The sequence below is a fragment of the Monodelphis domestica genome, chromosome 7 (genome assembly GCF_027887165.1).
Source record: "Monodelphis domestica isolate mMonDom1 chromosome 7, mMonDom1.pri, whole genome shotgun sequence".
Lineage (NCBI taxonomy): Eukaryota > Metazoa > Chordata > Mammalia > Didelphimorphia > Didelphidae > Monodelphis > Monodelphis domestica.
Window position 1 is genome coordinate 85995180 of NC_077233.1, and position 144179 is coordinate 86139358.

Genomic DNA, 144179 nt, shown 5'->3' on the forward strand with positions numbered 1-144179 from the left:
CAGCATTTTGAGAACAATATTTTTAAAGTAACACCATAATATATTCTCTGTCTCCAACATACATGGGGTTAATGTTTTCAAAAGATGAGACAAAACAAATGAAATTAATATTATCATCTTTCATCTCAGAAAAAAATAGTTCTGGGCATTAAGTTAGACTGTGGTCAGAATATAGAGCATAAAAATAATACAACAAATGGGAAAGTCGGTAAGACTGGTCTTAGGCAGAGGAAGACGTTCATTTTCCCCCTATAGGAGTATGGGAAGTCAGGAGCACTAAGAGACTGTTGGAGGAGCTGGGCTCTGATTCAACCACCCTCAAAAGACTTTGGAGTTATTTGAGAATGCCTAAACTGTTCATGTTTTGTGATCTGGGAACATTCTTTCTGGGTTCATAACCCAAGGAGGTCAGAGGCTGAAGAAAGGTCTCTTTGTGCCAAAATGTTTCTGATAGAACTATTGGAAGCATAAAAATCTTGTTAAAAAATTGTACCCACTGATGAGGGCATAGCTGAACAAATTGTGGCATGTGTATATGTGTGAATATAATGAAATATCAGGATCAATGCATATGAAGAATTCAGAAAAACTAGCAGATTTGTGTAAATTGAAGTAGTGAAATAGCCTAACAACAGAGGTAGATAAAAAAGGAGAGGCAGAGAAAGACAGAGAAACAGAGGAGAGAAAGCTAGAATGGGATAGGGGAGAGACGAGGGGGCGACAGAGAGAAAGGAGAGACAGGAGAGAGAGATAAAAAGCAGGAAGAAAGAAGGAGGAAACAGAGGCAGAGAGATAGAGACAGTTTTAAGATCTACAAATCTGATAACACAAAGCTATGAAGTAGCAAGTACAATTTTAGTCCCTATTTTACAGCTGAAGAAGCCAAGACTCAGAGAGGTAACATGACTTGCCCAAGGTCATGTAGAAGGAGAAGACAACTCCCCTCCCCCCATCTTCTGCTATTTTGTTGCAAGTGAGCTGAAGGACAAACTGTTGCAGCTGTGTCTTCTGGTGTCTCCTTTTCATTTCTTATCAGAACCAAAAGGCTCAGCTATTGAAGATAGAAGGTTCCAGAGTTCTGGGAAAATTCTCTCCCCTTTCTGGTCCAATGGGCAGATTTCTTGGAGCTATATTCAGACAATATACTCCTTATCTATATACCCATTTTCCTCCAACAAGTATCCTATTCTTTTGGTGTAACCACCTGTTTTTTATGAATAGCCATCTTTCTTTTCTTTGTTTCACACAATGTTACTTTGAATCATGTTTAGCTTATGAACCATGAACACAAGGAGCATCTTTGTCATGTTCAGGGTAGATTGCCTCCACCTTGCCATCTGCCCCAGCTGGCCAGAATAAATAGCTACTCCCTTCATTCTTTTTTATTAAAAACTTTACCTTCCATCTTGTATTGGTTCCAAGACAGAAGAGTGGTAAGGGCAAAGCAATGGGGGTTAAGTGACTTGCTCAGAGTCACACAGCTAGGAAGTTTTTGAGGCTAGATTTGAACCCAGAACCTCCCATCTCTAAGATTGACTCTCAATGTATCGAGCCACCTAGCTAGCTGCTCCCTTTCTTAATTAACTCTGCTCTGACATTTTGCAGCTAAGTCAAGTACCCAGATGGATGAGTGATGAACTGTTGAGTCCCTAAAAATCTCTGCTGCTGGTCTTCCTCAATCTATGTCCATTTTTTACCTGCTATGCCTTATTGTACCCCAACAAAATACACAGAATGACTACAAAAATATAAATGAAGGAAAGGGAAAGGATGACAACACTTGGGTCCAATAGGCCAGCCAGTGAAGGTTCCAGAGCCTTGAGGTTGGAATTCTCTTTCCTTCTTCTCTGCCCAGAAATGATACATTTCTACGAACCCCAAGTTACATGTGTCATCAGTTACAATTGCTAAATGGGCTGGTTTGGCTGAACTGGTCTTGTTTTTCTAAGGTGGGCGGACAGCGTGGTGGATTGGGAAACGAAGGAGTGTTGAAACAAAATATCACCAATTCATTCATTGATTTGGTGCCTCCCTACAAAGTCCTCCTGTGCTCTGGATAATAAAGGAAGAAGGGCACCTCGTGGAACTCTGTGCTGGCATTCGTCCCTGTAGTGATGCGTAAGGCAGAAATCTAGTCTTAGCTAACCATTCTTATCTTTCTTCAGACCTCAAAGTTCTCCACTTTGGTTGGATATTGAATAAAGGTTTATTGAATTGTGTTGGCTTGAATTCAATTCAACTCTCAATTCTACTCAAACTTCTAACTTCTCCCTTCTTGACTTCCCCTCCCCACCTTCAGCCCCTGGGGTGCCCCCGTCCAGATCTGGGGTGCAGGGAAGGAAGCTATGTCCTTGGGCCAGTCAGTCCGTGGGAGGTATAGCCTATCGGACAGTGGACAGAGGAGGCCACCGGATGAGGCTTCTTATCTGAGGGGGTGTTGCCAATAGTTCCAAGGTCTGCTGGGAAGTTACTCAGTCTTGAATTTGGCCTACTCAAACCCCTCCTCCTTGCCAGTTTCCCATAATCACCCCCGGGGGTGGGTTATTGATTCACCGAAGCCTCTAAATCCTGGCTCTTGCCTTGCTCTTGCCTCTATCCAACCAGAATGGAGGCCCCATCTCGCATAGGGCCCCTCTCTCTTCTCATCTTTCTGTTGGCTTCCTCTGGTCCTGTGGCTGCTGAGAAGGTACCTGGGTGTCTCTGGTTAAGTCTATATTTGTGGGAAAGAATGGCTTTCAAGGGCTCCTGGAGGTGCAACAGTGGGGCTGTAGGAAGTGCAATGGACTTGGGATGTGGGGATCTGGGTTTGACTTCCAGCTCAATCACAGTCTAAATCTGGGCAAGTCACTTTACCCCTGGCCTCAGTTTCTTCATCTGAAAAATAAAGTGCTTGGATCAGATGACTTCTAAGTGTTCTTAGACTACTATGATGACCTTCTGTCTGTGAAATGAGCACAAATGAATGGAGTTGTGAGTATGTACAAATGAGTGTCTGAGCTGGTATTGGGTATTGGGTATTTGGGCATCTGTAAAATGGAGCTAATAATAGCACCTATTTCCCAGGGCAGTTTTGAGGATCAAATGCAATATTTGTAAAGAGTTTTGCCAACCTTAAAGCCAGCATTTTATATTATCATTATAAATTAGCATCATTTATTATCTATTATATTATGAATATAGAATAGTTGGAGCTCTTTCTGAGAGTGCGACATGGCATCTGCAGTACCCTACCACACTGACAAAGACTCTGAAAACAGAAAACCATGATTCACAGGCCCTGGCCAGAGTCCTGGTCATAATTGGCCTCAGCCTAGTTTCCCTGAGGAGAGAATCAGGCAGAAGAGAGAAAGTTCCGAGGATCTCAAAATCAAGTTTATTCAGCCTTCTCTTAAGTCTCAATAGGAAGTTGGGGACTCATTCTCCCTAACTTTAAGAGGGAAAGATTAAGTTAAATGACTTACTCAGTCACCTAGAAACTTGAGCAGAGGAAGAATTAGGACTTAGTCTCGGATTCCCAACTGGACTCATCCTCAATTTGACTCATATTGGAATACCTGCTGACCACCCAGTGGGAATTAAGTAATATTATCCACCCCTACTCCCACCACCCCTCTTTAAATTGGTTTGAGAAACCTGGGTTCTACCTCTTCTTTCGCACAATGATTGATGCCATTTAAAAGTTGTCCTGTTCCCAGGGAGAAATGGGCTTAAGACTGTGGAGGGGGCAGAGTTGCAGGCTCTTCTCCCCATCCTCTCAATTCTACCCTAGGATGGTATTGACATCTACAGTCTCACCTTGGACTCCAAGGTCACATCACGCTTTGCCCATACCACCATCACCAGCCGGGTGGTCAATAAAGCAGAAGAGGCCCGTGAAGCCATATTCCAGATGGAGCTACCCAAGACAGCCTTCATTACCAACTTCTCCATGTAAGTGCTGAACTTGGATGACCTACTTCCCTCCCTCTCCAATTTTTTTCCTTTCCATGACACCCTACCCCCCAACCCAACTTTCCTGCTTCTTGCCTTCCCTATGAAAAGTCTAAGGAGCAAGACTCATAACCTAATGTATACATGAACTCAAAAATGTAGAGTATGGTTAATGGACAGAATTAACTGAAGTTTGGGTACAAGGAAATAAATATGACTTCATATGGATCAGAGACTTGGTAGGATGGAGCCGATTAAGCAGAAGAGAAAGACCACCTTCCTGAAGTTGTGCTAGATAAACTTTACCACCAACTTTCCCATATAGTTGGTGAGCTTGGCTGGACCTTCCCCCCACCCCATGTTTCCTTCCCCTTTTCTGAGAGAGAGAGAGAGAGAGAGAGAGAGAGAGAGAGAGAGAGAGAGAGAGAGAGAGAGAGAGAGAGAGAGAGAGAGAGAGAGAGAAACAGAAGAGAGGAGAAAAGAGGACAGACCCTCAATGAGCAACCTCAGTGAGGGTGTTGGAAGAGGATAAGAAGTCATGGAGAGAGAGAAGAGAGGTAAGAGAAGCAGGAAAAAATGGAGTCTCTGAAACCAAATGAATTAGCGAATGAGTTCTGGGGAGGCTGTAGTTCTGTGGTTATCTGTGACCTTGAAGGTTGCTTTGAACTTGAGATTCTATCCTTTCCAGTGGGTCCTCTTCTCTCCAGTGCCTTCTTACAGTCCCCGTTGTTCCTTCTCACAATTCCTCCCTCCTAGAGGTGCTCACATAGAAAGTGGGCAGTGAGAAAAGTGGGATAGTGTGATTCCTCTGACCCAGAACACAAGCTCTCACCTCTTTTCCTGTCCATGTTTTTCTTCTCTCTACCCTCCTCCTCTTCTCCCTTTCCTCTTCTAGGGCTGGTTTCCAGAGAAATTTTGTAATATTTGTAGTGGAGCAGTGTACTCCTTCTCTAGCCTTCCCAGGGTCATAGTAGGAAATGGGGGTGGGTCAGAGGGCAGATGATAAAAGGAAATAAAGATATGGGAGAGAGAACATTGTTAAGGGAAGTCTATTAGAAGAGCTCGCCTCAAGAAAGAGCATTGTCTAGATAGGATGGAGGAAATGAGGCAGGTTGGACATGCTAACTTCTAGATATCCCTTTGATGTTCTCCCGAGAATGAGGGATGCTGATTCTAAGCCTAGGCTGGAAGAGCATATTAGTTCTGTGATTCTACTGTCTTCAACACTCCTCAGCCTTTCTGGGTTTCATCACCAAATCCCTGCCCCTGTCCTGGCCTAGTAGAGACATTTATCCTAGGACTGGTTTGCACTGGCCACACCGACACGTGATGAGAGCTGGCTGCAGTTTTGCCCCCCTGGTTGGGAGCTCCTATGCTCAAGGGCTGGTCACATCTGATTTGCTGGGTGATCCAGGTATCCATAGCCTCTCTGACCCTGGGACCTTTTGTTCCCGAGTTAGGGGGTCAGAGGAATGTTTGTCAGAATTTCAACATCCTACAACAAACCTATCATTGGAGGGAGCTTGGATTTTTCTGGAGTCTCCGATCTGTACCCAGTGAAGTAGCTATCCCGGCTCTAGAATCAGAATGTCACAGTTGGAAGAAACCTTAGTGACTCTTGCCCAAACCTTTTCTTTTGCAGCTGGGGAGAGGGGCAGGAGGGGGGAAACTAAGACCAAGAGAGAAGGAAAGAACATATAAAATGACACCCTGAATTAGCAGTCTTCCTGCTAGGTGGTACAATACAGTGATAGACAGAGCATTGGCCTTTCAGTCAGAAAGACCTGAAATTCAAATCTTGCTGCAGAATTTACTAATTGTCTAACCTTGGACAAATCACTTAACCTTTCCCAGCCTCAGTTTCCTCATCTGTAAAATGAAGATAATGGGATAATAGCATCTCCTTCACAGGTTACTGTGAGGATCAAATAAGACAATACATCTAAAGTGCTCTTCAGTTCTGAAGGGGTCATAGAAAGACAGTGTGTGGTTTTTAAAGTCCTTCCTAATCTGGCTTCAGCCTAGATATCTGGACTTGGTTCATATTACCCTTCTTTGCATAGTCTAATTTCTAGCCAAAGGAGCCCGTTTTTTTCATCCTTGTAAATCTCCTGCTTTTGTGCCCTCACACAGACAGGCCCCCATGCCTGGGATGCTCTCCCTTCTCACCTTTTCTCAAGACTTTTTTCTTCCTTCCAAATTTCCTTTGTGAAGCCTTTCTTGTTTCTCCCAGTTGTCAGAACTGTTCCCAACACACCACACATGTGCGACACACACATACACACACACAAATTTCTTTGTATATATTTAGTACTCTATGTGTCCATATGTTCATCCTCTAGTAGACAGTAGACTCCTTAGGCCAGGAACTGCTTCCCTTTTGCTATTCAATCTCAAGCAGCCCACATGGTGCCTTCAATAGAGCAGATGCTCAATAAATACTTATTGAGGCCAATTGAAATTTCCCTAGAAAGTCCCTGAGGATGGGCGCAGGAAAGGAGAGGGCTCGGGAAGAGACAAACAAACAAGCAGAGAGTTGGTTAGTTCCATGATCTTCCTCTCCTTAGAGAGTTCACGGTCTGGCGGGGGGGAGAGACAGCTTCAAATCATTTGAACCAAAGTTTAGTTTATTAAGAAGCTCCAGTCCTATGTGTAGTTTTGGACTCTTCTGGGGATCTCAAGGAGGATGGGGTGGAGGAACAGCTTGAAAGCTGCTGAGAGTCTAAAGATGGATGAGTTACTCTGACTTAAGAGAGAGTGAGCTAAGTTCAAAGGAGAGGTCCATATAGAACCATGAAACACAGAGATGGCCGGCATCAAGTGCCCATTAAAGTGGGGAGAGAGGTGTCATCAAAGGCTTCATGGAGGAGATGATACTTACAAGTGCTCCCAGGGACAGAAATGGAAGTTGGGAGAGTTCATTCAAGGCAGATGCTCCAAAGCACCAAGATGGTCCAGGATGGGATGAGAGCATGGAATGATGAGTTCTCTTGTTTGGCTGGATCTGAACTAGGGCTGCTAGGTGGTGTGGTGGTTAAAGTTCTGGACTGTGAGTCAGGAACACCAAATTTGAACCTGGACTTAGGCACTTACAAGCTCTGTGGCCCTAGGCAAATTATAAACCTCTCCTGTAACTCAGTTTCCTCAGCTGTAAAATGGGATAATAATAGCCCCTAATCAACAGGGTGGTAGAATTAAATGAGAAAAAAATATATATATATATACATATAATTTTTCTTTGCAGACATTAATTCATTATATTAATATTATTAATTATTATTTTCTAGATACATCAGAGTGTGGAGGACCTACAATGCCAGGACTAGCAGTTTTGAGTCTTTGCTCTAAATAGGCCATTGGGTGGCACAGAGAGTTTTTGAGTCAAAGGAAGCCTGAGGAAAATTACTCTTTGAATGCACACAGGATGCATTGGGGAGATCAGACTGGAGGCTCAATCAGTTAATTAATGTTGGCCTAACACACTGTTCTAGGCAATGGGGATACAAAGCTAAAGATGAAAGAATCCATGCATTCAAAAGGCTTGCATTCTGTCAGGGAAAACCATATGTTCATTTATAAGAAAGTACAAATTAAGGGACATATAGGTAGTACAATGGATAGAGAATCAGGTCTGGATTTGGGAGGTCCTGGGTTCAAATGTGACCTCAGACACTTTGTAGCTGGGTGACCCTGGGCAAGTCGCTGAACCCCAATTGCCTAGTCCTTACTACTCTTCTGCCTTAGAATCGATTTTTAGGAGGTAAAGGTTCTTTTTTAAAAAGGAAAGTTCAAAGTATATACAGGATAAATATAAAAAAATTTCAGAGGGTGGAGTAGATATTAGTATCTAGGAAGATCAGAAAGTAAAGGTGGCCCTTGAGTTGAGCTTTGATTCAAGGATTCTGTGGAGCAGAGTGAAGAAGTACATTTCAGGCATGGGGCACAGCCAGGACAAAGGTAGAGAGGTGGGACATGGAATGTTATGTGCCAGGAATAGCAAATGGGATGGTTTGGCTGTAAGGTATGGTTTGTGAAGGAGTCATATGTAACAAGCCTAGAGATGTAGCCAGACGGTGATGGGTTTTAAATGCCAAACATACAAGATCGGATGGGAACCATTCAGGACAAGGAAGGGCAGTGTAGACTGTTTAGGCTGTATACATTTTAAGTAAGAGGAGAAATCCGAATCCAGCCTCCTCCCTGTTCAGTCCCTCCAGCCCTCTTTCCTAGCATCCTGGAGGCAACTCCTGCCCCAGGACCTTCAGCCCTTGCTCCTCCTCTCTCTCCTCAGGGTCATTGATGGTGTGACATACCCCGGGGAGATCAAGGAGAAGGCAGCTGCCCAGGAGAAGTACAGCTCTGCTGTGGCCCAGGGTCAGAGTGCTGGAATCATCAAGTAAGTGTCTGGGGGGGGGGTGTTGGACTGGGGCAAGCAAGGGATCCTCGAGCCCCAGACAGCCACCCCCTGCCTGAGAGCACCTCCTGCCTGTTTAGACTGTGGTCATGGCCACCCTGTCTACACCCTCCAAGTTCTGCCCAAGCTTCCCCTGCCCACCCTGTCCATTCCCAGTGGCACTAAGGAGCTGATCTCTGCCCCCCCCCCCAGGGCCACAGGAAGAAGCATGGAGGAGTTCCAAGTGTCTGTCAATGTGGCCCCTACTGCCAAGGTCACTTTTGAGCTGGTCTATGAGGAGCTGCTGAAACGGCAACTGGGGAAGTATGAGCTGATGCTGAAGGTCCGACCCCAACAGCTGGTGAAACACCTGCAGGTAAGGAGGCTCACTCCATCCACCCCAACACTGCTCCTCTGGGGAGCCCTTCCTAATGCACTCAGTCCACGCCCTCACCCCCTACCAGACAGAAGCCTGCTTGTCTCCCCTCACAGCAGCAGCTCCCTGGGGCCAGAGGCTCTTCCTCTCCTCAGAGCAGGGCTTCCCCTCCTCCAGGCTTCTGCTCATGCCTCATCTCTTCCACCTCACAGATAGACATCCACATCTTTGAGCCTCAAGGCATCAGCTCCCTGGAGACTGAGAGCACCTTCATGACCAATGACCTGGCAGACGCCCTCACCAAAACCCAGAACAAGACCAAGGTCAGATGTCTACACCAAAGGAACAGAGTTTGGACCCTAGCCAACATAGCACAGCCACCACCCATTTGATTTCCAGAGGATTGGAGTGTCCAGACCCATGGAATATCAGAAATGGAGTAAATTTAGGGTCTCCTAGTCCAACCCCTTATTATACAGATAGAGAAACTGAGTTTGAGAGGGGAAGTGACTTGCTCTAAAGCCCAGGCTTCTTAATTCCCTAAATCCAGGGCCCTTTCTCTGGGCTCAGCTCAAGGGTAAGAAAGGGGGAGGGATGTCTTATGCCCAAATATATGGACCACAAGTCAACAGGGACAGGAGAAACTGAGGTAGGGCAGAACAGAGATTGGGCAGGTCACCGGGATTACCAGTTTTCCAGGCCCCAGGGAAGGACCATCCAGAGAAGAGAAGGAGTTCAACCTTTCTGTTATGCTGGGTCCCTAGGGAACTCTGGGGCTCTTGGCTAAAGCCAGCTCCAGAGAGGAGAGAAGGTGTTCCCTGGGGTAAGGAGTCTCACCCATGTTCTCTCATTCAGCTTCTTCAGTTCTTGGGAGACTGGAAGGATTTGTAACTGCTTCTGGCTTCTCAGGCAAGTTCTCAGCATCAGCTTCTCTTCCTCCAGGCTCACATAGTGTTCAAGCCATCTCTGAGTCAACAACAGAAGGAGCCTGGGAAGGAAGACACGACTGTGGATGGTAACTTCATTGTCCGTTATGATGTGGACCGAGTCACTGATGCAGGGGACATCCAGGTGAGTGCTCTAGAGACCTAGCAAAGGGAAGGAGGCAGTTGCCAAGCAATTTCTATCCAGGATATACAGGTTGGTAGAGTGAGTGGATAGAGTTCTGGCCTTGAAATCAGGAAGACTTGTGTTCAAATCTTTCCTCAGACACTTACTAGCTATGTGACTCCAAACAAGTAATTTAATCCTTTGTCTGCCTCAGTTTCTTCATCAATAAAACAGAGATAATAATAGTACCTACCTCCTAGGTGAGCTGTGACATTCAAATGAGATAATATTTGTAAAATACTTAGCACATTAAGACAGTATAATAATTTATCATTAGTACAACCCATACAAAAACATTCAATGCACTTACAGTTAAGACGTGAACTTTTTTTAAATTTCAAGAGCATTTTTTAAAAGTTTCTCTATTTATTTAAAATTTTTAGTTGATTAGTTAATTTAGGATATTTTTCCATGGTTACAAGATTCATATTCTTTCCCTCCCCTCCCCCTAACTACTTCCTGTAGCTGACACACAATTCCACTGGGTTTTACATGTGCCATTGATCAAGACCTATTTCTATATTATTGATATTTGCACCAGGGTGATAATTTAGAGTCTACGTCCCCAATCATATCCCCATCGACCCATGTGATCAAGCAGTTATTTTTCTTCTGTGTTTCTACTTCCACAGTTCTTTCTCTGGATGTGGATAGCGTTCTTTCTCATAAGTCCCTCAGAATTGTCCTGGATCATTGCATTACTACTAGTGGAGAAGTCCATTACATTTGATTGTGCCACACTGTATCAGTCTCTGTGTACAATGTTCTCTTGGTTCTGCTGCTTTCACTCTGCAACAATTCCTGGAGGTCATTTCAGTTCACAAGGAATTCCTCCAGTTCACTATTCCTTTGGGTGCAATAGTATTCCATCACCAACAGATACCACAATTTGTTCAGCCATTCTCTAATCGGAGGGCTCAAGAGCATTTTGTAATTGAATTTCTATAGTTCTTTTTGATTAATATCGTCCCATCCTATACATATTCTAGTTTGCTCCATTTTCTAGAGTGGGTGACCTTTTTGCCTTCCATCTTGTATCTTGGGGGCATCCCATGCTTTGAGATCTACAACCTCCTGTGCCTTGATGACAGAAGATACAGACAGTAAAGGTAATAGGGAAGTAGTTCGGAGATCAATGTTTATGCTACATTAGGTCTAGATATTCTATTCCCTCATGTGGTTCAATCACCACATTTTCATCATCATCTTCAGTTGAGGAAACTGAGGCAAACAGAATTTAAATGACTTGACCAAGGTTACACAGCTAGTAAGCACCTGAGGCTGGATTTGAACTCAAGCCTTTCTGACCCTTGGCCTAGCATTCTATCTACTAGATCACCAAATGAAGCAACTGAGGTCACAAAGAGATTAAAGGACTCCTTTTCACTGCCACCTCTTGATCAATGGGCTTCATCCCTGCCATCCTTTCCCCATGTTGTCTGTCTCCATTACAAAGTGCTTTACTTAGTTCTGAAAAAAAAAAAGGTTTAAGTAATGTTTTTTTTCTTTTTGATTTCCTTGTCATATTCACAATTCCTCCCATCAGAACCATTCATCCTTTGTTTTAAAAAAGTACCAAAGAAAAATAGTCAATGCATTTACCATGTTTGAAATGGTATGCCTTATTTAGAACCTGACTCTGGTAGGAAGATGGTAGAGGCATGCTGCCCCAAGTCCTGTGAAGTCACAATTGCCCTTGAGTCCCCTGAGGGCAGGACCCTGGTTGGTCTTAGGCATCCCTATCCTCATCTCCACTTTGTTGGGCATCCAGGGCATACTTGTGTAATGAACGAGGGCCAGTGGGATGGAGGGGACAAAGCTCAGAATACTTAGAATCCAGAACACTTAGCTTCTAGCCTCGGTTCTCTTACTGACTCCATGTTAAAGTTTTCAAAAGTCAACATTCAACTAACAATCAATCCACTCCACTGAGGCTCAATTTCAAGACCTATAAAATGGATAGAACTCCTCATTTAACCCACCTCATGGGATCCCAGGAGAGAAGAAAAGATCTTTGTCAACATTTAAGTGTAATGTGAAGGAAGTGGCAGAATCCTCACAATAACTGCTGAATGGTCAAGGATGGGCCCTATTCAGTGGGGATCCCGTGGGACGGACCTTGGAGAACAGGCAGGATTTAGAGATTATCTGGGAGGGTGTTTCTGCTCCAAGGAGAAGGGCAGGGCATGGTAGAAGCAGGAGAGAAGAGAGGGCTGCTAACTCACTAACCACAACAGCAATGATGATCACATTTCAGAGTTTACAACGTGCTGCACATATACACATATACAAGTATTCCTTCCACATGACGACTTTCCCCTTCATAATTTTGATATGTTGTGCAGAGGCATGAAAAATTAAATGGAAATTTGGGGAGGAGTTATGTGGAAGCCACAGACAACATGTGAAGGCCAGTAGATGACTCATGAAAAGTTTAGAAACTCATAAATGCATAAAATCGATATAGTACTATAAAATACCAACATAGTTTATCTTTTAATACTGCACATATTCACAACTTCTTTTTTAAAGTTAAAATACGTAAAAAGTTAAAGTTTGTGCAAAGAATGCAGAAGCTAGCAGATGTAACTCGAAGGCTAGAAATGTAGAGAGATTGTAAAAGTTTAGTAACTCATAAATGCATATAAGGTACTGCAAACATGCAATAAAAGAAAAAATTCAACTTTTTCTGCTGGTATAAAAGTAGAACACAAAATTATTAGACAGATTTTTCCAGATTGTAGGGGCACTGTGGCCCTAACCCCCATGATGTGGAAGAGATACCTGTCTATATAATTTGATCCTTGTAATGACTCTATAAGGTAGGTCCAGTTATCACCTCCATTTTACAGATGAAGAAACTGAGACTGAGAGATTAAGGGATTTGCCAAGTTGTTGTTCAGAACCTGTTCAGTTGTTTCAGTTGTGTCTCAGTCTTCGTGACCTTATTTGGAATTTTCTTAGCAAAGATAGTAGAGTAGTTTTCCATTTCCTTTTCTGACTCATTTTACAGATGAGGAGAAACTGAGGCAAACAGGGTTAAGTGACTTGCCCAGGATCACACAGTAAGTGTCAGAGGACAGATTTCAATTCAGGAAGTCGAGTCTTCCTGACTTCAGACTTGGTACTCCATTCACAGTGCCACCTAGCTGCCTGCCCAGTGTTACCTAAGTAATAATTAACTGAGTCAGGATTTGAACTCATATTTCTGTTTCCGAGTTCAGTACTCTATCAACTCACTTCCTTGTTAAGGTAAAAGGTCCTCATGTCTCAGGGAGAGAGAGAAAGTGGAAGGAGGGTTGGTTCTTGTGTTACGGTTGGCTAAAGCAGAAGGTATATGGGAGGTGTATGGGAGGTGTAGCTCTGACCCACCACTGTCTCCCTGATGCAGATTGAGAATGGATACTTCGTGCATCACTTTGCTCCAGCAGGGCTGCCTATGGTGCCCAAGAATGTGGTCTTTGTCATCGATAAGAGCGGGTCCATGGCTGGGAGGAAGATGAGGCAGGTAAGCTGGCCTCTCTAGACAAGGAAGAACTCAAGTTCACTCCAAGCCACTTCTTTGTCCCTCTGGTGTACCTTCTTTATCAGCCGTGGCTCAGGGTTAGGGCTGATGCCCCAACTGCCACCTTGAGTCAGGAAACAGCCCACATGGCACCAGACACGCATCTTCCAGGCTCAATTCCTTATTCCCTCCAGCTTTTGTCCACATCTGCCCTCACTACCCTGATCATCTGTCATATCTTTCCTTGGACTTCTCCCCACATTCCCTTCTTGCCCTCTCAGACCCGAGAAGCAATGGTCCAGATTCTGGGTGATCTCAGACCAGAGGACCAGTTCAACTTAGTCATCTTTGATGGACACGTATTCCAGTGGATGCCAGCGCTGCTTCAGGCCTCATCTCAGAACGTAGAACAAGCCAAGAAATTCACCTCCCTCATCTCAGCCATGGGTGGTGAGTGAGAAGCCAGGCTTTATAGGGTGGGCAGTGAGGGCTTTCTAGCCTAGCTGCTTAGTGGAGGGTTTGGGGTAAATCTGTTATGGACGACTTAATTTTTAAAAAGGGAGGGAGTATCTTGAGAAGCTATTGAGAAGAATGCTGGCATCTCCCTGGTCCCATTTGCAACTAGTCCTAGGCTCTATAATTCAACTTTATTAAAAGGACATTTAATCAATCAATAATCTATTCTCTACCCCCAGTACTCACACACTGGGGACTTGGGGCCTCGAACTGCCCTCAGCTGGCCTTTCTGCATAGAATCTCAGTGCAAATTTCAACTTTTCCATTCATTGATGCAGGCTTTGCTATCCTTTGCTATACTTTGCTAACCTGTCATGGTCTTCTGACCTCCCTCCCTGTTGGAAGCAGCTTCTAGGCTCCTTCCCTTTCTGCTTTGTCCCTGACTTTACTTAACTTTATCTTGGCTCTACATAGACTCTATCCCTTCTTCCTAGTCTACTTCCCCCTATCTGTCTCAGTTGCTACCAAAGCCAAGACAGGTGTGAACAAATTTCTGTCCCCAGCAACCAACATCAATGACGCTGTACTTCTGGCTGTGAAGATGCTAGATGACAGCAACAGGAAGGAGAAGCTACCCCCAGGGAGTGTCTCCATGGTCATCCTACTCACCGATGGAGATGCCACTGATGGTGAGATGAGGGTAGGGAGGACTCCTTCTATTTTGGGATCCCTAAAGAATGTGTACGTCCTGGGACATCTTGTTCTGGGAACACTTTCCCAGAAGTTTGGGGGAAACAGAGAAGGCGCAGACTCTGTCCCTGCCTTCAGGGAACTTATCATCTAGGGGAGACAAGAGGAGCAGGAGGAACACCCTTGTTCTCAGGGTGTTCCTAGTCTGAGTGGGGAGATGATGTAAACATGGGATCAAAGAAGAGGAAAAATGTGGCCAATTAAACCATTTGGATGCATAGTCCTGTCCCTAAGTTCTTCAGGAGACCTGAGGAGAGTTGGCAAGGTCAGAGAGAGCTTCATGTGGGAGATATCCATCAGAAGAAATATGTTAGGAAGGACAGTAGGCTGGGAGCCAGGAGTCAGAGGCTCCACTCCTAGTTGTGCCAGTAATTCTCTGGGTGACCCTGAACATTTCAGTTCCTTGCCCTCTCTGGGCATCAAAGAGTTTGTTTTTGGTAGATATTGTGGAGGAGATGCCTATCCATATGGAGATAGAGGTGGCTCTAGAGTCAGAGGTTATGGGTTCAGATCCCACCTCTGACCCTTACTACCTGTGTGGCCAATGGCAAGCCACTTGGCCTCTGTGGACTTCCATTTCCTCATATGTCAAATAAGTGGCTTGACCTAGATAGCCTCTGAAGTCCCTTCCAACTTTATCTAGTTTTATAGTCAATGATCTCAGAGGACCCTCCCAGCTCTGATAGTCTATAGTTTTAGCTTAATACTCAATCCATTGAATACTTAACCAATATGTCTTTCTTCCCTTCCTGTCAATTCACTGGCCTCTGTTGCTACAGGGGAGACAAACCCTAAGAAAATTCAGGAGAATGTGAAAGCAGCTATAGGAGGTAGCTATCACCTCTATTGCCTGGGTTTTGGCTTTGATGTCAACTATGCTTTCCTGGAGAAGCTGGCCCTGGAGAATGGAGGGGTGGCCCGGCGAATCTATGAGGACTCAGATTCAGACCTGCAACTCCAGGTGCCAACATCCAGCCTTTGGGATACCATAAAGAGACTTCAGATAGAAGGTTATGGGTATCCTCTATGTGAGGGATGCTATGTTATGTAGTAGGGGGTAGAGAAACTAGAAGGGAAAAGAGGAGCCTTCAACACCTTAATTAGAATCTACCACTTGATTCCTAGGTGACCTTGGAAAAGTCCTTTCCCCTTTTATGGACTTTGACTTCCTCTTTTTCCAATGAAGGAGTTAATTGGACTAGAGTGACCTTACAACCCTTTAGAGATCTAAAGTCCTATAGGCCCTAGGCGGCTGCCCTCTCCGCCATGTCTCATTCTGCCCTAACCCTTTTTTTTCCCCACAAAGGATTTTTACCAAGAGGTGGCCAACCCATTGCTGACCAAGGTGGAGTTCCAGTATCCAGACAATGCCGTGGAACTGCTCACACAAGATAACTTCAGGGTCTTCTTCAAGGGTTCTGAGCTAGTGGTGGCTGGGAAGCTGAAGTCTCAGTTGGAGAATTCACTCTTAGCCGAAGTCAAGGGTCAGTCGGTGAGTGTGGTCCAGAAATCCTTGGCTGGGAGAGCTCTGACCTGAGATCCAGGGACCTGGGTCCTTGGCATGACTATATCTCTGCCTGAAATCAATTACTCCATTTGTCAGCCAGTTTTTCCTATACCACTGGAATTCCCCTGCCCACATTGTGCCCAACTCTGTGCTCTGCATTGATGGCTTAGTGTGGGGAGAAGCAGGTCTAGGTCCTGCCGATAGAGAGCTGAGAGTCTGATGGAGACAGTATTCACCCAGGAAACCATTTGAGAACAATTCAAAAGAATAAACCCCTTGAGAGTGTGGCATAATATAACGTTAACAGAGAGAAATGACAGTGGGCTCAAGTAGAGAGTTAAGACTTTCTGGGAGAGGTGAGATTTGAATTGACCTTTTGAAGAAGAGTTGCTTTTGTTCAGGTAAAGGGGAGGTAGGGAAGCATTTTAGAGTTTAGAGGAGTGGAGGGGAAATAAGGGGGATTCTTCCAAATACAGGATGAACGATAGTTCTGCAGTGTTTCCTGACAAATTCTAGAATCCTTTATTTAAGGAATAGTTTGTGAATAGTTAGGAAGGGAAGAGACGCTAGATAAGAGCAGTTTGGGTTGATTAAGAACAGCTTGTCCCAGAATAATTTCATTTCCTTTTATATAGGGTTACTGGGTTGTTAAATCAAGGGAATTCCATTGACATAATAGAACTAGTGAGACAGCAAGGCATAATAAATAGAGAGCCAGCCCCCACCACAGGAACACCTGGATCCATGTCCTCTGACCCATGAGCCTGGACAATTCCCAATTTGCACTGGTAGGTTGGTAAGGGATTTGACAAAATTTTTGCTTCAGTCAAATGGCAAACGTTTATTAAGCCCTATTACTCACCAGATACTGTGCTAGGCTCCAGGAATTCAAAGACAAAAGTGAAACAGTCCCTGCCCCCAAGAAGCTGATTCTTCTGGACAGGATGGAGGGATGTAAGATGGATGATAGATCCTATGGTGAGGAGGATTCAGGAAGACCAGACTCAGCTGGTACCTGGTGAATTTATGACAGCTGGCAAGGGTAGTTACTAGTCAAATGATCTCTCCTCAGAAATATTTTGTTCACTTGAACAAACCTTTATTGGATGTCAACTATGAGTCTAACAACAAATAGCTAGGTTGCTAAGTGGTTAGAGCAGATCTGGAGTTAGGAAGACATGAGTTTAAATCCAGCCCTAGACACTTACTAGCTGCATGATCTTAGTTGCTTAAACCTGTTTGCCTCAGGTTCCTCCTGGGCAAGTAGCATAACCCTGTTTGCCTCAGTTTCCTCATTTTATTTTTTTCCATTTTCTTTTTTTTCTTTTTCTTTTTAATTTTTATTTGGTAATTTCCAAACATTATTCATTGGAAACAAAGATCATTTCCTTTTCTTCCCTCCCCCCCCCCCCCACCACCTCTCCCATAGCTCACGCGCAATTCCACTGGGTATCACATGTGTTCTTGATTCAAACCCATTTTCATGTTGTTGGTATTTGCATTAGAGTGTTCATTTAGAGTCTCTCCTCAGTCATATCCCCTCCACCCCTGTAGTAAAGCAGTTGCTTTTCATCAGTGTTTTTACTCCCACAGTTTATCTTCTGCTTGTGGATAGTGTTTTTTAGATCCCTGCATTTTGTTCAGGGACATTGCATTGCCACTAATGGAGAAGTCCATTACCTTCGATTGTACCACAGTGTATCAGTCTCTGTGTACAATGTTTTCCTGGTTCTGCTCCTTTCGCACTGCATCAATTCCTGGAGGTTGTTCCAGTCTCCATGGAATTCCTCCACTTTATCATTTCTTTGAGCACAATAGTATTCCATCACCAACATATACCACAATTTGTTCAGCCACTCTCCAATTGAAGGGCATCCCCTCATTTTCCAATTTTTGGCCACCACAAAGAGTGCAGCTATGAATATTCTTGTACAAGTCTTTTTCCTTATTATCTCTTTGGGGTACAAGCTCAGTAGTGCTATAGCTGGATCAAAGGGCAGACAGTCTTTTATCGCCCTTTGGGCATAGTTCCAAATTGCCCTAGTTTCCTCATTTTAAAAATGATCTGGAGAAGGAAATAGCAAACCGCTCCAGTATCTTTGTCATGACTATCCCAAATGGGGTCATGAAGTCAGACATAACTGAAGAACAATGGTCCAACCACTGTCCAAGGTGCTGGGGGTATGAAGCAAAATATCACTCCATCCTGGCCTTTGTGGAACTTTCATTCCATCGACGGACTACCACATATGTGTGCCTGGAAAATCAAAGTAATCTGAAGAGGAAGAGAAGTGCCCACTCTAACAGGAAGGGATTTTGTTTAGGTTTTTCCCTTTTTTTTTCTTTCCCAGGGGCATTTCAATTCTCATTCCAAACCCAATGGAAATCAGAAAATCATGAATTCCAGAATAGTGATTGGCTTAGATTACTATTATCGATTTAATGCATATCAATTTCATGTAATTATTGCACTGCTTATTACAATTTGTTTTGTATTATGGGTTTGCTAAATACAATTTTGTCACATTTATGAAAAAATGGAGGCTGTTGCATTTAATGAGTATTGTGAGTTGATGAGTTGCATTTAATGAGTATTGTGAGTTGATGAGCATAAATTCATATGGAGGTTGTTTGAGGTTAGCAGCAAATCCTGAGTGTAAGAGTAAGGACATTATGAGATTGTTTTTAAAAGCTAAAAAAGAATCGGTAAAGTGGACATTTGTAGCATATGACCAGGAGGAACTGCTTCATCAGTATTAGTGAACTATCAGACTAGATAGTATTTTGAAATTGATTTCAAAACCCATCTGAGGAATGGTTGTTTTTAGAAAAAAAATTTTTTTAATTAAAAAAGATTTTAATGGGAGATTATATGTGCAGAGATTTCATGTGCCAGTAGAAAGCATCAGGCTGGGCTTAAATCAGTGCTGAATATAGATTTCCTAGATTACAAAAATCTTCTAGGGTCATGTTGAGAATCATTTTAAGACAAGATCTCTGTCCAGGGTAAGATGCTGTAGAGGTTTGGTGTATGCATACAACAGCATTATTAAAAGACTAGAAGATGAGTAATTTAATGGAAAATACCTTAAAACTCATTTAAAATTTTTATTATTAGGTCTCCAAAATCAGAAAAACCTGCATCCAGCTCTAGCTACCTCAGTTTAAGAGGCAGCTAGGTGGTATCATAATGCAAATGACTTGGAATCAGGAAGACTTGAATTCAAATCTAACCTCAGACTAGCTACCCTGGACTATTTCAGTTTCCTCACCTGTAAAATGAGGGGGTTGGATTTGACAAGCCCTAAGGTCTGTCCATTTCTAAATTTATGATCCCGTGAATGTCTGAAAAAGAAGTTGGGCTAGTAATATAATGAGAAAGTAGGATGGCAGATGGAAAGTCAAAGTGAACTTCTCTTCCCTGACTTCAGATGTATTCCTGAGAACAATCTGGAGAATTTTCAGAAATTCAAATTTTAACTCCAGGTAAAGAAAAACTTTCTAATGCTTCAAGGCTACCAGTAGTGAAGTGGAAGTTTTAGGAGTTTGGGGAGCTCTCTAAAGCTGCTGTTCCTCAGCGTAAATGGAGCTCCTACTCTGGTAATGGTTGGATGTGCCTTGAGGTTCCTTCCAGATGCTATGATTAAATGACCATCATGTCAGATGAAACTTAGGGAAGGGGAAGGACAATCCCATAGGGCATAGGTAGGGCCAAGCCCAGTTTTTCTCTTTTCAAATACACACTGGCTCAGTGTGATCCGTCAAGGCTATAGGGACAAGGCTACTGGGTAAAAAGGGGCAGAAGGCATGGATAGCAAGGGCTGGTGCCTTAGCATCTGTCCAAGGTAGAAGAGGAAGAAACAGTCAAACCTGGTCCTGCAACATGCTAGGACTGGTGACTTTTGGACTTAACTGATGAAGGCTTTGTCAGGGTGAGTGTGGAGAGAGGGGATAGGCCAGCGAGATGGAGAAAGATTGGATGGTCCTTCCTGAAAGGAAAAGGAGAGGAATGATGATCTCAGCGAAGATTCTCTGGAGCAGCAGAAAAATCTGAACCTATCAGCATGGATAGTCCTTAAGCTATAACTGTTGTCGACAGGGCAATACTTTGGAGGCAGCAAGGATAAAACTCTCTTGGTTAGTACTGAAATCATAGGTCACACAATGAGAAAGATCATTGGTCCAATTTTTCAGTCATGGATAGCCCAACTAATTAATTGATCATGCTTGAATAAACAAACACAAGTCATAGGACACACATCAATGCATTTGATTTAGTAGCTATAAAACCTTCCCTTCTCCCTCCAATCCCCCGAATTTACCTTGAATGCATTCTGTATGTGTTGTGTCTCTTGTTGGAGACCTACAGGCTGTTCCCTTGCTAAAGTGTAAGCTCCTTGAGGGCAGGGGGTGTTTTGTTTATCTTTCTGTATTCCCAGAGCCTGACACACTGTAGGATCTTAGAATGCTTGTTGATTGGTCGATTGTCCCCAAGAAGGCTGAAATGGCACCCATGAAGGAACTGGACATATTTAGTCTGGAGAAGAGCAAGCTTAGTAATGTTCAACTGTGTGAAAGGCTGCTTGGAGACTGAATTCAGTTGATTCTTTTTGGTCCTAAAAGACCCTTCAGTTCTGAGGAAAGATTAGTTTGTTTAGCAGTAGGGAAAGAACACAATTCTGCTCTTGACCACCCATTTGACCTTGGGCAAGTCTTTTACTCATTTGGGCTTTAGTTTCCTCATCTCTACTGTGAGAGGGTTCTAGAATAGATGATCCCTATGATCGGTTTCCATCTCTAAGCTCTGTGGATGGTAGCTGTACATACAAAAACTCATATGTTAAAACCTTTTTAAAAGACTCGAGAGGTAAAACTGAGTCAACAAGCTAACAAGCTAGAGCTTGGAAGGTGGCCTAGAGCTGAAGTTTAGGCACAGTTTGATGTTGCTCTGTCCATGCTGGGGAGGTCTAATCCCAGACAGATGCTTGGCTTCACCCCTCATCTCCCCTCTATTCAGAGCACCCAGAACTTCACCTTCCAAACAGAAGTGAATGTTGAGGACAAGGAGAAGGTGTTCCAGAGCCCAAAGTACATTTTCCACAACTTCATGGAACGCCTGTGGGCATACCTGACCATTCAGCAGCTGTTGGAGAAAGCGTGAGTGATCCTTGTCTGTGTGACCTTGGGAAAAGCATCGAGGCTCTCTGTACCTCAGTTTACCCTTCTGGGTCACTGACACCCACCAAAGAGGGGTGATCTTCTCCTGGGTAATCTTTCAGGCTGAGGGAGGATGCTATAGCCTGAAAGGGATAGAGAAGAAGCTCACTGCCTCTTTTCCAAAGCAGTGGAGCTAGAGTAATGAGTCCCCTTGGGGTCAGAAGGCACAGAAAGAATGATTGATAAGAGGGAAAGAAGCCTGTCTAGACCAGCATTGACAGCCTTGACCTTTAGTGTTTCAGCATCAGCTGAGGAGAAGAAGAGCCTGGAGGCCCGGGCTTTGGGACTGTCCCTCAACTTCAGCTTTGTTACCCCACTCACATCCATGGTGGTCACCAAACCAGAGGGCCAGGATCAGGACCAGGTGGCTTCAAAGCCAGTGGAAGCAGGTGAGCAGGGAATGGATGGGGGCTTCCCAGAGCCAGACTTTTCCAGGCACTTTAATCTTCATTTCCCAGGTGTCTCTCTGGTCCCCACATCTGCCCTTCACTGAGAGCTTAAGCTCTCTACTTCTCTGAGAGCTTGGCCACATGTGAGATTTTGGGGGCAGAATGAGGGAAAACCTGGGGGTCAACTTCTCTTCCCTTTATTTTTTTTCAGATAACGATTGGTCTTCTTCATTTTCACTAATGGCAAGATTGCCTAACGCAGGTAAAAGTAGAATTCCATGGAGCAGGGCCTTGGGATCCATGTGGCTATGTGTTTGGGGTTACTTAGGAGTTAATGCTAAATTTGTACCCAGCTCTCCTGCTGAGAACAGAGTGAGCCCTGACCCTGGCCCAGACTCAGTCCTTTCCCTGACCTCAGCCACAAATGGGCTCCAACCAACTAGCCAGCAAAACATATCAAACTGCAATGTTGGAGAGACCTTAGGTGCCATCTGGTCCAGCTTCTACCCCTACCAGCACTCCTCCACAACACACTTCCACAGAACTCTCCTAATTGTTATCCAGCCTTAATCTGAACTCTCAGGGGACTGGATGATAACATGCTAGAATCTATATACAAACAAGATAAACACAGGATAAATTGGAGATAATCCCATGGTGGGGTAATGAGGAATCTTACTGAGAAAGGGTGAATAAAGCTATGGGAGCCCTCTCTGTCGCCCCATTGTCAGAGATGCAATTGGCTGTACTTATCCTGTCTTCCTCAGAAGAAGGTGAAGGATAGGTCCTTTTTCACATTTTAAAGAAATTGAGGCAAAAGAGGCTGAGTGACTCAATCAAAGTCATTCTAGAAATTAGTAGTAGAGAGGAGCGCTTGACCAAGATGAAATGAAGTACCCAACAGTTAGGATTAGGGAGATGAAGATACTTCCCATTATCTCCCTAAAAACAGCAAGGTGCTTTCACCTGGACCAGGTATCTTCAGGGAGGTCATCATGGAAAAGAATGGTAAGGGTGATGACCCTGGAGGAAACGCCAAAAGATTTTACAGTAAACACCCTGAGTAGGAGATACTCTCTCTGGAGCTAGCCAGCTCATCCATCCCTTGGAGGCAAGGCTTTGGGGAAGAGTACTGGTTTAATGGTTCAGACCTTGTAGGACCCTGGAATCCTTTCCCTAAGGAACAGTCCTGGTGGAGAAAACCTCTTTTTTGCCAGACCATCTCTTTGGGGAATGAGAACCAACTGTGTACCCTACCCTCATGAAATCCTTCCCCTCTCAACTCATCCCCAATTCCTTTTCAGGAACTCCCAGATTCCCAGGGCTTATTTTTCAACAAGGAGTCTCAGGACACCTACCAGGTGTTCCAGGGCCTCCAGGCGCTGCAGGTGTCTCCGGAAGCTTCTTACCCGTGGGAGGAGCACTCAGATATAATAGTAAGTCAATTAACTCAGCCCCAGGACTTTTATTCCATCACTACTAACACCATCCTGGGACCATCATTCCCATCACTGAGGGAACAGGGGTAGGAAACCATGGTTCCTCAGCAATCCAAGAAGGCTCTCAGGAGGAGGTGAAGCTCCATACACACTCTGTCCTATGGAGAGTTGGGAGCACTCAGCATTCCTTACTGTCTGCCCTCAGCCTTGAGCATCACTCAACCTGGATAGCTCTTCTCTTCCCTGACCCTGCTTCTTCCTAGCCCCCAAAGACATGGACAAGACAGAAAGAGAAGCATCTTCCAAATTATTTCCTCTCTCAACTATTTACATCTGGTCCTCTTCCCTCTTCTATGGCTCTAGGATATTCCATTGATTTCCATTTTGTATATGATTTGCTTTTTAATTAATCTGGTTTTAAAGCCTAGATTTTCAGCATCAGTTTGCCTGAGAGCATGATCTAGACTCTCAGAAAGTGTGAGCCAGAAGGAATCTTAGAGGTCATCTGGTCCAGCCCCATTAATGCTAGATGGCACAGGAGATAGATTTGGAGTCAGAAGACCCGAGATCAAGTCCAGCTTGTGGCCACTTACTAGCTATGTGACCCTGGGCAAGTCATACAACCTCATTCAGGCTCAGTTTGTTCATTTGTAAAATGGAGATGCTAATAACACCACCTCCCTTCCAGGGTTGTTGGGTAGATTAAATGAGATAATTTATAGTAATTTTCACACCTTAAAGCACTAGCCAGTGGTATGCTGGAATGATTTGCAGTGTGAGCATCTCTACCAGAAATCTGCAAATGCTACAAATCTTGATTTATTGTCTGATTGATTTTTAGACTTAAGGGAGTGATGGAGAAAATGTTAATAATGAAATTAAATGTTAAAGTATGTTGTGAAAGGAAAAAGAAAGGAAAACTTGGCAGGGTGGGGGGCACACAGGGTTACTGAATGTATATGTGACATTGATAGAAGGAAGATTGTTCCAAAGAATCAACCCTAAGAAGAAGATGCTGTTATTATCCCCATCTTACATTTGAGTAAACTGAGGCAAACAGAGGTGAAATGACTTGTCCAGGGTTGCTTGACTAGTAGTGTCTGAGCTGAGGTCTTCCTGACTCCAGACCCAGTATTCTGCCCATTGCACCCCTGGGCTGCCTCTTGGAGACAGTGGCTTCTAGAGATGTATAATTCTGGACATGAGCTCCCTGTTCTTGGCTAGGTATTTGCCCGCCATTCTCTGTAAGGCCTGCCAAGCATGCTATGAAAAGGGAAAAAACAAAAATGCCTTACTTAGTCCTTTCAAAGGTTGCAACAGAGGCAGTTTGGCAGCTCAGTAGATAGAAAGCCAGGCCCGAAGACTGGAGATTCTGGGTTCAAATCTGGCTTCAGATACTTCCTAGCTGGGTGACCATGGGAAAGTCACTTGACCTTAATTGCCCAACCCTTACCACTCTTCTGCCTTGGAACCAGTACTTAGTATTGATTCTAAGACAGAAGGTAAGGGTTAAAAAAATGGGGCAATGGCCTCTTTAGGTTTGGGCCCTTGCATGGAAAGTGTTTGCCCTGTAGGTGGCTCCCCTTGTTGGGTCCCTTAATCACTGCCTCCTTCCCTTGTCCTCTGCTTTTGTCCTCTCTGGACTGTCTGAAGCCTAACTCCTTCTCTCCCTCTTTTCTCCATAGGGCCGCCACCTCCGGATTACTCCATGATGGGAGGATTAGGTAAAACTGAATCAAGAAAGAGTGGAGGGAATCTAAAGGGTTAGATGGAGATTAATTGGGTCAGTGGCTGAAACACCTACAGATTTTTTTGTGCCTGGTCTGCCAAAACAGGGAACAAAACAATGGTGACACTGGCCATTTCCAAGGCAAAAAATATTAGTTTAGAGGGTGTCCAGACCAGGAGATCAGAGCTAGGATGAGCATGAAGGTCTTTTGAAAGGAGTTAAGATGAGCACTCCCAACCCCCACACCAACTCCTCCCTCTAGCCTTTCCCACCCCTCTAAGTAAGTAGATGTAAGTCTGGTTGGTCCCTTTCTCACCACTTCTAGACCCCTGTATTATGCTCCTTCAAACCCTGAATATCAGGATGAAGGGCCAGAATACAGAAAGGCCTAAATCCATAACTCTGCATGGTCCTTCCTTTTTCTTTTCTTTATAATGAATTATTAGACATTTTTTTATTTTCACAGCGGCTCCTTCATATACTTCTCCCTTTTCCCACCCAGAAAATGATCCCTTATAATAATAAATAATATAAAAAGAGGGGTGAAAGTTATTCAATAGAGCTCATTAACCCATCAATGCAGTCTAACAGTTTATGGTGTGTTCTGTATCTATACTCCTTCCCTCCCCCTGGTCAGAGAAACTACAGTTATTTTTCCAATGGGATTTGAAAAGTGGGGGATGGAAAGGGGGGCAGGGAGAAGTGTGGAGGAGATTTAGAACAGACCTGAGGACCAGTTAGGAAACAGATATTTCCCTGAAGTCCTCTCCTGCTGTCCTAGGTAAGACGCCCATCCTTGCCTAGAACCAGTTATAAGATGTGACAGAAAGATCATTGGTCTTAGAACCTGGAGACCTGAGTTCAAATCTCAGTTCCAATATATTACCTATACTTGGACAACTCACTTTGTCTAAACCTCACTTTAGGACATTTAGAATGGGCAGGATGGTACTTGTAGCACCCGGCTCAAAGAGTTATTATGGGAAAAGAGATCTGTAAATTAAAACATTATTGTTCTTTCAATTTTTCCTTAGATGCCATGGCATCGGTTCCATTATTGCCAGATCCTCCTCTGATGAAATTGTTTGAAGCCCCAATTCCTTCCCCAACTCATCCAGGAAAGAAAGCCCCTCATTTCATCTTGCTGGGAAATAACCACACTGAAGAGACAATATGTGTGAATGTCAGAGGGTCATCCGATTCCCCACAGAATCTCATCTCTGATCCTGGGCAAGGTAAGTGACCACACAGATGTGCACACACACACACACACACACACACACACACACACACACACACACCACTCAGGTCTCCCCCCACCCCACTTATGGAACTGCTATTAAATTATATTATCTTGTGCCATGTTTGGGGAGTTCTTTCTCCTCTTGGGAACTCCCTGAAGGCAGGGCTGATGTCCTCTCCCTCCTTGTACCTTTCACATCTTGTCTAAGAGAAAGAGCAATGCTTTTATGGGTGCGTACTCTCTTGGGGGAGACAAGACCCACATAAATAAAGATTATGGGTCCTGTACGAAGTTATCTACAAATGAAAACTAATGAGTGTAGACCAAATCCAAAGGAATAAATGAGATGCAGGAGAGATTGATCTATATATTGATCTGAATGGGTCTATTCCTAATAAGCTTCCAAAGAGAATGCTGGATTCAATGGGGAAGACTTTCCCCATAGAGAATGGTTAATCTGAATGGACTTCCTAGAGGAGGTGGTTTGTTACTGTTCTGAGTACTGCTCTCAACCCTTCTGATCTTATGGGTCTCCAGGCATTGAAGTGACTGGCCAATATGAGGGGAGAAGAAACAAGTTTGACTGGCTCCAGGTGAGCTACAGGACTCCTGAAATTAGGGTGCGTGTGACCCAAGACAACATTGTGGTGACTCGTGGCCATGGCGGGAAAAGCTCCTCTCATCAATGGAAATCATCACTGTATTTGGTGCTTCCAGGGTAAGCCTGAGGGAATTAGGGGGTTCAGGAGCAGGTAGGTAGGTTTTTCTCCAGGAAGGGGTAGCTCTTTGAACCAGCAGAAAGGGGCAGGATTCATAGGGACTGGACCTTTAGGCTCCCCACCCCCACCCCAGGGACTTTGTGGACAAGAGCCAATCTCTTTGTTGGGGGTGTGGTATCTTCACTTGAATCTTTGCTTCTCTTATCCCTGGAAAAGCAGAAATCCCTCTTCTGACCACTGTGCCCCAGACTTTGAGCTCTCCCCTTGGGTCTCTCATATTCCCTCTAAGGGCTTGGTTTTCTTACAGGCTGAAGATAACTTTGGAAAATGGTGTCTTGCTGCTTAGTGACCCAGACAAAGCCACCATTGGCCTAGTATTCTTGAACCATCCCACTCCTGGACTGCGGCTCTTCCTGAGGGATCCAGCTCACTTCTCCAGCCAAACCAGTGGAGTCCTTGGTATGGTCTGGACCCTGTCTATAGCAATCTGTGACTCCTTGATCAGATATTTCTCTCTTTGACCAATATTACCCTCCCCTTTCTTTTTATTCTCCTGCTTTCTGAATACTTCCTTTTTCTGATCACCTCCTTTCTGAATGTTCCTCTCTAGAGTCATCTAGCTATCCACCCCCCATCACTCTCCAGCTTTCAGAGCATTCTCTACTTTCTTATCATTACCGACTCCTCTGACCATTTCTTCCTTTCCTATCCCTTCCTCCCTACCATTCTCCAATTCAGCTCTTTGACTATATCCCTGCTCTCTGACTATCTTCTCCTTCTTATTTGTACCTCTCTGATAACCTACTCCCATCTTAAATATCTATCAATACTTCCCTTTCCCGGTAGACACACACTCAAAAACTACCTCTTCCTGGGAGGTGAAATCTGAGTTTTTGCTTCTCTCTGTCCCTCCCCTTTCTACCTCATTCTTTTATTCACTCTGTCTTTCTCTGTTTCTCTCTTCCCTTTCTCTAGCTCTCTCTTGATCTTTTTTTCCCTCTTTCTCTGACTCTCTTGTCTATCTTGATAGTTCTCTTTCTTGGTCTCTTATTTCTCTGTGTGTATCTCTCTCTCTTTGGGTATGTACAATTCTCTGTCCTTCTTCTAACATATTTCTCTAACCTTTTGTTTTTCAGGTCAATTCTACCAGGATTTTCAGTTGGATCCTGCTGAAGTGAGAACATTTGAAAACACACGGGGGCTTAGTGTGATGGGAAAGAATTATACAGTCACCAGGTAAATATGGACCAACCTATAGAGCCTAGGCTAGATTGGGAGTGATGGTGCCTGGGTTCTGTTCCTCAATCCCATTTTTCCACATCCTCATAGAGAATCTCAGGCTTGGGCATCTTGTGCCCAAGCACAGATCTGGCCACTCAAGGCAGTGGTGAACCCTTTGACCAGGTGGTTTCTGATGGGACACTCTGCCATCCTCAGAAGAATCAAAACTCATAGATTTGTGATGGTGAACCTTTTAAAGATGAAGTGCAGGGTCCTTCTCTTACCCCATCCTCCAGACCAAATGCTGGGCCCACCCCTACCCAAAGACTGAGTGCCATGCTCCTCCCTCCCACCAAGTGCCAGGTGTACCCTGCCCCCTCTTCTTCCCCCACAAAGGGGAGATAGGAAGTGCTCCCATTGGGCTACTAAGCAGAGGAGAGAGTGTACTGAGGAATGTCCTCAGCAAGGGTAGAGAGGGGGAGGGGAGTGGCCCAAGCACTCTGTTCCTCTCAAGTTCTGTCACCTGTGAGCTGCCCACTTTACCCACTGTGCATTCCCATTGGGCTGCTGGGCAGAGGTGCGGAGGATGTGAAAAAAATGTCATCAGGCATGGTGGAGAAGGGAAGGGAGCAGCTCTGCCCAAGTCCCTCTGCCTTTCTAGTAATGAACTCTGGGGTGAGAAGGGTGGCTGCATGTCCACAGAGAGTGTACTGCATGCCATCTTTGGCACCTGTGCCATAGATTTTCCATTACTACCATAGATGTTCCAAATACCCATTAAAATGGAAAAAAAAAAGATCTTTGAAATCCACAATTAATTAAAACGTGTTCTATAAAGAACAAATAATAGAGACAATTTGAATAAAAACAAGAGAGAGAACTTGGAGGAAAAAGATTCAGGTCTTTTTAAAATATCTGAATATATAATCTGAAAACCACATCTAACTGAAGGAAAAAAAGAAATAGTTCTTAGGCAATTAACAAAACCCTCAATAATTGGTTAAGAATTTTCTGACAATCTGTGTTTGTGTATTTTGCAGAACGTCCATGATGGATTTCCAAGAAGGCAGAGCTACTGTCCCACAGTCAGAGTTATTGTGCTGGTACCTCGAACAACCCTTATAAGGTGGAAGAGAATCAGCACGAGCTGCACCCTTCTGGTCTCCATTCTGGACTAATCAGGGCAACTAATAATTGCCCATCTGGACCAGGTGGGGAGATGCTATAAAGCAACGTCTTTTCAGCACTTCTGTGTGTATTGCCTCTAATTTCCTTGGGACAGGGGTGGGATGTGTCTTTGGTGATTGAATCCTATCATGAAGTCACGGAGCAAGAGGGACAGCTGCCTCAGGGACTTATTCTGGGCCAGTTTGGGATGATAACCCAAATTTCACACATGTTCTGAATACTCAAATAAATTGAATGCCGAGAGATCTTTCAAAGGAGGGTCACCAAACGTGTATGCGTCACTTACGATGCCCCACTCATGGTGCAACGTCCTGGGGATTCAAGTACAAAGAATGAAATCATTTCTCCCTGCAGACCTTTGATAAAAAGAAATGGATAATTAATTTCCAGAAATCACTAGAGAATAAATGTAACCCTTCCTCTGGAGCTGTCCTTAGCACTCCCATTCAAACTTGCTTTGGATCTCTTAAAGGAGTAACTGTCTCTTCAGGCTCCAAAGGTCCTTGGTGAGTCTTTACTTTTCAAACTCCTACTAATGCTCACACCTTTAAGTTCTGGTTTGTAGGGGGAGAATTGCCTCAAAGTGAGGGTATAGTAAGAACAGTAGTTACAAAGCATTCCTGTCAGAAACCTGAGACATACTCACTAATACATTCATTATCAATGGGAATATTAGGCACAAACTGAAAATAAACTGAAACAACCATGGGGCAGCTGGGTGGCACAGTGGATAGAGTGTCAGGCCTGGCATCAGGAAGACTTCAGCTTCGTGAGTTCGAATCTGGCATCAGACACTTACTATCTGTGTGATCTTGAGTGAGTCACTTTACCCTGTTTGCCTCAATTTCCTCATCTGTAAAATGAACTGGAAAAGGAAATGGCATGTCACTCCAGTTTCTTTGCCAAGAAGACCTCAAATGAGGCCATAAAGAGTTGAATGTTACTGAAATGACTGAACAACAATGAGACAACTATGTATGGAACACGTGACAAAACAATTCGACTTTAGCATGGCAAGGCTCTGATATCCCATCACCTCCGATGTTTCCTGTTCCCCTCTCCTCTCTGCCTCCTCCTTTCATCCCCCACCCAAGTCATACCCACACACCCCATATCTTCTTTGGTTATAGCAGGTCTCTATTGGGCAGGATACTTAGGCAAGCTCCCTGGAGCTGCTCCTTTTCATTCAACTACTAATGACCAGGGCGAATTTTCTTCTCTCATGTCTTCCTTGGAATTGCTTCCTGTCACAACTGTCTGGGCGTATCTCTAGAGAAAGCATTTTTAACTTATGATCTGTGAACTTCTTTTAGAAATAGTCCAATAACTATATTTCAATATAACTGGCTTCTTTTGTAGTCCTTTGTAACTAAAATATTATTGTTGAGAAGTGTAGATGAAAAATTAATATCCAAAATACTCAAGTAATACTTTATTTAACAAGATTTCTTAAATAATAACTTGAAGCAAAAAGGAAAATAAAAGGCTAGAGAAACAGAGAGAGCTTACCCAGCCATGCACATGGGAAAAAGAAAGAGGGAGAGGGAGGAGCCACAAAAATATATATACACATGTAACAAACACAAACTGAGGACGAAGGGAAAGGGATGCTGGGAGATGAAGTCCAAGGGTACAGAATTTTCTAATTACACAGAAGGGGTCTGTTGGCTACTAAAGAGGTCTATCGTGCACACAAATAATACAGCTAACAAAAATGAGCAATTCCTGTCTGAGAGTCACCACGTCTGTGGCCTGTCTTTTATCAGCCAGTAGCTAGCTGTTCTCTGATTCTATCAAAGAGAATTTTATATATCATAAAGGCATAAAAAGGTTTTACCTCTCTAATGAACAATAATTTTTGTGATTTCATTAACTGGGAGGGAGGAGGGAGGAGGGAGATTAATTGGTCAGGAATTTTTCATCTCACCCCTCAATGAAGAAAACTCTCACATGGTTCTCCAAGGATTTTCTGATGAGTTTGGGGTGCACTTATGTGTAGAACCATACAATTATGGAATCTTAGGATGAGACAACTTTAGGATCCTGGAACTAGATGGACTTGAGAGGAACTCTAATCCAACTTCCTCTTGTTTGAGCAGAAATCTCCTTTATAGTAACCCTGACAATTAGTTATCTAGTATTTGCATGAAGTTGTTGTCCTTGAGTCATTTTTGAACCCTTGTGACCCTATTCAGAATTTTCTTGGAAAAGATACTGGAATGATTTGCAATTTCTTTCTCCTGCTCATTTTACAGAAGAGAAAACTGAGGCAAACAGAGTTAAGTGACTTTCCCTGAGTCACACACTCAATGTCTGAGGCTGGATTGAATTCATGTCCTTCTAACTTCAAGTCTGATGCTTTATGCATGATGCCTCCTAGCTGCCCATTTGTATGGAGACCCCAAATATTAGGGAACTTTATACTTTCATCCCCCAAATTCTATTTTTGAACAGTATTAAGGAACTTTATGATTTAGATTTTTTTAACTATAAAGTTTGTCAATCATCTTATTATTAGAGAAGTTTTTTTCTTCCATCAAACTTAAAGCTATCTCTTTGTACCTTCCCTAAAATGATCTGACTTCAGCTCTTTTGGAACAATTTCTGTTTTCCATGACAACCTGCAAACATGAGAAGACAATGATCATGTCTCTCTATCCCCCCACTTGAACTCCAAGACTCTTTTCTTGACACTAGTTCCTTCTAGTTCCTTTCTCCCTAGCTCCTTTAATGATCATCTGCTCACCATCCAAATTACCCTCCCCTGGGCTGCCTCTATCTTTTGAGGTCCCAAACAAAATACTATTCGCTCATGTTGACATAGAACTTTCTGATTTACAAAGTCTTTCCTCCATAATGACCCCTTCAAGGAGATTTCATCCCTACATCTTTTTTAGCATAAGAGAAATGGCAAGCCACTCCAGTTTCTTAGCCAAGAAGACCTCAACTGGAGCCATGAAGAGTCAAATGTGACTGAAACGCCTGAACAACCATGAGACAACTGTGTATGGAGCACATGACAAAACTGTTCTAGGACTGCGAGGCTCTGATACCCCATCACCTCCCCTGTTTCCTTCCTCACCTTAACTGATGTTGCCATGGATGATCCGGAAGGTATTAATGAGGAGTGGAACTGTAAAGGATGATTTCTGTTCTTTTGTGAGATGCAAATGCCTGTCTGATTAGAACTTTAAATAGCTAAGCCTGGGATGAATATCAGCAGTTTGAAAAACTCCTGTTTTTTCATGCCACCTAGTTGCCCCATTAAATGTCTTTTCAATAGGGAAGGAGAAACAAGCATTCATTAACCATTTAATATGCACCAAGGGGCCAGGTGGTACAGAGAGTAGTTTTGGACCTGGAGTCAGAAGGACCTGAGTTCAAATTTGACCCAGTTGTGTGACCCTAGACAAGTTTGCCTCAGATTCCTCATCTGTCAAATAAGTTGGAGAAGGAAGTGGCAAACCATTCCCATATTTTTGCCAAGAAAACCCCAAATTGGATCATGAAGAATAAGACAAGATTTGGGGACTAAACAGTAACAAATTGTACCAGGGACTGTGCTGAGTGCTTTTAAAAATATGACCTCATTTCATCCTCACAACAACCTGGTGAAGAAGATGCTAGTATTATAGCCATTTGATAGTAGTAGGATCTGAGATGGACGGAGATAAAATAATTTGCCCAGGGACACATAGCTAGTAAGAGTCTGAAGCTGGCCTTCTGGACTTCATGCCCAGTGCTTTATCCACTGCACCACCTACCTGCCTCCAAATAGGAGAAGTTGTAAACTGGCAACTTCCTGTGAGGGAGACCTGTGGAGGGGAGAGGAAGGAATTTCTATCTTCACCCCTCCTTTCCCCCTCTGTCGCTCTGATGGGGAGCTCCTGCATCAGGAGGAGACACTGCATCTAGGAAGGAGTAGAGACACATACTCTGAACAGTAAGTGATGCAGAAGTACAGTCACACAAGGGAGAAAGCCTCTTCAAGGATTGTGGTCTTTTGTAATCCAGAGCTGGATTGTGAGAAGGAATAGATCCTGAAAAGGCAACTTGAGATGCTAGGAAAAGAGAGGGGGTTTCCAAGGCCTTCCCTATTAGGAGTCATGAATTGCCCTTGTTGCATATGAGGTACACAAGTACCTAACATCGTGCTCTAAGTTAGAACCCACTCTTCCCATGGACTCTTTGGTGTTTGTGGGAGACCATGCCCCAGACTGATAGGCGACAGGGAGATGTTTTTAAATTATTATTTTTGCACTGCCACTTTGTGTAAATGTTTTCTGTGAGAGACTGTTGATGGGAAGTATACGGAGGAGGTCTTGCAAGCTGAGGTCATAGAAGTAGCCATGAACAGCAAGTAGCAACTGTTTTCTGGGGGATACATCCCATCAGATCAAAATCATGCACAAATTAGGGGAGTGATCTAGAGGGGTCACTATCATAACATGGACTACAGTTGACTCAGCTGTCATTTTTTGGTCAGTTGCAGAAGTTCCTGCTCACTGGGTTGCCTAATCCTATTCAGTTATAAGCATCAAATGATCTCAAACACCTATCTTCCAATGTTATGTGATCCCAAGCAATACAAGATGGCACTTTGGGAGGGGGGGTGGGTCTTTTCTATTTGTCTCTCAGTTACTCAGCTTCATCTCTCCCTCTTTGTAGGCAGCGTGAATTTTTTAAAGTGATAAAGTATTTATGAAGAATTACTTCGTGCCAAAAAAGCCTAAAATGTAAAAACACAAAGTAATACAGTCCCTGCTTGCTGAACACATATAGGGAAGTGGTAGCTGTGGAGGGGTATTTGGGCTTGGACAGTTGATGAGTAGAGCCATAGGGGAGTAAATGGATAACCTCTTTCTACGAGTAATGGCAGTATTGATTTGATTATGGTTCTACATCTGGAAAGGAGGGAACACGGATGTGTAATGGCAAAGCAGCTGGTGAGAAGACCAGCAGGAAGTAGACTAAAGCATCTCTGGGCCATACCTGGAATAGGGAGTCCTTGGAGCTGCTCACTAATCAGAGCACAGGGACCCCAGATAGGAGTTATGGAGATGAAGGGATTAAGTCTTCAAGGCGTGGTCACTAATACTAGGAACAAGGAATCTGACTAGCAAAGAATTAATATGCCTCAGATGAAATTAAAAAACCAGGGTAGCAAAGTCTCAATATCTCAGACAAGGTGACAGTAATCACAGACATGGTTAAAAAGGAAACTATAGCATGCTTGATTGATAGATAATAAAACAACATTCATTCGTATTATCTATGCAAAGAATGGCAAACCATTTAAATATGTAAAAAAATTAATAGAATTACAGGAAGGAATGCACAGATCCTGATCCTATTCAAGACTATACTAATTCATCCCCGTGTAAGCTAGACTCATCTAAGAAAAGCATAAGAAAGAAGTTAAGAACTTAAATGTGACTTCTGGGTAATCATGGCTGCAATCTAGACGCCACACGCTTCCTCTCCCCGGCACCGAATGAAATAAACTACATCAAAGGAGCATAAAAATCACCTTTGGAGGAACAGAAGGACTAGAAGGAGGAAAGGCTTGCACAGAAACGTGAACTGAGCCTCCCTTCTCCTCCCCCCACCTACCCCACCAAACCAGAGTGAGCTACCGGAGCGCTCACTGGGACAGCAAGTGAGTGGGGAACGTCTCTGTCGGGGGGGGGGGGGCACTCCAGGGTCCTTAGGATCTGGGGACTGCCAGGGAAAAAATGTCTCAGGGCGGTTTCACGGGAGAATCCAGAGCTGAGCACAGGGGCCCCAGGGAGCCGTACTCGGGGCGGTTGCACTGAGCATCTGGGCAGAGCTAAACACCAGGGGTGGACCACGCACTGATTATCTGGGCAGAGCTGAACACCTGGGCAGTTTGGCTGTGATCAGGGGCCCAGCGCTCTAAGAAACCTCGGAGGCTGGGAAGAACTAGTCTGAGGCAACCTAAATTCACAGAAAACCCGCCCATTTCACCCAGACCCCAGACCAAAAAGGAAAGGGGAATAAAACCACCAAAGGGATGGCTCACATGGCCCAAAATCAAGCCTCCAGGAAGAAAGGGAAATAGGTGACTATTGAAAACTTTTATGGTGGGAGTACCCAAGGAAAAGAAGAGAATGAGGATGAAATCCAAAAAAAAAAAAAAATCAGAACATGCCTCCCAAAATGGAAACTATCAACAAGCTCTGGAAGATCTCAAACTGGAACTTACCCAAAAGATGGAAACCTGGAAAGAAAAATGGGAGAAAGAGATCAGCAGTCTGACAGATAAGACTGCTCAATTGGAAAAAGAGCTCAAAGCATCCAATAGAAGGGCAGACAAAGCTGAAAAGCAAAACCAGTCCCTAATGACCAGAATTAAGCAACTTGAAGAAAGTGAGATCATAAAACAGCAAGAATCAATAAAGCAAACCCAAAAAATTAATGAATTAGAAGAAAACATAAAATATCTCACTGAAAAGGTCACAGACTTGGAAAACAGAGGAAGAAGAGACAACCTCCGAATTACCGGTCTCCCAGAAAAACCAGAGATAAACAATAAACTCGATATTATTCTACAGGAGATTATAGAAGAAAATTGCCCACACATTCTGGAGCAAGGGGGCAAAATAGAAATAGAAAGGGTTCATAGAACACCCTCTATACTAAATCCCCAAAAGACAACCCCTAGGAATGTAATTGCCAAATTCAAGAGCTTCCAAGAAAAGGAGAAAATCCTACAAGAAGCCAAGAAGAGGAGCTTCAGATATAGGGGGGCTTGCATAAGGATCACACATGACTTAGCAGCTAACAAACTAAGAGACCACAAATCATGGAACAAAATATTTAGAAAGGCAAGAGAGCTGGGTCTCCAACCAAGAATCAACTACCCAGCAAAACTGACTATATACTTCCAGGGGAAAGTATGGACATTCAACAAAATAGAAGATTTCCAAGCATTTGCTAAGAAAAGACCAGAACTTAGTGGAAAATTTGATATCCAAGCACAGAAAGCAAGAGAAACATGAAAAGGTAAATATGAAAGAAAGGGAAAAGGAGATAAATCTTATCTTTTTCTTTAAGTCAAACTCTCTTCTATATGACTACATTTATATCAAATTATATATATTAATATGTGGGGAAAATGTTTTGTGTAACTCTCAAAAATTGTATTCATCATAAGAGTAGTTAGAAGAAACATGCATAGGGAAAGATTGGGGCATTAAGAAGATTTGGGGAAAGTGGGGGCAAAGAAAGGAAAAGGGAGGGGGGAACCATCGATAATACTAAGATTTACTTCAAGAAATAGGGGGGGAGACTTAATAGAATAATCTTTCCCATATAAAGATACACATGGGAAGGGAAGGGGAAGAACTCTCATATGAGAAGGAGAGGAAGAGAGCATGAAGTGGGGAATTACTTAAACCTTACTCTCAGTGAAATCAAATCTAAGAGGGAAGAACATCTAGATCCAGTGGGATCCTGAATTCTATCTTATCCAATAGGGCAAGAAAGAAAGGAAAATTAAGGAGGGGGAGGGAGGGAGTATAAAGAGGGGGAGAAAGAAAGGGGGGAGGGGAAGGGAGCCTAAAAATGGAAGGGCTAGAAAGGGAAGCATCTCTAGGGGGACTGACCTAAAGTAAATCACTGGTTCAAAAGGAGATAGCTAAAGAAGAAAGGTCAGAAATAGGGGAAGATATCAAAATGCCAGCGAATCCACAAATGTCAATCATAACTTTGAACATGAATGGGATGAACTCACCCATAAAACATAGACAAATAGCAGATTGGAATCGAACCCCAAACCCTACCGTTTGTTGTCTTCAAGAAACACATATGAGGCGGGTTGATATTCACAAGGTTAGAATTAAAGGATGTAGTAAGACCTTTTGGACCTCAACTGATAGAAAAGAGGCAGGAGTTGCAATCATGATATCTGACAAAGCCAAAGCAAAAATAGCCCTGATCAAAAGGGATAGGGAAGGTAAATATATTCTGTTAAAAGGGAGTATAGACAATGTGGAAATATCACTAATCAACATGTATGTACCAAATGGTATAGCATCCAAATTTTTAATGGAGAAACTAGGAGAATTAAAGGAGGAAATAGACAGTAAAACCATATTAGTGGGAGACTTGAACCAACCACTATCAAATTTAGATAAATCAAACCAAAAAATAAACAAGAAAGAGGTAAAAGAGGTGAATGAAATCTTAGAAAAATTAGAGTTAATAGACATATGGAGAAAAATAAATAGGGACAAAAAGGAATACACCTTCTTTTCAGCACCATATGGCACATTCACAAAAATAGATCATACACTAGGTCACAGAAACATGGCACTCAAATGCAGAAAAGCGGAAATAATAAATGCAGCCTTTTCAGATCACAAGGCAATAAAAATATTGATCGGTAAGGGTACATGGAGAGCCAAATCAAAAATTAATTGGAAATTAAATAATATGATACTCCAAAATCGGTTAGTTAGAGAAGAAATCATAGAAACAATTAATAATTTTGTTGAGGAAAATGACAATGGCGAGACATCCTTTCAAACCTTTTGGGATGCAGCCAAGGCAGTACTTAGAGGAAAATTCATATCCTTGAGTGCATATATTAACAAATTAGGGAGGACAGAGATCAAGGAATTGGAAATGCAAATCAAAAAACTTGAGAACAAACAAATTAAAAACCCCCCAAAGTAAACCAAACTAGAGATCCTAAAAATTAAGGGAGAAATTAATAAAATCGAAAGTGACAGAACTTTTGAGCTAATAAACAAGACTAGAAGCTGGTACTTTGAAAAAACAGACAAAATAGAGAAAGTACTGGTTAATCTAATTAAAAAAAGGAAAGAAGAAAGGCAAATTAACAGCATCAAGGATGAAAAGGGGGATCTCACCTCCAATGAAGAGGAAATTAAGGCAATCATTAAAAACTACTTTGCCCAACTATATGGCAATAAATATACCAACCTAGGTGATATAGATGAATATTTACAAAAATATAAATTGCCTAGACTAACAGAAGAAGAAATAGATTTCTTAAATAATCCCATATCAGAAAAAGAAATCCAACAGGCCATCAAAGAACTTCCTAAGAAAAAATCCCCAGGGCCTGACGAATTCACCAGTGAATTCTATCAAACATTCAGAGAACAGTTAATCCCAATACTATACAAACTATTTGACATAATAAGCAAAGAGGGAGTTCTACCAAACTCCTTTTATGACACAAACATGGTACTAATTCCAAAGCCAGGCAGGCCAAAAACAGAGAAAGAAAATTATAGACCAATCTCCCTAATGAATATAGATGCAAAAATCTTAAATAGGATACTAGCAAAAAGACTCCAGCAAGTGATCAGAAGGGTCATCCACCATGATCAAGTAGGATTTATACCAGGGAAGCAGTGCTGGTTAAATATTAGGAAAACTATCCACATAATTGACCACATCAACAAGCAAACCAACAAGAACCACATTATTATCTCAATAGGTGCAGAAAAAGCCTTTGATAAAATACAACACCCATTCCTATTAAAAACACTAGAAAGCATAGGAATAGAAGGGTCATTCCTAAAAATAATAAATAGTATATATCTAAAACCATCAACTAATATCATCTGCAATGGGGATAAACTAAATCCATTCCCATTAAAAGATCAGGAGTAAAACAAGGATGCCCATTATCACCTCTATTACTTGACATTGTATTAGAAACACTAGCAGTAGCAATTAGAGAAGAAAAAGAAATTGAAGGCATTAAAATAGGCAAGGAGGGGACCAAATTATCGCTCTTTGCAGATGACATAATGGTCTACTTAAACAATCCTAGAGATTCAACCAAAAAGCTAATCGAAATAGTCAACAACTTTAGCAAAGTTGCAGGATACAAAATAAACCCACATAAGTCATCAGCATTTCTATATAATTCCAACACAGCTCAGCAGCAAGAACTAGAAAGAGAAATCCCATTCAAAATTACCTTAGACAAAATAAAATACTTAGGAATCTATCTTCCGAGACAAACACAGGAACTATATGAACACAACTACAAAACACTTTCCACACAACTAAAACTAGACTTGAACAATTGGAAGAACATTAACTGCTCATGGGTAGGACGAGCCAATATAATAAAAATGACCATCCTACCCAAACTCATCTATCTATTTAGTGCCATATCCATGGAACTTCCAAAAATTTTTTTACTGATTTAGAAAAAACCATAACAAGGTTCATTTGGAATAACAAAAGATCAAGGATATCCAGGGAAATAATGAAAAAAAAAATACAAAGGAAGGGAGCCTTGCAATCCCAGATCTCAGACTATATTATAAAGCAGCGGTCACCAAAACAATCTGGTACTGGCTAAGAGACAGAAAGGAGGATCAGTGGAATAGACTTGGGGTAAGTGACCTCAGCAAGACAGTATATGAGAAATCCAAAGATCCCAGCTTTGGGGACAAAAATCCACTATTTCATAAAAACTGCTGGGAAAATTGGAGGACAGTGTGGGAAAGATTAGGTTTAGATCAACACCTCACACCCTACACCAAGATAAATTCAAAATGGGTGAATGACTTGAACATAAAGAAGGAAACTATAAGAAAATTAGGCAAACACAGCATAGCATACATGTCAGACCTTTGGGAAGGGACAGACTTCAAAACCAAGCAAGACTTAGAAAGAGTTACAAAATGCAAAATAAATAATCTGGAATACATCAAATTAAAAAGGTTTTGTACAAACAAAACCAATGTAACCAAAATCAGAAGGGTAGCAACAAATTGATTGGGAAACAATCTTCATAAAAACCTCTGACAAAGGTTTAATTACTCAAATTTACAAAGAACTAAATCAATTGTACAAAAAATCAAGCCATTCTCCAATTGATAAATGGGCAAGGGACATGAACAGGCAGTTTTCAGCCAAATAAATCAAAACTATTACTAAGCACATGAAAAAGTGCTCTACATCTCTTATAATCAGAGAGATGCAAATCAAAACAACTCTGAGGTATCACCTCATACCTAGCAGATTGGCTAACATGACAGCTATGGAAAGTAATGAATGCTGAAGGGGATGTGGCAAAGTGGGGACACTAATTCATTGCTGGTGGAGTTGTGAATTGATCCAGCCATTCTGGAGGGCAATTTGGAACTATGCCCAAAGGGTGATAAAAGACTGTCTGCCCTTTGATCCAGCTATAGCACTGCTGGGTTTGTACCCCAAAGAGATAATAAGGAAAAAGACTTGTACAAGAATATTCATAGCTGCACTCTTTGTGGTGGCCAAAAATTGGAAAACGAGGGGATGCCCTTCAATTGGGGAATGGCTGAACAAATTGTGGTATATGTTGGTGATGGAATACTATTGTGCTAAAAGGAATAATAAAGTAGAGGAATTCCATGGAGACTGGAACAACCTCCAGGAAGTGATGCAGTGCGAAAGGAGCAGAACCAGGAAAACATTGTACACAGAGACTGATACATTGTGGTACAATTGAAAGTGATGGACTTCTCCATTGGTGGCAATGCAATGTCCCTGAACAATCTGCAGGGATCTAAAAAATACTATCCACAAGCAGAGGATAAACTGTGGGAGTAAAAACACTGATGAAAAGCAACTGCTTGACTACAGGGGTGGAGGGGACATGACTGAGGAGAGACTCTAAATGAACACTCTAATGCAAATACCAACAACATAGAAATGGGTTTGAATCAAGAACACATGTGATAACCAGTGGAATCGTGCATCGGCTATGGGGGGGGGGGGGAGCAGGGAGGAAAAGAAAATGATCTTTGTTTCCAGTGAATAATGTTTGGAAATGACCAAATAAAATAATGTTTAAAATTAAAAAAAAAAGAAGTGGAAGTGAACATAAAAAAAGAACTTAAATGTAATTTTAAAAATATATAGCTGTAACATGTAGTTCTTTTATCATTATTGAATGGGAATCAAAAAGAGTATAACTATTTATCAGCTTGGTATAGTACCTTTACAAGAATTAACTATTTCTAGAGCATAAAAACTCAAACAAATGCAAAAAGGTAGAAAAATCAAACACATCCATCCTTTCCTGACTACAATGCAGTAAAATTTTAATCAATGAAGGGTATTTTGTGTATGGACTCAAATGTAAATGGAAACTAAATAATTGTAAAAATGGATATTCTCGATGTTATAATAAAGGCTTTCCTTCACTGATAATGGTGGAGTGTCAGTGAAGCATGGAGAGGGATTCAGGAACAGGAACAGTGTGAGAGGGGAGGAGCCTAAGCTAGTGTAGGCAGAACTGTTGTCTCCCTCTCCCCAGTGATAAAAGGTTGTCAGCTCTCACACTGTGTCCCTTGAGGAAATGGCTGAAGGGGATTTGATGACAACCTCCCCGGTCAGCTACACTTATGGATGACTTCAGTGCCTCTCCATCAGAGAGGATCCCAAGGGGGGCCCCAGCAAGGGGTCTTGCCTCAGAAGTAACAGCCTCAGGAACTCTTTGTGAGATCTGACCCTAGTTCTCCACGTTTCCCCTTTCAAACTGTATTGAGAGGCTTAACAAATATCTAACTTCTTTATGAAGGGCTTAATATTGAATCTCAGGTAGAATGGATAAGGGAAAGAGGGAATAGGCTGACCTGTTATATCCTATACTGTCCTTTGTCTGAAAGGCATGTAATCTTGTTCAATCAGATTTCTCCATCCCTTTTCAGCTAAAATAACACCTCTACAAGCTTATTATCTATTTGGTTTAAGAGACCATAAAAGGAATGGGTTCAGGAAGGCAGGAAAGAACAAGGGAGCAATGCTATCCTTTTGGAGCATCCACAGCCCCCCTCTTAGGGGTCTGAGATATCTTTTCCTCAGATTGAGGGAAGTTGGAGATGTTTGTTTGAAGAGAGATCAGCTATAAGCTTGAAGGTAGAATCAGGATCCTCTCAGGTGGCTTTGGTGATTCCTCAGCCCACCAACCTGGTCCTGTCAGGTCCAAGCCCCAGACCAAAAGTCCAGAGGATCCTCAGAACTCTCTCAGGTCAGTTTTTTTCCTCCCAGAAGCCCTTGCTCTCCAACTGTCACTGGTTCTCTCTCAGTTCTCATGTCAGGGTTCCAAATCTTCCCTGCCCCCATCCTTACATAATATAATCCCAAATAATATGTGAGTCAAAGAACAAATCATAAAATCAAAGAAAATGAAAACATTTAGACAACATATCAAAATTTTAAGGATGCCACAAAAAGTCATTTGTGAAAATTTAACTTCAAAACATTAGCAAGATTTAGTTTAATAGACTAAGACTTTATTTAAGATAGGTTTATCAAGTCAGACTCTTGGCTCAGTGACCATTTTAATCCCAGAAAAATGCTTCCTCTCATCCAATCCCTGCTGCATTAAACAGAGGTTATTAAAAATGTATGTATAATTATTTAGTTATATCAGTAGACATGAATAAGAAACAAAAACATTAAGGCAAAACCAGAATAACCTGGGAGCCATTAGATCCTTTCTAGCCCAGGCAGCCAAAAGCTTTCTTTTTCTATATACAAATAAATACCTAAGAATCAATCAATTAATATATATATATATATATATTAAACACCTACCATGTGCCAAATAGTGAGTTAGATGTTAGGGACGAAGAAACAAAGAAAGAAACAAACCCTACTTTTGATGATAATAATTTTGTATTAAGATATTTAGTTATATATAAAGATATACATATATATATATATATAAATTTATATAAATATAAAGTTAACAAATACATATTCACCCAGGAATTAAACTCAGTGTACTATGGTTAGGAGGGCACAGCAGTTGGGGAATTAAGAAAGATTTTATGTAGAAAATGGTGCCTGAGCTTCATCTTAAAGGAAGAAAGGGACTTTCATTTGATATCATGCTAGAAATACTAGCTACAGCAATAAGCCAAGAAAAAGAAATTGAGGGAATAGGAAAAAAGGAAACCAATTTACAGATGATGATGATTTATTTTGAGAACCATAGAGAATCAACTAAAATGTATAGAAACAGTATCTTTGCTTCCTTTTGTGACAGAGGCTGGCACATAAGAAAATTGCCAGGCTGAAGAGTGTGTGAAATTGATCACCTCAATGGGGGAGGGGTCCCAGGAGAGTGGAATCTGGAGGAGAAGAAGACTCTGGCTGGTAGAGGAGTTGCTCTCTCTTAGTCTTGAGAAGCCAAAGGGAGAAGGTGAAAGGAAAAGACTTTCTCCTGAGGGTTACCCACTTTTCCTGCTTGTGACTGGAAATATCCCTCCCCAAACACACACATACACAACACTTCCCAATTGAAGGGACTTTCTGAAGAGAAACCTGGGCAGACTTTACCTCAGATCCTGTTGCCCAGGGGTGATTCAACCTGACTTTCTCTCAGTGGGGCTCAGGCTGCCAAGTCCCGAGTTCCCCCCAAATTCAAGGATGGAGGGGAAAGGGTTTAGGTAGAGATAGGGACCCCTTTTCCCCACTTTTCTTTTCCCATTCTTCCCTGCCCATTATTCCTTTCCTATTACCTGACTGAGTTGACATTAAAAGTTATCTGTTCCCCAAGCTGAGTGTGAGTGAACAGATCAAGGGGAGATCCTTTGGTCTTGAGTAGTGGGGGGGGAGAGACAAAAGGGACAAGAGCGAATTGGGGAGAGCAACTTTAGTTAAGGAAGGAAGGAAGGAAGAAGGGGGAACATCTTCAAAATCCCCCTCTCTTTCTGAGCCAACCCTAAACATTAGCTGTCTCCCCTGAACCCTGCTTTGAGAAGTGGGGTCTCCTTTCTTTCCCCCTCTCAATACTGAAAGGTTGAACCCCCTTGGATACAAATTAACCTCACCATTTATAATACACTTTAGACCCAGTAATAGATCTATTTCCCAAAGAGATCAGGGAAAGAGGAAAAAACTCCACATTTTTCAAAATAGCTATAGTAGCTCTCTTTGAGGTGACAAAGAATTGAACGTTATGGGGATGTCCATTAATTGGGGGACTGGCTATAGTATTATGGTATATTATTGTGAGGAACAATAAACAGGCTGCTTTTAACAAAACTTGCAAAGAACCTCACTAGATAATGAATGGTGAACTGAGTAGAATCAAGAAAACATAATGCATAGTTACAGAATTAATTCTTGAAGAACAAATTATGAATGTTACCTTCAGAGAGTGAACTAAAACATGGACACATGAGAGATATAATTTGTAAGAACATGTCTTTCTCCAAGATGATGCCTTTGTGATGTGGGGTAGGGGGTGGGAGACTGGGACACTTGTAGATAAATTCTATTAATAATTTTTTAAAACATAAAAAAGAAGAAGGAATAATTTCTTTAGTAAAGCAAAGAATATAAAATATACCTTCATAAATCATTAGCATTGCTTTAGATTATCAACCAAAATCTAGCAGGAAGAGATAGAAATTCCATTAAGAAAATTATGAACAGTTTTCTCAAGGAGTTCAGCCAGAAAGGGGAATAATAGATAGAAGGTTATAGCTAGTGGAAAGATTTGGTTAAAATGAGACTTTTTTAAGGATGGAGGAGAACTTAGCATGTTTGGAGGTAGCAGAGAAGGAGCCAGAAGAGAGAGTAAGATTGAAGTTTAGTGATCCAAAGTCTTGGGAACCACTGGGGACTAACCCTATGAGTTAGGAAGTGACTCCTATAATTATGAATATTTTTGAACTGAACTAAAATGAAAAATGAATTGATCTTAAGACTATTCTCTTCTTAATTTCTATTAAAGATATGGCTTCTTATTCCCTGTGTCATCCTCTGGAGCTGAGAAAATTGTATTGAGGGGACTCAGAAAGGGGAGGTCTCTGGGAGAAATGGTATGACTCTATGGGATTGAGGAGAAGCTATTCTGGATCTTCCCCTCAGAGTGTGTATGTCAGGGAGGTGTTTCTCAATAGACCAAAGGTGAGGTGGGGCCTGGCAGTTTATCATAAGCTGCTGGCTGCATTTAGTCAGTAAATACACATTACCTTGGGACCAGCTTTCTAGAAGCTACAGGAATAGAGAGTGAGAGGGGAACAAAGGGAGGGCTGGGAAAGAGGGGAGTTATTGATTTATAGAGGCCTCTAAATTCTGGCCCTTCCCTATCTTTGTATAGTCAAAATGGAGCCTGCAGCTCATGCCCAGCTCTTCCCCATTCTTCTTCTTCTACTGGCCTCCCTCAGGCCCATCACTGCTCAAGAGGTACCTCTATGTGTTCATGAACATGTATGACTATATATTTGTGAGAGTGTGCATGTACAAATGTGTGAGGGTGTGCATTTGTGTACAAATAAAATATATTTGTGTATTTGTAAATAAATATTTATTATAAAGGGTATGAGTGTGTTTTAAGGATGACGGAGAAAGTCCTGGACCTGGGAATGGATATCCGATAATGAGTATTCTAGGAGGATGGGGGTAGTGGTAAATATTACAGGATATTTACCCAGTGGTTTCTCTGTGCTTGTTTACCTCCAAAGACAGAGTCAGAGCAAAATCGCCACAGAGTTTGGGTCAATAGGAAAAGCCTGTCTATGGACAGGGAAAAGCTTCCGCATAAGTCCTGGACATTTGACTTTGGTCTAGCTTTATTACTGAGAGAATTGTAGTTCCTTAGGACAAAGGAAGGGAAATTCCTGAAGATTTCACCCCCAAAACATTCCTTTCTTTCACCCCATGTTGCTATTAGCCCTTGATGAGAGACTAGAATAAAGTATCAGTCTCCTGATCTTGAAGAGTAAGAGACTAAGGTCCAGAGATGTCTGACAACTTTCCCAAAGTCTTTCAGATCTACATTCCTAATATATCCCAGTCTTACATGTCAGAATATGCTCCTAATTTCCAAGTCCTAGACTTTAAACTATATCCCTTCTGCATGTTTCCATCTGATGTCCACAGAAAATAATGAGACCAGCAAAAAGGGCCAATGAGATCCCTGTGGATCAATTCATTATAGGGGCAAGACTGAGGGTTATTGGGAGAAAACTATCAAACATTTTCCCATTTTTGTTTCCCTATTCTGGCAATCCCATTCTAGTATGATATTGATATCTACAGTCTCACCGTGGACTCTAAGGTCACATCACGCTTTGCCCATACCACCATCACTAGCCGTGTAGTCAATAAGGCAGAAGAGGCCCGAGAGGCCATCTTCCAGGTGGAGCTGCCCAAGACAGCCTTCATTACCAACTTCTCCATGTAAGTAGTGATCTTGAATGACCTGATCCTTCAAATTCCCCTCCTCTACCTAATGCCCCATCATCCCACACCTTGCTTGCTCCAATCTCCTTTGCTCCGTATTTTTGACTATGAAAGGTGTGACCTGATGTCTATATGCCAATACCCAGAATATGGATATTGAATAGCTGAACTTGACTTCTAGTACAAAGAAGTAGAAAGATATAACTTCATAGAATTCAGAGTGGTTTGGTGGATAGAACTCATGAGTGGAGTATTCAATTGCATCCTGTTCAAAAGAGATGGTTCTGAGGATCTGCATCTTCATGAAAGTTTGTGAAACCAAGGTAAAAACCTTGGTGCAGAGTATTTAGATAAGGATAAAAAGAGGAGCTAAAGGTAAGGAATACTGCTATGGAAATTGTTAGAGACTACCTAGTTAGATAGAGGGTGTGGATGATACTCTACTAGTAATTGCTCAGATTCCTATAGTACTTTAATGGTTTACAAAGTGTTATCCGTGAACTCATGAATGCCCATTCAAATTCATCTGGTTGATTTCATAGCACAACTGTTTGACATATGTGTTGCAGGTACTGATAGGCACATTTTATAGCTAAGGAAGCTTAATCTCAAAAAGATTAAGTAATATACTCAAGATCATCCTCTAAGAAAGTATCTTGACTGATCTTGAACATAGATCTGATTCCAGATGTTTGGGGTATTCAGGGAGGACTAACACCTCTGGGATAAGGGCTTGCTGAGCCCCTTTTAGTGATGCTCATCTACCTTTGTTGTTTACCTATCACCTAGCTCTCACCTGTGGTTCTAAGAAGCTGTTGCATGTGCAGTGGACACACTCCAGTAAAGCTATCTCAGTCAGCTGAGAGAGATTGTTAATGCACTAGATAACAGAAAAATCAAGATTCAAAATGATCACTATGTCTTAAAAAAATAGACTGACTAACAATAAGAAATTTAGTGAAGCTAAATGAATACTTTGGAATTTGAAATGAAAAAAAATCAGAAAGGGGGACAGGTAGGTGACTCAGTGAAGAAAGGGCCAAGCCTAGAGATGGAAGGTCCTGGATTCAAATTTGGCCTCAGACACTTCGTAGCTGTGTGACTCTGGGAAAGTCACTTAACCACAATTATCTAGCCTTCACCACTATTCTGCCTTAGAACCAGTCCTTATTATCTTGGTATTTAGTACCAATTCTAAGACAGAAGGTAAGGTTTAAAAAAAAAGCTGAAAGGTACCTTAGAGACAATTTGGTCTTTTCCCTTCATTTTATAGATGAGAAAACTGATGCCCAAGAGTTAAGTGGTTTGTTCATGATCCTACAGGGGAAGGCTAACAATAGCAATATTTAAATCTAGGTCAAATGTTTTTTCTACCACACAAGCCCTTTCCAGTTCTGGCATTCTGGAATTGCCTTCTCCTTAAATAGCCATCATTCCATAATCCTTTCTCCTTTCTTTTCAAAGCCCCCTCTCCCCACCACACATCCCTTCCTGTCATTTTCTTCTTTCTATATATGCTCCCATTCTCTGCCTTTCCTACTGGGGGTAGGGCATAAGGAAGTTGGGAGGCAGTGGAGTGTGTGTTTTCATGTATGTTCTCATATTTTGTGTATACGATCCTGCCAAAACCCTTCTACTTTATAGACTCTTTTCCTTTTGGCTTCAGAAATGTTGTTTCCCCCTTGGTTCACATGACTTTCTCTGCAGAGCTAGAAATAGGTCACAGAAAGGCATTGAATCTCCTTCCCTCATTTATATGTATGGTCCTTGGCAAAGTGTTTTACCAATATCATTTCATTTGACAGTTAGATGACTTAAGGAAAATATTGCTGGACTTGGAGTCAGAAAGACCTGAGTTCAAACCCTGCCTTAAACATTAACTAACTGTGTGGTCCTCAGCAAGTCATTTAACTGCATCTGTTAAAATGAGAGGGTGGCACTTGATGACTTCTAAAGTCCTTTCCTGCTCTGAATCTATGACTTCTGCTCTGAATCTAAGACAATTCTTGACTTACTCTGTGATCCCAGGTTACACAGTCTCTCTGGGCCAGGAGTCTTTTGTTCTCTGAAATAGGAAATTAGGGAAATGCTTGTTTTGAGCTCAAAGTTCCACAACAAAGGTGCAGCTAGAGGCAGCCTGGTTTTTTTCTCTTGACCCTCAGCTCAGTCTCTAGAAAGGTATAGATACAGGTCCTAGAAAGTAATTTTACTGAAAGAAATCTTAAATATTCTCGGTGCCAACCTTTAGAGATGGGGATATTCAGATGTAGACATGGAAAAGACATGGAAAAGAATTTGTACAAGGTTCCATAATTAGGTTGATTAAAAGACTGTGAGAAGATTTCCTATCCTCTTCACTCTGTGTTTCACCTTTGGTCTCTAGTTAAATTATAACCTCAATTTAGGGGAGAAGACAAGTCCAGACTTCTCTACATCTCATCTCTAATCCTTGTTTGATTTTAATAATTCTGATTTTATTGTCCTTGGCCCATCAAAGTGATGGCCATTTTGTATATGTTTATATAGTGGTCCTTCCTTATATAGTGTGCCAATAATTTATGAGGCATTCTCCTTTATGATATATAAGTGCCTTGATAGTAGGCAGTCTTTCTAGAATGAGAATGATGGTAACCTTAGGGAAAAAGAGAAATCACCTACTCTCCAGTCCCAGTTAGCCACTTGACAGTCAAATCAGTTTTATTTTCTTAATCCTTACCTTCTGTCTTAGAATCAATGCAAAGTATTGGTTTCAAGGCAGAAGAGTGGTAAGGTCAAGGAAATTGGGACCAAGTGGTCCTACAGCTAAGAATTATGTGAGGCCTGATTTAAACCTAGGACCTCCCATGTCCAGACCTAACTTTACAAATTAGCATTTAACAAAGAAATGTTTACTTCAAAGGTATAGAAAGAACAAACTTACAAATAATTCCTGACACCCCCCCCCCCATATCTGGAAATTTAGTCCTATATCACTTTAGTCTCTGAGAAGAATTGGAAGATCAGGTTTACAGCTGGACTCGGTTCATATAGGGCATGATCCCAATGAGTTCCAAGTCCTGAGCTTCCCTTTTGGTATGGCAGCAACATTCAGCCTGGGATCCTGCCTCCAAGATACCTTATCACCTGAGCCTAGAACTGAAAAGAACTAACAAATAGACCAAAAACCCAAGCCTAATTCTTAAGGCCACAGGGCCTAAAGGGAGAGGAAGATGAATGATCTTCCCATAAGGCTCAGTGCATGGTGTTCATGCCATAGTAGAGCAGGACCTTTATACTCTGGATGTAGTTGGGAAGATTGCAAGATTCTCCAAGTCTGGCAGTTTTAAAGATATAGCCACTTCTGCCTAGGCAATAAATGGAAAGAGGTTGCTTCCATACTTTCCTCCCCATCCAGTGGTAAAAAAATGTAAGATGTCTTCTTTGAGAATCAGGTCCCTATTGTCTCCCACACACATGCTTCCATCTTAACTAGTTTGGGAATGCACAGCAAAACATTTATATAGTTTCCCCATTAGCTACTGCCTACTGCACTGGATGTCCCCTAGGCACTGCAAGCTCAGATGTTCAAAATCAAATTCCTTGTCACTTCTCTAAAACCCCTTCCTCCTCTCAACTATGCTATTTCCATTGGAGGTATCATCATCCTTCCCCTCAGTTGCCAAGTTTGCAAATCCAGAGTAATCCTTATCTCTGCTATCTCCCACCATTCTTACATCCAATCTCATATCCTATCAATTGTCAAAACCTATCCATTTTACCTCCACAAAATCTCTCCAATTAGAATCACAACATCCCTTCTGCTATCTCACACAACCACTACCCTTTTTCCAGATCTCATTCTCTCTGGTCTGCACTGTTCCAGGAACTTCCAATTGGTCTCCTGGCTTCCAGTCTCTTCTTCAATCTATCTTCTACACAACTGCACAATTGCTATGGTTAAAGCATGGGTTTATGGGGGGTAATTGTCACCAGGAATACAAACAAAAGCAGTAAGATGGGCAAGAACAGGGTGAGTTTATAGAACAGTGAATTTCTTAATTTGGGCTGCATCTGGACAGATATGTGAGAGTCAGAGTAAGGAGGACATTGAATTATGGGAAAGGAAGTTTTTATTTTATTAAGTCAGCAAGGAGCCAGTAAAAGTTTTTTATTCTTTTTTTAAACTCTTACCCTTTATCTTAGAATCAATAATTGACATATTGGTTCTAAAACTGAAGAGTGAAATAGAGAAGTAAGCTGTAGAGAAACTTATTACTTATTGAATTAGAGAGTATAAACTGAGGGGAAACTGTTTCTTATTGAAATAAACTGAAGGAAACTGTTACTGCTTGAAATAGAGAGGTAAACTGAGGGGAAACTGTTTCTTCTTACAATGACTGCTGTTCTCTGGCTTTTGATTAGAGAGAGCTGCTACAGGAACTTAAACCCTGCTTATTTGTAATGGAGGCATAAATGAGAAATTCTGAGGGATGCCACACAGGGATACTGGTATACAGGGATGTTGCCACACAGGGGAATTACTCTAGATAGATACTGGGGGATATTCTGGGGTTTGCCTACTGATCCCTAATGTTGGCTGATGGATTCATCTATTTCCTAACCTCCTCCCCCCTTCACTCCTTCCTTTTTCCAACCTGCTCCACCCAGTTCTTCTTGAAGCCTTTGGCTCCTTCCCTCCCCACTTGAATAAACTATAAAGATACTCTAGCTGCTGTCTCAGTTTATTGGGATAGCAGGATGGGAAACTTAGGTGAGAGGGATGAGGATCTCCCTAAACTACAAGGTTAATTTTAGGGGGGTTTGAGGAAGTATTCCAGTCACAAACTGTGACTCTAAGACAGAGAGATGGAGGACAACAGCCTTTTAAATCTTTCTTCTTCTTCACAAAATCAGCCTGGTTGGTCTCCTTTCTCAGCTTCAACTCCAAAGAAAAACAAAGTTCAAAGTCTCTAAATTTCTCCTGGCCAACTCAATTCTCAAATAGACCACCAACTCAAAAGCCAAGTTTCTCTTCTCAGTGTCAACTTCAACTGCTCAGAGCCAGAGAAACCTAAAAATCCAAGTCAGCCTCACAAAGGTCTTTCAGCCAGGTTCAAACCTCCAGGGAAAGAGAGTGACTTCCAGTCAGAGACAAAGTCCCCTCCCCACTGTCAGCTCAAACTGCCAACAACTGGGAACATTCCGTTGGAACCCTGGTTCTTGCATATTGGTCCATAAGTCCTGCAAAACCTCTGTCTCTTCATGTCTCTATCACAAGAATAGTAAGACTAGGCAATAGGGGTTAAGTGACTTGCCCAGAGTAACACAGCTAGGAGGTATCTGAGGTCATATTTGAGTCCAGGATGTCCCATCTCTAGGCCTGGCTCACAATCCACCAACTCATCCAGCTGCCCCCAGGTCCAATAAAATTTTCTTGATCTAATGACACATTAGAAAGATAATTCAAGGAGTATGATTAGGATAGGTTGGGAGTAAGACTAGAGGCAGAAAACGAGTTAGGAAGTTCAATCAATCAATAAATTTCCTAAAAAAAATAAAAATGTATGCCAAATACAGTGCTAATATTGGATTTACAAAGATAACATGAAAGTAGTCCTTTTCCTTGAGAGTTGACAGCCTATAAGGGGAAGAAACACATAGAAATGTAAGTTTAAAATATTTACAAGATAAGTACCAAAATTCAGGGAGGGACCAGGTACTGGGTAGATCAGGAAGGGTTTTGTGAAGGAGAAAGTATTTGGATCAAGCTCTGAAGGGATGTAAGATTTAAGAGGCAGAGGTTGAGAAGGAGGATGTTCCAGGCATGGGACCCTGGGAGATGGAGTATTGTAGGACAGTTTGACTGAAACAGAATTTAGTGAGGAGCTGGAATCCATACCCATATGATGAAGGATTTTAAATGACAAATAAAGGAGTTCATTTAGGAACTCTTCAAGACAAGGAAGGGCAGTGTAGACTGTTTAGGCTGTATACATTTTAAGTAAGAGGAGCAATCCGAATCCAGCCTCCTCCCTGTTCAGTTCCTCCAGCCCTCTTTCCTAGCATCCTGGAGGCAACTCCTGCCCCAGGACCTTCAGCCCTTGCTCCTCCTCTCTCTCCTCAGGGTCATTGATGGTGTGACATACCCGGGGGAGATCAAGGAGAAGGCAGCTGCCCAGGAGAAGTACAGCTCTGCTGTGGCCCAGGGTCAGAGTGCTGGAATCATCAAGTAAGTGTGTGTGTGTGGGGGGGGGGGTGTTGGACTGGGGCAAGCAAGGGATCCTCGAGCCCCAGACAGCCACCCCCTGCCTGAGAGCACCTCCTGCCTGTTTAGACTGTGGTCATGGCCACCCTGTCTACACCCTCCAAGTTCTGCCCAAGCTTCCCCTGCCCACCCTGTCCATTCCCAGTGGCACTAAGGAGCTGATCTCCGCCCCCCCCCCAAAGGGCCACAGGAAGAAGCCTGGAGCAGTTCCAAGTGTCTGTCAATGTGGCCCCTGCTGCCAAGGTCACTTTTGAGCTGGTCTATGAAGAGCTGTTGAAACGGCAACTGGGGAAGTATGAGCTGATGCTGAAGGTCCGACCCCAACAGCTGGTGAAACACCTGCAGGTAACGAGGCTCACTCCATCCACCCCAACACTGCTCCTCTGGGGAGCCCTTCCTAATGCACTCAGTCCACGCCCTCACCCCCTACCAGACAGAAGCCTGCTTGTCTCCCCTCACAACAGCGGCTCCCTGGGGCCAGAGGCTCTTCCTCTCCTCAGAGCAGGGCTTCCCCTCCTCCAGGCTTCTGTTCATGCCTCATCTCTTCCACCTCACAGATAGACATCCACATCTTTGAGCCTCAAGGCATCAGCTCCCTGGAGACTGAGAGCACCTTCATGACCAATGACCTGGCAGACGCCCTCACCACAACCCAGAACAAGACCAAGGTCAGATGTCCACACTGAAGAAACAGAGTTTGGACCCTAGCCGACATAGCACAGCCACCACCCATTTGATTTCCAGAGGATTGGAGTGTCCAGACCCATGGAATATCAGAAATGGAGTAAATTTAGGGTCTCCTAGTCCAACCCCTTATTATACAGATAGAGAAACTGAGTTTGAGAGGGGAAGTGACTTGCTCTAAAGCCCAGGCTTCTTAATTCCCTAAATCCAGGGCCCTTTCTCTGGGCTCAGCTCAAGGGTAAGAAAGGGGGAGGGATGTCTTATGCCCAAATATATGGACCACAAGTCAACAGGGACAGGAGAAACTGAGGTAGGGCAGAGCAGAGATTGGGCAGGTCACCGGGATTACCAGTTTTCCAGGCCCCAGGGAAGGACCATCCAGAGAAGAGAAGGAGTTCAGCCTTTCTGTTATGCTGGGTCCCTAGGGAACTCTGGGGCTCTTGGCTAAAGCCAGCTCCAGAGAGGAGAGAAGGTGTTCCCTGGGGTAAGGAGTCTCACCCATGTTCTCTCATTCAGCTTCTTCGGTTCTTGGGAGACTGGAAGGATTTGTAACTGCTTCTGGCTTCTCAGGCAAGTTCTCAGCATCAGCTTCTCTTCCTCCAGGCTCACATAGTGTTCAAGCCATCTCTGAGTCAGCAACAGAAGGAGCCTGGGAAGGAAGACACGGCTGTGGATGGTAACTTCATTGTCCGTTATGATGTGGACCGAGTCACTGATGCAGGGGACATCCAGGTGAGTGCTCTAGAGACCCGGCAAGCAGAATGAGTTCTGGGAACCCTGGTGGACAGAGGCAACTGCCAAGGTCTTTTCTTTCTTTAATTTTAGTAGCACTGAAGACCTTTGGGAAATCATCCAAGGTGCGAATGTACCTTGGATGCTGAGCTCTATGCTTAACAGTATTATGGGAGAGGCACCGGATGTACAGTCTAGGGCTCTGTCCTCTAGAACTTCTCTGTTCAAGGAAGTCAGGCCATCTATACATTACTGTGCTTATCAATTTTTGCTCTGGACCTTATTTGCTTCTTGTTTCTCCAGAAACCCCCTTCTTTGCCTTTGTACAGTGAAAGTTTCACTAGATAGTCCCACAGTCACTTCACCTCACTGAGGGGATTCAATGTTATGATCTATAAAATGGCGATAATAGCCCTTACATGACCTACCTCAGAGGGCTATATAGAAGGAACTACCTTTTTAAACACTCAAATATCAAAGATGTGTCAGCTGTTATAGTTGTTAGGATAATTTAAGGAATCAGGGAAGACCTCACTCCAATGGCAGGCCTTGGGGAAGATTTGGAGATGAGGTGGGAGGATGTTCCTGGACAGAGGAGAAGGGAAGGATTCCAGAAGAAGACAGAGAGGGCTAACTCATGAAGCTTAAAGGCACCCATATTTCATTTGAGTGAGGCAGCTAGCTCACCTCCTACCTACTCTTGGCAAAGGTGATGAGGTATAGTCTGACCCATGGCTATCCCCACAATGCAGATTGAGAACGGATACTTCGTGCATCACTTTGCCCCAGCAGAGCTGCCTACACTGACTAAGAATGTGGTCTTTGTCATCGACAAGAGCGGGTCCATGTTTGGTAGGAAGATTACACAGGTAAATGGGCCACTTTATACAAAAGAGGACTTGAGTTCAATACAAACCACTTATTTGTCACTCTGATGCACCTTTTATATTAGCCTCAGGCCCAGGGATGATCCCATCTCTGTCACCATGTGCCTAGGCAGGAAGACAATATCCTCCAGCCTCAATTCCCAATCTTCTAAGAATTCCACCCCATCTCCCCTTCCTACTTTCTGAGACTCCTTTCCTCTTAGACTCGGGAGGCACTGGTAAAGATTCTGGATGATCTCACGCCAAAGGACCAGTTTAACTTGGTCATCTTCAGTGGAAGTGTGACCCAATGGAAACCATCACTGCTTCAGGCCTCAGCTGAGCATGTGGAGAAAGCCAAGAAATTTGCCCGCAATATCCAGGCAAATGGAAGTGAGTCAGGAATCACAGTGGGTAATGTGGCTGGCCTCATGTCTCCTAGCCTGGCTGCTTAGCTCAGATTTGTAAGAACTTGGGAGATTTGCTAAAACACAGAATCCATTGAACAGCTATTAAGAAGAATGTTGGCATCTCCTTGATCTCATTCCAAGCTAGCTCTTGACTATATCCCAACCTCATTCATTCAATGGGACAATCAATTACTTTATGATCTATACCCCTCCCCAAATTCTCTCCCTAATTCCCAAGTATAACTCACTGCCTCAAGCTAGACTGACCAATATTAATAGAATCCAAGTGTTCATTTCAAGTTATTCTCTTGATCATTGAAGTAAGCCCCTGATCAGGTCCTTAAAAATGATCAAATTTCACTCCTTTAATCTGGTCTGGTCTCTTTCTGTCTTATCTCCCAGCCTCCAGCCTCCTTCTCTCTCTACTATGCTTCCTGACCTTCCTTCATGTCTCACTCCATCCCTGAACAATCCTCCATTCTTCTTTTCCTCAGCCTCCCACCCTCCACTTGTCGCAGTTGGCACCAAAACTGAGACAGATGTGAGCAGATTTTCTCTCCCCAGATACCAACATCAATGAAGCTGTCCTTGTGGCTGTGAAAATGCTAGATGAGAGCAACAGGAGAGAGCAGCTACCGGAAGAGAGCGTTTCCCTGGTCATCCTGCTCACAGATGGGGATCCCACTACAGGTGAGGTGGCGTTTGGGGAGGTCCTTCTGCTTGGCCACCAACTTCCTGGGTGGGGGGAGTCCTTAATGGTCTATGTATTCTGGGAACTCTCATTCTGGGGACTCTTTCCCAAGACAAGCAGGTATGGGGAGACAGAAGAGGAGAAGATCCTGATTCTATCCTTAGACACTCACAGTCTTGGAGAGATAAGAGAATTAGAATTGACCCTTGCTAGCAAGGTATTCCCAGTCTGAATGAGGAGATGAGGTACACATGGAAATAGAGAAGAAAAAAACAAAACAAAACATACTAGAGGGCTCAGGTGTGTGGTTCTGTCTCTAAGCTCTTTAGGAGACCTGGGGAGGATTAGCAAAGCTGGATGTTAAAATTTAATAGTGGTTGGACTCTGAATATATATATTAGGTGGTTGCCAGGGATTTAATTCTAAATCCCAAAATGAATTACTAAAGTAAATGGAATTTTATAGTTGTTTATTTACAATATTTACAATAGAAGGAAGATATTAAGGAATGTGAGAGAGAGAGAGAGAGAGAGAGAGAGAGAGAGAGAGAGAGAGAGAGAGAGAGAGAGAGAGAGAGAAGAGAGAGAGAGAGAGAGAGAGAGAGAGAGAGAGAGAGAGAGAGAGAGAGAGAGAGAGAGAGAGAGAGAGAGAGAGAGAGAGAGAGAGAGAGAGAGAGAGAGAGAGAGAAAACTCTGGCTTCTTCTGATATCAGTTAGAAATTCTAAGTCCAGGGGAAGAGAGTCTCAAGAAGTTGGGCCTTTCCTGGAGGCTTCATGCCTCCAGAAAGGCAGGGTCACTATGTCAGCTTTTTACTCACCAACAGTAACAGTCTAAAAGAAGTCCGGATGTCTGTATTCTAGTCACTTCTCTGTCCTTCACTCCAAGCCTGGAGTGACTTACTGTTCTCTTCAGTCTTTTTTCTCTCTATTTAAAGACCTTTTCCTCTTGTGTCACCTCCTCTAAATTTTCACATCTACCAATCACAGCAGATGTTTTTTCTCCAGGACTGCCCATTCTTTACTTCTCACCTTCTCTGGTTAGATTATATCTTTTTGAGTTATTTAACACCTCTTTTGTTAGGTTCATCTTTTGTAGTTACTTAATATCTTTTTGTGGTTAATTCACCTTTTGTAGTTACTTAACACCTTTTTGTAGTTAAAATCTAAAAACAGATTGTAGCTTACAATTCTACCTTCACTATAAATGAAGAGCTAAGTATCTTCATCGTTATAATCAGGAGACAGCTAAATCCAATCTTCACATGGAGAAAGTCTCAGGCACTGTGCTACATTAAATTCATTTTTTATTTTAATAAGAAATTTCCATAGAACTTCTCCAAAGTTATATGATACAAATTGCCTCCCTCCTTTTTTTCTTCCCCCCTCCCAGAGCTGGCAAGCCAATTCTATCCAGCTTATATATGTATTTGCACACAAAACATATTTCTGCATTATTCACTTTTATAAGTGAACAATCTCATAAATCCAAAACCCCATTCATATACCCAAATAAACATGTGATAGATCATATGTTTTCGTCATGCAGTGTGCTCTAGAGGAGGTATGTTAGAAAAGTCAGCTGCGTGGAAGGCAGGAGCCTTTGGTTCTATTATACCATGCCACAAATTCTCCAAATGATCCCAGAAAAGACCTCTGAGCCTTTACACTGAAGGAATCCTACTCCTTCAAGGTTGTGAGGGATTGTTATAAGGAAGGTCCTGTTCAGATCTAGGTATAGTTGAAGGAGCACTGACTTTTGTTGTTCAGTTGTTTGAGTCATATACAACTCTTTATGACCCCATTTGGGGTTTTCGTAGCAAAGATATTGGAGGCATTTGCTATTTCCTTCTTTAGCTGGTGAGGAAACTGAGGCAAACATAGTTAAAAGACTTACCCAGGGTCACCCAGTTAGTAAGTAGCTGAGGCCAAATGAATTCAGGAAAATGAATCTTCCTGGCCCAAGGCCCATTATCTATTGTACTACTTGTCTGCCTCTAGAGTCAGAGGATCTGGGTTCAAATCCCACCTTACACTATCTATGTGATTTGTGGCAAGAGTTGCTTAGCCTCCAAAGGCCTCAGCTTTCATATATGTAAAATAAAATACGTGAAGTTGATGGCCTCTGCTGTCTTTTCATATTGTTCTTCCACCATCCTCTCTCCCCTCACTCCAGCATTTTTTTAAAAAAAGTCTTTATCTATAAGGTTTATTTGTATTTAGGAAACTTAATTGTTGCCACCATAGAAAATCAAAAGTATATATTCTATCTTAAAGTATTCCATAAAACTGCATGTTTAGACAAGGAAGATCAAGCTGGAAATGCAGTGTGTTTGATTTATTCCTCAGCCTGGCATCACTCACTTTCATTAAGCATCTACATTTCTCCTAAAATTATCCTAAAATGTCAAGATTCCTATTTATCTCTAGTGTTTTCATTAGAAATGCTTAAAAGTCCTCAGTTATAATAAATACCCTATATATTTCCCTATATATATGTAACTTGTCCTGCAAAGAAACATTCATCTTTGCAGGATGTTATCCTTAGTGGTAAGTCTAAATCTTTTGCCACCTTCTGAAATTTTATATTTCAAGATATCCTTTCATTTACTGAAAAAGCTGACACATCTTGTGAGATCCTTTCTGTGGTTCCTTGGTACTTGAACTAGTTCTTTCTGAATGAGTGCAGAATGTTTTCTTTGATGTAAGGCTTTTAGTTTTGAGCTATGATATTATTGGGACCTTTCCTTTTGGGATTCTTTTTAAGGGGTAATTGGTGACTGCTTTCTATCTTTTTATTGCCCTATAGTTCGAATCAAGTTTTGGTAGCTGTTTGTGATTTCTTGAAATATAGTGTCCAAAAAATTTTTTTAACATGGTATTCCCAGTGGAGTTGCTCATTGGCTATGGGAGAGGGTTGGGAGGAGGGGAAAGAAAGAACATGAATCATGTAACCATGGAAAAATATTCTAAATTAAATAAAATGTTTCAAATAAAAATGTGGTTTTCAAGGAATATGATGATTCTGCAATGCACTCTCCTTGAACTGGTTTCCAGGTCAGTTATTTTTAATATCACCTATCTTGTATTTTTTCCTATTTGTTCCAACATTTCTTGCTATCTTATTGAATTGCTGAATTCCATTTTATCCATTTTAGCTTTCAGAGAATCTATTACTTGGGTAGACTTTACCACTTTGTCTTCTAAGTTATTTTTCAATTTTTTTCTCCCCTTCATCTTTTAAAAAGTCTTTCTTCATTTCTTTCAGGTATTCCTGCAGTCCTTGTGAAATATCTATTTTATGGAACTATTTTCCATATATTTCCAATGGAACTACTTTCTTTTTCTTTGGTAGGATTTCTAGATTTGCCATATTTTTTCATACTGGTTAGTGTCTTCTGGGTCTTAATTATTTCTCCAGTGTTAGGTCCTATATTGAGACTTTGTACCAAAACCAGGCTGAATGAAGCGTGGAAGGTTTTTTTGGAGCAGGAAATGAAGTGGTCCTACTTATTTCCATCCTCAGTTACTCAGGTCCTATACTGATCTTCTCCCAGATTTAAGCATCCCATCTTCTTGATCTTTGAGGTTTGGGGTCTTCAGGGACCTCTCTTAGCATCTCAGAAAAAGTAATTGGGGATCTCCAGAGCCCTGGATTGTCCAGGTTCTTTGTGGACCCTGCCCCACATGTACAAATCACTGCTGCTCCTCTGGGCTTTTTGGGGGTGCTCTGGGCTCTTGTTGCCTCCAGAGAAGAACTCTTATGGGCTACACTGGTCTCAGGTCAGTCTTTGGTCCCAACTGGATGATGACAGGCTTGTTTGCCTATGTTTTTGGGTCTCTTTCTTATTGCTCATTCAATGTTGACTAATTTTGGGGGGTTAGTTTTAGGATGGATGAAGTCACTGAAATTCCTCATCAGATTTCTTGATTGTTATTCCATCTAGAGTAAATTTCAGTTTTTTGCTGGAATGAGTGTGGAGGGGATGGGTAGCCTGTCTCTTTTCAAGCTGTCATTTTGGTCTTAAATCCTATCTAGAAATGAGTTTTATGTCTTCTCTAGGTCTCAGTATAGAGGTGGAGGCATCAAGGTACACTAGAAAGAACACTGGCTCTGCAGTCACAGGTCTTATATTTAAATCCCACCTTTGATACTACCTGTGAACCATGACAAGTCACTTTGTCTCTGAGAGCCTCAGTTTCCTCATCTGTAAAGTGAGGAGCTTGGAACAGTTATCCTCTGGGGTCCCTTCCATATCTGCTAATCCATGATTTTATTCTAACACTCATTTTAATAACTAACCAATATTTTTTCTCTTCCTGTCATGCCCATGCATTGGCTTCTGTTGCTATAGGGGAGCAAGACCCCAAGAAGATTCAGAAGAATGTGAGGGGAGCTATAGGAGGTCGCTATTACCTCTATTGCCTGGGTTTTGGTTTTGATGTCAACTATGCTTTCCTGGAGAAGCTGGCTCTGGAGAATGGTGGGGTGGCACGGCGCATCTATGAGGATTCAGATGCTGACTTGCAGCTCCAGGTGCCAATACCCAAACTTTGAGATACCATAGACTTTCCACAGAAGGTCAGAGGTAAAGGGGCATCTAGATGGCTCAGTGGGTTGAGAGCCAGGCCCCAAGACCAAAGGTCCTGGGTTAAAATTTGACCTCAGACACTTCCTAGCTGTGTGACCCTGGGCAAGTCACTTAACCCCCATTGCCCAGCCTTTACCACTCTTCTGCCTTGGAACCAATACATACCACGATTCTAAGCTGGAAGATAAGGGTTTAAAAAACATTAAAAAAAAGGTCACAGGTACCTTCTAAGTGTTAGATGCACCTTAATTAGAACCTACCACTTGATTCCTGTGTGACTTTAGATAAGTTCTTTCCCCTCCATAGTCTTTCCAGCTCTAAATTCCTACCCATCATACTTCAGTCTTCACTAATCCTTTTCCTTCTTCCCAAAGGATTTTTACCAGGAAGTGGCCAACCCATTGCTAACCAAGGTGGAGTTCCAGTACCCAGACAATTCCGTGGAACTGCTTACACAAGACAACTTCTTGGTTTTCTTCCGGGGCTCTGAGCTAGTGGTGGCTGGGAAACTCAAGCCCCAGGTGGAGGATTTGCTCTCAGTCAAAGTCAAAGGCCAGTCGGTGAGTGTGGCCCAGAAATCCTTGGATGGGAGAACTTTAGCCTGAGAGCCAGGAGACCTGAGTCCTTGTCATGACTATATCATTGCCTGAAATCAATCATTCCATTCATTAGCCAGTTTTTCCTAAGCTTTTGGGATTCCCTTCCCCACTTTGTGCCCAACTCTGTGCTCCTCATTGATGGCTTAGTGTGGAGAGAAGACGTCTAGGGCCTATTCTCAAGAAGTTCAGTCTTGGGGGACAAGGAGGGTAAAATTAACAGAAGGATATAGGTCCAGTTTTCAGGAAGTGGTCAGTTTGGCAGACCTAATATAGCTTCTAGCCTTGTGTAGCTGACATTCTGGGAAAAGACAGCAAAAACAGATCTGGGGCCTATCTTTAGCAAACTGAAGGAGACTGAGAAAAAGCAGACACAGTTTCTGTCTTCACAGAGTTTATATAATCTGAGGGAGAAAGCTCTCACAGGGTCCTTGAATGCACCAGAACCAGTGATTTATTGATCTAAGGGACCAAGACATTAAAGGGAGAAAAGAAGGAATGAGCCAGTGTTACACATAAAGAATCTATGAAGCTTTCTTTTTTAATGTTTTTATTTTATTTTCCCCAACTACATGTAAAAACAATTGTTAACATTTTTTTTAAACCCTTACCTTCCGTCTTGGAGTCAATATTGTGTATTGGCTCCAAGGCAGAAGAGTGGTAAGGGCTAGGCAATGGGGGTCAAGTGACTTGCCCAGGGTCACACAACTGGGAAGTGTCTGAGGTCAGATTTGAACCTAGGACCTCCTGTTGTTAACATTTTTAAAAGTATTTTTTTATTTTCAAATTCCTTCCCTCCCTTCCCTTCTTGAGAAGGAACCACTTTGTTATAGATTATACAATTGCAGGCATATGAAGCATATTTCATATTAGCCATTTTGAAAAAGAGAACACAGACCAAAAAAACAAGAAAAAGAAAGTTTTAAAAGTATGCCTTGATCTGCATTCAGACACCATCAGTTCTTTCTCTAAAGATGGATAACGTTTTCCATCATAAATCCTTTAGAATTGTCTTGGATCATTGTATTGTTGAGAATAATTAAGTCATTCTCAGTTATTCATCATACAGTATTACTAATATTCTATACAATGATCCCTTGGTTCTGCTCACTTCCCTTTGCATTAGTTTATATAAATCTCAGGTTTTTCTGAAACCATCCTGCTCCTCATTTTTTTTATGGCACAATCATATTTTATCACAATCCTATGCCATAGTTTGTTTAGCTATTCCCTAATCGATTTCTAATTCTTTGCCACCACAAAAAGAGTTAGTAAAATATTTATAAACAAATAGGACCTGTTTCTTTTTCTTTGATCTCTTTGGGATATCAACATAGTAGTGGTATTGCTGGGTCAGAAGGTATGCGCAGTTTTATACCAAAGTTACAAATTGTTCTCCAAAATGGTAGGATCAGCTCACAATTCCCCCAAGAGTGCATTCATATCCCAATTTTTCCACATCTCCTCCAACATTTGTCATTTTTCCTTTTCCATCATATGAACCAGTCTAATAGTTGTGAGCTAGCACCCAAGGATTGTTTCAAATTTGCATTTCTCTCAATTGTGATTTAAAACATTTTTTCATATCACTGTAGATAACTTTGATTTATTTTTTTGAAAACTTCCTGTTCACATCCTTTGACCATTTATCAATTGGAGAATGACTTATAATATTGTAAATTTAACTCCGTTCTCTATTTATTTGAGAAATTAGGCCTTTATAGAGAAATTTGCTATAAAAATTTTCCCCAGATTCTGGCTTTCTTCCTAATCTTGGCTGCATTGGTTTTGTTTCTGCAAAAAAAATTTTAAATGCAATCAAAATTATCCACTTTCTATCCTGTGATCCTTTCTATCTCTTGTTTGGTCTTAAATTCTTGCCTTCTACACAGAAATACAAGTATTCCATGCTTCTCTAATTTTCTTATTATATCATCTTTATTTCTAAATCATGTATCCATTTTGACCTTATCTTGGTATATAATGTGAGATGTTGGTCTATGCCTAGTTTCTGCCAAACTACTTTTTAATTTCCCAGAAAATTTTGTTAAATAGTGCTTGTCCCTAAAACTTGGATCTTTGCATTTATCAAATATTAGATTACTATGGAGATTTACTAATGTATATTGAGTACCTAATTTATTCCACTGATTCACCACTCTATTTCTTAGAAAATACCAGATTATTTTAGTGATTACTGCTTTGTAGCACAGTTTGGGAACTGTTACTGCTAGACCACCTTCTTTTACATTTCTTAACCTTCCATCATATTGGGGGGGGGGGGCTTTCTTAAAAGGACAGGGGAAAATTAGAAAAGCAAAGACCTTTTAAAAATATATGAAAATGCGCGCCTCTATTATAAACAGCTTGCTTATTTAAAAGATATAGTATATTTAACATGATACGTTGAAAGCTATCCTACTTGTCTGATTCCTTCTGAATTATTTTCATTTCTCCTCTTCATTTAAAAAATATCAATGGTTTTTGTCTTTTTTTGCTTCCTTTTTTGTCAGTCCTAATCATAGGTTCCTTTCTTCTTTTTCCACTCTACCCCTAACAATTTCCAGTTGTCAATGGAAAAAAAAAAGCCTTAGCTCATAAGCATAAGTCAAGTAAAGTATATGTCTTATCCTAAAATGTATGTCTTATTATTTACCTTGAGTTCTTCATCTCTGTGAGAAAGTTGGTAGCATGCTTCATCCTGAGTCCTCTGAAATCTACCAATAGTGCCTATTTTCCCACAGCACCTCCAACATTTGTCATTTTCTTTTTTCATCATTTTTGCCAATCTGATGTCTATGAGATAGAACTTTAGAATTGTTTTAATTTGACTTTCTCTAAATGCTCAAATGATTGCTTCAATTAATAAAGTTTCTCCAGTTTTCTTTGGAACCACTCCTTTCCCCATTTCTTACAGCTCAATAATATTTCATTGCATTCTCATGTCATTTTTGTTCATTCACTCCCCAATTAATGGGCACCTACTTTGTTTTGGGTTTTTGAGCACAGACTTGTTTTCAGAGTGGAAGAGCATCTCTGGGACAGCATAAATGCTATGACTCATGTCTTCCAAGCTTTACTTTCTGGCAGTGGAACAGGGATTTGGGGGAGTGTAAGGTATATTGGCTCCACTGTGTGTGCTGAAATAAAAGGATACATATCAATGCATGAGTCTGAAAAGCAGACATTCTTGTCTTATTCTCTCAATCTTTGTAGTCACCAAGGGAAAAGATACTGAATATTCTGATTAGGGACAAATTATAGGAACTAGGTATGTCTGATCTGGAGAAAAGGATGATTTGTCATCAACTATAAGAAGGGTTATCAAAGGAAGGAGATATTGATTCTGCTGAGAAGAAATGTTGGTTTGCATTAGTGGGGAAAGAATCCTACCTTTGCTACTTAAGTATGTGACCTTGTGGACAAATCACTTAACTTTCGGAGGTCTCATTTTCCTCATTTTTAAAATGATGATGCTGTAAAGGGTTATCACTGAAGTCTTTTCCAATTCTAAACTCTATTGGCATATGGAGGGTAGATGTATACAAAACTTTTTGTTTTATAATTACTTAAAATGGTGAAATTAGGGGGCAGCTGGGTAGCTCATTGGATTGAGAGCCAGGCCTACAGATGGGAGGTCCTAGGTTCAAATCTGGTCTCAGACACTTCCCAGCTGTGTGACCCTGGGCAAGTCACTTAACCCCCATTGCCTAGCTCTTACAATCAATACACAGTATTGATTCCAAGATGGAAGGTAAGGGTTTAAAAAAAAGTGGTGAAATTAAATGAATGGAGCCAATGAGAAAGGGCTTGGAAGGTGGCCTGAAACTGCAGTTCAGGCACAGTTTGATGCTGCTCTGTCCAGCTGGGGAGGTCTAATCCCAGACAGATGCTTGGCTTCACCCCTCATCTCCCCTTTATTCAGAGCACCCAGAACTTCACCTTCCAAACAGAAGTGAATGTTGAGGACAAGGAGAAGGTGTTCCAGAGCCCAAAGTACATTTTCCACAACTTCATGGAACGCCTGTGGGCATACCTGACCATTCAGCAGCTGTTGGAGAAAGCGTGAGTGATCCTTGTCTGTGTGACCTTGGGAAAAGCATCGAGGCTCTCTGTACCTCAGTTTACCCTTCTGGGTCACTGACACCCACCAAAGAGGGATGATCCTCTCCTGGATAATCTTTCAGGCTGAGGGAGGATGCTATAGCCTGTAAGGGATAGAGAAGAAGCTCACTACCTCATTTCCAAAGCAGTGGAGCTAGAGTAATGAGTCCCCATGGGGCCAGAAGGTGCAGAAAGAATGATTGATAAGAGAGAAAGAAGCTTGTCTAGACCAGCATTGACAGCCTTGACCTTTAGTGTTTCAGCATCAGCTGAGGAGAAGAAGAGCCTGGAGGCCCGGGCTTTGGGACTGTCCCTCAACTTCAGCTTTGTTACCCCACTCACATCCATGGTGGTCACCAAGCCAGAGGGCCAGGATCAGGCCCAGGTGGCTTCAAAGCCAGTGGAAGCAGGTGAGCAGGGAATGGATGGGGGCTTCCCAGAGCCAGACTTTTCCAGGCGCTTTAATCTTCATTGCCCAGGTGTCTCTCTGGTCCCCACATCTGCCCTCCCCTGAGGTCTCAAATGCTCGTTTAGTCTGAGAGCTTGGCCACAAGTGAGGCTTTGGGGGCAGAATCAGGGAGAACCTGAGGCCAAATGTCTTTCTCTTTTTCTCAGATAACTATCGGTTGTCTTCACTGGCACTCTCATTGTCAAATACGCAGACATCTAAAGGTAAAGGCTGGATTTCCAGGAGCAGAGCCCAGGGGATACACATGGATGTGTGACCAGGGTTAGGCTAGTCGTTAGAGCTTTATGTAAATGAAGTCAAAGAATAAGAATAGTCCTGAGGTCCAGTTTGTCTCTCAATTCTGGCCCCAGATCAATCCCTAGCTTTGGACAGACTGAGAGCTTAAACTATACCTGGAATCTTCCCAGTAACAGAGGATTGACAATCAGCTTTGGTTCAAACATTTCCACTGATTGGGATCTTGCTCTTTGTTCTTGGTAAGAAATGTCACAATATTGTGAATGGTTCCATGGAGCTCAACCTCACTGCCTAGAGCAGACTAGGTGGTCAGGTGATAGAGAGCTGGGACTAGAGTCTGAAAGATCTGAGTTCAAATCCAGGCTTATACATTTACTGGCTCTTGGGTCAGTCACTTAACCCTCTTTGCCTCAGTTTCCTCACCTGTAAAATCTGGATAATAAGAGCAACTACCTCTCAGTGTTGTTGGGAAGATGAAATGAGATAATATTTGGGTAGTTTGGGGGACAATGCCTGGCACATACATAGTTGGCACCACACCAATATTTCTTCCTTTCTCATTCCCCTTGCCTCAGCATGCATGTCCTAATATCTCCCTTGAAGGGAACTACATAAAATTCTTTACTCCTTCTTCTCCAAATCATTTAAGATACCACCTCACAGAGCCGTTTGTATCATTTCTTTAAGTTTTACATATGAGGAAACTGAGCTAAGGAAAGGCAACTCCTTTAACCGAAGTCACCCAGTGAGTTATTGGCAGAAAGAGGGACTTGACTAAAGTGAGTGAGGGTCTGTGGTCAGGTTTAGATGTCATATCACAGGTCTTCTGACTTCTTGACATCTCTATTTCAGTAGCTAGAAGAAAACATTCTAAGTCCTCAGCTGGTTCACACAGAATGCAAGGGCTCAAAAAGAGCATTGTTGATGCTGAAATTGAAGGTGAGAGAGCGTTGCTTCTCTGAGAAAGTCTCAAATATTTTCCAGTTAACATGTGTGGGTGGGGGAGAGAGCCACTGTCTCTGGAGATATTCTGGATCATCTTCCATCCCCTGGAGGCTGGATCCTGGGGAAGAGTTCTTGTCCAATGCTCAAGACATTGTAGGACCCTGGTGTCTAATCTTTGGAGAGGGGTCTCTGTCAAAGAAGTCCCTCTCTCTTGGGGGCATTAGAACAGACTTTTCTGCCTTCCTTTGGGCCAGTCTTTTCCCCTCATTCCCCTCCATGAATGTCTCCTTTTCTTCTTTTGCTTCCAGCATCAGAGATCAAAACCAAGTCATCCATCAGGTCCAGGTCAGGTAAGGCAACCCAAGACATTCAGAACAGACCTTGCTGCCTGCCTACTTTTCTGATAGCCTTCATTTCTCATCTCTTATGAAAGATTCTTTTCAATGCCAACTGTGGGCACATCAAGGACCATTATTATATACATAATATTGTAAATATTATGTATCCAGACCCTGTGCCTGGGGAGGATGGAAAGCAATCATCTGTGTGACTTTGACCAGATCACTCAGTATGTCTGAGTTCATCTTCTTCTGTAAAATGGGCATGATGCTACCACCCAGATCACAGGAATTTTGTAAGGAAAGGACTTTGTAACCTAAAGTGCTACCATCTTTCCTCTTTAGGTCTTACTCGAAATAATTATAAAATGGAGGAAGTTGACATCTCTGTTCCCTCCCCTCCTGCTCCAGTGGAAGGGGAACCACATTTCATCTTTTCAGTATCTGAACTTAGTGGTAACAGTAACCAGAGAGCCATGTGTATGGATGTCAAGGAGTCATCTCAGACGCCTCTGATGCTCATCTCTTATCCCATCCAAGGTGACACACACACACACATTTATATTCCCTCAGCCATCTCCCTTCATCTCATTATACCAGCTTGTTCCATGTGGAATGGGGAGTCTGTTCTCCCTTAGACTAGGAGCTCCCTGAGGTGAGGGCCAGGGTCTGCTCCTCTTCTCTCTTTTCCGCAGCATGGTGAGGCATAGGGGTGGGTACACAAGGGTGATCAAGAAAGACTGGCTTATTAGAGAAACTATTGCTATCTTCAGGGAGCCCCAAGCCCACTAGGGGAGACAAGATTCACATAGGAAAAGATTGTGGGCTCTTTGTGAAGCTACACACAGATGTAGACCAAGTGTAGACCAAGGCTAAAGGAAACAGAAGGTGCAGGGAAGACCAATCAAGGTTGGGTGGGCTTGGGGTTCAATGGGGAAGGTTTTCCACAGGGATTTTTGTTTATCTGAATGGATTTCCTAGAGGAGGTGACTTGTTGCTACCCTGAGTGCTGATGTCAACCTTTCTGGTCCCATGGGTTTCTAGGCATTGAGGTGACTGGCAAGTATGAGGAGAGAATGGATAAGTTTGTCTGGCTCCAGGTGAGTTACAAGACTCCTGAGGTGAAGGTGCGTGTGACCCAGGATAGCATTGTGGTGACTCGTGGCCGTGGTGGGAAAAGTTCCTCTTACCAATGGCAGCAAACCCTACACTTGGTGATGTCTGGGTAAGCTTGGCTGACTGACAACCTAGTGCTCTGGACCTGATCCTTGGATAAACCTAGAGGCAGGAGGGGATTCAGGAGCATTTGGGCTTTTAACCCAGGACTGGTCAGCTATTTGAACCAGAAGAAAGGGGTAGGATCCACCAATACAGGACCTGAGACCCCTGGGAAGACTGTGGACAAGAACCAATCCCTAGCTTGGTGGGAAGCACACCTGAACATTTGCTTCCTTTACACCTGGAGAGGCAGGAATTCCTCTTCTGGCTACTGGGCTCCAGACTTTGAACTGTCCCCATGAGTTCCCATCTACCTACTTAGGGTTTGCTTTCTCTACAGACTGAAGCTGACCTTGGAAAATGGCGTCTTGCTGCTTAGTGCCCCAGACAAAGTCACCATTGCCCTGGTGTCCTTGAACCATCCCACTCCTAGACTGCAACTCATTATGCAAGTTCCAGTTGACTTCTCCCTCGAAGCCAGTGGAGTCCTTGGTATGGCCTGAATCTTGTCCACAGCCATCTATGACTCCTTGATCATGTAATTCTCTGACAATGCCCCTTACTACAATCTTTACCTTCTGAGCATCCCCTTTTCTGACCTTCAGTCCTATGAACATCCCCTCCTATGATCATAGTCTCCTTTTTTATTCAAAGATATTTTATTTTCCCAATTACATTAACAATTTTCAATCTACATTTTTCAAAATTATAAGTTTCAAATAGTCACCCTCCCTTCTTTCCTTCCTTCCCCCTTCTTGGAGATTGTTGAACAATTTAATCTGGATTATACATGTATTATTATGCAAAACATACTGGTCATATAAGACCAAAGACCATAATCACCAAATAAAACCATAAATAAACTGTGAAAGATAATATGCTTTGACCTGCATCTGCCTCCAAACAGTTCTATCTCTGGAGGTGGACAGCATCCTTTGTCATAAGTCCTTCAGAATTGTCCTGGATCTTTGTATTGCTGAGAGTAGCTAAGTCTTTCACAGTTGATCATCTTATAATATCACTGTTACTGTGTACAGTGTTCTTCCAATTCTGCTTATTTCCCCCTCCATCAGCTCCTACAGATCTTTCCAGCTTTTTCTGAAATCAGCTTGCTTATCATTTCTTATAGCAAAATGGTATTCCATCCCCAACATATACCACAATTTGTTCAGCCATTCCCCAACTGATAGACATCCCCTCAATTTCCAATTCTTTGCCACCACAAAAAGAGCAGCTATAAATATTTTTGTGTAAGTGGGTTCTTTCCCCTTTTTAATGATCTCTTTAGTATATAGACCCAGTAGTTTTATTACAGGATCAAAGGGTATGCACAGTTTTATAGCCCTTTGGACATAGTTCCAAATTACCCTTCAGAATGGTTGGATCAGTTCACAACTCCACCAACAATGCATTTGTGTCCCAATTTGCCACAACATTTATCATTTTCCTTTACTGTTATATTGGTCAATATGACAGGTATGAGATGGTACCTCAGAGTTGTTTTATTTGCATTTCTCTAATCAAGATTGATTTTAGAACATTTTTATATGATTATCAGTAACTGATTTCTTCATCTGGAAAGTGCTTGTACATATCTTTTGACCATCTGTCAATTGGGTTATGACTTGTATTCTTATAAATTTGACTTCGTTCTCTATAAATTTGAGAAATTAGACCGTTATCAGAGAAATTTGTTATAACATTTCTTCCTTAAATTCTTGTTTCCTTTCTAAGCTTAGTTTAGTTAGTTTTGTTTGTACAAAAAGCTTTTTACTTTAATATAATCAAAATTATTCATTTTACATTTTACGATGCTCTCTATCTTGTTTGGTCAAAAAATTTCCCCTTCTCCATAGCTCTAACAGCTAAACTACTCTGTGTTCCCCTAATTTACTTGTGGCATCACTCTTTATATCTAAATCAAATATGCATTTTGTGAGATATTGGTCTTAGTTTTTGCCATATGTCTTCCAGTTTTCCTAGCAATTTTTGTTAAATAGTGAGTTCTCATCCCAAAAGCTAGGGTCTTTGGGTTTATCAAACACTAGATTGCTGAGGTCATTTACCTTAGTAGGGATATTGTGTATTTAATCTATTCCATTGATGTACCATTTTTTTTCTTGTCCAGTATTAGACTGTTTTGATGATTATTGCTTTATGGCACAGTTTAAGATTTGGTACTGCTAGGTCTTCTTCCTTCACATTTTTTTTATTAGTTCCCTTGATATTCTTGACCATTTGTTCTTCCAAATGAATTTTGTTATTATTTTTCTAGTGATTATTTAATCTATATTATAATATTACACTAATATTTTAATATTAATTATTACATAATTAATATTATAATAATCTAATGATTATTTTGCATTTTGATCGGTATAGCACTGAATAAGGAAATTAATTTAGGCAGAATTGTCATTTTTATTCTACTTCCTCAGCCTACCCATGAGCAATTAATATTTTTTCTAATTGTTTGGATCTGACTTTATTTGTGTGAAAAATGTTTTGTAATTGTGTTCATATAATTCCTGTTTGTCTTGGCAAGTAGATTCCAAGTATTTTATTTTATCTAGAGTTATTTTACAGGGAATTTCTCTTTCTATTGCTTGCTGCTGAACGTTGGTAATATATAGAAATGCTGATGATTTGTGTGGGTTTATTTTGTATCCTGTAACTTTGCTGAAGTTATTACTTCAAATAGTTTTTTTATTTCATCATGTCATCTGGAAAGAGTGATAATTTAGTTTCCTCCTTGCCTATTTTGATGCCTTCAATTCCTTTATCTTCTCTAATTGCTACTGCTAGTGTTTCTAATACAATGTTAAATAATAGAGGTGATAATGGGCATCCTTGTTTCACTCCTGATCTTATTGAAAAGGCTTCTAACTTATCCCCACTGCAGATGATGTTTGCTAATGGTTTTAGGTAGATAATACTTATTATTTTAAGGAGTGGCCCATTTATTTCTATGCCTTCTAATGTTTTAAAATAGGAATGGGTGCTGTATTTTGTTGAAGGCTTTTTCTGTGTCTATTCAGATAATCATGTGATTTCTGTTAGTTTGATTATGGATATGGTCAATTATGCTGATAGTTTTCCTAATACGCTGTATTTCTGTTATAAACCCCACCTAGCCATAGAGAACAATCCTTGTGCTATATTGCTGTAGTCCCCTTACTAGTATTTTACTTAAAGTTTTTGCATCTATATTTATTTAATGAAATTGGCCTATAATTTTCTCTCTGTTTCTGCTCTTCCTGGCTTAGGTAAAACAACTATATATGTGTCATAAAAAGACTTTGGTATAATTCCTTCTTTGCCTTTTTGCCTAAATAGTTATATGGTATTGGGATTAATTGGGATTAATTCTTCTTTAAATGTTGAACTGTTTGATAGAATTCACTTGTGAATCCACCTACCTCTGGGAATTTTTTTCTCAACAGAGTTCATCGGTAGCTTGTTCAATTTCTTTTTCCGAGATATGATTATTTAAGTATTCTATTTCCTCTTTAGTAAATCTGGGCAATTTATATTTTTTGGAAATATTCATCCATTTCACTTAGATTGTTAGATGTATAGTCATATAATTGGGCAAAATAGCTCCTAAAGATTCCTTTAATTTCCTCTTCATTGATGGTAAATTCACTTTTTTAATTTTTGATCCTGGTAATTTGATTTTCTTCTTTCCTTTTTTAATCAAATTAATAAGTGCTTTATCTATTTTATTTGTTTTTTAAAAATCAACTCCTAGTCTTATTTATTAATTCAATGGTTCTCTTACTTTCAACTTTATTTATTTCTCCCTTGATTTTTAGGATTTCCAGCTTATTCTTTAAATGAGAATTTTAAATTTGATATTTTTCTAGTTTTTTTTAGTTGCACGCCCAACTATTTTTTGCTCTGTCTTTTTCTCTATTTTATTGATATGTTTAGTCATATAAATTTTCCCCTAAGTACTGCTTTCTCAGATCTCACAAATTATGAAATGTTTTCTACTCATTGTCATTCTCCTTAATGAAATTATTGATTGTTTCTATAGCTTGTTCTTTAACCCAGCCTCTTTTAAAAAATATTTGAATAGTTATCTCCATACTTCAGGGGAAAAAAATTTATCCCGGCATACCTCTTTCTGGGAGAACTCAATTTCTTCTGACTCTATCTCTTTTTTCAGTCACCTTGTGTGTTCCTCTCCCCTCTCTTCTTTCTCTGCCCTGGTTTTTTCCCTTTCCCTATATCTTTCTGTTCCTGTTGGTCCTTCCCTCCACATCCAGATGTTTCTCTTTCTGTGGAGACCCATCTTGGGTCTCCAGTTCTCTGTCCTGGTCCCACTGTTATCCTTCCCCTAATATATCTTCCTGATTTCTTGCTTCTCAGGTCAACTTTACTGGGATTTGCTGTTGGATTCTGCCAACGTGAGAACTGAAGACACATGGGAGCTAAATGTGAGGGGAAAGAACTATACAGTCACCAGGTAATCTGAACCAGTCTATTGTGAGCCCAGGATGGATAGGGAGTGAGAGTGCCTGAATTTTGTTCTGCTAAGCCCTTCTGTACCTTCACAGTGAACCTCAAGTGTAGGCATTTTATGTCCAAGCACAGATCTGGCCACTCAAAGCACTGGTGATACCTTTGGCCATTCAATTTCTGATGATTTGAGTCAACAACGGGATACTTTGCCATTCTCCAGATAATCCAAAACTTACAAATGTTCCAAATAACAAGATACATGGAGCACAAATAAATCTTTGAAAGCCATGGTTAATTTTTTTTAACCCTTATCTTGCATCTTAGAATCAATACCATGTATTGGTTCCAAGGCAGAAGAGTAGTGAGAGCTTGGCAATGGGGGTTAAGTGACTTGCCCAGGGTCATTCAGCTAGGAAGGGTCTGAGGTCACATTTGAATTTGAATCCAATCTCTAAGCCTGGTTCTCAGTTCACTGAGATACCTAGCTGCCTCCTCACAGTTAATTCTAATCACATGTAATAGAAAAATGAAACTATATGTAAAACTATATGTAAATAATGAGATGGGAGAAAAAGAAGAGAGAATTAGGAGAAGGGAAAGCATTTTAGGAAATGGATAATTCTAACACTACAGATAATTGAAGAAAAAGGTGATTAATTGAAAATGAAAAATGATTAGAAAATAAGCAAAATCCTCAAAAAGTTGAGGGGTTTATCATGAGTTGTGTGTGTGTGTGTGTGTGTGTTTATTTCACAGAAATTTCAGGGGGAATTCTCAAAGAAGCAGGGGTACCAGTTCACTGCCAACATTTCTATGCTACATCTATGCTTGGAGCAGCCCTTAGTGGGTGAAGATTAATGATCAGCTGTGCTTTCTTCTTCTAAACTCCATGCCTGGCACAGCCCAGGCCAACCAGGACCCTCCCCTGCCCTTTGCTATGTGTCTACCTGGGACAGATGGGGAGGCAAGACAGGTGAAAAATGTTATAAAACAGAGGTCACTGTCAGCCCTGCTCTGTGTGATGCCTCTCATTTCCTAGGGACCAGTGGCAGCGGGTGTCCCTGATCGCTGAATGCCATAATGAAGTGTGAAGTCAGTCTTGGGGTGAGGGGGGTCCCTTGCCTTAGAGACGCTCCCTGGACCAGTTTGGGATTTGTAAAAGTTTATAAAAGGCTAGATCGTTAGAACCTTGGGATTACAGCACCTTTGTGCTGAATGGACTTCCGAGGGTATCTGGATTTGAACAAGAATCTCCTTTACATCACCCTGAAAAGTGTCCTTCTAACTTTTGTATGAAGACTCCCTCCCAGGGACAGGAAATTCACTACTTCCCAAACATAGCTTTCCATTTGGAGATGGCTCTGATTGTAAAGTTTCTCCTTCGAGTGAGCCAAAATCGACTTTTCAACAATTTCCCAAATCACTTCAAATGCTGCCTCCTGGGACGCAGCGGGAAAATTCTCATTCCTTTTCATGACACTCTGAAAATACTAGAAGACACCTAGCATGTTCCTCCTCCCAAAAGATCTTCTCTTCTCCAAGCTTAACATCTCTAGTTCCTTGGATGTTCTTTATACGGTTTTGATTCCCCCAGACACTCTCATCTCATTAATATGCTTCCTAAGACATGGCACCCAAACTTGAACATCATGCTCTAAGATGTTGTTTAGTTGTTGTTGAATTGTTTCAATTATGTCCAATTTTTTGTAACCCTATTTGGGGTTCTCTTGGCAAAGATACTGGAGTAGTTTGCCATGTCCTTCTCCAGCTCATTTTATACATGAGGAACTGAGGCAAACAGGGTAAAGTGACTTGTCCAGGGTCACACCACTACTAAGTGTCTGAAGTCAAATTTGAACTCAGGTCTTCCCGACTATGAACCCAATACTCTATCCATTATGCCACCTAGCTGCCCTTCCTCAGAGATTACAGTCTGCTAAATAATACAAAGTTACATTTACATAGCCCTTTTTTATGTACAAAGTCTTTCCCCTTCAACAACTCTTTAAGAGGTATTCTCCCTAAGTCTTTTAACACGGACAATTTAGTTACACTTCACCCATTTGCACTTGCTCAGTTGATTTATTTTTATAATCATAATTATAAAATTAATTGTGATTTTAAAACAACTTTTCCTGGTTTAATGGCTGCCAAGTCATTGATTACCATCTTATTTTCTTAAAAAAACTCTTACCTTCTGTCTTAGAATCAATACTAAATTCCAAGGAACTAAGTTCCAATATTACTTCCAAGGCAGAGAGTAGTAAGGGTTAGGCACCTGGGGTTAAGTGACCTGCCCAGGGTCACACAGTTATAAAGTGTCTGAATCCAGATTTGAACCCAAGACCTCCTATCTTCAGGTCTGGCCCTGTATCTACTGAGCCACCTTAAATGCCCCTATCTTCTCATTTATACTGGAAAGTATAAACCTGCCACAATCTGGTTCCAAATTTGTCTTTCTAGTCTTATTCCCTAGTACTCCCATTCCAAACTGGCCCACTGGTTTTCCCCAGATTTTGACATTCCATCCATAGGAAGCCATGAGTAATAGACAGAAAGCTGGCCTCAGAGCTAGGAGACTGAGTTCAAGTCTCACCTCTGATACATATAGGCTGAGTGACCTGGAGCAAATGACTAAAACTCCCAGGACTCTAAGCTTGGAGGCAGTGAGGTGGCATGATGGATAAAGAACTGGGCTGGGAGTCAGGATACACCAGAGTTCAATTTCAGCTTCAGTAACCACCTAGCGTGAGCAAATCACTTAACTCTGCTGCTAGAGAAGAAAATGGCAAACTACTCCATTATCTTTGCCAAGAAAATCCCAGGGGCAACAATGGCAGGCTGTAGTCTACAGGGTCAGAAAGAGTCACTCCAGCATGACTGGAGTGACTAAATGACTTTTTTTTTTTAACCGAGTCATATATTTGTTTGAGTACAATTTCTAGTGGCCCACAGAGTATCCCTCTTCCCATTTTAGCCCCTGGAGAACTATTGTGTAGACCTTATCTACCAGTCTCACTTTCTGCACATCATTAGAATAAAGGAATTTCCTAGGAAATAAAGAGCTGGCCTACTTTTTAATAATAATAATAATATGTTATTATTATTATTTTAACACATACAATAAGATATCATTAAATTATCATGTGAATAATTTAATATATTTATAAATATTAATTAAAATCATAATAAGTTTTAACATATTTATTTATAATTTACACCATCATAAATAAATATATTTTATGTTATATATTATATGAATAAATATATCATAGAAATAAATAATTATAAAATTATGCAAACTATATATTAAATATATGTATAATAGTAATATATTTTATATAAATTATAATAATAAAATAAATTAATATAATGAATAATAATCATTTAAAGAATAATAAAATAAAAATTAAAAAGCACACATAATAATACATCATTATTATTAATAATAAAATAAAAAGTTTTTTCCGGTATCTTTAGCATTGAGCAACAGTGGCCAACTCTTGACAAATGATGTATTTAAGAATGTAAGGCAGCATCCGTGATTATTTAAAAGTTAACGCTGATGGGGGGAGCAGTAAAGGAGACATCTACAACCCCTTTGATGCAAAGCACTGTCCCCCAGTAGAAGACATCCCCTGGTATCTGTCATTAAGCATATACAACATGTAAGTCCCACCATTGATGAGAAAATGTCTGGTGATCTGGGCAGCATAGGGCATAAACCACAATAAGTTCTCATCGTAGCTTTGGCTGATGTACACATTTGATGTCACAAGGACCCAGAATACATCTCATTCATGGTGGCTTTCACCTTTAAGCATCCAAGAACGTCTTTGGGATTCATCTTATACAAATCAAAAGTGACTCTTGCTCTTCCAGACCATTTATACTTCTGAGTAGCATACTTGGGACCCAGTGCCCACCTCCACCATTTCCCCAAGATCATGCAATGGGTATTGTCTCCTAGGATCTGAAAAAAATTCTTCATTATCTACAACTGGACCATCTCCTTCCAACACCAAAGAAACCAGGCCAGTAATAATTGCTGGTGCATCCAGGGTCTTGCTAATGAGTTCCCAAGTCAAAGATGTCAAACACTTAGACTTGTGGCAAAACTCCCAGAGCCTGGCCTTCACCAGATTAAAAAGTAATTGGGAAATATTTAACGAATAATGTAATATTTAACAAATATTTTAAAAGTCAGATTATGTTTAACCAGATTAAAATGCAATAGGGAAAGGGGGCAGTGAGGTAGTATCGTGGATAGAGCACCAGACCTGAAGCCAGGAGATGCTGGGTTCAAATTTGACCTCAGACTCTTCCTAGCTGTGTGACCCTGGGCAAGTCATTTAATCTGATGTGCCAAGCCCATGCCCTTCTGTCTTAGAGTTATCTCGAAGACAGAAAGTAAGGATTTCTAAAAATGTAATGGCGAAATAATCAACAACATAAATAAAAATACAATAGAACATAGATAATGTTAATATGGGGTTTTTGAAGTCAATATGCAGTCAGCAGGGATCCTTATATACAGTTTGGTAGTTCCTATTTCTATCTGAGTTAGACCTCACTGTTCTAAGCAACTCAGTAAGTTGTAAAGAACTTGCTAACTTGCATTGAGTTTCCTCATCCAAGATTTTCCTACAATTAATGAAATCGCAGATCCAGTCTTGCCTGTTTGCAACCTCCATGTTCTCACTAGGATGGTCTTCTATGCCTGGGTTGTGTTCCTTCTTCAGCACTGCCTCTTAGGTATCTTGACTTTCTTCAGTGCTGCTTCTTTCTTGAGGTAGTTACATGGGACAGTGGACATTATACACTAGGTCTGGAATCAGGAAGATTTGAGTTCAAATCTAACCCCATGACACCCAGAAACTGCATCACCCTGGACAAGTCAACCAACCTCAGTGTCCCATCAACAAAATGGTGATAACAATAGCATTCCAGGGAATCCAATGTCACAACATTTACAAAATGATTTTCAAACCCCAAAGTTTTTTTAAGGCTTATTTCAGGTGCCATTAATACACAAAGCCTTTCTCATTCCTTAGTTAATATTCATTATCTTTGCAAATTACAGATGTCTCTTCCACATAGTGGAGTTTAGGGGTGCAGTGCCCCAGTGATTTCAAAAATCCAAGTAAAGGTTTTTGGTCCTCCTGTTATATTAAAAACTGTTAGAGGGAAGGTTTTATAGGGAAGGTTTCAGGGAAGGGTAACAGAAGATAACACTAATAAAATAAATGACAGAGGTATGTTTAATTAAAAGGATGAAGGGAATGGAAGGGGATTTAGGGATTTAGTACTACTTCTATCAACCCACCCAGATATTAAACCTAAAACTTTAACTTAACTAAAACTAAACTACAAAGGGATTAGCAATGTCCATAGGGCCAGATTCTCACAAACTCCAGATGATTGGGTCAGACAGCAGAGTCAAGATGTAGGGTCCTCACAAGGTCCAAAAAGGGAGAGGGTTCTCACCATTCACAATGTGAAGGGGAACACTCACTCAACCTTTTTTTTGATAATCCAAAGTCCTTGGTAGTTCCTCAATTGGTTCTTCAGGGAGACCACTAGGCACACCTTCCAGTCTGACTAGCTTGAGAGAAAAGAGCTCTTCAACTGCCTTAGAATCCTGACCCAGCCAAGGTCTGTGGAATTTTGATCTTGCACCATCCCACTCTGCCAGCTTGCACTGCTATGCCCTGCTAGAAATCCTTTCCTACATTCCCCCCCTTTGCACAAAACCAAAATCATGTTAAAAACACTACTTTGGCATTTGTACACTTAACATACTTACATATTTTCTAAACTAAAATGTCTACCCAAAATAATAAACAACCTACACTCAATTATCTTGTCCTATCTAATACTATCCTATTCTAGGGATTTAATCAAGGAAAGGAAAAAGGGGAGAGTATACAATGAACAATTACAAAGTTCAAAATACAGATAAAACATATGCAAAAGCACAACAAGCAAATAACATCAAAATCAAAATGCAAATACAAATACATGCAAACATCAAATTCAAAATACTACTCTTATTAGCTAATACAGAACATCTACTACTATTGTATTACATTAACCTCAAACTTGGAGAAAATTTTTGAAAATTACACTAAACACAACATTGCATAAGTTTTACACTAAAAATCAAACCAAACATTAAACTCACTTATGCAAATACATGTAACAACAGATATAAGTGGGCTATGAACATCATTTACACATGTATACATATAATACACACATGTAAGCTATACTTGTGCACATATATACACATATAGCTACTTCCTATTTATACACATGTTACATATATATTACATGTATACACATATATACACTATATTACAATTAATTTTCAATCCTATTATTTACATACCTATTTATAATTTTGTTTGCTATGTGATGTCATATGTTATTTGTGTTGTGTAATGTATGATGTATTGCAAGTCAGTATCTAATTTTCTTATCTACTTAATCCTACTTAACTAATCCCTATCTTCAAAAGTCTTCTAACTAGATTTCTATACTTAAACTAAATCTAAGTATCTAACTATGATTTGTTAGTACTAACTTATCTATAGCTAAGTATAAAAATGTTAGTATCCTAACCGTACATTGTTTCAATGTTTTAACCATACAGTGATTCAATGTAACCTAACCATATTTACATTTTGTGTTTATGTTTTGTTATGTTGTTACTTTTGCTATATTATGTTGTTTGGCTAGTGTAATGTTCAGTGTCACTGTTATGTTAGTGTTCTGTTACTGTTGCGTACAATATATACTTACTACTACTTCAGATCTTTCCTTCTCTGCTCATCTCTTACTTGTAGAATTCTTCTGCAATTCCATAGTAATAAATATATTTGTGTTTATGTGCAAATAAGTGTTATATTATGCTATAATACATTACCCGAAAGTATCAATTCATTAGTTCATTAATCTTATGATCCTTTTCATTGCAAATTTCTCAAAGTCTTTAAATTTATAAATGTTCAGTATTTTAACAGTGTTCATTAATTCCTGAATTCTTCTCTTCATTCACACTGTCCTCTTCTATTCCCTTCCACAGGAACGGTCCTCTCCTTACTGATCTTTTTTACTGCAGACTCAAGTTGACTGATGACTCTAACTTTATACAATCTCTTCTTCATTTTCTTCTTTGATGATTTGTACATTTTCATTATTTATGCCATGGGCTAATTTGCTATGTGAACAATTATACCATGAATCTATACCCAAACTTTTATTGAAGATGGAGAAACTAACACAACAGTGTAAGGACCTAACCAACTCTCTTGGGTTGCTGATGTTTTCACAAATTTTTTTTACATATACCCATATCTCCTGGTTTGTAATTATGGAGAGAATAATCCAAAGGACCAGTTTGAATTAATACTCCCATATCACGTAATTCTTTGAGTCTTTGTAAAGCACTTAAGTAAGAAGAAAGTTGACAATCTCCTCCTAAAAGAGATGTATAGACTGTCTTACAAGTTTTTGCCTGTAGTGGAGCAGCATTTCATAGGGTGATATATGTAAATCTGCTCTTGTACATAGGTAAAACAGAATTATGGGAAGAATCTCTGGCCATTTGAGATGAGTTTCAACACATATCTTCCCACCATAGTCTTGAGTTCCCTATTTACACATTCCACCTGACCTGCACTTTGTGGGTGATAAGGAACACGATATTTTGATGTTATTCCTAGATTTGCATAGACTCTTTTCAGGATGTCTTGGGTGAAATGAGATCCCTTATCAGAGTCTATGGTTAGTAGTACTCCAAATCTAGGTATAATTTCCTTAATCAACACTTTCACCACAAAGTTATCTGTATTTGCATTTGATGGAAAAGCTTTAGGCCATTTGATCAATCTCTCAGCAAGTACCAGACAAAACTTGTATCTTCCAGCTTTTGGCATGCTGATGTAATCAATTTTCAGACTCTCAAATGGACAATATGCTAAAGGTCTACCACCTAAACCTTTCTGTCTGAATGCCCCTTGATTGAATTTTTGGCAAACAGAACAGCTTCAGCAGATCTTATTTGCTACAGTACTTATTCCAGGTGCTACCCATTGTTTTTATGGTGTCAGTAACAGCTTGAGTACCAAAATGACCTTTTGTGTGGATGGATTGACACACATATGTATACAGATCTTTAGGTAACAGTGGTTTTCCAATATCTGCAACCCATATGCCATGTTCTTTCCTAGCTCCAAACTCCTCCTTCCATTTTTGTATTTCTAAGTCTGCATAAGATTTTTCTAGATCATCAGATTCTATAGTTGATATGTTCATGATATACACCAGAGCATTTTTAGCAGCAAATTTCACAGTTACATCAGCTCTATGATTTCTTTTAGAGACTGAATCCCTGCCATAAGTATGACTTCTACAATGGATTACCACTAGCTATTTAGGCTTCTGGATAGCATCCAACAACTCAGTTATTATTTCTGCATGAGTAATTGGTTTTCCTGATGCAGTAATAAAACCTCATTTTTTCCAGATCTTTTCTGTAGCATGACAAACAGAAAAAGCATAATGAGAGTCTGTATAAACATTTGCACTTTTGCCATCAGCCAGAAGACATGATTGCTTTAAAGCAACCAATTCTATGCCTTGAGCACTAAGGTTACTAGGCAATTATCCATAACACAGTGTCTCAAATTCTGTGACAACTGCAGCACCTGTACATCGAATTCCATTACACAATTATGAAGAACCATCTGTGTCTGGATTTTTGATTGGAGCATTTTTTAAATCCATCCTCGGCATATATGCTACATCTACTACTTCTACACATTCATATAATGGTTCACCATTCCTTGGCAAATCAGGAATAAGTGTAGCTGGATTTAATACAACTACACCTCTTCAACTCAATGTTTTCACTATCTAGAAGTACAATTTCATACTTAGGTATTTGTTGGCCTGCATATGCTTGAGTACTGTAAAGATTAAAATTTAGGGGAGAGACAGGGCAGATAGAAATTAGTTTCTCTCTGCAAGGAGTATTATATTTTTAGAGGTTTATTAAAGGTTAAGGATTAAAGAAAATACAGAATAAGAAAAACACGTACCTAGGCCAGAGGCCTAGACAAGATAACCTCACATCATGAAAGAGATGCGTCTGCTCCAAAACGGAAGTCCAAAAGAGCCACAAAAGCCTTTGCAATCAGGTTAAATACCTTCTCAATCTTGGCCCATGTGAGAATTCAGTGAGATTACAAAGCATTTTGGAGAAGTGGAGCAAGGAATTGTGGGGATTGAAGTCCTGGATTCGAGTCTATTTTTACATTTCTCCATTTGATCGTTATTGGGGAAAGAAGTTTCCCCAAAAAGGATCATGAAAACAATCAACTTAAAGATTACAATAATTTGAGGATGGGGGGACCCAAAACCAATAATTGCTGGATGCATTGACAAAAAGCCAGTTAGGGGGCAGTCCCCTTTGGCATGAAAGTATACATACAAATAAATGTTCAATCAACTACACCCAAAGTTCATTTTTGTGCAGCTTGTGGTCTGGATTCAGTGAAGTAGCATCTTTCTTTACCTAAAATTCTTCTAAAAGGAATTTAAACTTTGCAATTTAAATAATGATTTTTTTTTACATTCCCCCATTAAGAGGGTGATTGACAAATACAGGATCACTTAGGGATGCATGGCTGAGGTATGAGGTATATGAATCAATTGGTAAGAGAAATTAAAAAGATATCAGAAAAATACAAAAGAAAAGAAAATTTTATGGATGAAAATATAGACTATCAAAGTCTTAGGTGTAAAAATTCCAAGTAAAAAGAAAAATAAATCTATAACAGGTCCTTGAATCAGGGCCCAATTAAAATGATCTAAGCAATGATGCATTTACCCAGTCAGTAGCTAGGACCACAGAAAGGTACCACACTATGAAAGGCAGAAAAGGGGACCAGATTATATGAGCCAAGGTTTAAGGGATACTCATCTGAGTATTTTCAGAGTGAGTGTGGACACAAGGAAAGCCTATGTCTAGCATGTTAAACACAGTAACCTCGAGTCTTCACACTAGGTTCAAGACCTTTGTATTGGCCTAGAAGTGCATCAATCCATCCTGGATTGGCTTTTCTTTGGCTCTGTGAAATGGCTCTTGTGTGTATATCTTGTCCTGGCATCAGACAGAATCATTAAGCAAAGTCCCATAATTTTTTAAATAATTAGTGGCATCATTTTTATAGTCACAAACTTTGTAGGGCATGCATTAGCAAATGTATTTTAAACTTATAGTACTGAAAAGTCAAAAAGTTAAAGAAAATCTTAATGCTGGTGACATGTGCTTCAAATATAAAAAAGGAGAGAAAAAATAAAAAACCTGAAAAAATATATTGCACATGCAAGAAAAATATAATAATAAAAGTCTTTAAAAAATTCAAAAATATAGCTTATAATCATTGACACTCTTTGTCAGCTAAAAAAATATAAAATGCAAGGCTTTCTCACCAAAAATGAGATCCATTTCCTCTTCATGCCTGGCCATGATCTACTGTGAGTGAATGCAAATGAATTGAACAAGGTAACAATTTTTCATTTTTAAAATACAGTAGTACAAATATGTAGATATCAAAATCCCCAAAATTCTCAATAGCCCAATTAATTACAATAGCAAACAAATACACTATCATATTTCACATAAGTTGTATGACATTTTTTAAAACCTATGAATTGATGGGTATTTGTCACAATTTTTACAAGCATAGCAAATCTTTCAACCTTGGTATTTAAACATATTTTTGAAACAAAGTAAAACTCATCTTGGGTTAAGAACATAATCAAGAAATCTATATATCATTCTGGTGGAAGTAAAATAGTGACCTGAAGAGTATAAATGAGAGATGCTCCTTTTTTTTGGAGGCTTTTTTTAGGAGTACACATGCCCTGAGATTAACTGCCCCAACTTCCATTAAATGCGGGAAGATTGGGGGTTATAATATGTATTTCACTTCAGCTAGAATTGGCCTTATACCTCGTGGTAGGGGCAGACAAAAATAACCAGAGATTGTTAAAAAAATTCCAAAAATCATATTTTAAAAAACCCTTAAAATCAGTTGAGATATTTAGCACATTAAATTTTCCAAAGGTTGTTATAGCAATTATAACTAGTTCTGATAAAGTCCATCTATCCTCTATGTGACAATTTACAAAGGCAAAAATAGAAAAACTGTTTTTTCATATATGTTCTTATTCAATAATATTTGTTCAGCACAGTTATAGGGGAAAAACAACAGAATTTAACAGTAGTTACTGTTATAATTAAAATAGTTGTCTGCCATAAAATGTGGTGATTAAAAGAATAGAAGATATAAATTATAGTAGATATAAGAGTGGGTGAGTAAATTTGTGACCGCAGAAATTATGTTTCACTACAGTGTCTTGGTTTTAAATCAAATATAATGGAAATATTCCCAATTATGAATATACCCAAGTCAACTGGGTTTTATAGAGAATTTAATTAATAATACAATGAGGAATTAAAGAAAGAGAGAAAGAGTAAGAAAAAGGATATAAGTATGAAGGGCCTTAAGCCAACATGGCCTAGACCTGAGTCTTAAGAGAGAGAGATCAGTCAGTCAGTCTTTTATCACTCACCACAAGGTCTGTCTAAGCAAGGATTCTAGTGACACCAGGCCAGCTCCATCTCAGCTGACTTCACCAGAGAGAGTTCCAGCCAGAGTCCTCCTCAAAGAGAGATCCAGCCAGAGACTGTTTCAAAGGGCCTCTCTCCAGAGCCTCCAGAGGGACAGAGTCCCCTCAGAGGAGCTCCAGCGAGACCTCCTTAGAGATTTTCCTCCAAGAGCTTCCCTTCTCCAGAGCCTCTCTCAAGAGATTCTTCCCAAGCGATCCTCATAAGAGATTTCTCCAAAAGGATTCCTCTTCAAGAGATTCTGCTTTTTCTTATATAGGGGGTTTTCTCCTATGTCACCTCCCCTAAGTCCTTACATCTACCAATCACAGTAGATGTTTTCCAAAAGACAACCCATTCTAAAAACACTACTGGGTTGACTAATCCCCTCAGTAAGTCTGAACCAGAGAAAACACAGCTGAGTCGACTAATCCCCTCAAGAGAAAACATCTGAGTAAGTTTTCACCTCCTTGCTCCTGGCAAGTTTACAAGTTGCCCGACCTTTATAGGTACCTAGCATCCCATTGTATCAATTCTAAAAATAGGCATGGCTCAAAGAACTCCTTGCTTCATTATAAGTATGGGTCTAAGAACTTTCATTGTTTAGCAAGGAGTTTTCTCCCCTAAAGCAGTCTTAAGTATGGGTGGAGTAGAGGTCCTCCCATTTCTGATCCTGGTGAGTTCTCACAGTCAAAATGGGGAATGTTCCCAGTAGGGAATTGTTCCAATTGAGAATTCCCCGATGGGGAAATTTTTAACATTCACAAGTCTGAGAAATTTCAAGATTTACATTACCCAGTACATTAAATTAACAGTATAATAGACTAATATTGAATCCAGTAATATATGAATTTAAAATCACAAAGTTATATCTTAAACCAAGCAAACAGTAAAATGCAATAGAATACAGAGATTTTTTTTATAAACTATTGGAGTCTGAAATGCCTTAAAATATATAACCTCCAGTCTTTAAAGTTTCTTAGGTGTGTTTTTTTGTTTTGTTTTGTTTTTAATTATCCATTTAAATGTCTATTGTCGGAAGGCAGAGTGGTAAGGGATAAGCAATGGGGGTTAAGGGATCTGCTCAGGGCCCCACAGCTGGGGAGTATCTGAGGCCAGATTTTAACCCAGGACCACATGTCATTAGACCTGGCTCTCAGTTTGCTGAGCCACCCATTTGCCCCTTCAAAGTTAAAGTTGCACACAGGTGAAATCAATGAAATTACCAGAACAGTCAAAAGGTATCCTTTTAAATAGCCCATTGCTTTTAAGTTCCTGTCTGGAAAAGTCTTTCTTCTTTCTCTCTAGTCTCTCTCCCCTGCTATTATCTGCCCATGTGGTCAATACCCCCATCCACTCAGAGGCTTAACCTAAGGGAAAATTACCTGTTCTCCTTTCCCTCTTGTCTCTCCCCTCCGTCCACATGGTCAATACCCCAGTTTTGTTTTGTTTTTTTTTTTACCAGCTAGTTTTTTATCCTGAAGAAACTGCATCTGCTACCAGCAGCCTCAGTTCTGGGGCTGGGGCTGGGGCTGGGGCTGGGGCAATGAGCCGTCTGGGTCAGAGGCCAGTTTTTGCTGGACTGGGATTGGCTGGGCCAGATGGGCGAGAGACCACTGGGTTGGGCTGGGGCAGGAATGCAGGGCCGGTAGCCGGAGCACCAGGTGAGGATGGAGAAAGGTCAGGATCAGGGACTGCAGGCAGGAACACACACAGGCAGGGAGAAGCGGCCAGGAACCAGGTGAGAGGCAAAGAGCAAACAGGCAGGCAGGGCCGGGAGCTAATGGCTGGAATGAGCAGCAGCTTTGCAAGGGTAAAAAAACCTCGGCCAGAGAAATGTGGATCAAAAAAAAAAAATTCTAGGCACTAGCTATTAAAAGCTGAACTTAAGATCAGAAAAGAATCAGAAGATTGAGAGTATTTCGTTTTCCTGAAGTGGTAATCCAACTGTAAAGATTAAAATTTAGGGGAGAGACTGAGGGCAGATAGAAATTAGTTTCTCTCTGCAAGGAGTATTATATTTTTTAGAGGTTTATTAAAGGTTAAGGATTAAAGAAAATACAGAATAAGAAAAACACATGCCTAGGCCAGAGGCCTAGACAAGATAACCTCACATCATGAAAGAGATGTGTCTGCTCCAAAATGGAAGTCCAAAAGAGCCAGAAAAGCCTTTGCAATCAGGTTAAATACCTTCTTGATCTCGGCCCATGTGAGAATTCAGTGAGATTACAAAGTATTTTGGGGAAGTGGAGCAAGGAATTGTGGGGATCGAAGTCCTGGATTCGAGTCTATTTTTACAGTATGAAATTTCCTCATTTGTGCTTCTATTTGATGTGAACAATATATAGTCAATGGACATCCCAAAACTAAATCTCTTTGGTCTTTATATTCTCTATCTTGGTGTCATTGTTCTAATTTCATTATTATTATTCAGTTTATATTCCTCAGTAATTTCCATTATTTTACCTTCATTAGGACTTTCTATTAAATTTATATTACAATGTTCTTTCTCTGTATAATTATTTACACTAATTATATATCTTTTGAATTAATTAATTCATTTGTATCACCATCTATATTCATTCTTATATTCATTACACTTATTTTCATTTATCCTCAACTCATTTTCATTTATAACACACTCATTATTTCATGATTGATTTTCATATAGACTTAGGATAAACCATCATAAGCTACAAGCTCCCTTACTCTGGTTACTTTTTACTACCTGGCTATCCAGTCTAGCTCCTGAATTCACCCAAGATTGCATTGTTGCAAGATCTGGTGCTTGTTGGCCCTGGCAGCAGGCTTTTGGGCATTGATTAAAACCTCTATTCTGGTGTTATTATTGTTATACCCTCTATTATTGTTCCAGTTGTTATTATTGTATTGTCTATTGTATTCTCCATATCTATTTAACTGCCTTCTGAATTGGTTTCTGAACCTGCAATTCTTGTACAGATGTCCAATTCTGTCACAAAGGAAACATCTCCTAGGACCTTATCTTCTTTCACTAGGCCTATAGTTATTGTTGTTATTTCTAGGCTGCACAGAACTCAAAGTAGCTACTGCTTTTACCTCCTTAATCTCACTTTCCTTTGCTTTTAAGTCAGCTTCTCTCAATTTTCTTTTCAAACCTTCTACTACATTATCTCTTTTATCATATTTGTCCTCATTATCAACATTCAAATACATTGGTTTTTTCCCTCAATTCCTTTAGTTCCATCTCCTCCCAATCAGGGCAATTATTTCTAAAAAACAATTTGATCTTAGGAATCGCATTTTTTCACAAAAATTCTCTTAATATGATTAATAGTTCCTTCCTCTAAAACATCTAGGCCTAAAAAGATTTCAGCTGTATCCATGATTCATTCCAAAAAGTTTGTAGGTGTTTAATTAATTATTTGTTTGCTGTTTTCAAATTTAGACCAGGCATATGGTCTTTTTGTGTGCCTCTTCATGACATCCATGATTGACTTTCTGGCCTCTTTCATCTGTTCATAATCATCTGATTTATTCATATCAACATTTTAAAAATTTTCTGGCCATGGGGTTGTGAACTTGGAAACTACTCCACCCTAATTAGACATACTTTAGGGGAAGACAAAGTTGTAAACTCCTGATTGAACAATGAAGGTACTTAACTCATACCTTATAGTGAAGCTAGAACCTTAAGCTGCCTAATTTTAGATCTAATACAAAAAAGTGTTCAGTACCTATAAAGGTTAAATTAATCACAAAAAGGTCAAGTAACTCACAAAAGGTAAGCTTAACAAAGAAGTGTGAAGTACCTCAGAAGATATAATCTAACCATAGAAGGTGAGAACTAAAGAGTGGATAGTCCTGGAGAAAATCTAATCAAAGAAGGTGAGAACTAAAGAATAGGCAGTCATAGAAAAGCATCTACTGTGATTGGTAGATGTGAAAATTTAGGGGAGGTGGCATAAGAGAATATTTCTTTAAAAGGAGGCTAAAAAAGTCAGTTCAGGCAATTGAATTCAGTTCAGAGTGAAATTGGATTTGGAGTTCAGCCTGGAGTATCTCATTCAGACAGCTTCCTTGGAGATGGTCTCGTGGTGAGTGATAAGACTGACTCCCTTTCCCTTTGGCTCAGGGAGATCACTTTGGCCAAGGCCTTTAACTTCTGCCTGGCTCAGCCTGAGCCAGAGCAGTTTAAATTAATTCTCTCCCCCCCCTTCTCTTTTCCTTAATTCATTCTCTCTATATTAATTAAAATCACCATAATTCCCAGCTGACTTGGGTATTTTATTATTTGGGAATCATCCCTGGTGACCAATTATTTAGATTTCAAGTCATAAAGCTAAAATAATTTCACAGGGTCAATACTGGATCAATAAACTTATTTCTCTCATGTTTCATCAATAATTCTTTCATCAATAAATTAAAATCACCATAATCTGGGTTAAAAATGTCCATTGCTCTTTGAAATTCCCTTACAGTCTTATTTGGTTCTTCAGCAAATGATGGCATTCTATGCTTAATCAAGTCTAAATTCTCTGGTGTAAACAATTTACATGTCTTTACTTTGTAAATTTCATCATCAGTTGCAACAGGTATATCCCTTAATGGAAACAATGAGGCCTGATCTGATTTTTATTGCATTCTTCCTCTTCCCATTGTAATCTAGATAAATTCTTACTTTTGCCATCATTATCTTTTCCATCATTCCCAAAATCATTTGTTAGAAACATTCTTTCTTTCATGCATATCTCCATAGTCTCTATCTTTTCCTTCATAATCATCATGAGTTTCATCTTAGAGTCCTTAGTAAACCACAATACAACAGCTTTTACTCTATATCCAACACCAAAAAACACAAGTTTACATTTATATAATGCAAATAAGCATCAACAAATCAAAGGTACATTGCTATGATAGATTGTATAGTTAATTCCATAAATGGCACCATCCACTCATATTCAAGAAACATATAACACCATTGGAGAAACATGATAAAAATTACATAAGGGATATATAATATACACTCCTATACGAATAACAATACAGCAATGGCCATGTCTGGTGACATGCTATTAATAGTGTATATGATGTTACTATATGACACAGAATATTATATTATTATCCACTTTGATTATATTAACACTCAAGAATAGAACAAAAAATCAATAAAAAATCAACGACAAAACAAAATGGCTGCCTAGCACAAGTGCCTTTGGGCCTTTTAAAGTTTAAATACTCCCCAGAGCTCAGCCAGAGTCAGAGAATTCTATGGCCACCCCCTGGAAGGTACCAACTGCTGGGAGTGAGAATGGAATCTTCCAGACAGCCTGTAACTACCCCCTTTGCTCTCTAACAGATTTTCTCAGGTTTACCTAGCTGGATCAGCCAAAACTATTATTATAAAAACTGTTAGAGGGAAGAAAATCCTTTCCTACATTCCCTTTGTACCAGAGAAGAAGTCTGAATTTTGTATTTTATAAGGTGTTTACAAATAAGAGAAATTTATATATATATATGTGGCATTAAGAGATAAATATGTTGGTATTATCTAATATTATACATATATTTTACACATTTCTGCATTTCTAAGCTTTTTCTGTGTCTTTTTCATGCCTTTGCATTTCTTCTATGGCTTCTGCAAAATGCCCCAAAAATTCCCATTAAATTTCTTTTACCAACCCATGATATTTTAAAATTGAAATGGTGATGGGGTAAGTTGAGATGTGGAAGAGTTACCTTTATACCTGTATATTGTATTTATTTATCTAATTACCTGTTGTCCTTCCAATAGAATGTTTGCTTCTTTTTTTTAATCTTTACCTTCTGTCTTAGAACTAGTATTATATAATACTTAAAACTATATGTAATGTATATGTATATATATATATATATAATGCTTAGAACTAAGTATTAGTTCCAAAATAGAAAAAGGATAAGGGCTAGGCAAGAGGGGCTAAGTGACCTTATTAGGGTCACAGAACTAGAAAGTAAGCATCTGATGTCAAATTTGAACCCAGGACCTCCCATCTACAGGACTGGCTCTCTGTCCACTGAACCACCTAGCTCTTGGGGACAAGAAATATTTCATTTCTTTTTTGTTGTCCTAGAACAGATGTTTCACACATAGTAAGTGCTTAACAAATAGTTAATTTATTTTTAAGCTTTAATCACCAGAGGTTGCTTCTGACCAGTTGCCTAATCTTGTTGACTAAGAACCAAGTGTTATCAAACATTTATTTTAAGTGTTATAAACCCCAACTCGATACCAGGGAGAATTCTGGGGGAGGGAAGAATGCCAAGATCTTTCCCCTATCTCTTGCCCTTTGCAGATAGCAATGCTTGGCTCATTAGTCTGAAGGTTTAATGAAGGTCTGTCCCATCAGGTTCTTGATTCAGCTTCTATTAGTACTTATCTGGGATCATTGTATTGATCAGAATAATTAGGGCATTCATAGTTGTTCATCATATAATATTGATACTAATATTAATATTTGCTCACCCAGCATGTAAAGACTGCTTCGGCTGAACAGGCGGAAGAAACCAATAAGAAGGTTCAGTGGCTGAGATGGCAACGCAGCAAGGCACTGTGGAGTGCTTAGGGCGTGTTGGAGCACAAAAGACAACAAGGCCATCCAATGCAGCTGAGGAAGTCTCCAGGTGTAACAACTTTTTGTGCCAATGGGCCCAGGCTTCCAATGCCGAGAGTGGGACTGTGTCTGTGCATCGACTTTTCCACTTAAATCTTCATGCACAAGTGCCTTTGTGCACAAAAACGCACAAAGTCAATCATCATCCTCGGTTACTGAGCGACTACTACATACAATATGTGATGATCACATCCCTCTTTTGACATGGTATGAGATCACATCCCTCTTTTGACATGGTATGAGATATTTGTCTCTACCTAATTTCTGCCAAACTACTTTCCAGTTTTCCCCAAAATTTTTGTTATATGTTGAGTTCTTGTCCCAAAAGTCCAGATCTTTTAGTTTATCAAATACTAGATCTCAATTGTCATTTACTACTGTATATTATATGCCTAATCTATCTCAATGATTCACCACTCTTTTTTTAGCCAAGGTCATATTGTTTTGATGATTGATGCTTTGTAATATATTTTTGAGATTTGGTACTGCTAGACCACTTTCCTTCTTTTTGTTTTATTATCAATTCCCTTGATATTCAGAACTTTTTGTTCTTCCAGATAAATTTTTTTTTATTTTTTCTAGGTCTATGAAATAATTTTTGGTAGTTTGATTGGTATATCACTGAAAAAGCAAATTAATTTAGGTAGAATTATCATTTTTATTATATTGGCTCAGCCTATCCATGAGCAATTAATATTTTCCAGTTGTTTAGATCTGCTTTTATACACATGAAAAATGTTTTATAATTGTGTTCAGACAGTTGATGGGTTTGTTTTGGAAGGTAGACTCCTAAGTATTTTATATTGTCTGCAGTTATTTTAAATGGAATTTCCTTTTCTATCTCTTACTAATGGACTTTGTTGCTAATATATAGAAAAGCTGATGATTTATGTGGGTTTATTTTATATCCTGAAACTTTCTCAATTGTTTCAACTAGTATTTTTAGTTGATACTTTAGGATTCTCTAAGTATAAAATTATAATGTCTTCAAAGAGTGCTAGTTTTGCTTCTTTGTTGTCTATTCCTTAAACCTCTTTTTCTTGACCTAACCCTCTAACAAGCATTTCTACTTACATGATTGAATAATAATGGTGATAATGGGCAACCTTGCTTCATCCCTGATTTTATCAAAAGTCTTCTAGCTTATTCTATTACAGATAATGCTTGCCAATAGCTTTAGATAGATGCTACTTATCATTATGAGGAAATTTATTCTGTTCATTCCTGTGCTTTTTAGTGTTTCTAAATAGGAATGGGTGTTGTATTTTGTCAAACGCTTTTTCTGCATCTCTGGAGATGGTCATATGATTTTTGTTAATTTTTCAGATCACTATTAACCTATTCAGGCATAGATTTGTCTGCAGGGACCATTCCCCTCACTTCTCATTCATCTCCATATATGTACCCTATTTGTCCCTGGGTCCAGCTCATGCTCAAAAAGGTGTGTTGCCTCAATACAAATTCTGTCATCTCTCAGGAAAATATTTGGATGTGGAAGGGGAGCTACAGATTACATGCCTATTTTACTTTGCTCCTTTTATCTTGACTAGAATCTCATCCACCCCTAGTTTTAGTCTCTTTTTTTTAAAGAATTCTCCAGGAAAGGAGGAATCTTGGTCACTCACACACTCTAAACCACTCAATCTTGCCCTAAATGTACTGTTTTTACACCAAAGGTGCCTAAGGGGTAGAATGAAGGGGAGCTAGAATTGTTCACTTTATCAAAAAAGTCCCAGTGTAGAACAAAACCTAAGAAAGGAACTAGTAATTAAAACCCATGGCCTTAATTGTCTCTAAGCAAATGCCCAAAATTGAGACAATAAACAAGACAATGGTTCTTGATGGGTGTACCATATTCAAAAGAAGCAGGATATGTAAAGGGGAGTGGGTAATGGGTTAGTATTATATATAATACCACATATAACATATATGTAGGATATAATACTCATGTGAGGAAATGCAATAATCAGATGAGGGAAACATAGAAAGTAGTTGGGTGAAGATCAAAGGAGGGAGAAACAGAAATGGTTTGGTTACTAAAGTATACTCTAAAACTTGGAAAGAAAGAAGAAATAGATGAGAAGCTTGGGCAATAGATAATAAGCCTGGTACAGAGGCATGATATAGTAGCAATGAAAGATTTCATTTATTCAGACATCTGTTAGAGCTCTGTGTTAAAAACAAAGGAGCCAATCATTTTTTGACTTGCCTTAATAATTTAATCCTTCAAAAGGTAGTATAACCAACAAGCTAAAATTATATTTTTGGTCTCATTCTCACATATGATCGGACTTGGTAGCTATGATAGAAATGATGAGAACTTTGAGAAGCCATGATCACTTCTTCTGAGAGGTTGTGAAAGAAAAGCAGAGGAAATATCAACAGTCTTATATGTACCTGAGATATTGGGAAATTTCAAATTTATTTAGATTTCAAAGGGGTTGGAGAAAAAAATAAGTAGGTTCTCATATGCTTCAAGGGAAGTCAGCCCAAGATGGATGGGAGATGCTCAAGAATAAAATTCTAAAAAAACAAAAGGAAACAATTTCAATGAAGGGGGGAAATAGGCTTTATCTAAAGCAAATAATGTGGATGCAGAAAGAATTTATCAACCAACTTTGACTTTTAAGAGAAAAGTATAAAAGAAGGAAGAAAAGCTAGGTAACAGAAAAGGAATAGAGTGGCATGGCCACACTCTGTAAAAACAGGAATGTTAATGCTAGAATGAGTTAAGACTGATGAGGAAAGCTTAGGTCAACAAAAAGATTTTTTCAAGCTATATCGGGAGAAAAATGATGACCAAGGAATAGATGAGACTTTTCTTTGGGGTAGATAGGATGATGATAATTGGCAACTGAGAGAAGATGGAGCTACTCAGTTTGTTGTTATTTTTTGTTTGTTTCCTCTGCAAAAAACTAACATTCTACCCTGTGAATGACAGAATAAAAGTGATGAATGGAAGTCATATTTAAGCTAAGTTCAGATATAATAATAAAGCATTATTTGTCCCAGATAAGCTATATTCTTGGGTCTTTGAGGACCCAATTTATTAGAGAGGTACAGAACAATGGTGTCAAACTCAAATAGAAATGAAGACCACTAATCCATATAAAGGATGTGGATATACATTTTGAATGACTTTATATATATACATATATATAATATGATATGATGTAATATAATGTAATGTAAATATTTTAAAATAAATTAAATAAAAATAAAAAATAAATAAACATTTTTAAATGGTTCAGACTTCACTTGTTGCCTACATGTGTTGCCTACATGTGTTGCCTACATGCTTGATACCTCCAGTGTAAAAGGATTGCATTGATGCAGGGAGGGACCAGTTGAGATTATGTAGTATAAATTTGTAGTGTATTCAATGAGCACAATTTTCTCATTTTTCTCTAACTTCAAACAGTGACATATATATGAATAGGAGCAAAAGAGGTAGTGGTAGAAGTAATCCAGTGTTAGGATTAGGAAAATCATGATTGATAATATACAAACATATTCTGGTTTGGGTCTGTTTCGAGCTAGTCCATTAGTAGTTTAGATTATTTCTTGGAAGAAAATGAGACTCTCACAAGTCATTCAGCAGTTATTAAGGGGGCAGCTGGGTGGCTCAGTAGATTGAGAGTCAGGCCTAGAGATGGGAGGTCCTGGGTTCAAATCTGCCTACCTCTTGCTGCTCTTCTGCCTTGGAACCAATACACAGAATTGATTTTAAGATGGAAGTTAAGGGTTTTTTTAAGTACTTTCCTCAAAATCCAGTCTCATGGAATGTGGTAATGTATGTTGGAAGGCCAACCTCATAGTAGGCAATGGCCTATGGAACTCTGGCTGGGAGACAGGATATGGTGGTGCAAGGTGAATTGGCTCAGGATTGTGACAGAAACCTGCATAAAGGCTAGCAGCCAAAGTGTGGTTCCAGGAATGGCTGAAGAAATGCTAGGAAAGTCCCTGGGGTGAATATTGATGCTAGGAGTCAGATGGGATGGCCCCTGGAGAAAACCCCAGAGCAAAGCCAGAAGAGGGGAGGCAATTAGACATGCAACCCATGAAAATACTGTTGTGACTCAGAGTCATTGGAAATTTGGGGAGAATCTAACTGCTACACAAATGATGATTATATATAATCTAGCTTTCAGAAATTAAAATTTGATGCCATGGGGCATACTCACCATAAACTAGAATGAGATCTTTGACAGAGACTCAAGTTCCTGGGCTAAGAAGTTCTGTTGGAGAAAATTAACTGTTTATCTAGGAACATTTCTTACTTTTTAAAAAAAGAGCTTGATTCCTATGGCAAAGAATCTCCTAAAATGGGGGGGCTATAGCCAAGTCTTTATTGAGAATAACACATTTTTAGGGGGAAAATCAAAGAAGGTGCTCTGTTCTGTTGTGTTTCTAAGGAGGCTATTACTAGTCCTCTGGAAGAAGAGCAGGCAGATAATTTTTTAAAAGAACTTTAAAAAAGACTTGGTGCTTTGAACAAAAAAAAAGTACAGCAGAATCCACTCTTTCCATGAGGATGGCATCGCATTACTGGAAGGACTTTAACTAAAGTTAGAAACTAGAAGCAGAGAAGTTCAGCAGGCAGGTGTCTAGTGGGGCTATGCATAGCACTGTGAGATACATTATGTAGTCATTAGAAACTCAGGCACAAGCTTCATACACAGTGAAGTAGCATATGGTTGAGAGACAACACACCCAGAGGAAAAAGAATGAAGATATTACCAAAAGACATCAATGGCTCTACTCCATCAGAGGTGAGAATTACCCCCATAAAGGCAAACTGGCTACAAATATTCTCTTTTTCTTAAGCATATCCTTCTTTATATATGTTCCTTATATCTTCTTACTGATGATTTGCATATTTAGGGGAAATACTTTCATTATTTTTTCATATTACTCTATATTTTATTACTGTGTCATTCATTAAATGCCTTTGCTTTAAGCTAATTGTGTCCTTTGGCTAACAATTAAATGGAACTACATGGGTGGGGGCTTCTGATATATGATTTTTGGAGCTATAGACCCACATAATACTTCAAACCTAAACTAGGTCTCCTCTGGGGAACCCGCCTTGGAAGTTGGGAGCTGCCCCTAAATTCTACAAATATTTTTGTTTTGAGTTGAATTGACCTCGACACTATATTCCATTCTGAATATTTTTCAAGCCCATTATTCCTCTTTCTCTACATCACTCTCTCCCATACCTGTGCGACCTAGTCAAAGTGTTGGAGTTGAGAAAGAGGCCTGTGACCCAGAGAACATGACTGAGAACAGGAAGGTCAATGGGTTTGACCATGGTCAGTGCAGTAAAGTCGGTTCCAAGCCTTCCTGCTGGGGGAGGAAGGGAAGGTATTTCTCAATAGATCAAAGGCTCACTGGGAGGTGGAGCCTGGCAATTTATCCTGAACTATTGTATTTGGTTAGTAAATATCTACCACCTTGGGACCAGCTTCCTAGAATCTACCCCCCTAGGGTTAGAGAGGGGACCAGGTAAAGGAAGTGAGAGTTACTAATTCATAGGAGCTTCTAAATTCTGGCCCCTCCTATCCCTACACAACCAGAATGGAGGCTCTAGCCCATACCCTGCTATTCACCATTCTCCTTCTGCTGGCCTCCCTCAGCCCCATTGCTGCCCAGGAGGTACTTGTCTGTGTTCATGAGTATGTATGATGGCATATTTGTGAGCTTCAACTGGCACAAATATTTGGATGTGTGTTTGTAGAGTTGTGTGCATATAGGGGAATAGGAGGGTATGAGTGTGTGCATTGCTGTATTTATCTGGAAGAGCATTTGGGTTCTGGGAAGGTGGTATCTAGAAAGAGTATCCCAGGGACCTGAAAATGAATGTTATAGGGGGAATTAATGATGGTGGTGGTTGTGTGTGTTTGGTGGTAGTAGCGGAGGGTGGGGTGGGGGGCTTCAATATCCCAGAAATTTGGTGATATGTCTCTACAGAAGCCCAGAACAAGATTGCCTTAGGCCTTGGATCACTGAGGGAAATCTGTCCTAGGGAAATGGAGCAGCTCTACCATAAACCCTAGACACTTGACCTGAGCTTGGCTTCCCTATTCAGAGAATGGTACTTCACAAGGGCAGAAAAGGAAGAAGTCTTTGTGCTTTTTTTTTCAAAGACTTTGTGCTCATTCCCAAAACACTTTTAACCTCCATCTATCTATCAGTACTACAATTAGCCTTTTTATGAGAGATTAGGAGAGGTTTCATTCTCCTCATCTTCAAAAACAAGAGATTAAGGCTCAGAAAATGAAAAGACTTGGCCCAAGTTGCCAAATAAGTCAGCATGGCCAGGACTAGAACCTAAATTTCTCAATGCAGCTCACCCTTTTCACTTTTGCCCTATTCCTAGATTTTAAATTGTGTTCTCAGTAGTGGGAATGGGCTACACTGAACTATCTGTTACCTCATTCCCATAGTAACTAATTGATTTGTAATTGGCTGGACAGGATCAAGGAATTATCTGCTTTAGGGGAAGAACTGAGAACTAACAGAGAAGAGACTATCAAAAACGATCCTACTGTTTCTCCTTCTTCTGGTGTTATTCATACTCTAGGATGGCATCGAAATCTACAGTTTCACCATGGACACCAGGATCATATCACGATTTGCCCGCACTACCATCACCAGCCATGTGGTCAATAGGGCTAAAAAAGTCCAACAGGCCACCTTCCAGGTGGAGATGCCCCCCAAAGCCTTCATTACCAACTTCTCCATGTAGGTACTAATTCTCAACAATCTCCAATTCCCTTCATTCTACAACATTCTTTGTTCCCCAAATCTCCTGTAAAAAAGTGTTAGGAACAAGGCTTATGACCTGATGCAGAAACCCTAATGTTCAAAATATGGATAATGAACAAAGTGAACTTGACATTTTAGCACAAGGAAATAAATCATATGACTGAGATGGTGGGATAAGATTCACAACAAAAGTGTTGTATGGCAACATCAAACCTATTTTTTTAATTGGTCTGAGAGTCTGTATCTATATGGAAATCCATGGACCCAAGAGAGAAATTTAGATGTAGAAATTTAGATTAGGACAAATGGAAAGAGAAAGAGTAGAGCTATCTCTCTACAGGAATATTCTACAAGCTCCCTGGCCAGATGGAGGGCATAGATGATACTTGTCTAATAGTAATAGATTCCAATAGTAATTTAAAGTTTTTTTAGAATATTGTTCTCACAACAATGGTTGGAGATAGTCATTGCAAATATTGATATTGATGCTCTCACTTTGCAGCTAAAGAAACAAAGTTTTGGAGAAATTAAGTTATATTCGCAAGGCTATATAACAGTAAAGTGTCCAGTGTGACCTGGAACACACATTTTCTAAATACATATTGGTGCTCTTTCCATTTCATCAGGTTGCCTACAAATCATGAAACTGGCACAGATGCAAGATAGAATAATAATAGGGAATGCCTTCTGTCTATATATCTGTTGGAGGTCTTTCTGCCTGAAAAATTATCTGAGAAACTTATTTGCCTGGCTAAAATTTTAATCTCCATGTTCTGTATAAATTTCTATCAATGACATATATAAAGGCATAGAGGATTGTTTAGTGACTTTGCAGATGTTATAAATGTGATAGAAGTGGGTAATATATTGGACAACAGAAGAATCAAGCTTCTTAATGATCATGAGTGACCAGAAGAATGAGAATGAGTTGAAACTAGCAGTTGAAATATTAACAGAGATAGATTCGTATAGAAATAAAACAGGAATAAACATGCCTTGGAACTTGAGTTAAAAGAAGTGTCTGTATATATACAAGGGTCTGGGAGTCTAAGTGGACTATACATTTAATAAAAATCAATATAGCAGTCAAAATCTCAACACAGTTTGAGGCAATATTAAGAGAGACATTGAGTACAATGAAGGAAATAATATTTCTACCTTCTGTTTTGGTCAGGTCACATCTGTAATGTTGTATTTATTTCTGGGCACCATATTTTGGTGGGAGGACATTGATAATCTGGAGTAGAGGCAGAGGACCAAGAAAGCTCCTGGATTTGGAAATCAGGACATGGGAAAATACATTGAAGGAATTGCAATGTTTAGCTTGAAGAAGTGAAGAGTTAAGACAATATGATAGTTGACTTTGGGTCATTGAAGGGATATTATAAGATATACCTGGCTTGGTCTATGTAAGTGATGGTGAAACTTTTAGAGGTGAAATGCTGGGTCCTGCATCCCCCAGAATGAATACTGTAGCCTCCCCCCCCCAAGACCAAGTGCTCTACTCCCCTCCAGCTTTGCTCCTCTCTAGTTATGTGCCACAATATAGGTTGTGCTACTCTCAAACCTAGTTCCTTTCCAACCACACCATGGGAATCAGCTTCACCACAGACTTAATAGATTGCCATCTATGTCACACCCTCATGCAGCATGTGAGCCCCCCCTCACCCTATCTTACCCCAGACAGGGGAGGGAGGAAGCTCTCTCATTGGTCTGGTAGACAGTGTGGGGCAGGTGAAGTGAGGAATGTCCTCAGGCATATGGATTGAGTGAGGGGAACAGCTCTGTCTGAGTACCTTTGGCTTTCTAGTAATGAACTGTGGTGGGCAACTACAGGCATGCCCACAGAGAGGGCTCTGTGTGCCCTTTTGTCACATGTGCCATGGATTTGCCACCACTGATCTATGTGATTCTACGGGGCTAAATTAAGGGAAATGGGTTGAAATTTATAGGAAACCCTCAACAGGGAGGAGAACTTTCTGCCAATCAGAGCAATTCCAGTAGTGGAATGATCTCTCTCTAGTGGTAGTCAGCTCTCCATCACTGAAAGTAGAGGCTGAATAAATACCTTTCAGGAATCTCTCCTTTTTATCCTTACCCAAAATGCTATCAAGCTGAATTTCTCCTCTCAGGTTCAGGAATTTTTATCCTCATAGATGTAGAGTTCACTCTTACATGGAGTAAAAAATTAAACTCTTGTAGCCAATTTCTTTAAAAATTTTTATATATTATTTTATTTTCACATCACCTTCATTTCCCAATATATTTCCCACTCCAACCCAGAGAGGCATCCCTTATAACAAATAAAGAAAGAGAAAACAGTTCAGCAAACCTGTGTAAGAGTTTGTTTACTTAAAAAAAAAGAACATGGGAAGTCAGGGAAATAGATAGCAAAAGAATGGTTAAAGAGGTGGTACGACAACCAAGAATATGACATCTCTGAAGGCAAAGGAAGAGAAATGGTCTAGGGGAAGTGAGCCAACTCTGTGATTCCATTTCTCTATGACCTCTGAGGTCCCTTTCTCCTCTAGAATTCTATGGATGCCTCCTTATTTTGGCTATTCCTTTCTCCAAGAGATTTCCTTCCTCTTTCTGCTACAAGCCCTTTACCATTTTCCCTTTCTGAAGGTAATTCACCATCTAATGGGAAAGACAGTATGTAAACTAAGCATATTTAAGATGTATAGTTGAAGGGGCAACTGGGTAGCTCAGTGTATTGAGAGCCAAGCCTAGAGATGGGAGGTCCTGGGTTCAAATCTGGCCTCAGACACTTCCCAGCTGTGTGACTCTGAGCAAGTCACTTAACCCCCATTGCCTAGCCCTTACTGCTCTTCTGCCTTGGAACCAATATATAGTATTGATTCTATTCTAAGATGGAAGGTAAGGGTTTTTTTTTTTAAAAGATGTATAGTTGATGGAAAGCAATAGCATGTGGAAGGGATTAGCTAGCACTAAGGGGTGCCAGCAAAGGCTTCTTAGAGAAAGTGGATTTTAGGTGTGACTTGGAGAAAGTCAGAGAAAAGAAGAGGGAGAGAACCCAAAACCAGTGAAACTGAAGTCAGGAGATGAAGTGCCTTGTGCAAGGAAGTTGGTGACATTGGATTTGTAGAGTATGTGGGGAGAAGCAAGATGAAATAAGACTAGAAAGGTGAAGAAGGGACCAAGTTATGAAAGGCTTTAAAAGCCAAATGGTAGGGGGTACAGCAGCTAGGTGGCTCAGTGGATAGAGAGCCAGGCCTGGAGATGAGAAGTCCTGGGTTCAAATCTGGCCTCAGATATTTCATAGTCACTCATTAGGCCAAATTGCCTAATCCCAATTGCCTAGCCTTGACCGCTTTTCTTTCTTGGAAACAATATTTAGCATCAACCCAAGACAGAAGGTGAGGGTTTTTTGAAAATAGCCAGGCAGGGGGTTTTAAATATCCTGGATGTAATAGGGAGCCATTAGGGCTTTTCAATGGAGGTGTGTGTGATATGGTCAGACCTGAACTTTAAGAAGATCAATTTCACAGCTGAGTGAAGGATGGACTGACTGCAATGAGGGGAAGAAACTCGAGGCAAGGCCAACATGAAGGTGTTGCAAGAGTTCAGGCATGCAGTAATGAGAGTTCACATCAAGATGGTAGCTGCATTAAAGAGAGATGGATCTGTAATATGAGAGATGCTGCAAATGTCAATTTGACAGCATTTGGGAAATGATTGGACTGGGTAGGAAAGAATGAAGAGGTGTGAGTGACAGCAAGGTTGCAAGCCTGGATGACTAGGTGAATAGTGGTACCTTTCACAGCAATAGTAGGAGGTTTGGAGGGAAAATTCATGAGTTCGGTTTTGGACATATACATTTTAAGCTATTTATTGGTCATCCAGTTTGAGAAATCTAGTAGACTGTTGGAATTCAGAGACTAGAGGTCAGAAGAGATGTTAGGATTGGGTAAGTAGATCTGGGAACCATTGAGGTAAAAATTGAGTCCATAGAAATTGATGGGCTCACTAAGCAAAACTGTATAGAAAGAGAAGTCAGGAGAGAGTCTCACAATTAGTGGGCATGACTTGCTTAAGATACAATAAAGGAATCTTGAGAAGGAGCAGTCAGACAAGTAGGTAGAGAACCAATAAAGAAAAGAGAAAACCTAGATAAAAGAGACTATCATTCCATGCCTTTCACTGGTGGAGGTAAGAGAGAGGAAAGGAGGAAGTAAGGAGGTAGTGAGGCATAGAAAAGAGTATTTCTCATCTTGTCTAGAACATAGGGTCTTCCCTCTCTTCCTCTTCTCCCCTTTCTTATCCTTGGACTGGTTCCAGATATATTTTGCAATGTTTACAGTGAGGCAGAGAACTCTTTGTCCATCCTCTCCTACCTGACCCAGGGTCACAGTAGGAAATGGGGGTAGGCACATACCTACCTGGAACATATGACAGGTATGGTTTTACTGTTTGGGGGATTGAAGATTACAAGCACTGACAAGACATTACAAGCACTGACTAGATGTCTAAGCCTCAATTAATCCCCATTGGTTTAAGACTTGGTACATATGACAAGAATAGTCAAAGAGAGAAAGTGGGAGAACATTGTCAAGAATCATCTGAAGGAAGGATGAAGAGGAGAGATGAAATTTAGGGAAGTGTGTTCCCTGGCCAGAATGGGGCAAATGGCATTCCAGCTCAGAGATAGGAAGATGAATTAACTTCTGGCTTTTCTTTTAATGTTCCCTGAAACACAGATCCCTGATTCTATGCCTAGGCTGGAGGAGGAAGGAATAGGAGTCATTTTAAGACCCTCATTCTGTTACTGCCAGAGTATCTCAGCCTCTCTCTCTGGAGTGGGCAACAATTTAGTCTATTTAAAAATGCTTTTCTCTGACTTAACCCAGAAGATTGTTAACTTAATGGACCATTCTGGCCATGCCATGGCATATGGTGGGTGCTAGTTGGATTGTTGCCCTCTTTATTGAGTGAGACTTGAGCAGATCTCAAAGCCTGATTATATCTCTTTTAAAATCTTATTTTATATTTTTCCAGATTACGTCAATATCATTTTAATAAAATTTTCTGACATTTTGTGATCCATGTTCTCTTCCTCCTATTTTCTCTCCTCCCCCTGAGATGGCAGGTAATATGATATAGATCATACATGTAATACATATTTTAATGTTCATCATGTTGTGAAAGAAGACACATATTGCTCAAAGAAAAAATATGCCTCAATCTTCATTTAGACTCCATCAGTTCCTTCTCTGGTGGTGGATAGCTTTTTTGCATTGAGTCCCTTGGAATTGTCTTGGATCCTTGCATTGTTGATGATAGTTAAGTTTTTCACAGTTGATCATCATACATTGTTTTCTGTGTACAATGTTCTGGTTCTGCTCACTTCACTTTGCATCATTTCATATAAGTCTTTACAGTTTTTTATGATCATCCTGTTCATAATTTCTTATGGAACAATGGTATTCCATTACCACATATCCTACAACTTGTTGAGTCATTCCCCAATCGATGGACCTCCCTTCAGTTTCTAATTTTTTGCCACTCACAAAAAAAGAGCTGCCATAAATATCTTTGATGAGTAGGTCCTTTTCCCTTATCTTTGATCTCTTGTGATGACGTAGTGGTATTGCTGGGAAAAGAGTACACACAGTTTTATGGCCCTTTGATCATGATTCCAATTTGGTCTGTTCAGTTCAAAGCTCTACCAAGAATGTATTAGTGTTCCAATTTTCCCACATCTCCCCCAACGTTTATCATTTTCTTTTTTTGCCATATTAGCCAATCTGATAGGTGTGAGATGGTACTTCAGAGTTGTTTTCAATTTACATTTCTCTAATAAATAGTAATTTGGAGCATTTTTATATGACTAAAGATAGATTTAATTTCTTCATCTGAAAACTACCTCTTCATGTCTTTTGACCATTTCTGATCATGTCTCATCTTGGCTTGTTGTGTAGTCCTAGGATCCTAGAGCTTTTCTATGGCTGGGACCATTTGTCTCCTGAGGCAGGAAATCAAGGAAATACTTGTCTTGAATTAAAAACCCCACAGCAGAGATGCAGCTGAAGGGGGCCTAGATTTTTCTTGAAGCTCCAACTTTGCATCCGGTGGAGATCTAGGCTCCAAAATTGTATTTTTGGAGCTAAAACAAATCAGAGAGAGACTTGGCTTCAACAATCTCATTTTACAGATGGTGAGATTGAGGGTTTTTTTTTTAATTCTAAGTTGAATGTTTTTATAAAATAATATTTTATCTTCATTTCATAAACATACACAGAGCTATCCCTTTCAAATGAAGGGAAACATATACACAAAATGAGCAAAAAAAGTACCCAAGAAGGCAATAGCAAAGCTAGGAGGAGACACCTTGTCCTCCACCACCTAGGCCCAGTTAAACTATAACCAGGTATTAGGGGAGAAGAGAAGATTGGTATAGACTCTACCATGCCTCAAAATTACTCTCACTGTAGACCCTCCCTTTCTGTTTTTTATAATCCTAATTTTTATCATTCCCTGGAGCTATCAAATCCTATAACTAGATTTATATCTGTTTGGATTATCATTTGCATGCCAATAATTATCCTATACTTATAGGACAATAGGCCCAGAGCTGGAAGGCACCTTAGAGTTTAATCTAATCTGATTTTACAGATGTAGAAACTGAGGCTCCCCCACAGTGAAACAAAGAAGTTTGTTATTGTCCTGTCATTTTAAGTCGTGCCTGATTCTTCATGACCCCATTGGGGTTTTCTTGGCAAAGGTACTAGAGTGGTTTGCCATTTCTTTCTCCAATTCATTTTGCAGATGATAAAACTAAGGTAAATGGGGTTAAGTAATTTGGCTATGGTCATATAAATGTAAATGGGTAAGGTTAGATTTTAACTCAGGAAGATGAGTCTTCTTGACTCCAGTTCTAGCACTCTGCACACTATGGTGCCACCTAGCTGCCTTGGCTCCCAGTTACACAGGTAAGTAAGTGGCAGAGCTGGGATTTGAACTGAGGTCCTCTGATTCTAAATCTAGTGGTCTTTCTTTTGTACCATACTAATTCCATCTCTGGTAAGGACAGGTACTCTGCCAGTAAGCTTCTTCCATTCCTATGGAAGTTATTCAAACACTTCTTGATTAATACAAATATTGGACTATCAGATTTCAGCATATAAATAGGTTTAGCAGCATCCCCAAATTGTCATTTTGGTTCTCCTCTCTGTTCCTTTGCCCAGGTTTTTCTTCATGTCCTTCCTCCTCATCTCTGACTCTGAGTGTTCTTAGTTTTCTTAGTATCCCTTGTTTCTGTAGCATGATACAATTCTTGTTGCAGATTCTCTGCTTCGTGTCCCCAGCATCCTGAGAACAGTTCCTTGAGTATAGTTGGCACCAGAGAAGTGCTTATTGTGTGACACTTGCAGTGTGTACATTTGCTGAATATCACAATTCATCCTTGAAATTCTATAGGAGCAGTAGTAGCTCACAATATTGTCATTAAAAGAAGCCAAGCTATCTCTTTACAATCCACCACCTCAAGAATGTCATCCGTAAATAGTCTAACAGGAGGCGCCATACTCCAGATACCAGCCCAGTGACCCTTGTCAACATCCTTTAATGTCTACACAGATGATATCTTTGGTCGAGCCCTTTGAGTTGAGTTGAACAATGTAGAAACCCAAACAACCCATCAGATCACTAGATATCCTCCCAGCCTTCGCAATGAAAGACCATAAAGGATGGACAGCTCTCTCCCAGTCAAAAAGTTCCCTCATTCTGCTCTGACTATCTCCTCTGAACCTGGAATCTGACCTTAGCCCCATTTGGCTCAGTTTTCTCATCTGTCAAAGGAATTGGAGAAAGAAATGGCTTACCAACTCCTTTCTTTTTCTTCTTCAAGAAGTACTTATGAGAATCCCTCCATCTAGCAGCAACTTCCTTCTGGTCTAATTATAGACCAGTTTTGTTAATGAATATAGGTGCAAAAATCCTAAATAAAATATTAATTTATAAGCAAATCACTATTGTTATGCTTCTGCTCCTCTAGTAGCATGTTGATTCATGGATTACTGGCAGGGAATTTATATTTAGAGCATAAAGACACATATTTAGTTAAAAGATAGTCTAAAAACTGTTTGATTTTTAGCATCCTCAATTCCCTTCTCCGCCATTCTGTCACTGTGGAATCAGAAGAGAGACGCACAGGACTCAGAGTCTTTGTTTATTGGTTTATTGTTCATAGTTTGTTATAGTCAAAGAATTCATCACCAAATGGACAGTCCATTGGTGATGAATGTCTCTCCCCTAAGAAGATCCTCAGGAAATAGTCTCAATACATTGCTGGGACTATACATGAAGCTTTACTAGTATTATAGGAACTTTCAGAGATTACATTCCCCTGGCATAGCCCTCAAGAATCCAGGGTAATAGCAAAAACCAGCAACAACAATAACGTAGGGTGATCAACTAGGCATGGCTTAACTATGTTCATCAAGGCAAGAATCCAGGACAATTCCAAGGGACTTATGATGAAAAAGAATATCCACTATTATTAAAGGAATAGTGGAGTCCAAATGCAGATTGAAACATACTATTCTTTACTTTATTTGCTCTATGAATTTTCCTTTAGTGTAAGCAATATTTGTCTTCTTTCATAACATGATGAACAGGGAAATATATGTTATATGATAATATATGTACAACCTATATCATATGACCTGCTTTCTTGGGGAGGGAGGGAAGATGAGAGAAAAGGGAAAAAATGAGACAGATTTGGACATAGCAATTATGTGAATGTTTCTCTTGGATAAGCATATTATAGTTTGTTATATATTTAAAATAAATCATATGAATAATATTATTATGTTATATATATTGTCATATATAACATACACATACATTATTATATATAATATGTTTTTAAAAAGAACACAGGGTAACCTCCACATCACAATGAGGAGGGCTCCCTCCTACGTTCACTATTTCTTTGGGGGGTATCATCATTGGTCTAATTAGTCACCCAGATTCACAAAATCAGAGTCATCTTTGAGCCTTTCCTCTCTCTCATCCCCCATTTTCTATCATTTGCCAAGTCTTCTTGATGTTGCTTCAACAACATCTCTCACATCTGTCCGCTTTTCACTCACATGAACAGTACCCTCAGTTAGAACTTCATCATTTCTTACTTGTATTCTTGCAATAGCTTTCTGCTTGGTCTCTGTGCACCTGTTCTCTCCCCTCTCAAATATATCTTCCACACAGGAATGGTTTGTTATTGAATATCATTTGTGAAAGCTTGCTTGTTCCTGAATAATATCCTAAGTAATGACACCCTTCATTCGTACAATAAGCCAGGAAATGGAGGCTGCAGTCAGATGGCAAAGGATTCTAAATAACAAATAGAAGAATTCGTATAGGAACAGTTCAGAATAAAGAAGGGCAATCTAGAATAGTTAGGTTGTATTGTGTAGACATTAAGCAACATGATGGATCAGAATTCAGTCTTCTCCTTCCTTAATTCCCCCAGACTTCTTTCCTCAGCATCCTTGAGGGAATTTCTCCTGGCAGTGCTCCCAGCCCTTACTCCTTCCCTAAAGGATCTTGCTCCCTCCTCAGGATCATTGATGGTGTGACATACCCAGGGAAGATGAAGGAGAAGGCGGCTATGACCAGGGGTCAGCGTGGTAGAGTCATTGAGTAAGTGTCTGGGTCAGGGGTTGGAAAGGACAACTTGCTGCCCTGTCTATTTAGGCTGTGGCTATGGTCACACTATCAACAACCTCTTCATGGTCAAGCTCTGCCCAAGTTCTCCTGCTTACCCTGTCCATTCCCAATGGCACTAAGGAGCTGACCTCTCACCCAGGACCACAGAGAAGAGGCTGGAGCAGTTCCATGTATCTGTCAATGTGGACCCAGCTGCCAATGCCACCTTTGAGTTAGTCTATGAGGAGCTGTTGAAGAGGCATCTGGGGAAATATGAGCTAATGCTGATGATCCAGCCCAAACAGTTGGTCAAACAGCTGCAGGTAATCAAGTTTAGTCCTAAGTCACCTCCTTCAGAAAGCCTGACTTGATGCACTCATTCTGCTTTCCCAGCAGAGAGAAGTCTATGTCTCTTCCCCCACTTCTTTATATCAGGGGCTCCTGGGGACCAGATCCTCTTCCTCCTTAGACTGTGACCTCCCTGGGCACATTTTCTCCAGATCTCTAGGATTCTTGCCATACCTTTTACCCATCTGTCCCACAGGTAGACATCTATATCTTTGAGCCTCAGGGCATCAGCTCCCTGGAGAATGATATCACCTTTATGACCAAGAAGCTTGAAGATGCTCTCACCAAGACACAGAACAAGACTGAGGTCAGATGCTGAGACTTGGGGGAAGAGTCTGGTCCCTAGCCCATACAGCACAGCCTTTATCTGATCTGATTTCAAGAGGCCTTGGGTGTCCTAGACTCATAGAAGTGTAACTGGAGGAAGTAAATAATGCAAGTTCACACACAAGTCAGTGACAGAGCTGGGGGTAGGTTCCAGGTCTCTTAATTTGAAGTCCAGTGTGTCCTTTCCATGACACTATGCTGTCTCTGGTCTCAGCCTCAAAGTAAAGAAGAAAGAAGAACCTCTGACCCCCCTCCCAAATCTAGTAATAAGTCATTATAAGGACAGGAGAAAATAAGGCATCGAACTGGAGAAGGGAATGGGGCAGATCAATATGATGACAAGTTCTTCAGGCATAGAGAGAATTTGCCTTCGTGCATCCTGTTGTTTCCACTTCCATTCACATAACCCTTCAATGTCAAGGCCAGGGTCAAGGGAAGAACTTGGGGATCTGGGTGACAACTATCTAGCTGGTAAACAAACCACTCTTTCAGAAGTTTCTCAGCTTCTCAAGGGCATTGTTAGAGATGGAATTCTCCAGCTTCCCCAACTCTTGGGCCACTGGAAGGATCCAGAACCACCTTTGGCATCTTGGCTAAGTTCTCAGCATCAGCTTCTTCTCCTCCAGGTTCACATAGCATTCAAGCCTTCTCTGGCCCAGCAGCAGAAGGAGCCCTGGAAGCTGAACACAGTTGTGGATGGTAAATTCATTGTTCGTTATGATGTGGACCGAGTCACTACTGCAGGTGACATCCAGGTGAAAGCTACAAGGACCTGGCAATGGGAATGATGGGCTTTGGGAACCCTGTGGGAAGAAAACAGCTTCCAGGCCCTTTTTATCCTTTGAATTTAGCAGTGGTGAAGACATTTAGGGGACCAATCCATCAGCAAATATTGTTGACCCTCCCTTGGGTGCCCAGCATCATGAGGGGTACCCAAGACATTCATCTCAGGATCCTGCCCTCATGGAATTAGTTTGAGGGACACCAACATCATTATCGTTTACCTGTCTTGGCCTCAATTTTGTCTTCTATGTAATGAAGGCTTGTACTAAGTAGTACCTGAGGCTCCTTTTAGGTCTTACTTACTAGGTAGTACCTGAGGCTCCTTAGGTCTGGCATTCTGTGCTGGATTACAGTGAAAGGAAATATGAACTAGATGCTTTGCTCAAGTTAATTGATGGCCAGTGGAAGAGTAAAGGATTGCCAGCTCAGTCTCAGTGGGATGAGCCCAGAAACTCCATTTCTTTAGTGTTTTTCTTCTTTCCCATCTTCCCACAAAGGGGCAACCAACCCCCTCTGCTGTTTACCAGAACTGGAATTCAAAAGACAGAGATGGAGCTTCTTGTCTCCTACTCCTACATCTCAGCTTCAAAAAAAAAATCCCTTGGTTTTTATTTCTTGGTTTGTAAAATGAGGATCCAATTCCTCATGCTAGATATCTCTCTCTGTAGAGAGGAGAGGTCTCTTCAATGTTCCCATAAACGTGTGCACTATGGTCAGGAAATGCCTCACTCAATGAGCAGGCTTTGAGATGGCCCTTGGAGGTTGGGCAGATTTTATTTATTTATTTTTAAGTATTTTTCCATGGTTACATGATTCCTGTTCTTTCCCTCCCCTTTTCCCTCCTTAATCCTGGAGCCAACAAGCAATTTCACTGGCTTATACATGTATATGTGTATACATGTATACAATGTTCATTTTTGTAATAGAATAATCTTTTGAAAATCAAAAGTCCAAATCTTATACCCATATAAACAAGTGATACATGTTTTGGGGTAGATTTTAGAGAGGAGCTAGGAGGGCATTCCTACTCTGAAGTGAAGGAAAGGTCACGGGACAAGATAGAGGGGACCAACTCTCTACATTTTAGGGTCTGGTGCTTTGTTTGGTCAGAGGGAAGATGGGAGCAGGAGATAGGGCAATTGCTTTTTGGCAAAGGCAGTGAGGACAGGGTTTAGGAAGTACAGCTCTGACCTATGGCTCTCCCCATGCTGCAGATTGAGAACGGATACTTCGTGCATAACTTTGCCCCAACACAGTTGCCTATGGTGCCCAAGAATATAGTATTTCTCATAGACAAGAGCGGGTCCATGGCTGGCAGGAAGATTAAGAAGGTAAGGAGGTATCCAGAAAGCATGTAGGATTGGGAAGGGGAAAGAGTTGGAGAATACTCCATGCAGGAAAGGGCCCAAGTTCATTATTTTCTTTATCCTTCTGTCTTTCTCATATATTCACTCTATCAGCTCCCATTCCAGGGCATCCCTCTGACTCTGCCATGATGTATCAGGGAATGGGTCAAGTGGTAAGGGACTAGCATCCTCCAGCCCTGAGCATTCTGCTCCCAACTCCTCTTCCCCTTCATTCTACCTCCCTACTGAATCTCCCTTTATCTCCTTTCCCTTCCCTTTGAGATCTTTTATCTTACCTTCCTGCTCATGATTCTCTACCACTTCCACCAGTCTAACATCTCTACCACAGAGATAGTATGGTGGTAGCCACTGGCTCATTGGATAGAGCGCTAGGCATGGAATCATGAAAGCCTATGTTCAAATCTGGTATCAGACACTTATTAATTGTATGACCCTGGGCAAGTCACTTAAAATTTGCCCTCAACTGTAACATGGGGGTAATAATAGTCTCTATCTTTTAAGGTTATTGTGAAGATCTAATGAAATAATATTTGTAAAATATTACACAACTTAGCTCAAAATCTGGCACATATTAGGTGCTATATAAATGCTTATTTCTTTCCCTTTCCCTTCTCTGGACTCTCTCCCTATCTTCTAAGGCTCCTCCATATCTATCTTCTCTGTCCTTGAGTGTCTCTCCATGTCCCTTCTCTGCCCCATAAATATCTTGACTCCTTGAAATTGAAACTCCTCTTAATACCTTCCCCTTGCTCCCTGAGCTTCTCCTCCACTAAGTTCCTTCCTTGCCCTCTCAGACCAAGGCAGCCCTAATAAAGATTCTGGATGACCTCAAACCAGAGGATCATTTCAACATGATTACCTTCAGTGGACATGTGACTCGATGGAAGCCAGAGCTGGTTCTGGCCTTGGATGAACACTTGAAAGAAGCCAAGACATTTCTTTCTAATACTCCAGCCTTAGGTGGTGAGTGAAGGGCAAGGGCTTCAGGGGGTGAGCAGTGTGGCTGGCCTCGTGGATCCTAGCAACACTGTTTAGATGAGGGTTTCTGGAGAATCTATATGGGAAAGATAGAAAACTGGTCAAAAACAGGGCTTACTGAGTAGCTAATGAAGAAAAACGTTGGTATTGTCTTTTCCCCATTCCCATTGGAACCTCACTAAAAAGACAATCAAGGGGAAGGCAGGTGGTTCAATGGATAGAGAACCAGACCTTGGGAGGTCCCAAGTTAAAATATGACCTCAGTTACTTTCTCACAGTGTGACTCTGGGCAAGTCACTTAACCCCATTTGCTTGTTCTTTACCATTCTTCTGTCTTACAACCAGTAGTTAGTATTAATTCTAAGATGGAAGGTAAGGGTTTTAGGAAAAATATTTTTAAAGACTACCAATCAATAATCTACACTCCACTCTTGGTACCCACACACTTGGAACTTCCTGCCTCAAGCTAGGCTAGACTGGCCAGCCAGTCTGGATGGGAATCTCAATTGATCTGGCCATTGATTCAGGCCTGTGTTTGGTCGTTCTGAAAAACTATCAAGCTAGTTTTCTCTAACCTTGGCCCCCCACCCTTTCTGACCCCAGGTTCCAGGGTCCTTCCCTTTCTGCTTTGCCCTCAAATCTTACTCGATGTCTCACTCTGTCCCTGGACAAGCCTCCAACCCTCTCTTCCTCCCAGGCATCACACCCTTCACCTGTCTCAGTGAGTATCAGAGCTGAGGCAGGTGTAAGAAGATTTCTCTCCCCAGTAACTAATGTCAATGGAGCGGTCCTGGCTGCTGTGAGTATGCTGGATGAGAGCAATAAGAAGAAGGAGCTACCAGAAGGAAGTGTCTCCATGATCATCCTGCTCACAGATGGGGATTCCACTGAGGGTGAGGTAGGGGTGGGGAGGACTCCTTCTCCTTGGTCACCAACCTCTTAGGGATCCTTAAAGCAGGTGTGTGCCCTGGGGGCTCCTCTTCTGGGGACCCTTTCCTGGGATAGAAGGACAATCATTTGGGGAAAACATAGAGGAGCTGATCCTAGACCTGCCCTCAGAGATTCATGTCTAGGAAAGGTAGAGGAGAAACAGATCGGGACTCTGACCTTGGGGTGAGGAGGAAAGAGGCACGTGGGAACAATTGAAGACCCCAGAAGGGAGCTAGCAGGATAGCCTTGAGTGGTTAGAGAAGGCCACAGACAAAAGTCAGTAGAGCCTGGAGTAGGCTCTCCTCAGAGGGGCCATTATGACAGCCAGGGAGCCAGGCATCTAAGGATGTCAGCCAATTTCTACCATAATTGTCTGTGTGACCTTAGATAAGTGTTTTGTCTTTGGGGGCCCCCAGCTTCACTCTATGATTCTTGGACTCCGTACCTGACTCGGGGCTATAAAGAAATTCTCTTCCAGGTGGAGATTGGAGTCCATGAGTCCTTAGGACCTTCCCAGCCCTCACATCCTATGAGTTTCTTATGTTCTTTGATGTATAATCAATGGATAACTGGCATTTCTTTCTATTAGCACAGTTCATGGCCTAGAGTAAGCACGCAAGAAATTTCTCATCTGTTCCTCTATCTAAATCTCTGCTTCCATCCCTATACCTCGGTGTGTCTGTCTCCTCTGCCTCTGTTTTTCTCTGTCTTTCTCTTTCTTCTTTGTCTCGTCCCTGGCCTGTGTTGCTGCAGGAGAGACGAAATTGCAGAAGATTCATGAGAATGTGAAGGCAGCCATCAGGGGCCAATACCATCTCTTCTGCCTGGGTTTTGGCTTTGACATCAACTATGTTTTCCTGGAGAGGCTGGCCCTGGACAATGGCGGGATGGCCCGGCACATCTTTGAGGGATTAGATGCTGAACTACAGCTCCAGGTACCAACTGACCACCCTTGGGATCCCATGGGGAGACCCTCTATATGTGGGCTACTATGTCAGGCCCTGGAGGATGGAGGAATTAAAGGAGAAATGAGGAACCCCCAGAACCTCAGTTCCTATGTGGCCTGGGACATAGCCTTTCTTCTCAAAGGGCTTCACTTTCCCTTTGTTTCTGATGAGGGACTTGAGCTAGATAGTCTCTAAAACCTTTTCTGGCTCTAATGACTGCAGCTGCCCTACCCACCATGCCTCCTTCTGCCCTAACCACTTCTCCCCACTCCAAGGACTTTTACCAGGAGGTGGCCAACCCGCTGCTGACCCAAGTGGAGTTCCAGTACTCAGACCATGCCGTGGAACTGCTCACGAAAGACAGCTTCGGGATCTTCTTCAGGGGCTCCGAGCTAGTGGTGGCTGGGAAGCTCAAGCCCCAGGCCCAGGAGTTGTTCTCTGCCCATGTCAGGGGCAAGTCGGTGAGTGAGACCCAGAAACCCTGATGGGAGAGCTTTAGCCTGAGAGCCAGGAGACCTGTGTAGTACGAGTAGAGGATGAAGGATTCAGGGCTAGACTAGCATTCCTGGGAATTCAGGCCACTCCAGGTCAATAAGCATTTATATATCACTTACTGTGGGTCAGGGATTACGCTAGCCACTGAGGAGAGAAAGCCAAAAAAGCAACGGTTCCTGCCTTCAGCTGGCTTCCCTTCTACTGGGAGAAAGCAGTACACATATAAGTAAATAAGTACACAAATAAGTACACCTATATATGTAATATTTATTTATATATGACATATAAGTAAATGTTATATATTTGTTTATATGTGTTAATATGAGTAAATATTACATATTATATTTATATGCCATATATGTAAATGTTATTGATATTTGTGTGTTGTATATAAGTAAATATTATATGTATTTATTTTCATATGACATGAGTAAATGTTAAATATTGATTCATACACATTAATATAAGTAAATGTTATGGATATTTATGTATGTTATATATATAAGTAAATGTTATATGTCTTTATTTACATATGGCATATAAGTAAATGTTATATATTTATTCATATACATTAATATGAGTAAATAGTCTATATGTTATATTTATATACCATATATGTAAATGTTATAGATATTTATGTATGTTATATAGAAGTAAATGTTATATATTTTAATTTGTATGATATATAAGTAAATGTTATACATTTATTTATATACATTAATATGAGTAAATATATTATATTTCTATACCATATATAAGTAAATATCATAGATATTTATAGCTATGTTGTATATAGTTATTTTATATGTTATATAAGTTATATGTATATATATGTTTATATAGTACATAAGTTTATATAGTATATAAGTTATATGTAGTTGTTATGTTATATAAGTATATATAATATATAAGCAAATGTTATATATAGTAATTTATATACATCAATATATAAGTAAATGGTAAATATTATACATGTAAAGATATATACGTGTATGTTAATATATACATAAACATTTTATTTATTTATATACATTATATATGTAAATGTCATTTGTATTTATTTATACATGTTAATATGGGTAAATGTTATATATCCTCTATTTATATATGTTATATATACCTAAGTGTTATATTTATTTATATGTTATATATAAATAAATGGTATATTTATATACATTATATATAAGAAAACGTTATATATTATCTATAAGTAAATGTTCCATATAAATACATCCATCTACATATATGTATACATATGTAATAAGTAGGTTATTTCGTGGTAAAGATATTTACAAAGTAACTGTGAGGATATGTCTGGAGATAGGGAAAACACTAATAATTGAAAAGGATCAAGAAAGTTCTACTAAACTAGGTGGAGCTTATGCTGACTCTTTAAGTTTAGTCTTTTTTTGGTTATATCTGACTATTTGTGACCCCATTTAGGATTTTTCTTGGCAAAGATACTGGAGGTTAATTTTGCAGATGAGGAAATTGAGGCAGACAGGATTAAGTGACTTGCCCAGGGTCACCTGGCTAGTAAGAGTCTGAGATCCAATATGAACTCATGAAGATGAATCTTCCTGACTCCAGACCCAGCACTCTAGGTACTATGGTGCCACCTAACTGCCCTAACAAGGACCAGGGAGTCAAGAAGATAGAGGGAGAGCATTATAGCCTTAGGGGACAGTCTATGTAAAGGCTTGCATGGAGGCAGGGAATGGCATGTTCTGTATGGAAAAACAAGTAGAATGCTCTATAGTGAGTAATGTGAAATCAGTCTAGAAAAAGCCAGGCTGTGACGAGTCCAGGTATTTTTAATGTCACACACAAAATAGTGAATGTCATCTTAAGCCGCACCACATCCAGAAGGAGGGAGGCCATAGCCCTGGTGTCCTTTGCTCTGGCCAGACTGTATTTGGAGTATTGCCTTAATTTCTTTTTTTTTTTTAAGACTGGGTCTCCCTATCTTGCTGAGTGGAGAAGTACAGTGGTCTCATAAGAGCTTGATCCCAATACTCATCCATAGGGAAGGTTTTTTTCTAAGTTAAACCACTTGAGTCCTCCAGAGGCAGCCCGGTGACCTTTTGTTCCCTGAGAGCTCACTATACTAGCGCCGGACTTTGTTGGACCTCCAGGTGTTTTTAGTCCTACTCAGAACCCCAGAATTCAAGTGATTGACCAGCCTCCATCTCCTTAGCAGCAGGGACCATCAGGCATGGACAACCACATCCAGAAGGAATGTTGTGTTCACTCCAACTGAATTCAACAAAAATGTACTAACAGGCATTGTACATAGATATTTTGGATGAACTTTGATAAATCGATATAGGTCTTGAGGAGGTCAAAAAGAATACTGAAAAAGCTATGTTGTAGAGGATCAAGAAAGGGAAATAGAGATGTTTAACCTGGAGAAAAAAAAATGGCAGCTACCTTCTGATCTTTGAAAACCAGTCACACAACAGAGGAATAAGATTCATTTTATTTAGATGTGAAAGGTAGAATTAGGAGAACTGGGTGGAAGTGGGAGACTGGGGCATTTTGACTCATTATAAGATGAAATATTTTCACAACTAGAACTGTTAAAAAATGTAACGGGTTGTCTAGGAAGGTGGTGATTTGCCATCCCTGAAGGTCTTCAGGCAGAGGCTTGATGGCCACTTAGATGGCCACAGATGTTGAGGAAATTCCTGTTCAGGTACAGGTTAGACTATAAGACACCTGAGGTCTCTTTCAACTTGGGAATCCCATGACTTAAGATATCAGTCTCCAAGAGAGGATATTGGGGTCCGATTAGGATTGGAAGGACATGGGCCAAGGACCAAGCCAACCTGATAGCTCACATTTTGGCCAATTCAGTGTAATCTGTCTGCGTTGGAGGAAGGCATCTGGGTAAAAAGAACAGAAATGTGGATATCAAAGTCTAGGACTGAAAAAGTCAGTATTTTCCTGAGAGAACTGGGCTTGAGGGGCAGACACAATGACCCCTGGACCTCCAATGCAGCAGAATCAGTGATTTTTATCTATAGTTGGCTAAGATTTGGGGGGTAGAGGTGGGAAAAAGGACACGCTGGAGCTGCAAAGAAAGAACTTGTAGGACCTGATTAAAAAGGAGGGAAGAGCAAGAGCAAAGAATTATGATCATGGTGGTACTGAGAGGTTTTTGAGCAAGCAGAAATGCTCAAAACCTATTAGTGTTCAGAAGAATCAGAAGAAATATAAAGGCAAATGTATTATGGAAAAGGAGAAGGGAACAGAGAAAGAAGAAATGGAACTGATGGTATTTGGAATCAGTTTACTGTCCAAAGAAACTGGAGGGGTTTTTTTGCAATGGGAAAAGAAATTTGGCCTTTTCTTTGTATCTTTAGCATTGAACCCAGTGCCTCACATATGACAGGCACTTAATAAATGCTCACTGACTGACTATTATTTTAGCATGTATGTGACCATGGTGAGTCATTTTACCTATTTTTTTCAAGTTGTAGTAGAGAATTCTGACATTTCTTCCAGCTCCCAACCCTGTAATCCTATGGAAGATGCATATGTACAATGTTAGATATTTTATAACCTTTTATAACTCCAAATGAGGTCCACTAGGTGACTCAGTGGATAGAGAGACAGGCCTGGAGATAAGGTGTCCTGGGTTCAAATTTATCCTCAGATACTTCTTAGCTGTTTGACCCTGGACAAGTCACTTGACCTCCACTGCTTAGCCCTTACCATACTTCTGCCTTGGAACCAATAGTAAGCATCAATTCTAAGACAGAAGGGAAAGGTTTAAAAATAATAAGAAGGAGAAGAACTCCAAATGATGAAACAAGATCATTCATCAGAAAAGCATGAGACCTAATATGTGGGGTTTAGGCTGCCTCATCCATGGGGTGGGGGGGTGGGGTGTCCTACAATATTCTGGGATAGCTCCAGACAAATACTTGGCTTAAATTCACATCTCCCATCTATTCAGAACAACCAGACCTTCACTTTCCAAACACAAGTGAATACTACAAGCAAGGAAAAAGTCTTCCAGAGTGGAAAGAACATTTCTCACAGCTTCATGGAGCGCCTGTGGGCATACTTGACCATCCAGCAGCTACAGGAGAAAGTGTGAGTTGCCCTTGTCTATGTGACCCTGTAGTCTCTCTGAGTCTCAGTTTGTTCATCCATATACACATACCCATTTACAGAGGCCTAAGAAGTAAGGACAGAACTCTTTCCCCTGTTATTATGCATCATTGTTAAGAGGGAGCTAGGTGGTTCAGTGGACAGAAAGCCAGAACTGGAGATGGGATGTCCTGAGTTCAGCAGATACTTCCTAGCTGCAGGACCCTAAGCAACTCACTTAAGCCCCATTGCCTAGCCCTTACTGCTCTTCTGCCTTGGAACCAATACACAGTGTTGATTATAAGATGGAAGATAAGAGTTTTTTAATTTTAAAAAATTTCAAAATCAAACATCACTGAACTTTCCTTTGCCTTTGTTAGTTTGTCGTAGCCTGGACTAGATGGGAAAGGGGCAATAGTCTTAGACTCTGAACTGTAGAAATAAGAATCCCACTGGGGCTGGAAGGAGCAGAAAGACTGGGCACATAGATGGAGGGAGGTGGAACCTCTTCTGGTTGGGTGCTAACATATCTGATTATCAGTGTTTTAGCCTCAGGGACTGAACTTCAGCGCCTGGAGGCCAGAGCTGTGAACCTGTCCCTCAATTTCAACTTTCTCACTCCATTCACAAATTTGATAGTCAACAAACCTAAGGACCAAGACCAGCCCCAGTTGGCTGAGAAACCTGTGGAAATAGGTGAGCAGTATATGGAGCACTTTCTGGCTCTGGGGCTAAGACATCATAACTTAGTGGGAAGAGCACTTGAGTTGGAGTCAAGAAGACCTAAATTCAAATTCTGTCTCAGATATTTACTAGCTCTGTAAGCATGAGAATCTCACTTAAACCCTCTCCACTTCTCAATGCTGTTCTCTATAAAATTTGAGGGTCAGACTCAATTACCTCTAATTAAGTCTGTGGCATTATGATTCTAACATCCCCTTCCAGGACTACTTCCTCAATTCCTACTAGTGTTGGTAGGTTTTTTCTCCAAAAGGTGGCTGACTCTCCTTCGTGTCCGAATTCTGGAGAGGTTGAAGTTTCTGATCCCATTACTCATTGAGCCCCAATCTGGTGTGCTCCTCCAGATCAATCTACCAGTTGACATCATTTAGGTTTTTCAACAAGAATTATTTATTGAGAAGATATAACAACAGTGTTCCCCTCTTGAATATTCCTTCCTTGCACATACAAGGATCCTGGGAATAATGGGCTCAAATTTAGAGAACTCAAGTAGCCAAAGGGTAAATTCACTGTTCTTGGTTACTGAAAGTCCTTTTCTTCCTTTGTGGAACACTCATGAAATTCCCACCAAATGTATCTCTCTGCCTGCCTCTGAGAATTAGTCATTATCCTGATGGACAATACTATTGATACCAAGGAAAGAGAAAAACTCCCTCCCTTTCAAGAGCAATTACTTCCAATCAACTGGATTTCTGCTAGAAAAAACAAACCCCCAGATTGATTTGTTATTAGTAGTAGTTAATAAGGCATGATTTTAATTCAATCCAATGAATATTTGTTAAGTGCCTACTATGTGCCAGGCACTATGACAAATACTAGGGATATAAATAAGAAAAAGAAAGACAGTCTCTGACCTAAAAGAGCTTACAGTCTAATTGGGGAACATAATATACGAAAGGAAGTTGGAAAGAAACAGATGGGACACGAGTAATAACAGGGGCATCTAATCCTTGGAACTGAAACCAATAAGAGTATCAGAAACAAAGTGGAGTGAGAATGACTTTCTTCAACCAATTACAGAATAATTCTGAGGTGAAATCACATGTTTTTATCTAATTATCAAAGCATTTCACATTTCTCTAACTGGTTAAGGATTTGTTCTCATCTAGTTTTGCATTTTTGACTGATTTGATCAAGAACCTTATATATTTGTGTAGTTGAGGTTGGAGTGGAAACTCCCCACCTAGTTAAATATTTGCAGTCCTCCGTATAGTATTTGGCAGTGCTTTGGGCAAGTTCCAGTCCCAGTGATTTAGGAATGTTGAAGCATTGTTCTTTTCAAGTGTCCTGCACTTGGGGGGTCTTCTGAAGAGTCTAGGTGGTACAGTTCATGAACAGATCTGGAAATTAACTTTTTTTTCCATACTTCCAAATAAATAGTGATACAACTTCATAGATATCATTTTTTAGAAAAACTCCCACTTTCCATCTTAGAATTAATATGAAGTACTGGTCTCAAGGCAGAACAGCAGTAGGCCTGGGCAACTAGGGTTAAGTGACTTGCCCAGGGTCATAGAGCTAGGAAGTATCTGACCTCCCATCTCTAGGCCTGGCTCTCAATCCACCGAGCCACCTAGCTTCCCCCCAACTATTTTTAATGCACCACTTTAGTGGTTATTTTTTTTGTCTAAAAGCTAATTGAGACTATTGACAATCAGTCGATGTAAAGTATAACAGTGAGAAATGTATGAGTAATAACACTTGAAACACCAGCAACCCTCAGGGTTACTTGGGAATAAGACCCTGAAAGGAGAAGTAATCAGCCTCACTCCTGGAGATCCAATCTGCCATTGCTAATGGGAGTTAGCATTTATAAGCTGTGTGACCCTGGGCAAGTCACTTAAAAATGCCTTAGTTTCCTCATCTGTAAAATGAATTGGAAAAGGAATGGCAAACCACTCCAGCACCTTTGCTAAGAAAAGCCCAAATGGAGTCACAAGAACTAAACACAACTGAAAAAACAACTCAACAACAGCAATTTACCTAGATCACACTATAAAAGCTTATAAATGTCCTTTAAAAAATTTTAAATAGAACCAAACTACTTGCTTTATTGTGACATGAATCCTGCCACTTTGTCTCAGATACTTAAAGACTCAAGATCCATAGGAAAATGTTTATCCACTATCCCAGAAAACCAAGAAGTTAATTCCTAATAATCTCTTTTTAAGGATCTCCACTCTTCTTTGGGACTTTTCTGTAGTTTGATTCCCTTCTAAATTTTTTTTTCTTGTAAGGAATAAGTTAGGAATTCCATTTGGATTGGATTTTTTCTCTTCTTTTTCAATTCAATTTGATCAACTTTTCCCAAGTGCCTACTCTGTGCCAGGTGCTGTCCTAGGTACTGGGCATTTAAAGGGAAGCAAACCCTGCCCTCAAGGAACCTTTGCTTTCATTAGCAGTTTTAGGGCTGGAAAGGTCTTTTACAAATGCCACAAATAGTCAGCAAACTATGAGAATCTCACAAAATCACATCTGTTTATTCAATTGTGTCACCATATATTTGGAAGCAGGGACAAAATTTAATTTCCAAATTGGCTCATAAACTGTCCCACCTAGACTTTTCCTGAGACTCTGGTATAAGGCATCAGGAAAGGACAATGCTTGAACTTTTCCAAGTTGAGAGCTTCAACTTTCCCTCCCTCTATGGACAAAAGCAGTCAAACTTTTGATCGATGGATGTGGTTCAGTGTTACTCTGAAGCCTCAGTCATTCTCTTTCCACTTACTTAAGGGACACTTAATGGGGACTGTGGGTAATATAGAAGAAGTTCTTACCCTAGTGTTGATATCTCTCTCTTTGCTTCAGATCATGAAAAGCTGAAAATTGAACAAACCAGACCAGGTAAAGTTTGATTTCTGGCAATGGCGGCCCCATACTTGCACCTAATTCTAGTCCAAGATGATCTCTAATTCTGGTCATAGACCATAGAATGACCCCTAACCCCTAGACCTAAACCGAATTCTATCTCTGGTCACAGGATAAAGCCAAGAAGACACATTCCCATGTCCTTACAAATTAAGCCTTAGTCCAACCCTGAACCAAACCATCACCCAACCATAGTCTGAGCCTTGCCTGGTCCCAGATTTTCTCCTGACCTTGCCTGTAGACTGGACCATGGCCACAGAAAGAACCTCAACCCTGGACCCAGATGGCCTCCCTCTCCCCATCTTACTGTGACCACACACCACATCCTAAACTGAAAGCATGCACTCTGCTGACCACCAGCTCCCCAGGACCATGGCCACATACATGAGAGCCCTGACCATAGCCACAGGCTGAGTTTATGACACAGACTGACCCCAAACCACACAAATTTCAATAACCACATTCCAATATGAGCCCTGATCTTGTTCCCTTACCATAGTTACCAACTGGTTCTCTATGCCATGCCCACAAACTAAGAAATCCCAACATCAACCTTTGATAAAGTGCTAACTTCAGACTTTCCCTGACTCCATCCCCAAGACCAAGCTTTGATCCTGCTCTCTCACTGGCCACAGACTGATTCCCTACCATGCTCACATGCTTCTGTCAATTAAGCCCCAGAGATGAGCTTGACACCTTGTATCTGTCATGGCTCTGGCCATCTGACAAAACCTATGAACTCCTGGCAGCTACGTGACCCAGTGGATAGAGATAAGACTGGAGTCAAAAAGACCTAAGTTTAAATTGAGCCTTACATAATTAATAGACCTTGGACAAGCCACTTAAACTCTGCTTGCCTCAGCTTTTTCCACTGTAAAATGAGCTTAATAAGAGTACCTATCTCATAGTTTTGTTATGAGGAACAAAGGAGATTAATATAGGTTCTGTATGAATGTTCATTCCCTTCTCTTCCCTTTCCTTCCCCTAAAACCATAAAACACCAAGATTACAATTAATTTAATAAATCAATTATTCTGAAACACAATTATAAGAATAATTTTTAAAATATGTTTTCAAACCCCAGGTTAAGAATCTTAGATTCAAAAAAAGAATCCTAGATTCAGTCAGATCCAACACTAATTCCAACCACATATTGAGGGCTGACCTCTGCCCCCAGACTGATTCTTAATTCTGACCCCAGACTGATACCTCACTCCATTCCCAGAATGAGTACATGCTCAGTTACAGATTGATTCCTCTATCCTGACAACATCATTGTTGTTTACTCATTCAGGAAAGAGAGAGAGAGAGAGAGAGAGAGAGAGAGAGAGAGAGAGAGAGAGAGAGAGAGAGAGAGAGAGAGAGAGAGAAAGAGAAGGAAAAGGAGGAGGTAGTAGTAGTAGTAGTAGTAGTAGTAGTAGTAGTAGTAGTAGTAGTAGTAGTAGTAGTAGTAGTAATTCAGCAAAAGCCAGATAGTGGCAGAGAGGAATGAACAAGATGAGTGAAGTACTAATAGTCAAGATTAGAAAGAACCCAGGTCTTCTGACTCCTAGTAATCTTCCTGCAGGCAGATTGAGATTTCAAAGAAAGAGGATCATGATGCAGCCACCAACTGAACCAAAATCGGCACTACTTGGCTTGGGTGAGTTTATCTGGTGGGGTGAGGATAAATAAGGATGAGGTTTGGGGGGAAGTGGTTTGTGATAGTTTAGATTCCTCATTGCCTGCTTTAATTCCTTCAGTTTCTTTTTCTTCTCTTATTGATCAAGCTAACATTTCTAGCACAATATTAAATAATTGGGGAAATGGTTTGAAGAGAAGTTAGAAGAAATCCTACCTGGAGGTAGCTGAACTATTCCAAGAAGACCAAGAAATTCCTTTCTCTCCCTTTATTCTATACCCAGAAGAAGAGACAACTTCATCTGTGGGTCAGGATTCCAAATGGATTACTATTCTTATCGTTCTATGGAGTTTACATAGTATTGCACCTACTTAGCCCATTCTGTGTCCTTCTCCATGATCAATCAGTCAGTTGGACTCCATTAATATTCAGAAAAGGGATTTGCAGGTGCAGATAGGTAGCACAGTAGGTAGAGTGCCAGGCTTGAAATTGGGAAGATCTGGGTTCAAATTTGGTCTCAGACACTTCCTAGCAAGTCACTTAACCCCAGTGCCTAGTCCTTGCAACTCTTCTGCCTTAGGATTTATATTAAGACAGAAGGTAAGAGTTTCAGGACAGAGAGAAAGAGAGAAAGAGAGAGAGAAAGAGAGAAAGAGAGAAAGAAAGAAAGAAAGAAAGAAAGAAAGAAAGAAAGAAAGAAAGAAAGAAAGAAAGAAAGAAAGAAAGAAAGAAAGAAAGAAAGAAAGAAAGAAAGAAAGAAAGAAAGAAAGAAAGAAAGAAAGAAAGAAAGAGAGAGAGAGAAAGAGAGAAAGAAAGAGAGAAAGAAAGAGAGAGAAAGAGAGATGAGGGGTCACACTCCTAGAGACTGCTTCCCTTCTCAGGTGTTATTCTTTTTGTGCCCATGTTTGTCTGTGGGATGATTGTGTTTGGATTTCCAGTCTGATATCATAATCAATGAGGTTGAGAGTGAGGAGAAGATGGTGTGGAACACTCCATCTGGGCTCACTTTCTCCAAACCTTTGTTAATCTCTGGTACAGGTGTGAGTCCTTCACTGCTTGGTTGCTTCACTGCAGGGCTGGTCTACTGCTGAACTCCATCCAGTCATTTAAAGTTTCCAGAAGCATGATTGACTTGTGTGGCTAATCAATCTTGATTTTCCTCCTTTTGATACAAAGGGGCTCATATTTCAAAAAAGAGACAATCTTGTCAATACATTTAAAAAATCTAAGTATCCCCCTGTAGTCACAGAACTTGTAGCAAAGACATGGGGAGAAGGGTGTGAGAGAAATATAAAATCGTCTCTCTCTTCCTTGTTATGTAATCATGGGCAGGGCATGATTTCTTTGAATATCAGTTTCTTCATCTATAAAATGAAAATAATAGTAATATTTGAACTACCTACCTCACAGGTTGTTGGGAAGAAAGTGTTTTACAAAATTTAATGATAGGGGGCAGGTAGGTGGCTCAGTGGGTTGAGAGCCAGATCTGGAGATGGGAGGTCTGGGTTCAAATGTGGTCTCAGACACTTCCCAGCTGTGTTACCTTGGCAAGTCACTTGACCCCAACTGCCTATCCCTTACTCTCTTCTGCCTTGGAACCAATACTTAGTATTGATTCTAAGATGGAAGGTAAGGATACTTAAAGATAGATAGATAGATAGATAGATAGATAGATAGATAGATAGATAGATAGATAGATAGATAGATAGATAGATAGATAGATAGATAGATGAATAAATAAAGCTCAAGTTTACATACAAATGTATAATATATAATACTTATGTAAGTGGTTGTTATCTCTTCTTTTTTCCCTAGAGGCCCGGTTACCTTCTTTAGAAGAAGCGTCTCCTACCTCTGTTTCTTCTGCAGAATCTTTAAGGTCAAAGGAAAGGGCCCCTCACTTCATGTTGGCACTGATCACACCAAATGCTGACAGCAAAGAGTTCTTGTGTGTGGATATCAAGGGATCACCCTATAGATCCCTGAGTCTGATCTCTGATCCAGTACAAGGTAAGAACCCAACACACACCCTTACACTTTTGTTTTTCACCAAATCTTCCCCACTCAATTGGTGATCTGCAAAATTTCTCATCTCATTGAAAAATATTGTGATATTCCTTCTTTGCTCCCTGTGGTTGAGTCCTATCTCCTCAAGACTGTCCCCAAGTTCAAGACTTAGACTCTGCTTCTCTCCTATCTCTGTAAGACTGGGAGCTCCCAAAGGTGTGGGTCAGGATCTTTTTCTTCTGTGGTCGCCATAAACTGTAACTGTTAAAGTAGTGTTTGGCAATAAACTGTTACAGATAAAAGAGTGGTCGCCACAAACTGTAACAATTAAAAGAGTGGTTGGTATAAACTGTGACCATGGAAATATGGTTTCAAGATATTGTCTTGAGTTAAATCAAATATAAAGTGGTCGCCAGGGAAAAATTCCCAAATATGAAATATACCCAAGTCAGCTGGGTTTTTATGGAGATTTTAATTATACAAATTAAGGAATTAATGACAGAGAGAGAGTAAGAAAAAGGAAATAATGAGAAAAAGGGTTAGACCAGCCTAGGCCAGCCTAGGCTGAAGCCCTAAGAGAGAGATCAGTCAGTCTTTTATCAACTCACCACAAGATCTGTCCAAAGCAAGATTTTAGTGTTCAGAGAGACACCAGTCCAGCTTCAGCTAGCTCACACAAGTTCAGCCACCAAGCCCTTCAAAGAAGCTTTGACCAGCTGCCTCCTCCAATTCAGCTTTTCTCAGCTGCCTCTTTCAGCTGAATCTCCAGCTGAATCACCTAGAGCCCTTTCTGAGCTCCTTTTTAATGTGAATTTTCTCCTATGTCACCCCCCCAAGTTCTTACATCTACCAATCACAGTAGACGTTTTCCAAAGGACAGACCATTCTTAATTCACACCTGAGTAGACTAAAACCTCTGAATAAGTTCTCACCTCTTTGCTCCTTGCAAGTTTACAAGTTGCCTGACCTTTATAGGTACTTAGCACCCTTTTGTATTAGATCTAAAATAGGCACAGCTTAAGAGATTTTGCCTTACTATAAGTATGGGTTAAGTATTTTTCATTGTTCAGCAAAGAGTTTACAACTTTATCTTCCCCTAAGGCATGCCTAAGTATGGGTGAAGTAGAGTTCCCACATTCCTGATCAAGTACCTTCATTGTTTAAGTGGGGAATGGTCTTAACCAAATGTATGAAGTAGGGTCTGAGAATTTTTGAGATTCACAATCCCCCCTGATGATCATTGGGAGACTAGTCTCCCCATTGATCATTTAACATAATCATCTTGTTGTCCTAAACGCACTTCTAACTACACATGCAAACAATATTCAATTTTCTAAGAGGAAGTTAGAGTACTGAGGGAGGAAATAGAAAAAGAAAGAAAGCAAAACCAATGTTTTGCTAGGCGTATTGACAGAAAGCCAAAATAGGGGCAGTCCCTTTTGGCATAAATGTGTACATTTACAATAAATGTTCAATCAAACATCAGTTCAATGAACCATATCTAAAGTTCATTCTTGATCTTCTTGATGTAGTGTGGATTTTCTGGCATCTTTCTGCAACAATTCATTCTCTGGATTTAGGAGTTAGCAAGCTTCTTTCTTGAAGATCTTTTCTCGAACAAAAATCAAAATCTTGGATTTTTATAAAAACACAATCTCAAACAAAAAATGAAAAATCTTGGATTTTAAATTAAAATATATGGTGTCTCCCACAGCATGGTTTAACAAAGGACTGGGAATAGAGAGTCATTCAGGAGGGACCCTCTGATTTAAGAAACCATCCACACACTTAAATTAAGGAGTCCTTGTCTATTGGGGAGAGAAGACATATATATGGTTAAAGTTTAAGATTCTATCTAAACAGTATAGACTAAGCCTATCAGAGCTGAGGGAATCCATTTAAAAGGGATAGTCGTGGCTGAGTGGAGTTAATCCCACCAGACCTTAATCAATCAATAAACAAGTATTTATTAAGGGCTAATCATGTATGAAGGACAGTTTGAGGCACTGCAGATACAAAGACAAAAATGAAACTAGCTTTATCATCAAAGTTCTCACCATATAACTAGAGAGATATCATGTACCTACGTTTTATTGAACAAAATCAATACAAAGTGTAAATGAAGATTTTTTTAGAAGTGACAAATGCATCTGCAAAAAGGAAAGGAGCTCAGAACTTTGCAAAATGCAAATCAACTGAGATGGAAAGACAGTTACATGGAACCTTGGGAAAAATCAGTTAAGCAGCTTGAGCTGGCTGAAGGGATTCCTTCTCTGGCTGTTAGACCAGAAGGGGGAAAATGGACTCTCTCTCACCTATGCTTTATCCATTGGACTGTGTGCTGACAAGACTTTTGTGTTTTAGCCCAGAAAAAAACCTGTCAGCATTTGCTGTCAATATCTTCCCTTAGGGGAACAATAAGTTCAATCAACAGAGATAACTTAGAAGATTTAGGGAGACCTAATTTCCTCTCACCCTTCCCCTCTCCTTCCCTCCTCTACCCAAAGAATCAAAGACCTTTTAGTTGAAGCATTTGATTTGTGGGATTTGGTTATTTGGGGAAATCTTCAAGCTTACTATCATTGAGGAGAATATTTCTAAGACAGTTGAAAGGGAACAGGAAGTAGTGTAGGGGGAGGGGCTCAATCAATCTTTCCCCTGGTGTTACATCTCTGATATTTCCCCATTGCCATAATTCCCCTAGTATCACTATCTACTACAAAAGTGATTAGGGAGATAAGGTGCTGTCAAGTGGGAGGAGGCAATCAGGAAAGCTCTCCTGGAACATGAGGTAAATCTCGAAGGAAACTTGGGGTTCTGAGAGATAAAGGTGAGGAGGGAGTGCTTCCAGATGTCAGGGACAGCCTATGCTGAAGCAAGAGTGATGAGTACACAACAGCAGAAGGGCTGTTTGGCTGCACTATAGTGTGGATGAAGGAGAATAATGTACTATAAGGTTTAAAAGAAGAGTAGGGTCAGATTGTTAAAGACTTTAAGTGCCCAACAGAGGCATTTATGTTTGATCCTAGAGGCAACAGGAAGCCATTGGAGTTTATTGCATGGGATATTGACAAGATTTGTACTTTAGAAAAATCAGTTTGGTAGCTATATAATAGTAGTAGTAGTAGTAGTAGTAGTAGTAGTAGTAGTAGTAGTAGTAGTAGTAGTAGTAGTAGTAGTAGTAATAGTAGTAGTAGTAGTAGTAATAGCAGCATTTTGATAGTGCCTTAAGATTTGCAAAATGCTTTACATATGTGAATTTACTTGATCCTGACAAGGTCAAGCAAGTACTGTTTTTTAGACCCATTTTATAGATGAAGAAACTGAGTCACAGAGTAATTTTTTTAAGTTACTTGTCCAGGGTTACACACCAGTCAGTATTTGAAGTAGGATTTAAATAAACTCAGTTCTTCTGAACTCCTTATCCTATGCTCTACTCACTGCTCCACCTAGATGTATGAAAGTTAGATTGTAAAAGAGAAAGACTTGAATCAAAAGGACCAATAGGGCTATTGGAAAGTCCAGGCAGGAGCAAAGTCCAGGGTGTGAACAAGGTAGGATGAAGTCACTGAGAAAGGCTTGCTGGAGGGAGGCTAGTAGAGAAATCTGGACCTCCTAAAGGAGCTGACTTGTTGCTATCCTAGGTCCTGATCCTAACCTCTCTGATCCTATTGGTTTCTAGGAATTGAGGTGACTGGCAAGTATAAGGACTTTATGGATACGTTTTCCTGGATCCAGGTGAGCTACAGGTCTCCTGAAGTACAGGTGTATGTGACCCAGAACAACATAGCAGTGATTCGTGGCCATGGTCAAGGAAGAGAAAGTACCTCTTACCAGTGGCACAGAGCATTCTACGTGGGACTGAATGGGTAAGTTTGGCTGCCTGTTGCCTAGTGTTCTGAACTGTCCTTGATAGGGCTTCTCTCCTCTTCCTTCTCTCATTTCTACTAATGCCTCTTACCCTAGAGAAGAACCCAATTAGCCTCCATTGCTCAGCTGTCAATGAGGGAAGGACCATAGGATTATGGATTTAGAGCTGGAAAGAATATTAGAGATTATCCTGTTCAACCTTCTTTTAAAAAGAAAGCATCTGAGGTGAAGAAAAGTGAAGGGATTTACCCAAGGTCATGTAGCAAGTTAGCAGCAGATCTGGGGACTAGAGTCTAGTAATGGAGGAGGGAATGGATAGAAAATGGAACCCTAAATCCCAATGAAATCATGGCTTATGTTAAATGGGATCTGAATGGTAGGTGATATGGGTCAGGGTCCAGTTTAGAATTTACAAGTTTGTTTGGCCAGTTATTTCTCTACTTAGGTACCTTCAGTACTAAGACTTCTTGTATCTATTATTACAGAGCTTTTAGAGTTTTCAGTGCATGTGCTAGGCACATGTATGTATGATCACCCCACATTTTGTACTTGGGGAAACTGATGTTCCGAGAGATTAAAATTTGCTCAAAATTAAACAACTTATGCATGTTGATCAAGATTCATCTCACTTCTCCTGATTCCAAGTCCAGTGACCTATCTCTTAACACAATACTTCACAAATTCAGGATGAATTGTGGCAGGGTGGGGTGGGGTAGGGTAGGGTGGGAGGATAGAGCTAGAAGTAGTCAGTACTAGCAGTAGTGAACCTGAGTTGAATAGGAGGTGACTGGAGTTGGGGAGGGAGAAGATTGTAACATTAGAGAAAAGAGGAAGTAATTTTAGCCAGCCCTATCTCCTAAGTCACCATGTTAAAGATCTATAAACTCCTGTGGAAATCTTGGACACTGACTGAATCTTTTCTGATTCTGATATCACACAAAATCTGCTTATCTTACGCTTGAGAGGCAGGGAAATCCCATTCTGATCTCCAGACTTGGAATTGTGCCCTTGGGTTTCCCATCTTCCTTACTCGTGGCTTGATTTTTCTACAGGCTAAAGATGACCTTGGAAAATCGTGTCTTGTTGCTCAGGGCCCCACAAAAAGTCACCATCGGCCTTGTGTCCTTAAATAATCACATTCCTGAACTCCGACTCTTTCTACTGGATCCAGGATACTTCTCTGAGAAAGTCAGTGGGGTCCTTGGTATGAGCTGAATCCTGTCCACAGCTCCCCATGGATCCCTGACCAACTATGTCTATGATCAGCATCTTTTTTTTTTCATCACCAACTCATCTCCTAACTATGTTCTTTTCTGACCATTTCCCTTCTGAATGTTCCCCTTCTATTACCACCTCTCCTTTTAAACACTCTCCAACCCTCAGAGTATTTCCTACCTTCACCGTCCATTCAGCCTACCACCCTTCCTTTCATTTCTCCCTTTGTCATCCTTCTTTATCATCATTCTCCTGCTCTAATCATCTCTTCTTCTATCCCTCTCTCTATCCCTCACTCTCTAACTATACTGACAGTCCTCCACTACTGTGAATATCTCACTCCCAACCCCCATCTCCTCAAATTCCTTAGATAAATTGATGGACTTCTCTTTAAGGTCCTTTTCACAGGCTCTCATGCCTCCCGCCCACTTCTTTGATCAATTGTCTCACCTCTCATACACACATACATACAGTTCCCTACTCCTATGTCCATCCTGTGTCCTATCCCCTATGTCCATCCCTGATCATCTCCTTCTATAAACATCCCCTTTTCTCTGTCCATTTCTACTGTGATCCTGCTCACTTTCCTGCCATCCCCCTCCACATTCTGATCACATCCTGCTTTCCTTCTAGGTTGATACTTGAGCTGCATTTTTGTTTTAAAGACTTAATTACTTTTTCCCTCTTTGTCCCTTGGTCCCTTCCTCTCTGTTTCTTTCTGTTTCTTCTTCCTTTCTATTTCATTCTTTCTTTGTCTTTCTCTGCTTCTATTTTTTCCTATTTCTTGCTCTTTCTGCCTCTCTTGCTGTGTGTCTGACTCTCCATTTTTCTCTGAGTTTTTGGATCTATTTTTATGGTTTTCTCCCTTTCAATGCTTTCCCCTCTGTTCCTATAACTGTTTCTTTTATTCTCTGTCTCTGTCTGTCTGTCTGTCTGTCTGCATGTCTCTCTTTCTCTCCCTCCCTTCCTCCCTCTCCCTCTCTGTCTTTATCTGTGTTTCCCTACCTCTTCATCTGATGCATTCTCTGACTACTTTTCCCAGGTCAGTTTTACCAGGATTTGTACTGCAGTTCCTTAGCAAACAACAAGTTGGAGCTGAAAGTAATGGGAAATACATATACAATAACCAAGTAAGCATTGACAAGACCAAAGAACTTCCCCAGATTTTATTTCATCACTTAATTATTCCTTCCCTTGCCATCTAGAACAAAACATAGAGACATTTTAGGCCTAAGCATAGAACTGGTACTCAGAGCCATTATGGCAACCTTTTAAATGGTACAGTTAATTCCTAATAATCAGAGCCAATGAAGGGTCCATTTAGACAAACCCACAAATAATCAAAGTCTACAGATAACCCAATCCTATAAGTAATCCAAAACTATAAGTAATCTAAATACACAAGTGATCTAAATCTACAAATTATATAAGACCCACAAATTATCTAAAATTCACAGGTAAATGGAGAACAAACCAATCACTGAAAATAATTCAAACAAATTGTGATAGAAAAAATAAGCTATAAAGATAATTAGAAGCATAAAAAGAAAGAAAAATTAAATAGAAGCATTTATTAATTAAAGTTTGAACATTAAAATATGAAATCTAAAATTTTTAAATATGGTCATTTATTTATTAATTATTCATTAAAATATGAACATTTAAAAATATGATCTTAAAACTACAGATAATTGAAGAAAAATTTAAAAACACAGATCATTAGAAAATAAAACTAAGAAAGTTGATTAAGAGTTTTCTGACAAGCTCTGTGTTAACGTGTGTACTTGTGTGTATCACAGAAAATTTGTGGTGGATTACCAAGATGGAGGAGAAAGTGCCTCAATGCCAAGATTGCTGTGCTGGTCCCTGGAACATTCCTTTAAAGATGGAAAAACTTCATAGACAATAAAGAGCATATATTTCCCCCATTCTTTCTCACCAGCCAAGAGCTGTTCCATGGGGTCAGGCTGGGAGATGCTATAAAATAGAAGCTATGGGTCCAGCAGGGTTTTGTGTCATTGCTTCTCATTTCTTGATGAAAAGTGGTGAGTGTGTGATTGGTGACTGAATCCCATAATGAAGTGTGGTCAGCCATGGAGGGAGGGAGGTTACCTGGTCAGGACTTTGTTCAGAGCCAATTTGGATGAAGAATCTCAGATTCGTGTTCAAATCTTAGAGTCTTAAGAATCATAGAATCTCAGAACTAAAGGGAACTTTGGATGGCACCCAAACTAACCTGCCATTGTGCAGAAAATTTCTATACAATATCCTTGACACATGGCCATTGGTCATCGGTTTGAAGACCTCTATTGACAGAGCTTACTCTTTATCAGGGCATTTCATTTCATTTCATTTCTAGGCAGTTCTGATTGTCAAGAACTTTCTCCCTTTATTGAACTAAAATCTACTTCACTTCTCTGAAATAAAGAGCCTCTTCCTCTTTCTGGAAATAAGTAAAATTGTTATTCTACATGATGGCCCTTCAAATACAAGGGGTCCCAAAAGTCTTAGTTCAATTTTAAGCATTAGTAGCTTAGAACTTAAAGCATAAGCTTTAATATCTCAATACTTTAAACTTAACCTTCAATAGCTTAAAATTACACTGAAGCTTTGGGGACACATTGTATTTAAGGGTAGGTATAATGCCTTACCTGCAAGTCCTTTCTTCTTCAGACTAAACAACCTCCATACTTTCTATTCATTCTAATGAATGACCTCCTCATGATTGTGGCTGTCCTCCTGTGGACAAACTCCATCACTATCATTCCTCAGCTGTGAAACCAGTACTGAATATAATGGTCCAAATGGAGTCTGATCAGGGCAGAGCATGGTGGGACTATACCTTCCTGCAATCTAAAAACATATTAGGGGTTCTCTTGTGAGGGGAGGAAAGGACTGCCATATTGCTTATCTTATATTAGGTTTGTAGTCAAAATTTACATACTTTTTCAAAGTTTGTGAAGTGTGTGTGTGAAGTGTGAAGTGAAGACTGAATATTGGATAAGCCACAATAGCAAAATAAGAGAAAGTCCTGAAGCCCAGATCCTGATCTCTATTCAACTCAGTCCCTAAAGACCACATCACTCAGGCCCTGGGAACCACAGATCCATCACTCCAATCCTGGGAGGAGTGGTTCAACACTTAGTCCCAACTGAAGAGCAGAGCCTCAGTATTCTCCAATCCCATTCCCTAGGCAAGAAGCAGTGCCTCAGTGCTGTCTCTCATGTAGAGGAGGGGATCTGAGTCTCAGCCTCTGGGTGAAGAGCAGGGTCTCTACATGGTTCCTCTAATCCCAATCCCTAAATATCTGAAAAGTATTTTCACACAGTGCATGGCACATAGTAGACACTATATAAATACTAGATATTGTTATTGTTGTGATTAAGGAACATATAAGACTTTAAACTCGGCCACCAGGTTCATCTTCTCATGTAGGAAAGTGAACAGTTTAACCCCATTCAATCCTTTATGATTTCTCCCTCCTGTTTACTTGTCTATTCTTCTCTTGAGTCTTGCATTTGAAAGTAAAATTTTCTATTTAGCCCTGGTCTTTTCATCAGGAATGCTTGAAAGGCCTCTACTTCATTAATTTTTTTCTTGAAGGATTATACTCAGTTTTGCTGAGTAGATGATTTTTGGTTGTAATTATAGCTCCTTTACCCACTAGAATATCACATTCAAAGTCCTTTTGATCCTATAAAGGAGAAGATGCTAAATCTTGTGTGAGTCTGACTGTACTGCCACAATATTTGAATTATTTCTTTCTAGAGATTTGTGATATTTTCTCCTTGACTTGTGATCTCTGGAATTTGGCTACAATTTTCCTGAGAGTTTTCATTTTGGGATCTCTTTCAGTAGGTTATCAGTGGATTCTTCATATTTCTATTTTCCCCTCTGGCTTTAGGATATCAGGGCAGTTTTCTTTATTAATTTCTTGAAATATCATGTTTAGGCTCCATTATTTACTATGGCTTTCAGGTAGTCTCTTACTTTTTTTTTACACTACCATATTGGCTCCCAAAGTAAAAATCAAAGAAAATTGTTAATAAAATAAAGCAAAATAGAAAGCAACCATGGAATTCATAAATAAATAAATAATAAAATTTGGAGGGGATTAAAAAAACATACATAAGCCATCAGTTAATTTAATTAAAAAGAAGAAAGAGGAAGCCAAATTATTAGTATAAAAATGAAAATGGAGAATTTATAACAAATGAAAAAGTAAGGGATATTATTAGAAACTGTTTTACTTATCTAGATGCCAATAAAAATTACAATGTGAAATATGTAAATGTTTTTAAAATATAAGATGCACAAATTAACAGAACAATAGATAATTTAAACAACTCATTATCCCAAACATAATTTGAACAACCCATGAACTCTCAAGAAAAAAATCTTGGAATAGATCAATTTATAAACAAATTCTATCAAACATTCAAATATCAATTAATTTCAATCTTATACAAACAATTTGAAAAAATAGCTGAGAGTATCTTTCCATATTCCTTCTATGCTACAAATATGTTCTTGAAACTTAAATGATGGAAAGTTAAAACAAAGAAAACTATAAGCAAATATCCCTAGTGAATATTCAAATATAAAAATTTTAAATAAAATATTGGTAAAGAGGTTACAGAAATGCATTACAAAGATTATATACTATGGCCAAGTTGGATTTATATCAGAAATGCTAGGTTGGTTTAATACTAAAAAAAATTATAAGCATGGCTCATGAACAAAAATCATAATTATTTCAATAGATACAGGAAAATCTTTTGACAAAATACAATGCCTATTTCTATTTTAAAACATTCATGCGCGCACACACACACACAGTAGAAAAGCAAGAGAAGATAGGGTGCATCTGTAATCCTTGCTACCAGAGAGTCTGAAGCTGATGGATCACTGGAACTTGGGAGTTCTGAACTACAGTGGGATGAAGTCAATGGAGTGTCCAAACTACATTTGGTATTAATATAATGAGAATTGTAATAGTAATAGTGAACTACAAAGTTGCCTAAAGAGGTGTAGATCAAAAACAGAGTAGGTCAAAAGCTCCTGTGCCAATCAGATTGGGAGCAAGCTCATTAGTGGCCTCTGCATTTCCAGTCAGGGCAAGATAGGGAGATTTAGTCTTTTAAAAACTTAAATATAAAATTTTTAAAACTAATTTTTGAATTTAAAAAAATAGCATGAAACATAGAACTAAATTGACTTTTCCTTCTCATGATGATTTGTATATGAATAAAACTAAGAGCCAGCATTGTATTTAGCAGAGATAACCAAAAATCTTTCCTAATAAGATCAGGAGTGAAGAAAAAGGTCCATCGTCCATTTGTAATTGATATAGTACTAGAAATGCTATGGCAACAAGACAGAAAATAAAATGAAGGAATAAGCATAAGCAAAGAAGAAATAAAATTATCACTTTTTTGCAGATAATCTTATATATTTAGAGAATTGTAGACACATAGAAAATAATTGAGACAATAACTTCAGTGAAGTTGCAGACATAAATTGACATAAATCATTAACATTCCTGTATATTGCCAATAAAACCCAGCAAGAAGAAATAGAAAGAAAATTTTCAATTAAAGTAACTGCAGAATATATGTAATAGCCAAGGAGTCTATCAAGATATACTCCAAGAACTATAGAAATACAACTACAAACCACAGTGCACAGAAAAAAAAGAGATCTAAATAATTAGAGAAATAATTGCTCATGGGAATCTGAATTAATATAAAAAATAGCACTACTACATAAATTCATTTATTTATTTAGTGCTTTCTCAACTACCAAAGGATTACTTTATAGAACTAGAACAAAATTCATCTTTAGCCACAAAAGACTCAGAATCTCAAGAGAAATAATGGGAAAAAAGGGCTTAGGAATGGAGCATGGCAGGACCAGATTTCATACTATACTACAAAACAATAATTATCCAAAAAAATTTTAATGGACTAAAATATAGAGAGGACTTTTAATGGAATAGATTAATTATTCAATATACACTATCAAAAGGATTTAGTAGACTGTTGTTCCATAAACCATAGACTCTAGTTACTAGAGTAAGGACGCATTATTTGACAGGTACAGATACTGCTTCCATATCTCAAAATTACCCATTGGGTTTTTTATCGATCTTGGGTAAGCATATGAAATTAAATGGGAATTTGGTGGAGAGTTTTGCAGACAACAAAATATCAACATATTTCATCTTTTAAAATCATAAATATACACAATTTCTTTTTAAAAGTTAAAATATATAAAAAATTAAAGTTTGAGGAAAAACCATAAGATAGCAAATAATACACAAAGTTTAGAAATATTAATGTTGACCTACATATAGTCTATGACTAAATACTTAACCCAAATTTTATAAGGTACTAAAAACACCCCATAAAAGAAAAAGAAAAAAATGTAAAACTTCTTCTCTAGTACAAAGGTAGACCAAAAAAATTTTATGCAGATTTTCCAGATAAAGAGGTGTCATTTCCCTAACCCCTGTAATATGGAAGGGATACTTGTATTTCTGAGAAATTTGGACAGCAGTGTAGCTGAAATTAGTTCTAGATCTCACTTATACCAAGATAATCACCAAATGGATACATGACCTAGATATAAAAGATCACATCAGAAACAAATTAGAAGAGCTTGGAATATACTACCTGTCAGATCATTGCCAGATAAGAGATACAGAGGTTATCAGGAGACAAAATGGACAGTTTTGATAACATGAAATTAAAAAGCTTTTGGACAAAAAAAAATCTATTGTCACTAGGTTTAGAAAGGGAACAATTGGGGGGATCTTTGCAGTAAGTTTTTCTGAGAAAGGTCTCATATATATATATATATATATATATATATATATATATATATATATATATATATATATATATGTGTGTGTGTGTGTGTGTGTGTGTGTGTGTGTGTGTGTGTGTGTGTGTGTGTATTTATATATGAACGGATTCAAATTTATTAGAATAAGAGCCATTCCCCAAATGATAACTGGTCATATGCTATGAACAGGTAATTCTTAATGGAGGAAATCTAAACTATCTAAACAATCAATAGCCATAAGAAAAAATGTACAGAGATGGAAGAGGACTTGCCCAGTGTAATCTTGCTCTGAAGCTGCATTTGACTTTATTGACCACCTTCTCCCCCTAAATGTTCTCCTCCTCTTTTTTCATAACACTACCCTCTCTATGACATTCCCTTTCAGCCTCCTTTGATGGATCAACATTAAATGTTGTAAGACTGTGATAGGCCCTCTTCTCTTTCATCTCTCCCTTGGTGAGCTCATCAGTATCTCTAAGATGATTCCTAGGTCTATAGTTTCAAGCCCAGGCTCTTTCCTGAGCTCCAGTCTCATCACCATGTGCCCATCAACATTTCAAATTGGATATTCTGTAAGCATACATGTTCAAAACAGCAGTCATTATCTTTCCCTCCAAGCCCCACCCCCTTTTGAACTTTTGTATTACTGCCTCAAGTCTTCACCAGTCATCCAAACTCACAATCTTGCTGATATCTTCTATTCCTCTCTCCCATTTATCCAAATCAGCTACTAATTCTTGTCATCTCTGCATCTATGAGATTGTTCACAACTGTCCCCTTCTCTTCACTCACACAGTAACCACAGTATTCTAGCCCTCACCACCTCTCACCTAGAGTATATACAGTAGTCTCTTAATTGGTCTCTTGGGCTCCAGTCTCCCCCTACTCCGATTCATGCTTCACATACCTGGCAAGTGATTTTTTCTAAAGCATAGTAGATCTGACCATGTTTCTTCCCTACTCAATAAAGTTCACTGGCTCCCTGTAACCTCTAAGATCAAATATAAACTTCTCTATTTGGCATTTAAAACTCTTTATGATCTGAACTTTTCCTACCTTTCCATTTTTCTTGCACCTTAATTATCTCCGTGCATTCTACAATCCAACCATACTAGTTTTCTTACTGTTCCTCACACAATACTTATCTTTTAAATTTTAAGATTTTTATTTTTTTACCAGTTCCATGTAATACCAAATTTCCACACAAGTTTTCCCAAGTTTTGTGATAGACCTTATCTCTCTCCCTCCCTTCCCTTCCCCCTCCTGGTCCTGGCAGATTTGATCTGGGTGATACATGTGTTTGAAAAACATCTTTCCATATTGTTCATTTTTGTAAGACACACATAATATTTTATTTCTCTATCTATGTACTATGTACTGGATTTCCTTTAATATTCAGCTCAAGGGCTACTTTCTACATGAATCTTTTATAGATCCTTTAAACTGCTAGTTGCCAAAGTTATCTTGATTCTGCTTCATATATGTTTTGTATGTTAGTGCATAGTATCTGTAAGCTCCTTGAGGGAAGGTGCTATTTCAGTTTTCTCCCTGTACTCTAACCGCAGAATATAGCATTTGGTATGGGATGTTTTCATAAATGCTTGTTAATTAATTGATTGCCCCCAGAGAGATAGCCCAGAGCAAATGAAGCTTTGAGTTGTAAAGCAAGAAAAGAAGTGACATGATATTGCAGGAAGAGAAATAGGGGCAGAGAGTGAGGGTCAGAAAGAAGGGAGCCAAGGCAGTGTGGTGGCCGCATGACCCTGCCCAGGCTGGTTACTGAGCCCATTGACCCTTTAGTATGATAGATTAGCCAACTAGCAGTAGACTATCTGGTACTGGGGAAGCATCAGCCCATACACTAGATCCCAGGTTCCATGCCCCAAAATGAGGTAAGCTACACCTCTCTGGATGCCTGAATATAGCAATTTCTGGTTGAAATGTAGTTAACATTCTTTTAACAATCCCAGGGTGTGCAACTGTGGAGAACTGATCAAGCTCATATAGTACATTTCCTAGAACCTCTTGGTTCATAGCAGCTTCTTTGCTTTCTGGAAGACTTCTGAGTTCAAGCACTCCCTGGGCAAACTCATATCCACTGGGTAGAGCTTTAATTATATTTAAAGGAGGAGAAATGTGAGTCCCTCCCACACACACAATTCAGCAGATGAAGTTACAGATGATGAAGTTTTAATGGGTTAAACCAACAAATTATGGCTCCATTCCCAGGAGACACAAATAAATCCCTTGAGGAAATCAGAAAGGACAATGTGATTGACTGAGCAGAAAACCAATAATATATCTTAGGGCCAATATAATGCTGAGTTGCTAACTCTGTAGAGAATGTAGACTTGGGACAACTTTGCAAAGAAGACACTGCATCAGGGCAGAGAGGAGAGGATTTCTCTCTCTTCCCCCAACTCCACTGGCCATGGCATCTCACAATAACTTGCCCAGAGGGAGACACTCTATCCAGTAGTTTGACCAAAAGAATTTCAGGCATAGTTGAAGAACAGAGTCCCTCTAAAACAACCTAGACACAGAAAGGCAGGCTTTTGAAGGAGAAATTGAAGAATAGGAGGACTGGACTGTGGACTCAAAAGAGATCTGACCTTAGCAATTGTGAGTCCTTCTATGGAGAGGAGAATGATCCTGGAAGATGACCTGAACCACCCACTCAGCAGAAATGTGCCTGAGTGGGAGCTATATGAGGGTTCTAGGAAGAGACATGCATTTAGCTCCCACAGTTACATAGTTATGTGTTGCCGTGGATCCATGTTTTTTTATCTGGGGCACCAAATCCTCTCTTTTACAGATTCATTATCTGCACTCCATTCTTATTGATTGTGTACCCCAAAGCTCTGTCCTACAGATTCTCTTCTCTCTCTTCTCCATCCCTCTTCATATCATCAATTCCCATGGCTTTCACTGTCATCTTTATGCAAATGCCTTTCAGATCTATATAATTCATTCTCAAGCTCTCTCCTGAGCTCTTTCCATATCTCCAACTATCTGTTTTACTTTTTTTTTAACCTTTACCTTCCATCTTAGAATCAACTTTGTATTGTTTCCAAGGCAGAATTAGGCAATGGGGATTAGGGGACTTGCCCAAGTCACATAGGTAGGAAGTGTCTGAGGCTAAATTTGAATGCAGAATCTCCTGTCTCTAGGTCTGACTCTCAATCCACTAAACCATGCAGCTGCCCTCCGCCTGCTTTACATTTCCACCCTGATGTCCTTAAAGCATCTCAAAATTAACAGATCCAAAAGAGAAACACCATTATCCTTCTTCCTAAACTCACTAGTTCTCTTAACTGCTCTATTTCTCTTTTTTTAGGATTGAAATTTTTTTATTTAATTAATTGATTTAGAATGTTTTTCCATGGTCCCATGATTCATGTTCTTTTCCTCTCCTCCCCTCCCCCATAGCCAACAAGTAATTCCACTGGATTTTACATATGTCATTGATCATTAATATCCCTATTTCTATCAAGAAGGCCACCATTCTTCCAGACATACAGGTTTGATTCTTTTCTCTATTACTCTCAGCCAGTACTATAGTAGTAGTGGTAGTCTCTTGGTGACCGAGAATGATAATTGTCTTTGTGCATTATCATCTATTGATGTACCCTCATGTGGCTTTGAAGTCCAAAGACTGAGGCACAAATTTTGTGGCACATGGGGCATGGGACGCCAGTTGTTAGAGGAGGTGCGGTTATGGCCTGGTGTCAGCGTTCACGCGCAGAGGCAAGACGTCGACGTCGTTCATCTTCAAAGGTGGCGGCAGCATGGTTAATGTGGGTTCGCCAGCTGCTTCTGACAGAGGCAGCAAGTTCTAGTTGCTTTGGTATAATGCCAGCCCACTGTAAACTTTAAAATTTCTTAGACTTGTGAATGTTGGAAATTTCACCATTGGAAGGTTTCATGCTTGTAGGGAATTTCCTGATAGTGGGAACTCAATTGGAATGTGAACCCCATTGGCAAGGGAGGTTCCTCCTCCTCCCTTCTTAAGATTACTTTAGGACAGAAACCTTTTGCTGAACAATGGAAAGGGCTGCAGCATAGATCAAAATTTAATTATTCCAATCTCCACCCTACTCAGGGTAACAGGATTTAGGATGGGCTGTAGCAAAGGATCAAGATTTAATTATTTGAGAATATGACCTTCAACAGACATGTGCAAAGCCACAGACCTCTGTGCGGTCCTGGGTTAAGCTAGAGCCACCATTGGCACAGGGAAGACATGGACAGTGATTGGTAGATGTGAGAACTGAGGGGAGGGAACTTGGATGTTTTCCTTAAAGATAGCAGGGTCTGAGGACTGGGAGGTGGTTGGAGAGGTTTTGCTCTGAGAGGTTGTGCTCTGAGAAGCTTGCTCTGAAGGAAGCTGGAGGTGGAGACCCCGAGACTGTTTCTCCATTTTGGTCACGTGAGTGATAGGGACTGATCTCTTTCCTTTGCCTCAGCTATCTAAGGGCTTGGGCCTTTTGGCCCAGCCTAAACAGAGGGGGTATTTAAGCCCTATTCCCTTCTCTCTCTCTATCTCTCTGTCTCTGTCTCTCTCTCTCTCTCTCTCTCTCTGTCTCTGTCTCTCTCTCTCTCTCTCTAATACTTTTCTTCCTCCTGTTTGTAATTAAACTCCATAAAAAGTTGACTGCTTACTTGAGTTTTCATTAAGGAATTACATAGCTGAATTCCTTGGCGACCTTAAATTAATATATATATATATCAGTCTTTTAAAGTGATTTCCTTGTCACACCACTTCAAGTTTGACTTTAGCTGATCCTTGAATCTTTTCTTTGGCCGGCCTTGTTTCCTGAGTCCAGCTGACAGTTCACCATAGAATACCTGTCTTGGTATTCGCTGTGGGTCCATGCGGATGACGTGTCCAGACCATCGTAGCTGGGTTTTGACGACCATGACTTCGATGCTGGTGGAGTTGGCTCTGTCAAGGACTTCCTGGTTGGTGATTCGGTCCTGCCATCGGATCTTCATGATTGACCGGAGGGAGCATTGGTGGAATTGCTCCAGCTGTTTCATGTGCTTCTGGTACAGTGTCCATGTCTCACAACCGTACAAGAGCGAGCTGAGGACCACTGCGTTATACACTTTGAGCTTCGTCGCAGTGTTTACACCGCTGTGTTGGAGGACTTTGGAGAGCAGTTGCCTGAGTGCTTGGCTGGCCTTTTGGATACTGGCATTAATCTCGTGGTCTAGGGACCCATCGTTGGTGATGGTGCTGCCCAGGTACTTGAAAGTGTTGACATTAGAAAGCTGCGTGCCATCGATTGTAATGCATGGCTGGTTAGTTGGCCTCCCCTGGTGAAGGTTGGAACAGCACCTCTGCTTTGCTGAGGCTGGTAGTCAAGCCAAACAGTTTTGTTGCTGTAGAGAACCTGTCCACAATAGTTTGGAGATGATTTTCTTGGTGGGCCATGAGAGCACAGTCATCTGCGAAGAGAGCTTCCAGGATGAGTCTCTCTGTTGTCTTTGTTTTTGCAGTCAGGCGGCGAAGGTCAAATAGTGAGCCATCCAGTCAGTATTTGATGTAGACGCCCAGGTATAGATCCATCACAGCATTCGTAATACTTGGGTGAAGTATAGGTTGAATAGTACTGGAGCGAGGACACAGCCTTGTTTCACGCCATTGGAGATGTTGAAGCGATCAGAAGTCTCTCCACCAGATAGGACTTCCCCTGTCATGTCGACATGAAAGAGCTGGATCAGTTTGATGAATTTTGCTGGGCAACCAAGCTTGCTAAGGATCACCCACAATGTGTCCCTGTTCACTGTGTTGAACGCCTTTGTCAGGTCTATGAAGGCAATGTAGAGACTCAGGTTCTGCTCAAGGCATTTTTCCTGCATTTGCATCACCGTGAAGACCATGTCGATGGTGCTATGATCTGGTCAGAAGCCACATTCAGGCAGGTTCTGCTCTGAAACAGATGACAGGAGTATGTTGAGTAAAACACGGGGGAGGATCTTTCCAGCAGTAGAGTAGTGAGATGCCTCTGTAGTTGTCACAGGTTGCTCATGCACCTTTGTTCTTGTATAGGGCTATGATGGAGGCATCTCTGAGTTCTGGGGGCATGTCTTCCTCTTCCCATATGCTGGTCAGCACTATGTGGAATGCCTGGAGCTCCTTTCCATTTAAGGCCTTGTACACCTCAGTTGGGATCCCGTCTTTACCGGGTGCCTTGCCTGCACTCATTTGTTTAATGGCTTTTTGTACTTCCTCTATTGAAGGAGGGACGTCAAATTGTTCAGTGGTGCAGTTTTGGGGGATCTGGTCAAGGGCACTTTGGTCGACTGAAGAGGGTAGGTTGAGAAGCTGACTGAAGTGTTCTTTCCACCTGTTGCTGATGCCTTTTTTATCTTTTATGAGAGTGTCACCATCAGAGGATAGCAAGGGAGTGGTGGTGGGTTTTAATGGCCCATAGACAGTCTTGAGGGCACTGAAAAATTGTTTGTAGTTTTTTGTATCAGCAAAGCACTGGATTTCTTCTGCCTTTTTTTCCCACCATCGGTCTTGCATCTTCCTGATCTCACACTGTGCCATGGCTTGGAGAGACTTGAATCTGTCCTTTTTAGGAGCAGAGTTTGGGTTATTTTGCCACTCCATAAAGGCTTTGTTCTTTTTGCTCAATAGGTCTTCAATAGCAGTGTTGTTCTTGTCGAACCAGTCCTAGTGGTTGCGTTGTTTTGGGCCTAGGACTGCCTTTGATGTTTCCTTCACTGCATCTCTGAACTGGTTCCATTTCTTGGTTGAGCTTCCAGTGAGTGGTCCCTTGACAGACAGCTTGTCATCTAGGCAGGATTGGAATGTTTGCAAATAAGATGGATCTCTAAGACAACTCATGTTGTAAAATGCATGAACTGTCTGGGAGTGTTTTGGATGGCGAGGTGCAATGCGCATTTGAAGAGTCGCTCTAACCAATCAGTGGTCTGTCCAGCATTCAGCTCCTCTCATGGCTCTGGTGATCTGTACATCCTGGATGTCTCGCCGGCATACAATGATGTAGT

The 144179-nt window shown here is 40.4% G+C and overlaps 3 protein-coding genes across 8 annotated transcripts; all 3 read left to right on the forward strand.

Moving 5' to 3' along the window:
• Positions 1 to 2519: 2519 nt before the first annotated feature.
• ITIH4 (inter-alpha-trypsin inhibitor heavy chain 4) lies at positions 2520 to 29230 on the forward strand. Its single transcript, XM_001380212.5, has 21 exons — positions 2520 to 2686; positions 3770 to 3930; positions 8222 to 8326; positions 8537 to 8699; positions 8912 to 9022; positions 9642 to 9770; positions 13201 to 13317; positions 13596 to 13764; positions 14334 to 14459; positions 15300 to 15481; positions 15827 to 16012; positions 21045 to 21184; positions 21479 to 21633; positions 21845 to 21895; positions 22938 to 23069; positions 24758 to 24796; positions 25836 to 26036; positions 26582 to 26762; positions 27071 to 27222; positions 27900 to 27999; positions 29025 to 29230. Exons 1-21 carry the CDS (start codon positions 2606 to 2608, stop codon positions 29107 to 29109), a joined length of 2766 nt encoding a protein of 921 aa, XP_001380249.2. The 5' UTR covers positions 2520 to 2605; the 3' UTR covers positions 29110 to 29230.
• A 16006-nt stretch (positions 29231 to 45236) lies between these two features.
• LOC100030851 (inter-alpha-trypsin inhibitor heavy chain H4) lies at positions 45237 to 73969 on the forward strand. The gene is made up of 21 exons (XM_056804896.1): positions 45237 to 45375; positions 46211 to 46371; positions 52478 to 52582; positions 52801 to 52963; positions 53176 to 53286; positions 53906 to 54034; positions 54787 to 54903; positions 55125 to 55293; positions 55875 to 56000; positions 60353 to 60534; positions 60964 to 61149; positions 65111 to 65250; positions 65545 to 65699; positions 65905 to 65961; positions 66848 to 66934; positions 67249 to 67290; positions 67624 to 67818; positions 68323 to 68503; positions 68837 to 68988; positions 72871 to 72967; positions 73720 to 73969. The coding sequence occupies exons 1-21, from the start codon at positions 45295 to 45297 to the stop codon at positions 73805 to 73807; spliced, it is 2724 nt and encodes a 907-aa protein (XP_056660874.1). The 5' UTR covers positions 45237 to 45294; the 3' UTR covers positions 73808 to 73969.
• Positions 73970 to 95724: 21755 nt separating this feature from the next.
• Positions 95725 to 132317, forward strand: LOC100030858 (inter-alpha-trypsin inhibitor heavy chain H4-like). 6 transcript variants are annotated; one of them, XM_056804898.1, is made up of 20 exons: positions 95725 to 96044; positions 97859 to 98019; positions 107629 to 107709; positions 107876 to 108038; positions 108260 to 108370; positions 109017 to 109145; positions 110388 to 110504; positions 111335 to 111503; positions 112286 to 112411; positions 113202 to 113383; positions 113671 to 113856; positions 117852 to 117991; positions 118530 to 118684; positions 121538 to 121573; positions 123165 to 123239; positions 125034 to 125228; positions 128908 to 129094; positions 130148 to 130299; positions 131353 to 131440; positions 132110 to 132317. In XM_056804898.1, the coding sequence occupies exons 1-20, from the start codon at positions 96000 to 96002 to the stop codon at positions 132210 to 132212; spliced, it is 2601 nt and encodes an 866-aa protein (XP_056660876.1). In that variant the 5' UTR covers positions 95725 to 95999; the 3' UTR covers positions 132213 to 132317. The 6 variants fall into 6 exon arrangements, with proteins under 6 accessions (XP_056660876.1, XP_056660878.1, XP_007500533.1 ...); XM_007500471.3 differs by lacking the exon at positions 95725 to 96044 and adding an exon at positions 96764 to 96930; XM_056804899.1 differs by lacking the exon at positions 95725 to 96044 and adding an exon at positions 96808 to 96930 and having other exon boundaries at positions 97752 to 98019.
• The last annotated feature ends 11862 nt before the right edge of the window (positions 132318 to 144179 follow it).

Excerpts from the sequence above, each read along its gene's own strand:
- LOC100030851 (XM_056804896.1), top strand. The coding sequence starts at position 45,295 with ATGGAGCCTGCAGCTCATGCCCAGCTCTTCCCCATTCTTCTTCTTCTA. Across the intron at positions 52,583-52,800 it reads CAGAGTGCTGGAATCATCAA|GGCCACAGGAAGAAGCCTGG; the intron begins GTAAGTGTGTGT and ends CCCCCCCCAAAG. Across the intron at positions 72,968-73,719 it reads AAGAACTATACAGTCACCAG|AAATTTCAGGGGGAATTCTC; the intron begins GTAATCTGAACC and ends TTTATTTCACAG.
- LOC100030858 (XM_007500471.3), top strand. The coding sequence starts at position 96,853 with ATGGAGGCTCTAGCCCATACCCTGCTATTCACCATTCTCCTTCTGCTG. Across the intron at positions 98,020-107,628 it reads TTCATTACCAACTTCTCCAT|GATCATTGATGGTGTGACAT; the intron begins GTAGGTACTAAT and ends CTCCCTCCTCAG. Across the intron at positions 118,685-121,537 it reads TGAGAAACCTGTGGAAATAG|ATCATGAAAAGCTGAAAATT; the intron begins GTGAGCAGTATA and ends TCTTTGCTTCAG.
- ITIH4 (XM_001380212.5), top strand. The coding sequence starts at position 2,606 with ATGGAGGCCCCATCTCGCATAGGGCCCCTCTCTCTTCTCATCTTTCTG. Across the intron at positions 9,023-9,641 it reads AAACCCAGAACAAGACCAAG|GCTCACATAGTGTTCAAGCC; the intron begins GTCAGATGTCTA and ends CTCTTCCTCCAG. Across the intron at positions 26,037-26,581 it reads CATCTCTGATCCTGGGCAAG|GCATTGAAGTGACTGGCCAA; the intron begins GTAAGTGACCAC and ends ATGGGTCTCCAG.